Source organism: Cricetulus griseus (genome assembly GCF_003668045.3).
Source record: "Cricetulus griseus strain 17A/GY chromosome 1 unlocalized genomic scaffold, alternate assembly CriGri-PICRH-1.0 chr1_0, whole genome shotgun sequence".
NCBI classification, from domain to species: domain Eukaryota; kingdom Metazoa; phylum Chordata; class Mammalia; order Rodentia; family Cricetidae; genus Cricetulus; species Cricetulus griseus.
The window spans coordinates 271,961,792-272,081,209 of record NW_023276806.1 but is presented as its reverse complement, the minus strand read 5'-3'; the positions used below and the strand labels follow the sequence as shown (position 1 = coordinate 272,081,209).

Here is a 119,418-nt window from a genome sequence, read left to right as displayed (position 1 = left end):
TCAAAATAAACAGCTATAATTAAACAAAACAATAAAATTTTTAACTTGGTGAGTGCCCAGGGAGTACATTTTCTCTAGCAATTAAAGGTGTAATAAAAACCAAAGGGATAAAGCTGAGAAGGACATCTGTCTACCTGAGAAACACCTGCAGTGACAGTATATTAGTTGGATTCAAGCAATGGGTGATGCAAACATCTACAGAAAAAACAGGAAGAGGGGTACTTGCAAATTTTACACTATAGAGTACAATTAGATAAGTCTGGACAATAAATATTCTATATACATATTTATATGGCAACATTTTTTCTGCAGTGGAATGCTGGGAAATTTTAATGGAAGTAATAACTTGATAACGCAGTATACACATTTTCAAATAGCATCACATTTGTTTGATTTTGCTAGTCAATACTCACTTGTCCTTTCTACCAAATTAATTTCAGTTCACTTACTTACTTTTTTAGAAAAATGTACTTGAAAAGAAGTTTTATACTATCCCCAAGGACATCTCCATCTCTTCCTCGCCACCTATATTGCCACCAAGTGTGATGTTAAATTCAAAGTAGTCTAGATTCAGGATAACTCAGAAAATACTCATGATGATATCAAATATAAAAGTTGATAAATATACATTCCATCTTTACTAAATAAAATTGTTAAGTTATAGTTCTTTCTTTTAAAGTTTCTAGAAATTTTTGAGTAAATCAGGAAAATATATTTCAAGCTGATGTCAATCATGCTTTTCTGTTTCTCTTATGATTTGAGTCTGACCTCTGAATATGCTAGAAGATACATTATAGTCTTATATTCTCATGTGCCATCTGAGATTGTGAAGTCTTTTAGCATCAGTATAACACATTTGCTTCTCATGAAGTCTCTTCCTCCCACAGTATAAGGAACCTGCAACTGAACACAGAGGCCTATTCTTGTAACCTTCCACTGCAGACTAATCTCTTTTCAATTCATTATAAGTGAAAAAACTAAAAGTGTGAATATGTAATTAAGTTCCCATTAGGGCATTCATGTCTCTTAACAATAATGCTTCCCAGATTCTATAGCAAGTTGTTGAAAAGACTAAGTTTGACAATGATACTGGGTTCTTCAGTCTTCACTTTGGGGACTGGGGAGATGGTTCAGGCAGTAAGTAAGTACTTGCTATGCCAACATGGTCTCTGGCTTCTGATTACCTACACACACATGAAAAGCCAGGTAATGGGGTACCCTTTTTATTCCAGTGCAAGAGAGGGGGTCCATGGGGCTCTGTGGCCAGCCAGTCCAGCCAAATAAGCAAAATCCAGGTTCAATGGGAGTCTCTGTCTCAAAAAAAGTAAGGTAGAAATTGATTGAAGAAGATAACCAATGCTCACTTCTGGACTCTACATCCATTCACACCTATGAATGTGAGCCAACACACACACACACACACACACACACACACACACACACAGCATCTCATTTTGTAGGTGAGCTCATCTTACATTCAGTATCCTCTTAACTGGCTATGATATTCTACTAGATGTCGAAGGAAAGCTGTCATATCTAAGTAAACTACAGTTAGTGCTGTTTGTCAAATACCACATTCCAGTAATCTTCCTTCCTGGTAGGTTATCTTGTATGTAAATAGACTAACATATTCTTCAGGACTTTAGTTAAAGTTTTATTTAATATCCACCAGAGTCATTTCTTCAGCCTTTCTACTTCCCCAAACAGTCTTATCGTCTTTGGTATCTCATTTTGATGCTAGGGATTGTAGTTCCCATGGATACAGACTTTGGTGGCAATGTGAGAGAAATGAGATCTGAGAATTTTCCTGGTGAAATCGACCATTCTGTTTCAGTATTGTAATAAGCAATTCTCTGGGTGGACAAAATAGGAACCAGAACCTGAATTTGAATGAAATCCACATGTTTTAATCTGCCTGCCCCTTGTTAAGTCAGCCCATCTAATATAGTGTCAGTGATCAAATGGCCATCTTTATTGCAAAATCAGAAGTTGTTCAGTGATTAGGAAATCAAAAGCACCCAGTTAAAAGGAATATAGCCTGCATAGGATTTCAATATTTTTTTGGGAAAATGGCTTCAGCATCGGATGTACTTATCTGTATATCACACATCAGGAGAAATCATTTGTTCAGAGGGTCTACTTCATATTTTGTGGCCCTTTTCACATGGTATTGTTAAGTCTCAAACTCTGGAAACAAATGGCTGAGGTGCCTGTTTAACATAACATAGTAACAGGACTGTCATCCCTCCATTCCCACCTGTTACACGGAATGACTGGCATACCCTGTCCCCTGCCCTCTACCCTGAACTCTCCAGTCCAGAGGCTGAGCTGCCCCACCCCCAGGTGCCCTTCCTTATATAATCCAAGTTTTTGGTTACCCTGTTCTCTTTTGGGCCTCCTGGCTGCTGTACCTGGTTCCCTTCTCTTCCCTTTCCTTTCCCCTCCCCCTCTGGCCTCATGTTGCTCAGGGTCATATCCACTGACCCTGTCAGAGGCTGATACCCATGCCTCTGACTATGCTCTCTTTGTATCTACAATAAACCTTCTCTTCAACCATATTTAGGAGCAGCCATAGCCTTCCTTTTTTTTTATTCCATTTTTTTCCATTCAGTTATAGAAAGTTTAGGATTAGGATTTTCTGTTGCCACACCAAAAAAAAAAAAAAAAAAAAAAAAAAAAAAAAAAAAAAAAAAAAAAAAGGAGTCAGAGTGACTCACAATGTATGTGCAAAGTAGTCTGAGTTTTCATTTTGGCCACTGAGTCAAATAGGAAAGAGAACATGGATGCTATTAAAAGGGGGTGTATGTATCAATATGCGCTAAAGTTAAACTTACAGATATTACCCCAGATAATCAAAAGATAAAGAACTAGAATGAGAGGCCTAAATACTTCTTTTCTTAAGCAGTCCACATAAAAAGAACCTTTTTTTCTTAAAAGAAATATGAAATAGTTTAAAACATGAATCATTTTACAAATGAACACACCCTAATAAAGTACAAATAACAATCCAAAATAAAGAAGATAATACACTAAGAGAAATGCTGCCTCCAAACAGTACCCAGGCCGATGAGATTCTCATCTGCAGGTGGTAGGTCCTCCGTGGGATTAACCAACCCTGGGAAGATGGATTGCTTGTACTGTATTATGGCATCCCCACCCCAGTGGGAAACTGTCTCCACTGGGAACAAAATACCTTGAGGAAAGAAGTGTAGACAGACTGTTTCTAAGGAAACGTGAATAAGGAAAGGCCAAAGAGAGAGGAAGGAATGTGAGTGTTATTTGCAGAAATATATAACTTTTATACACAGTGTATAGATGGAAATAGGGAGAGTTTGGGACTCTGTGGAGATTAAGTGGAGTCATTCTGAGGAAGAAGTAAAGATTTTTAAGGATAGGATTGGACATTTGTCTTGGTGTCTGTTAGTTTGGTAAGGTCATGTCAGAGACAGAAGTACTGCGATCTAGCTGCATCTCAACTATGACTTAGTAACGTTTTGTGCAATGTTTCTTAATGCTCCCAGAAGCATACATTTAACCATTCCCCAGGCTGATACATGAGTCTATTCTCAGTCCAACACCCAACAGCATAACCACCCACTCATCTGACAACTATTCATTAAGTAGCTATGATTCTCCAGGCACTGTTCTAGGTTCTGAGGTCACAGCAGCTGACAGTGGTCTATGTCCTAGTGTTAGCTCTGTTACATGGTAACTATCACGTGTGACATACAGTAATCTTGTAGGAGGTACATCAGTCCCACCTCACAGGTAAGAAGAATGGAGGATCACAAGGACAATCTTGTTCAGAGATTTTGTTTGTCCCATTTCAAGTTCTAAGCTCTTAGCCATCATAGCAGCCACATTGTTTATGAAATTAGTCTACAATTTTCAGTGGCTAACTGAAGTAATGAAATAAGCATTTTAAATCATGGCAGTTTTCTGTGAATAGGAGAGGGAAAAGATTAAGGGTCATATAAATACTAAGCTGCATAGCATTGCCTCTAAGAGCTGGATATAGATCATGATGGTATAAGAACATATATCCATATGTGTGTGTGTATATGTATTGCTTGTTTGAGATCTACACACATCATTTGTATTATTGTAGAAGGGAAGCCTTCTATGGAGGAAATACCCGCATCGGCCCCTGTTTATCATTAGTCAGTGAAAACCCACTTGGGGCAGTATTCCTTTACCCTTTTACTACTGATACAGAAATTTAAACCTGTGGGCTGCAAAAGGGTTAGTCAACTATTGATCAAATAAGGTTGCTTTCCTGAACTTCAGACTTACACTACAGCAAACATGTTCCCTTCTTTGTGGATTTTATATTTGTGTAGTGCTTGTGCCCAATTACAGGTCACCTGAATCCTATGGCTTCTCATAATGCTCTCTGGAGTTCACTAAAGCAACCCCTCCCACCTTTAACATTTTTTTTTATTTTAAAACAATCTTCTTTCATTTTGCATACCAATCCCAGTTTCCACTCCCTCCCCTCCTCCTACTCTGCCCAGCTTCCACCCACCCCACCCACTCCTCATAGAGGGTAAGGTTTCCCATGGAGAGTTGATGAACTCTGGAAGTCTCTTTGAGGCAGGACCAAAGCCCTCCCCACTATATCTACACTGAGCAAGGTATCCCTTCAAAGTGAATGGGCTTCAAAAAGTCAGTTCAAGCACTAGAGATAAATTCTGGTCCCACTTCCAGTGGCCCCATAGAGGCCCCCTTTTGACCTGTATTTCAGGATGGGTTTCCAGATCTTGGGGCGTGCAGAATTAACTGCATTTCTGATCCTTCTCATGATAAACACCACTGGGGCTTCCTTAAACTAGGAATGTGTTTCTTTGGACTCCTCACTCTGATTCCCCTGATCTTCACCATAATCCCTCTTCTCAACTGCAGGTGCAGGGATCTCACAAGGAAGGAATTGTCCTTTAAGTAAGCACACATCTCCAAAGATCACATCTAATTTCCTCCTGGAACAAGCAAACAGCACTTAGAAAACGGTAGCAGAATGGTCCTCATGCTTCCATTTCAATTGGTGTATTTTCTAATCCTGATGGTTTCTCCCCTAGGCATGTTTCAGAGGGATGCTTATGTTTAGTCCTGGGTATTTGTTCATAACGGTCTGTTGCCTCTCTTTAAATACTTTAAAGTCTCATTTTAATAGTTATATCCCTACTTCAGACACTTGAGGAAAAAAAACCTTTTTTTCCTGGAAGAGCCACAGATTTGGTAGCCCTGGACAAACCCTTGGTGTCAGATATCAGCATGTTATTTTTGTACCTGACCTGACTCTGTTTTATTCTCTACGGAATGCAGCTTATCTGAGTGACTTTCTTTGACCTTGGGCTGTCAATATCACATTTGGACCAGAAAGTTTACTCAAAAACAAAGGAGTACCTCGGAGATGCTAGTGCATTCTCTCAGTTAAATGGAATCTTCCTCCTTCCCAAGGCTGTATGTATAAAATTAATTTCAAAATAGACAGCAGAGAAAGTATTCCATTGCCTGCCAAGCCTTCTGTCTTGAGAGTTTTCTATTCTTCCATGTTGGTAAACAGTGTGTCCCTGGGGAATAAATAAGAGTACTTCAGCAACTGGCTGCCGGAAGTGAGATGTGCTGTTGGTGTTGTTGCAGCTTCTTTTTATACAGTGTGCTTCTTCCAGAAAGCATTTTCCAAATGACAGCATCATCTGTCCTCTGTAGCTGCCACTACAAGCCCAGAAGTCAGAACTCGATGGACGCTTTCCCCAAATTTAGTCCTGAAAAGTTGAGGATGAAAAATTTTCCATGGAAAAAAAAATGGGTGGTTAGCCGGGCATTGGTGGCAAACGCCTTTTATCCCAGCACTCGGGAGGCAGAGGCAGGTGGATCTCTGTGAGTTTGAGGCCAGCCTGGTCTCCAGGGCAAGTGCCAGGATAGGCTCCAAAGCTACACAGAGAAACCCTGTCTCAAAAAAATAAAAAATAAAAAATAAATAAATAAAAAAATGGTTGATTAAACATTAATTAAAATTTCTAAAGAAAAATGTTCAGGATTCCTTTAGTTTTCATCTTAATTATGATTACTTGCTTTATGTACTTTTACAATAACGTGATAACTTAAACATCTCTGCCGAAAATATGCACATTGTAATTTACGATAAAGATAGCCTTAAGAGAGTCTAGGTGAAATGAAATTGTCCAACAGAAGTCACGTTCATTGCAGTAATACCTTGAGAACCTCACTGGGTGTCATCTGAAGTGTTTTAAACCATCTTGCTTGTATGTCTTCCCTTGCTGTGTAGAGGCTGAGTGAGGCTGCCTATTACAGTAATGGACAATTCAAAGCAGTTTTGTGTTTTGGAGACAGATAAAGTCTGGCAAAGCACTGTAGACCTTTTTGATCCATCTTTGTCTTTAAAGCCATTCTCACCAATCAATAAATTGCTTCTGTGGAGATAGAAAGTGATCTATAATACCCAGAACATTGACACAGAAGCCCAAATACTCCTTGTTTGAAGTTCTGCATGCATTTTGTGTTTAATTGAAGTAATTGATCTACTGTTCTCCTTGTACTCTGGGTTGTGCTATTAATACATGTAACACTGAGTTGGTTTTGAAGTTACGTAGTATGAGTTATGCATTCACTTGATTTCTGATTTCAGTATCTGTCATTTTGTAGTTCATTACAAAGTTGCTCAACTGATAATTAAGCCATGCACATTAAAGAAATAAATCTGAAAGTATTGGTTATATATTTGGTCTTTGTGTTTGGTGGCAAGTATCTTGGATGGGTCAAACTATGTGCTTTTAATTGGTAGGCTTCTTCTCATTTTTTTTTAAATCTATTCCTGGTTCAATATTTTTAGAAGCTGTTTCATACACTCATGGAGTCTGTCTGTTAGAATCATGTATTTAGTTTCAATAATCACTTGTGGTCTCATTTAGCCATTAGGCTTGGAAATCCAGAATGATGTCAATGTGTGGCTATACAATTCCAAAGTTATTAGTAGCTTATGAATTTATGGAAGTGATCAATAACCTTTCTGAGAAGGCTAAATCCACCGCTCCTGAGAATTTATGGATTGCAATTGGCTGTCCTAAATGGTCTTTGATCTGTCATTAGATGTGCTTGAACCATCAGTCTGGGCACCTTTACTATAGGCTGATGATAACCCTTGGTCAATTTCAGTTACTTTTGCATCGCTTTGGCTAAGAAACCTGGCAGAATCACCCTGAGAGAGAAAAGACTTAATTTGGTTTCGAAGAAAGTGCAATCAAATAAAGCAGTGAATATATATAGGAGTGATTCCCTCCATGGTAACTGGAGGATGTAGTTGTTGGTGTGCATCAGGAAACAGAGTTCAGGCTAGTGGTGGCTATAACTTTCAGAGGCTTGTCCCTTGTAACTACTTCCACTAGGTATGCCCCACTTCCAAAGGTCTCTGCCTCCCAAAATAACACCAGTTACTGGAAGCACACATTCAAAACACCAAAACATTAGCCTAAGAGGGGGGTGCTCCAGATTCAAACCACAACACAACACAGTTTCCCTGGGGACAGCAAATGGATCCACTCCAAGTGTCTCAATCTAAATGGCTTTTGGAGGTTGCCACAGTCTCTCCCTTCAAGGGCCTCACTGCTTCTGAGGGCTTGGTGCTAAGCCTTGATCTGTTCAGGCTCTCTCTCACAATGCATTCTATAAGTATAAAATCTTTATTGCTTGATTCCTATGAAAACAATGTTCCCCTTTGCTCAGTTCTGCCAGATATCACCTGTCTCTTTGTTAATGAAATGTCACAGTGGGGTTGCCTTTGTAGTCCCTCTTTCCTGAGCCCCAGGAGGTCACATTTGCTAAGGCAGCAGCTTTCCCTGGGCGATCAGTTTCCAGTGCTTGCTCTGGGAGTGGAGGTGGAACTAAAAGCTCTTTTGGCAAGAAGAGTCTGTTCCCGCCTGGGGGCTGATCCAATTCCTGACAAGTCCTGGGCAGCACCATTAAGCACGGCATCCAAAAGCAGTATCTCTGAGATGTCGCTTCCAATAACTGCAGGTCCAGGATCCTGTGGCTTGTGCCGGCCAATGCTGTTACCCCGCGTTATCATGTAATCCTGATTTTGCAATCTGCTCGAATTCTCTGTGCTTGAAAGAGTGGGTCTTTTTCTGGGCGTATAATCCCGAAGGAGAGAGGCCTTGGGAGAACAATAGAATTGTCAAACCTCATGGAACAGGCAAGGGGTGGGATTGGAACAGACTAGCCTTTGTCATGGCAATGGAATAATTCCTCTGCAGTCTTTTTTGAAATTAATTTTATACATACAGACTTGGGAAGGAGGGAAATTCCATTTAACTGAGAGAATGCACTAGCATCTCAGAGGTACTCCTTTGATTTTGAGTAAACATTCTGGTCCAAAGGTGATATTGACAAACAGATGATAGAATATTAGCCATAAATTAAAAATAAGGCTCTCTCATTTAAATTAGAATGGATGTCTTTTGAAGGATATCATGTTAAAGGAAAATAAACCAGAAAGAGAACAATTACATGTTCTCCATCTGCTACTGTATTCACTTATATAAATATGAAGACAAGTAATATCAACAGTTCAAGGACATAAAATAGTAATAATTTTGTGTATTCCATTCTCAGTAATTGTTACCTACAACTTGGAAGTTATTTAAGGTATTTTCGTCACATAGTACAGCTGGGCCCCATATCCCACAAGGTATGCAGTATTCTGACTTACCATGTTATAAAACAATAGCAATTCAGCCTAAGTTGTATTTCATATTTTGAGTTTTGATTAGTTCCCAAGAGATTAAACTATATACTATAATATTCTCCTGTGAACCTGGGCAGTGGAAGCTAGCTATGGTTCCCAGTTAGCCTTGATGGCAAGTAAGCAATATTCTTCAGTACATTGCCTTGCATGATCCCCAATGTATTAGACATATGCACTCCAACCTTTGTTATTTTTAATGTATGATGGGTTCACCAGGAGATAACCATTATAAATAGTAGGATAGGTACAAGGAAATGTTGAATACAGTAGTATTGAAAGCCTTGATGAACTCCCCAGAGATGTTGCTCTATTTAAGCATGAAAAGGCCTTTGAAAAGCAGAGAAGAGAGAAATAGAGAGCATGTGATTTTACACAGACACACACACACACACACACACACACACACATATATATGAGATGTGTATGTACAAGTATATTATGTTTCTTAGGTTATATAAAATATATGAATTATACTTGAAAATACTTCATTTTTCTCTGATTTTCGAGTCTTAGATTTTATGTAGACCCATAAAGCCATGTAGCTACAGATGACACAAGAATGGAAGTTAAACTCCGTGAGAGAACATTTGAGTGGGAGGGGACAAAGAAAGAGAGCATAAAATATTACATACTTGCTTTGAAATGGCCCTATGTAACCCTGTTTAATAAAACAAGAAATCAAATTTTAAAAAAGGGAACCAGTTTGATAGCTAAGTGAACAAATGATTATAGAAACTCCCACGAGTTTTCCTCATCAGTGACCTCCATTAATCCTAGCCAGTAATGGCTGTTTTAGAAGACTGACTGGAAAAACAGGAAGTTTTAAAACTATTTCCTGAAACTATTTCTTATCTCTCTGAACTTAGACATTGCCAAAGCTGTCAGGATTTTGGTTTAAGTGGTTCAGAAAGAGTCTGGATCACAGAACAGCCAAGCTCTGTATTCATTCAGACCCATCAAAATGTCTTTCTTACTTCCAAAACTACTAAGTGTAGAATTCGCCTGTCCTGTTCACTATGGTGTCCATTCAGGAAACTATGAGCACATGGAATGGTAACTGCACTGAGGATTTTAGAGTATCCTGTAGTGACACTAAAGAGCTCAAACATTTCTGTGAAACTGTCACCTGGTGTCACATTAAAATCCTTCAGCCATCACCCTCAGAGAACTAGGTTCCAGAGTAGCAGCCACATATTGCCTTAAGCCCAGTGTGTGAGGATGTCATAAGTACAGAAAGGATGGAAAAATTCTGCTACTTAGTTACAGATCTCCAACATTATTCCAGAAGCTTCCTTTGCTGCAATATAGAGGGGAAAAAAAGCAGCCATGAATGTTGTCAGTTCTCTGCCCACATCTGCACTGAATTCCTGTAGAAGATGAGCTACTGAGTGAAAGTCTGTATTAGTTTACTTTTGTGTTCTTGGATCTAGCCAGAATGGTGCTTTAGCCACTGGTAGAATTTTTCTCCCTCATATTAGAAAGGGGTGCAGGCAGATTCTCTCTGAATGACTGGTGCATGATCACCACCTATAACTGTGCTGGATTGGACAGAAGGAGGAAGAAAAGTCACAAGAGAGTGGGCAGTCTGTCTAATGCCTCCTGCATGACTTTCAGACTGTAGTCCAAATAATTCAACAGTGGCTGTCTCTCTATGGAAGCCATGAATATGATAGTTGTTCAGTCTATAAGACTGAATGTCTCAGCTGGACTTCGGTATATGTTGGAACCCCTGAGGGAGCAGTTTCTAACACCACTGAAGAAATGTCTTAGCAGCTTGATATATGAACTTACCAGGGAGAAGGAGGGCAAACATACAACAAACAAAAGCTTTCTTCCATGTTCTTTTTTGTGGGGGGATGGGCAGGGGCGGGAGTGGTTTCGAGAGAGGTTTCTCTGTGGCTTTGGAGGCTGTCCTGGAACTAGCTCTTGTAGACCATGCTGGTCTTGAACTCACAGAGATCTGCCTGCCTCTGCTTCCTAGTGCTGAGTTTAAAGTCATGCGCCACCACTGTGCAGCCTTCCATGTTCTTTTATGTAGTTTTCACCTGAAGATGAGGTCCAGATTTATGTAGTTTTCACCTGAAGATGAGGTCCAGATTTAGGGTATTCAAACCTTAAATGATCCAAACAAGAAAATTCTCTCACAGGTATGCCCAGATACTTGACTTTTATTTTGTTCCAAATATAGTCAAGTTGACAACCAAGACTGTTTATCACACCAGTCTTGAGCATAGACGTGCCTAAAGGTCTCTACATCAAAGTACAGAGATACATTCTCATCCATGTTCATTGCTTTATTCGTAGTAGTCAGTCATTGGAAGCAGCCTAGATATTAATCAATTGAATGGATGTTCAGCTATTGAAAAAATGAAATTATGAAACTTCAGGTAAATGAATGATTAAAAAAAATCATCCTGAATGAGATAATACAGACTCAACATGACAAGTGTCATCTATTTTCCCTTATATGTAAATTTCAACTTTTAAGTTCCAATATCTGTGTTACAATCCAAATAACCACAAAGATTAGGGACATAGTAAGAGACCAGAGAGTAGGAGAGGATCTCCCAGGGAAGAATAAAGGGGAAACTAGAATAAGAGAATTAAATGGAGAAGGGCATGGGAAAGAAGGCCACAGGAGAGAATCTGGGGAGGAACAACTAACATTAACATCCATTTGAAAAACCAAATGCACCCTTACTGCTGTAGAATCTTCCTAAACTATATACCTATATGAAAAGCTTATATCCTTGACTCCAGAAAATAAAATGGCACCTTTTTCAGTAGTGTTTGGAAGGATGTTTGAAGGAAGTTACATTGACGAGCTTTGGACATTGGAAGGTAAATTCTTTCCGAACAACTAATCAGACTCTTCTAAGTCTACATGAACTACATACACCTCCTTTAGGTTATAGAAATGTGTTTTTCGAATAATATCTGATGTCCTTTCAATTCAGGGATAACATGAAAAGTAGAGCTTATTGAGCCTCAGACAAGTGGGGGAAACTATGAATGACACAGTGGATGTGAGCCTGGGGTCTGCAGCCCAAATGCAAACTGTCTTCTTTTCTGTCTCTGTCTTTCAAGCCAACTTAAATTAGCATACAACTAGGAAGGTAGATTGTGAAAAAGAAATAATCCTGTATCACAAATGGTCAACATTGGTCATGTTGCTATCAAACTAGCTGGTCTGAGAAAACAAAGGAGAGGGTAAAATAAGCACAATTTTACACTTTTTGTGAAAGAAAAAAACATTTACTAGCTAAATCCACTGAAAATTGTTTCCCATTGATACCAAAATCACATATTGTTTGTCAAGAAATGACAAAAGTTGGATATAAAAGAGAAATGGAAGTAGGTTTTAGAGAAGAGCTAAAGAGGGAAAATATGCCAACCACAATACTCCTTAGCATGAGAAACAGCTCAGCGGTGACAATTAAATCTAAGCTCTGAAAACCTCAGCTCTGCATTGTTTCATAATGAAAGGTGTGTTGTAAACAAATTTATTTATTTGAAGAGAACATAAAGTAGCTTTCTTTCCTTATGATTGTTCTAGCAAGTTTAATCCTCAAAATTGTTTAGAGTTGAATTATTTTTATAGCACAATTGGGCTATACATTGAGAAATACCAAGGTACAAAAAATACCCACATGTTTTATTTGCTTAGTACTTTTATGTGTGAGAAAGAACTATGGAACTGACTAGGAACACAATAATCATTCCTTTACCAGTAGATTAGGGAGAGAGATGGATAAAGTCTTTGGCTCTCTAGTGTTCAAAGTAGAAGTAGTGAGTGTATTTTAATTTCTGACACCACTGCTAAAGAAACTGCAGAAAAATAAGGTAAGGGAGATACTACCCAATGAATTCTACAGGAGGAAAATTGAACACAAGTGTCTATATCTTGTTTAAGAATAAAGAGCTTTTAAGTAAATATCCCTTTGAACATTGCTTTTAAGAGGAGAGCAGTAGTGTAGACATGAGGGTATAGTTACCTTTCCAGTGTGTAGGTCTTCCAGTTTACATAATTAACAAAAATCTGTTCCAAAGTTTACAGACTTTAGTGGTAAGGAAATTAGAATATGACTCTACTACGCAGACAACTCCTATGACCTGTGTATATCTGTGAAATATATTTTCTACTTCATTCTCATTCCTTCCAGGCCTCAAAGAAAACTCAGCACATATGATGTTTTTCTATTTTAATTTTATTGTTATTTACATGTGTATGTGTATTATTGCATATGTGTGTATAACTGTGGAACTGGTATTTTGAGTGGTTGTGAGTTTCTCAATATGGGTGCTAGGAAATAAACACTGGTCTGCTGGAAGGATTCAGAAAAGGCTTCTTGCCCACTGAGCTGTCTCTCCAGATCCTAACCTTTCACCAGGACTCTGGCTTATTCCTCATTAAGAAAGTAATTTACTTGAAGACTTTGTGCTAAAGATCAATTTAAGTCAGTTTATATTGAAAAGCATCATTCTGATCACTGAATGACTGAAGAGCTGAAGCAGAGAGACAAGGGGAGATTATTCCATATCCCATGTTAGACACACTAGTGTTTTGTTTTAGAATTATTTATTTTTATTTTAGATGTAGGAGTGGTTTGTCTCCATATGTACAAGTTAAGTGTGTACATATTCTTGGTATCCACAGAGACTACAAAAGAATGCTACATTCCCTAGAAATATAGTCATAGATTGTTTTAAGTTGTCATGTGGGGGATAAGAACCAAACCAGACTGGTAACTGACGAGCCATCACTTTAGACCCCAAACATGATGGTATGTGTACCTAATGAGTTGTCATGGTTTGATTTGTTAAATGTGAATTTAGCATAGAAGGATCATCTCTAGATTTCTTGCATGAACCTCTCAAAGGTGGTTCTCCAACTACTGTGCTCAAAAATATGACATAGAATGTCACAAGACAATAAAGAGAGATTAGGAATCACCATAATTTAACAAAGGTCATTAAAACACTGCTCCCAAGCTATGGATGGATACCCTGCCCCACCAAAAAATGTGCTTAAATAAAGCTCAATTTAAATGGAGAGCTAATATATACATACCATGAATGGAACTAGCAAGAATATGAGTTAAGTTTCAGGGACTGGTGTTGGCAAAGCACGTGGCATATTTGCAGAACTGGAATTAAGTAGCTACATAAAGCTTGCATGTAACTGTGTTCTTGTATTACTCTCAACTCATACCTCACTCTTGTCTCAAGCCACCTTACAGTTAATGACAATCAAACAGGCTCTGAACCAAGAACAAATTGATAGAGCCACATTTGCTCTAATAAATTAATACCATTATTATAAGTATACAACATGTACCCAGTGTGAACAGGACAGAACCAGGGGACTGACTCCATCCAACCTATAAAGTTAGGTTTTATGCAACACTGTCTTCTGAATTTACTAGAGTGGGCTTTAACTTTCCCCTGATGTTGTTTTACCTGTGGTGTCAGTTTTCTCACTCCAAAAGTTTAATAATCTAAATAATTTAAGGGGCTGGAGAGATGCCTCAGTGCTTAAGAGTATTTGCTGCTTTTGTAGATAATCCAAGTTCAGGTCCAGCAGCCACCAGGTGACTCATAGTGGTCTGTAACTCTGCTCCAAGGGATCTCATCCCATTATCTGGATTCCATTGATATCCACATACCTGTGGCATTCATTTACACAGACACAAATACATACAGTAAAACTTTAAGGTCCCGTTTACCCAAATATCCACCTAAATGAATACCTCATATGGAAAAATTGATGAAATCATTTCCTGCAAAGACCAGATGTACAAGATAACTAAAAATGATTGCCCTCCCTACGTTTTATTATTCTCCTTCATGTTTTCACCATTCCTGTGTCCATGTAAGAGGTTGTATGTAATGTTCCCACTGAGGAAAAGACTTGGCTCTACCAAGAAGGATAACAAGGGGAAGCCGTACTACTTAGCAGCTAAGCCCTGCAAGTTATTGATTTGACCATTGGATGTCATCCATGCTCTGTGAAGCACCTGGCAAAGAACTTCTGTGGACAGGAATGCTGTTAATTAAAAGCAGCAATTTGTTTATTGCTTAGATGGCACACTGGTGGACTTCACAGTTAAATGGTGTGGAAATGGGAGTAAAACTCAATTTTTTTATTAGGCAGTATTTTAAGAAGTGCCCTAATAATGATTTCAGCAAAAAGGAGGCTGTATTCCATGAGACTGAAAACATGAATTTGACAGATCCAATGTTGAAAGTCAGCCAGTGGCTAATACAAACAGCTAACAGTCACATGGTGTGGCCAGAGATTCTGTTATTTTCTTTCTTCTGATTGAATTCATCTGAAATTTTAGATGGAGGTTTACTTCCTTTGTCTTCTGGGAACTTGAATTGTGTAAACCCATCCTCAAAATGTTTGGTCTTTTGATGTTGTTTATAACTTCCACAACATTATGTGGAATTTAATGGGGGCACTATTACTCAACTCTTTAAAAATTATCTCATTTTTACCTGTTAGGGATCCTAATACTTTTCAAAAGTTACTGCTTTACAGTATGTATTTATATGAGTGGTTGAGATGGCTCAGAGGATAAAAGTGCTTGCTATAAAGATTAACATGAATTTGATCCCTGAAACTCATAAGGCAGAAGGAGAAAACTGACTCTCAGTTCTCTTTTATAATAGGAGGCTATCCTATGATATCCACGTGTAATTTATGGCATATTGAGTACCTGCATGCACACATAAACACACACACACACACACACACACACACACACACACACACACACACGCACGCACGCACGCACGCAACAAATTACAATTATACAAAACCAGGCATTGATGCAGTTTCTCTCTTCAATAATCAGAATAAACTGAAACACATAAACTAAAAACTAACAAACCCATTTTCATCATATGGATCTATCACCCTTCTCCACCTCATAAATTCTATATCTTTCTTCTTTCACAGAAAACTGCTGTGACATTTGTGTATGTGTATTAGGACCTTTACTTAGTGTCTCTGTGTCTATGCCAATATTATCATTTAAGGAAAATGAAGGAAGGTAAACTTTTACCTTGGACATGCCTTGGCACAACAGAAAGACACTCACTGGTCTGGGTTGCTAACGAGAAAGAACAAAAATCATTTTACATCTATCTCCTTACTCCCTCTTGATTTCAAGTAAGATTTAGAGTGTTATTTCCTTCCTTGAAAGCTAGGCTTTCAAGGTCCTCAAAGTCTTTATTGGTAGCAGAAGACTGCATAAATACAGGCAATTCAGGTTAGTATCACCTTGTAGCTATGTAGAGAAGTTTATTTTGTCTTCATTAGGGAATACTCACATGGCAATAGGCTAACACATGATTTCATTTCTTTAATTCCATTATTATTTGATTTTTTTAAGAAAGGGGAATTATACTTTTGTTGAACTAACAGGCTTTAATGAGTACTAACTGCTTGGTCTGTCCTTGCTCAGTAAATAAAACATTAGATTACATACAAAAGGTTATCAGGGACAAAAGTCAAGCAACCTGGCTCTGCCTTGAACAGGATCCATTGCAAGAGGTCAGCAGCATTAATGAGTGTTGCTTTTGGCTAGGAGCAAAATACTGAAGTGCAAGCAGGTGTGGCTTTTTTATTTTAATTTGAATAATTCTCAAAGAAAAGGGCAAACACATTTTTTCTTTTTTTCTTTGAATTAGAAAGAAGATTGTTTTACATGTCAATCCCAGTTCCCTCTCTCCTGCTTCCTCCCCTACCACCCCTCCAACTAAAACCCTACCTATCAGGTACCCTTTCTGCTCCCCAGGGAGGGTGAGGCCTTCCATAGTGGGTCATCAGAGTCTGTTGTATCCTTTGGGATAGGGCCTAGGCCCACCCCCATGTGTGTTGGCTCAGGGAGTATCCCTCTATGTGGAATGGGCTCCCAAAGTCCACACCTATGCTAGGGATAAGTACTGATCTACTACAGGAGGCCCCATAGATTTCCAAGGTCTCCTCACTGACACTTGAGTTCCTGGGGTCTGGATCAGTTCCCTGCTGGTTTCCCAGCTATCAGTCTGGGGAGCAAGAGCTCCCTGGTGTTCAGGTCAGCTGTTTCTGTGGGTTTCACCAGCCTGGTCTGGACCCCTTTGCCCATCACTCGTTCTTCTCTGCAATTGGATTCCAGTTCAGTCCAGTGATTATGAAGGGACCAGCTCCCCCCCCCCCCATTTTGGCAGCCATAACAGCCGAACACATGCTTGTCTGAACTTGTCTTGGTCACTAGGAGGTCTGATGCCTGCCCAGTGGCAAGAAACCAATCAGAAGTTAGCTTGTGGTGCTATGCTTTACGGCTCTGGGTGTGCACAGCAATGACATGCAGAGCATAACAACCACCCTGGGAGGTCCTATGGGCCATAACAACCAGTTGACCAATCAACACAAGGCAAACCCTCCAAACCTGGAGGCACACCAATCCTGAGCCTGTGCATACCCCTAGACACTCCCCTTACACTGCCCTATAAGATCTCTATGCAGATGCTTCGCAGGGTCCTTTCCTAGTCATCCTCCATGGTGGATGGATGGGAGGCCCGAGCTAACATAGGGTTAGCTGATTAAACAACTACAATAAAGCCTCATGCAGTTTGCCTCAAGCTTTCAACTCTGCCTGGTGATTGGGGTGACCACGGTCCTGGACCGAGATCCTGGGGTCTTTCAATTAGTTGTGGGTGTCTGATTCTACTTCTAGCAGTTGCTGGATGAAGGCTATAGTATGGCATATAAGACAGTCATCAATCTCATTATCAGGGGAGGGCATTTAAGGTAGCCTTTCCTCTGTTCCTTAGATTGTTAGTTGGTGTTATCTTTGTAGATCTCCAGCCCTTTCCCTAGTGCCTGATTTCTCTGTAATCCTAAAATGTCTCCCTCTATTAGGGTATCTCCATTCTTGTTTTCTTCTATTCTTCCCCCGACTCAACCTTTCTGCTCCCTCATGTCCTCCTCACCACTCCTCTTCTCCCCTTCACATTCTCCTAGCTCCCTCTCCCCTCCTCCCTTGCTCCCAACTTTCTCAGGAGATCTTGTCCCTTTCCCCTTCTCTAGTGGACCATGTACATCTCTCTTAGAGTCCCCTTGTTTACTAGCCTCTCTGGCAGTGTGGATTGTAGGTTGGTATTCCTTTATTCTATGTCTAAAATCCACATATGAGTGAGGACATACCACGTTTGTGTTTTTCTGATTGGGCTACCTTGCTCAGAATGGTTTCTTCTAGTTCCATCCATTTTCCTGAAAATTTCAAGATTCCATTGTTTTTTCTGCTGAGTAGTACTCCATTGTGTAAATGTACCACATTTTCTTGGGCAAACACATTTTTTTTTATTTGAATTACAAACAAGATTGAATTACATGACAATCTCAGTTCCCTCTCCCTCTCTTCCTCCCCTACCACCCCCCCCCCCATAAAACCCAACCTATCGAATATCCTTTCTTCTATTCTTCCCCTGACTCAACCTTTCGGGCAAACACATTTTTAAGTTAAGTTTTTTCACATTGTATTGAGATTTCCATGGCCTATGTTAATCACAAGCTGATGATGTTTAGGTTTGTTCAGGTTTACAGTGTTACTCTAAAGTTCATATTTCTGAATTTCTCATATAAAGACAAAGTGATAAAAGTGTGAGAAAGAGAACCAGGTGAAGAGATGAAGGTGCTGAGTGCACTGCTTCTACAACAGAGCTCTGGGATTACAGAGAACAGTGGTCTCCCCAACCGGAGAATTCCAGAGAGCCAGCAGAGCTTCTTTGTGGTGTGTCCTCTCATATACCTTCCTTGCTGGGTACCAGGGCAGTTACCGAAAGAATACGCTATTTTATAACTGAGGACAAGGGATCCACTTTGGAGTTACTGTGTAGAAACCTGCAATGAAAATTGAGCTTTGCCGGAGCTAATGAACAAAAGAAAATAAATCATGATCATGCAAATAACTATGGTGCTAAACATGGTATATGATTAAACCATGGAGAGGTCTGGAGAGATGGCTCAGAGCTCAAGAATGCTTCTTTTAATAAAGGACTACAATTAAGTTCCCAGCACCCAAATGGCATCTCACAACTGTCTGGAACCCCAGCTCCAGAGAGTCTGATGACCTCTTTTGGCCTCTGGAGTTACTGCATGCATACACATAAACTCAAGAAAGCTCACATACAGAAAATAAAATAAAACTGAAAACGGTGATTTGCCTAAGAAGGAAAGTTGTAACTCACCAAGTTGCCCCCCAAAATGAAAAGTTGGTACGATTAAAGGAAGCAGTTTTTCTCAAGGTCACTATGCCAGTCACTTTGTACTTTTCCTAAATGACAAAAATTTCAGATTTAATGGTTGATTGTGGGAAGAAATGTGCATAACTGCTTGAGTACAGTGAAGACTTACATCTGTTTAGAGTATTCTTAGCATTTCATTGGAGTTCACTTAAAAAGTTCTACCTCTTCCTAGCTAGATGCCTCAGTGGGTAAAGATGCATCTATACAAAGCTGACAGCCTCAGTTCAATCCCGCTGACTCATAATGAAAGGAGAACAGTGATTCGTATAAGGTGATTTCTCATTTTCAAATGTGTGCTGTGGTATACACACACACACACACACACACACACACACACACACACACCCCACAACCCCCCCCCCCCGGCCCCACACACACCCCATGCTGGTATGGTTTCCCACTGCAACAGCAGTGACTTGATTTGACAAAAGACATCTTCTTTAAAGTCTATTGGAATGATCAGTCAAGTTGATTCACAGGTCTTGTTGCTGTTTCTCCATGACAGAAGACAGCAAATTGCCAGGACAATAAATTACAAAGGTTCTTCCACTTTACCAAAGAGAAAACCTCATGAAGTCATGATGATTATCTATTCAATCTTTTGCCCAGATGGTGCCAACAGCAACATGGATGCTGGAGAGCTGTTCATTGGGCAGTTTCAGAGAGCTAGCTGGTTCTGGTAGTATGGAAGAAGGTAAGCTGGTGGGCTGATCCAGGGCTTTGAGGTGTCCCTTCCCAACATCTAACTGGTTCATAAACTGCTGGAGCAGTGGAAGGAACCAGTCCTGCAGAACCAAAGCTGTAGGATTCCTATGACTAAGAACAATGGCAGAATGTCCTGGTGAGGGTCCAGTATTGATAGTGGAGCAGAACCTAGAGGCCTCGAACAATACCAATGATTCATTGCAATCGAGATTTGCAAAGCAAAGCTGCTTGAACAACAACAACAAAAATACACTGTGTGATACACCATGGCACACTACAAATTTCACAGTGAAATCTTTGTTTGTTTTGCTTTAATTTTTATTTTCTTTTGGGAGGGTAGAGGGCAGATATGGATAGCCTGGGAGATAAGTGGGATTGGAGTGCATGATTCACAAAAAATGATTTAAAAATATGAAAAAAGAAAAATATAAACTTTACACTTTTGTACTGCTTGAACAGATGGCAAGTCAATTTTCAATTGCGCTATTTTAAAGGCACAGAAGAGAAAAGATATTTTCTATAATTGTCTTAATTATATTTCCAAAGTGATTCTTTTAACATTTGACAACAGAGCAGTGTAAGATTACTAGAAGTCAAAATGAGAAACATATATGATTTAATAAAGTTGACTTTGGGCTTGATAACCATTTGAAGCATCTAATTTAATTAATTGGCGATTTTTTGCAGTTATCCTCTTTTATCTTTGCCTACTCAAGGGTTAACTTTAAAAATTAATGTAAGGGAAGAAGACTATAAAAATAGTTCAATTAATAAAATGTTCTCCATCCAAGCATGAGGACCTGAGTTCAGTCCTCATAATCCCCGTTTGTAGGCAGAAGTTTCTGTCCCACAGCCAATCACAAATAACCACTCAGATACTTAATACTAAATGTAAATTCATAGCCAATAGCTCCAGCTTATTACTAACTAGCTCTTATAGCTCAAATTAACCCATTTCTATTAATCTATGTATTGCCACATATTTCGTGGCTTTACCTGTCCTTCAGCATGTCTTGCTCCCTCTGTGTCCCCCGGCAACTCCACTGATTCTGTTCTTCTTCCTCCCAGCATTCTCTGGATATTCTACCTATACTTTCTGTCTGGATACTGGCCAGTCAGTTCTTTATTAACCAACAATAGTAATATATATTCAAAGTACACAGAAGGATTATGCCAGGGCACCCGTTAAAAGAAAAAAAAAAAAGACCTAGTTTACTTATGACTCCAATTCTGTATTGGAGGAGACAGGAGATCCCAGGACACCATTACACTAGCCAACTCAGCATCTTTTGGAGGCAACACAAAAATAAATTAAAATATTAATTACCTTATTTCTATGGTGAATATCTAACTCCCAGCATGTCTTTGTGTTACTGTTAGACTAAGGAGAAGAAATTGACTTAGAGGAGGAAGAGTCAGCTTAAGAAAAGGATGCATCCTGCCTGACATTTCTGTTGGTCTGAATAAATTTAGAATCGCCATTAGCCACCTTAAAATAGGAGCTGACAAATAAAATATGAATAAAATTACTTAACAAAAACAATCATAAGAGGTATGTATACCATTTCTACAACTTACCCAGTGTAGTGATCAGACCCAGATGTGGTTAAGCCAGAGCTTCATTTAGGTGACTGGCTTCAGCAACTGTAACAGATACCAAATAGTCAAGATTTTTTATTCTTTTTGAGACAATATGTCTTGTATACCACCAGGACAGGCTGAAAGTGACTTTGCATTTGAAGATGACTTTGATTTTGATCCTCCTGAGTACCTGTGATGTGTATATGTGTATGCACATGCACATATGTGCAAATGAGTGTTTATTAGTTGCCATAGGTTGACAGTGGGTATCTTCTATAATTGCTCCCCGTTTTACTTTTTGAGAGAACTTGGATGTAATTCAGCAAGAATGTCTGGCCACTAAGCTGTGAGGATCTAGCTATTTCCATTCCTCCCCTCAGTATTCAGGCTACCAAGGTTCCCAGCATTTAGGTGCATAATGGGGCACAAACTCAGTTCCTCATGTTTTTGTGACACTCTCCTTATGAGCTGAGCCATCTCCAGTTCCATAATGGTTTTCTCAAGTTGTGTGAGTTATCCATGACTCTCATACTCTCTGAGAGTAGACGATGATTCTGGTGACTTCTGAAGGACAATGGTAAATGAATGCCACATCTTTATGTGGTGTCATAGGGCATAAGCCCTTCTGACATGAACTCATGACAGGTTATCAGTTTCTAGATGTACACTGAGGTTGGTTTTCATTGAAGGTGAGCTTGTTTCTAGTTTAAGCTATCTCAAAGAATTAAAGCTTATCCAGAATAATGCATGTATAATAGATAAATGGTAAAACAGAACTAACAATGTTGACCATCCACCTGTTACTTATTAGTTACAGTTAAAGCTCTGTGGGGTTATTGCATAATTTCTATATTTGAGGAGTTATTTAGACACAGGCAAGTGAAGTTCGGCTTACAAACGTCTTGGCATCAGGAGAACTTATTATGCACAGTGGATAATCAATCACTTATGACAACCATGAACAGGAAAACAACTCTTGACAGAAATGAGAGTATCAGGAAGTTATCTGTTCACTAGTCAATATGTTTAGGACTCTTAACAATGACAGTATCTCCTTAGATTTCACACATTTTCTTGGTTCAGGACATGGATTCACTCAAATAGAGCTGCTTGTCATTAACATTGTCCTCTTTATGGATTGCCTATTTCATTATGATATTATATTTCTTTTCTTTCACGTTTTTTGCCCCTTGTCCATAGTTATGTATCTAAAAGTATTATTTGTCTCTCTCTATTCATCAAGTGTACTGCCCCTTGCTCACCTATACAAAGTATTTCCACTGATAGTTTGCATTTTCATCTATTAACAATAGTCTGAAGATATAAGGACAATTATAGGAAAGTTCCCTACAGCTATGTACCCCAGGTTTCATAATTAAAAGCACGGCAAGGGACTTTGGAACTTACATTGAAGGTATAATGCTGAACAATCTTTCTTTCCCTACTTTAAAAAGATTATCTTGATGTCACCATGCGCAGAAGGTATGTGATGGGAATAGGTGGCAGATAAATACGTTTAAAATTGGCTTTTCTGTTTAATGTAATAGTTTCAATTCTATTTCTGAACCTCTGGTAAAGTTTACATCATTATCTTCGTTATAAACTTCATCAATCTAAACTTCCTGTTATATGTAGTTATACACTACCATGCCAACTATATCCTCTAAAGCATTTGCATATGTGGCTTGGGGGTTCATTCTTTTCTGTATAGTTTTCTATTCTAAGTTTCATATTCTATATGTAGTATAAGCATATACAAAACTAGGTCCATACCTTGTGTTCACTATTCCATGGAATGAATTATAATAATAGAGCTACAAAACAATTTATCAATTTATTTCTATCATTCAAAGATTTTAGATGTATCCCATCTTCCAAGCAATTAACAAAAATATTAGGTACAAAGTCTGTGCCAGGCGCTAAAGCATTACTGAGATGTAACAGTAACCATTTATGTATCTTATGTCTTTGGTTTTGTACTCTGAAGTATTGCAATGGTGCCAAATAAAAGAGTACCTAATGTTGACATTTACTTCAAAGGATGAAGGGCCTCTTCATAGATTTGGGTAAAGCACCAATCAGCAAAACAAACAAACAAAAAAAATCCTGCTTCTTCACCAAAGCAATGGCTTGATGAATTAGGACCATACATGGGGTTGCTTATTCCCTAATTGCATACAAAGCTCTAACACCCAGAAACTTGGGACCTTGAACTTACTAATGTAATATGGTTTCAATTTTCTCCACAAGCATTGCCAAACTCTGGATTTAAGCCTCAATATTTTATCCAGCAATTTGAAGCTAGACACCAGAGGACAATCCACAGTAATTCAGAATCAAGGAAGACTAAATGGTTTAAATAATGAAGAGATTTCTGCCAGTACAAACTAATGTGATTATCTCCTTTAGCCTCCTGAATACTTAACCTACCCAATTATGTTCACTTGGTGCTTTAACCACAGAATAAACACAAAAACAACAACAACAACAACAGCAAAACAAATTGCTATGTGTGAGATTTAGCAATGAAATAATGGCACATTCTCATTTTTAGATGTGGCAATTCTAGTCTTTGTGTTGCTTCCTTTCAAAAGGAACATTTCAAACATTTAAGAATGGAGTTTTCAAACTGAGCATTCCAGCACTCATGAGGCTGAGGTATGACGATCTCTGTGAGTTCAGGGCCAGCCTAGAGAGAGTCCCAGCACACCCAGAGCTGTGTAATAAGAGAGACCCTATCTCAAAAAGATGGAGATAGATAGATAGATAGATAGATAGATAGATAGATAGATAGATAGATAGATAGATATTTTGAGAAAAAATGTTTGATCTTTGCTATAATGGTTGTTTGACCCCAAATAAGTCCAATGTCATAATTTTTCCATTTAGTTAATAGAATAAAGAAGATATTTTACTTGATGCCTCCTAACTGTCATCAGTGCTGTGATGATTGAATGTTATGTAAGGCTCTACAAACTAAAAATACCATAGAAAATGGTCATATTATATAGAGTGGAATTCTACACTTTGTTGTTTCTCCTTCAATATGAAAATATGTCAAGGTGCAGAATATGCAAAAGATCATAGAATGAGAATGAAGTTTTTGGGTTCAGCTCTGCTCAAACATTCAAGAGCTCTGACATCATCACTGACATCCTTAAAACAAAATAATAAAAATAAGCTGACAACTTTACCAGATACAGTAAAGAAATGGTATCACCCCATCCCAAGTCTGGAGGAAAAAACAGAGAAAAATACAGCTCACAGACGAAGTTTAACTGACAAGTTCTTGAAATCTATAAAGTCATATTCATGTTTGAATGATTACTTCCAGAAAATTGACTATAAGTTATCTTAAAAATGACAAGTTGTTACTGCCTGCTAGAGTTAAAGGAGACCCAAACACACAGACATACACACACACAATGAGGGAAGAGTCTCATTACAGGAATACTGCTTTGTTTTGGTAAGAATCTTACCTGGCCATGGTTCCATCAGGGAAAGAGGCAAAGATTGTGGAAGCAATAGCCATTGAGATCTGTCAAATCAGAACTCTCTTCAGAAAAAACCCTAAACTCCTAAACCCAGAGTTAGAGAGGCTAGGTTCTCTAAAAGTCAAATTTAACTTTTTCTTTTTCTCAATTTGTCTACAGATTCAAAAACCATCTAAATAAAATATTTCTGATTTTTTTTTAGATATTGTTAAAAAGACTCTAGAACTTGTATGGTGAGGCAGAACACTTGAAATAGCCAATGTAATCCTGAAAAAGAAAAGTAAGAAGGTTTATTTTTACCTGATTTGGAAGTTAGTCATAGAGATACTGTAATCAATACAGTATTATACTGTTGCAGTAATAGACACATGGGTCAATGCAACAGAATGGAGAATCCAAACACAGATAAATAAGAATAATCAACTAATTGTTCACACCAACACAAGCACACTGAGAAGGATGCTCTTTCTAACAATGCAAACTGACCTCTGCCTAAAGCAATGAGCTGAAGAAAGAAAATGCTCATCACAAAACTGGACCAAAATGGACCTGCAACCCCCCCAAGGGAAAAACTACAAAACTGGTAGGAGAAAATAGAGATCTCCATAAACTTGGGTTTGGATATTAATTTGTATACATATAGAAAAATCATTTCTGAAACCTAAAAATGGTGAGTTGGATATATATGAGGCTTTACAAAAGACACTGTTGAAGGAACAAAAAAGAGATAAACCACAAACAGGGAGAAAGTATTTGCAAAATACACAGCCAATAAAATACCTGTCAAATTTGCAAATAATTCAATCATTCCACTGTAAGGAAACAAACAACCCTCTCAATATATAGATGAAAGTGATGAAGGCACATCTTGGTGAGATGATACCCAGATAAGGCTCATGTGAAAAGATGGTCAACATCATTTGTAATTAAGATGCTCAAATTAAAGCAGTGAGGATATACAATTACACACCCATTAAAGGGCTAAACTCCAAAACTTTCTCAGCATCTATCACTGGCTAAGAGAACAGCTAGAGCTCTCACTCCTTGCTAATGGGGATCAGCAAGTGGTCCTGAGTCTAAACAAAGCCTCTTGGCAATTTGTTATGAATATAAATATAACTGTCCTGTATGACTATGTGACTAAACATTTTTATCTGTAATTATCCAACTACATAGAAAGTGTACTCACACAAAAACCTGCATACAAATGCTTTCAGCAACATTGTTCATTCCCTAGAACATGAAAACAATAACAATGCCCTTGACAGGATGAATTTATAAACAAACTGTGAAACTTTGGTACAAATAAATACTTTTTACAGTGACGAAAGGACAAGAACTTTCAATCCCCATGATATGCAGATGAATATTAAATGTGTTTTTCAGTGAAAGAATCAAATAGGCTGTAGACTCTGTGCCTTAATTCAAGTAACATGCTCTAAGTAGGAAAAGGATAGAGGTGAGAAATGAGCTGATGGCTACCATAGATTTCCTACTACCTCAACAGTATATGGGTGAGATCAAAGCCCTCAACACATGGGGCTTCGGAAGATATACAAGATCTAAATGTAGAAAGTTATAGGGATATAATTATTAAGTAATCACATATGTAAGTCGTACATCTCTCACACAAAAAAACATTAGCTCATGTAGATGCTTCCTTCTCAAAGTGTATCATTTACAATGTGCTTTTCTTTTGATGAAGAGCACAGGAAAAAAAAAGTAAGTGAGATTTTACCATAATGAAAATTGCTATGCCAGGGTACCATCATCAGTGCATATTCATGTTAATAGAATGTACCTGTAACATGTGATTTAAGTTAAACCATGATCATGTCATGCTGACTTCTTGACTGAAAGATTCACAGGCAGACTATCTATGAATGAACTTTTGTCCTCTTTTTTTCACAATGAGCATTTTCCTACCATCAAAGAATTAATATTAACCTCTATTGGGAATGCTTTACTTAATGGCTGTTCTCAAGGTCATAAGGTTTACCATAAAATCAGCTTTTTACTGCTTCACTTTTTCCTTGCAAGGGAGTGAGGAGGACAGCCAGCTTCATGTCTGGGAGCTTTGGAGGACACTTGAAGTAAGTACTCTGCAGCCCTTAGTGCTCCTCTGTCCACATCAACAAGTTTAAGTACATATGACAATTGACCAATATCAATACTACAGGTATGAGGGTTTGGATATGAAATATCCCTGAAAGGCTTATATGTTAGCTACTCTACTCCAGATAGTGATAGCATTGAGAGATGATTGTGACAACAATGGGTCACTACATTAATGATTCGATAGTGAAATGGCCTATGAGGAGGTGTGCTCTATTCGAAGAAGTAGGTCTAAGAGGTTGTGCCTTTCAAAGTTACATCTTGACCTCTATTCCTTCTCCTCTTCTAGTTCCTGATGCTTAATGAACAGTTTCCCCCTGTTTGCTTATTCACTATGTTCTACCTATCCATAGGCCCATAAAAATGTCCCTAGCTGGCCATCAACTGAAAGCTCTTAAGTAGTGAGGCAAATGTAGCTTTCTTTCTTCACGTTCACTTTCTCTGTCTTTGAATTTTTCTTTTTTTTCAAATAAAACACAAATGACCAACACAAATTATTTGTACCAAGAAATAGACTACTGTTATTCCTATGATTCCCCCTATAAAATTTTGATATTGGCTATCAGGATGCATTTGGACATGCTTGATTTCAAAGGCGTAGGCTGAATCAAATTAAGAGTCTTGAAACAGTAACTGGTAAAATTTTAGAGAACCAGAATGCTGATAGGTATGCAGACAGTTAGGCCTGTGCTCATGAGCTTTCAGATAAAAATGACAACTCTACTGGTAATAAGACTAAAAGGCATCTTTAGGGCATGAAAGCAAAGAATGTGTCTGTCTGTGTTTTGCATATTCCTTGATATGGAGGGTGTCTATGACCACCATGGCCAGCTGAATAGTGAACCATAGGAGAAAAGAAAGCAGTTGAATCCAACAGGACTAAGTAACTAGTGTTGTTTCAAGCTTCAGGAGTCTGACCCTGAGTTGTTCATTTTAGGCCTATTTAAGCATAGCACAATGGGTTGAAAATTTTCCTGATGATGATGAACTCAACCCTGTGTGCACAATAAAAATAATACATAAATTTCATTGTAAGTAAGCTAAATAAAAATTAAACATGGTTACCTTGAAATGTTTTGTAAAGCACATATAACACCTTTCATAAAGATGGCTTCTATAGGTTGATTGAGAAGAACAAGCTTATGATAAAGGAGCTGGAGGAGGATCCAGTGTGGTCTTCAGTCACATAGGTATCTCAAAGTTCAACAGGCTAGAATGCATACACATCTACTCCTAGCCATCTGGGCAGATAACAAGTTATGCCTTCCTTCCCTTGAAGGAACATGCCTGTGTGATAGCATTCTTGGTTCCTCTAGTGCATATCTATGAGCATAGGGACCTCCAGTCTCCGACAGTTTGAGACCCCATGTGAGGCTTTGGTTAAAGATCATGGACTAATCTGGTGGAGGAAGGTATAAGGTAATCACATAATTGAATATCTGGAATGGAGTTTCATGGCTGCTTTTAGCCACATTTACAGTGAGAAGTAGGAAACAAGAACAGGGAGACACCAGTTTTTCCGGAAGAGAAGCATATGAAATATTGGAACCTTGAAATATGTGTCTACCCAAGAGATCAGTGCCATTAAAATGAAGATAATTACTTTAAAGTGTGGTGATGGGAACAGTGTCCCAATGGTCATTCAGGACTCATTCACACTGTAATCACTCATTCACCCATATTCCTTTTTTAAATATTTTTAACTCATTGGAAAGATTTCATTTTGAGAAAGGATCTCCATGCTACACTGATCTCTCAGAACCACCTTTCTATTCAGACTTTCCTTTGGGCCACAAATAGCAGCACAGAGACATTATTAATTATGAAGGCCCCGCCTTCTACCCACTACCTCTTATAACTTTTTTTCTTTTCACTTTTCGAGACAGGGTTTCTCTGTATTGTTTTGGAGGCTGTTCTGGAACTTGCTCTCTAGACCAGGCTGGTCGCAAACTCACAGAGATCCACCTGGCTCTGCCTCCTGAGTGCTGGAATTAAAGGCATGTGTCACCAAAGCCTGGCTGCCTCTTATAACTTAAATTAACCCATATTTTACTAATCTATATTCTACCACATGGTATTATGTCTCTTCCATCTTGCACCTCGTGTTTCATCTCTGTGTTTCCTGGTGTCTTTCTCACACCTTGATTCCTCTTCCTCTTTCTTTCACTCCCCAGAAATTCTGCCTCTACCTCATGCCTAGCTATTGGCCATTTAGCTTTTTGATTGATTACACCAATCACAGCAATACACTTTCCCATTGTGTACAAATACCCCACAACATTTTCCCTTTTTGACTAAATAACAAGGAAAGGTTTGAACTCTAACATAGTAAAACTATATATAGTAAGAACAATTATCAACTCGTGGTTCCCCCTCTGCCCTGACCTCTACTGAAGTGAGTGTCACCTCTGTTCCCACCTGAATCCCTCCATCACCCCTTCCTTAGATCTTTCTGGGCATGCTCCTGGCATAGAGTAGACCTGCCCAGACAGGGAGGACCTCCCTGAGTCCAGAACTCTGCTGTTCCCCCTGTGTCCTGAACTCTGATGAAGAGAGGCCAGACCATCTAGAGCTGTAGACACTGAAGTCTAGGGCCACGTATGCCACTGAGTGACAAAAAATCATAAAGAGACCCCACCTGTACCCACTGGAAGAAGAGATGGGAAGACAACAGAATATAAACACTCAACAACAGAAAGACCAATATGACACCATTAGAATCTAGGGACTCCACACCAACAAGACCTGAAAAGCACAACACAGAAGAAGAAGAAGAAAAAGAAGGAGAAGAAGAAGAAGAAGAAGAAGAAGAAGAAGAAGAAGAAGAAGAAGAAGAAGAAGAAGAAGAAGAAGAAGAAGAAATGGACTTAAAAATCTACTTTATGAAGATATTTGAGACCCTTAAAGAAGTAAAGATAAAATCTCTTAAAGAAATAGAAGAAAAAATGAACAGAAAATTCAAGAAATAAGTAATTATCTTAAAGAATCAAAAGAAAGCTAAGAAAAAATCCCAAACAAGTGAAGGAAGCAATCAAAACAGTTCAAGGCATGAAAGCTGAAATAGAAACAATAAAGAAAACACAGAATGAGGGATGCTGGAAATGGAAAGGCCAGATAAACAATTAGGAACTAAGGATGTGAGTATAACCAATAGAATACAAGAGATGGAAGGGAGAATCTCAGTTGTTGAAGACTCGCTAGAGAATATACAGATATCGACCAAAGAAAATCTCTCAATTCCAACAAAACCTACTACAAAATATCCAGGAAATATGGGACACTGTGAAAAGGCCAAACCTAAGAATAATAGGTATAGAAGAAGGTGAAGAAACACAGCTCAAGGGTACAGAAAACTTATTTAACAAAATTATAGAAGGAAACTTCCCCAACCTACAAAAGGATATGCCTATGAAAGTACAACAAGCTTACAGAACACCAAATAGGCTGGACCACAAAAAGAAGTCCCCTCATCACATAATAATCAAAACACCAAAAGAAAAAATATTAAGAGCAGCAAAGGAACAGGCCAAGTAACATATAAAAGGCAGACCTCTCAGAATTACTCCAGACTTCTCAAAGGAAACTTTGAAAGCCAGAAGATCCTGGATAGATGTCCTACAAATGCTAAGGGAACATGGATGCCAACCCATACTATTGCACCCAGAAAAGTTCTCAATCACTTCAGATGGAGAAAACAAGATATTCCATGACAAAACCAGATTTAAACAAAACATATCCACAAATCTAGCCCTACAGAAAGTACTGGAAGGAAAACTCCAATGAAGAGAACCATGTTCACACAAACATAGGAAATAGATAATCCCACTCTCCCAAACACCAGAAGAAAAAAGAGGGGGAAATCCATACAATAACACCACCAACAATAAATCCAAAACAAACAAGAGCCAACAATCAATGGACATTAATATCCCTCAATGTCAATGGTCTTAACTTGCCCATAAAAAGATACAGACTAACAGACTGGATATGAAGACAGAATTTATCCTTCTGCTGTATACAAGAAGCACATCTCAACTTCAAAGACAGACACTACCTCAAAGTAAAGGTTTGGGAAAAGATTTTCCAATCAAATGGACCCAAGAAACAAGCTGGTGTAGCAATCCTAATATCTAACAAATTGGACTTCAAACTAAAAATCAGTAAAAAGAGATGAAGAAGGGTATTTCATACTCATCACAGGAAAAGTCCATCAAGATGAAGTCTCAATCCTGAACATCTTTGCCCCAAATATGAAGGCACTCACATTTGTAAAGAAAACATTTCTAAAGCTCAAACCACACATAAAACCCCTCACACTTATAGAAGGATACTTCAACACCCAGCTCTCACCACTAGACAGGACCACTAGACAGAAACGTAACAAAGAAACAAAGGATCTAACAGAAGTTATGACACAATTGGGTTTAACAGATATCTATAGAACATTCTATCCAAACACAAAAGATAATACCTTCTTCTCAGTGCCACATGGAACCTTCTCTAAAATTGACCACATACTTGGCAACATAGCAAACCTCCACAGACACAAAAAAATTGAAATAACCCCCTGTATCTTATCAGACCACTATGCTTTAAAGTTAGAATTCAACAACAACACAAAATAGCAGAAAACCTACAAACTCACAGAAATTGAATAATGCCCAATTGCACCATTCCTGGGTCAAGGAAAAAAAAAGAAATTAAAGACTTCCTAGACTTTACTGAAAATGAAGACACAACATACCCAAACACTCTGAAAGCAGTCGTAAGAGGAAAGTTCATAGCACTAAGTGCCCACATGAAGGAACTAGAGAAGAGTCATACTAGAGAATTGACAGAACAACTGAAAGCCCTAGAACAAAAAGAATCCAACTCACCAAGGAGGAGTAGATGCCAGGAAATTATCTAATTGAGGGCTGAAATCAATAAAGTAGAAACTAGGAAAACATTACAAAGAATCAATGAAACAAAGAGCTGGTTCTTCCAGAAAATCAACAAGATACACAAATTTATATACAAACTAACCAAAAGGCAGACAGAGAGCATGCTAATTAACAAAATCATTAACATTATAGGAACATAATAGGAAAAGGGGATATAACAACAGACACTGAAGAAATCCAGAGAATCATCATGTCATACTTTGAAAACCTGTACTCAACAAAATTCAAATATCTAAAGGAAATGGACAATTTTCTGGATAGCTATCACCTACCAAAATTAAACCAAGAACACATAAGCAACTTAAATCAATCTATAACCCCTAATGATATAGAGGCAGTCATCAAAAGTCTACCAACCAAAAAAAGCCCAGGGCCAGATGGCTTCATTGCAGAATTCTACTAGAAATTCAAACAAGAGCTAATACTAGTACTCAAATTGTTCCACACAATAAAAGCAGAATGGACATTGCCAACTCTTTTTATCAGGCTACAATTACCTTGATACCTAAGTCACAAAAAGACACAAGTTAAAAAGAGAATTACAGACCAATATCCCTTATGAACATTGATGCAAAAATACTCAACAAAATACTGTTGTATAGAATCCAAGAACACATCAGAAAAATCATCCACCATGATCAAGTAGGCTTCATCCCAGAGATGCAAGGATGGTTCAACATACCAAAATTCATCAATGTAATCCACCATATAAACAATCTGAAAAAGAAAAACCACATGATCATCTCACTAGAAGCTGAAAAAGCCTTTGACAAACTCCAACATCCCTTCATGATAAAGATAAACATCACTCTATACAATAGCCACAAACAACATAAAATATCTTGGGATCACTCTAACAAAAAATGTGACAGACCTGTACAGTAAGAACTTTGAGTCTTTAAAGAAAAAATTTAAAGAAAATACTAGAAAAAGGAAAGATCTCCCATGCTCTTGGTTAGGTAGGATCAACATAGTAAAAATGACAATCTTGCCAAAAGAAATCTATAAGTTCAATGTGATCCCCATCAAAATCACAACACAGTTTGTCACAGACCTTGAAAGAACTATAATCAACTTTATGTGGAAAAGCAAAAAACCCAGGATAGCCAAAACGACCCTGTATAATAAAGGAAATTCTGGAGGCATCACCACCCCTGACTTCAAGCTCTATTATAGAGCCATACTCCCGAAAACAACTAGGTACTGGCACAAAAGTAGACAGATAGACCAATGGAATCAAATTGAAAACCCTAATATTAACCCACAAACCTACAAACACCTGATTTTTGTCAAAGAAGCTAAATTTATACAATGGAAAAAAGAAAGCATCTTTAACAAATGGTGCTGGCATAACTGGATTCAGAGATGTAGAAAACTGCACATAGATCCTCATGTATCAATATGCACAAAACTTAAGTCCAAATGGATCAAAGACCTTAACATAAATCCAGCCACACTGAACCTCTTAGTAAAGAAAGTGGCAGGTTCCCTTGAACGAATTGGTAAAGAAGACTGCTTCCTGAACATAACTCCAGTAGCACAGATGCTGAGAACAACCAATAAATGGGACCTCCTGAAACTGAGAAGCTTCTGTAAGGCAAAGGACACAGTCAGTAAGACGAAACAACAGCCCATAAGAAAGGGAAAATATCTTTACCAACCCCACATCTGACAGAGGGCTGATAACCTAAATATACAATGAACTCCAGAAGCTAGCCACCAAAACACCAAACAATGAAATTAAAAAGTGGTGTGCAGAACTAAATAAAGAATTCTCAACAGAAGTATCTAAAATGGCTGAAAGACACTTAAGAAATTGCTCAACATGCTTGGCCATCAGAGAAATGCAACTCAAAACAACTCTGAGATACCATCTTACACCTGTCAGAATGGCTAAAATCAAAAACACCAATGACAATCTATGCTAGAGAGAATGTGGGAAAAAAGGAACACTCCTCCATTGCTGGTGTGAGCACAAACTTGTAAAACCACTTTGAAAATCAGCATGGTGGTTTCTTAGGAAAATGGGAATCATTCTACCTCAAGATCCAGCAATTCCTCTCTTAGGCATATACTTAAAGAATGCACATTCATACAACGAGGACGTATGTTGAACTATGTTCATAGCAGCGTTGTTTGTAATAGCCAGAACCTGGAGGCAACCTAGATGCCCCTTAATTGAAGAATGGATAAAGAAAATATGGTTCACAATGGAGTACTACTCAGCAGAAAAAAGTAATGGAATCTTGAAATTTGCAGGCAAATGCATGGAACTAGAAGAAACCATCCTGAGTGACGTAACTCAGTCACAAAAAGACAAACATGGAATGTACTCACTCATCTATGAATTTTAGACATAGAGCAAAGGATTACCAGCCTACAATCCACATTAACAAAGGAACTAGGAACATGGAGGATGCTACAAGAAGAATGCATGTACCCCAGAGAATGGTAAAGGGACAGGATATCCTGAGTTAATTGGGAGCATGAGTGTAGGGGAGAGTGTGATGAGAGAATGAGAGGGGGAGAAAAGTAGGGGAGAGGAGGAAATGAAGGAGCAGGAAGGTTGAGTCAGGGAAGAATAGAGGAGAGCAGGATAGGAGATACCATAACAGAGGGAGTCATTATAAGATCAAGGAGAGATCTGGCACTAGGGAGATGTCCAGAGATCTACAAGGATGACACCAACTGACAATCTAAGCAATAGTGGAGAGGCTACACTAAATGCCCTTCCCCTATAATAAGACTGATGACTACTTTATATGCCATTCTAGAGCCTTCATCTAGTGGCTGATGGAAGCAGAAGCAGACACCCACAGCTGAGCCATGAACTGAACTCTGGAACTCAGTTGCAGAAGAGGAGGAGTGAAGAGCAAAGAGGTCCAGACCTGGCTGGTGAAACCCATAGAATCAGCTGACCTGAACAAGGGGGAGTGCATGGACCCCAGACTAATGTCTGGGAGACCAGCATGGGACTGACCCCTGAATGTGGATGTCTCAGTACTCTATGAGGTCTCTGGTAGTAGATCAGTATTTATCCCTGGTGTAAGAAAGGACTTTTTGAGCCCATTGCACCTGGAGGGATGCTCTTTCAGCCTGGACACATGGCTCCAAAGCTACACAGAGAAACCCTGTCTCAAAAAACCAAACCAAACCAAAACAAAACAAAACAAAAAACTGCAATATGAAGTTGGAAGTTGGCAAAAGGGAATTTGAAGTGCAAGAAATGTAGAATATCTCCTGAGGAAGCTCACATAGAAGGAAACAAACCCTTGTGAAGGAAATATCACATGGGATGTAGCAACAAAACTTCTGGACCAAGGATGCCCTACTCATTCAGAGTCACGTTATGGTGCCATATTCCCCTAATATGAAGTTTATATTAGGGGAATATACCATATTCCCCTAATACAGCAGAATGAACCAGAATGAATGGTTCATTCTGCTGTATTGGGCCAAGTAATAGAATAGGGAGCATTCTTTTGACTTTTGACTATATATGAGAATACATTGAAATGAAAGCTTACTAATGATTTTTAAATGTCAATATGACTCACTACAAATGAAAAAGCTCTTCAGTCATTCCCCTTGTCATTATATTCATGATAACTGTTGACTAGGTGAAGGACATGTTGTTATAAAATATAGATTTTCATCAAAGCCTCTTTGGATGACCTCCAAATACTCCTTCAATGAGATACAATGTTCTGTCCTTGCCCTTCTTGGCCTCAGAAGTTTACAAAATGACTGCAGAGATGTCTGTGGCTATTGCTTATGTTTTCAATAAAGAAGAACAGAAAGACAAAATTTCATAACTATTTTTCTAGTTGCTTGCTGTGCTTTGTTAGGCTTTATGTTTCTCTCTCATCTAGGAGCCGCTCCTAAAATGCCCGGGATTCCCAATTGTGTTTCTCATTGTCTATGCTGAAACCCAAGCCTTCAAAAATCACAAGACAATAAACATAGAAAATCATGAGCATATTTGATCCTTTTCAAAATATTCAATATTCTGTGAATTAAGAAAAGGCTATAAGTATATGGGGAAATGTCAGGCAGATACCATATTTTGTAAATTATAAAGTGTCATTAAATTACACTTATTTCACATATAAAATTGTCATAGTCAAAGAATATGTTCAACTTCACAATTCTAAAGGACTTTGTAAAAAAGTACTTGAAAGGAAACATGTTATCAAATCTTTTTACTTAAGGTCATTTTATTATTTGAGAATTTTGTACAAATATATATAGTATTTCTATCATACTCCACCTAGTCCTGCCTCCAACTCCTCTAGGATCCTCAACTCATATCTCCTTTCTAACTTCATTTCCTCTTTCTCCTCCTCATCAGCTTTCTCCTCCTTCTTGTCTTCTTTATTCTTTCTGATACATAGTCTTACTATGTGGCACTGTTTAGACTGGAAATCATAGGATTCCACTTGTTTCTAGTTCTTGTGTACTGGGTTTAAAAGTGTGTCTTGCCATACCCAGCTTCCCCCTTTAAAAATGTTATATCTATTGAGTCAAGTCATCCATTGAAGCATTGTCAACTTATAGGAGGCCACACCCTAAAAAATTAACTCTCATTACATTAGCCACCAACTGTCAATAGCTCCTTCACTAGAGGTGGGAACTTGTATATTCCTCCCTTATCCATGCTTAAATGCTGACTGTGTTCATCATTATCTTTGGCTGCTGGTGACTTTTTATCCCTGTACTTTCCTACCTCTGAATTTTCACAATATTTCCACCCCTCTTTGGAAATTTTCCTTGATACTTATAGTTAGGGGGGTTGTGATATTGGCATCCCACTTATGGCTGTACACTCTACCGAATTGTGTTCTCCATACCTTGACCAATTGTGAGTCTTTGTATAAAACACCATCCTCTGAACAAAGACCCTTTTCTTATAAGGACTGAGAGTTGCACTAAAACAAGAGTGTAGAGATAGTTGTTTAATAGGTAGTTTGATACTATATTGATTTAGCAAAACAGTAATAATAGGTTTACTCTTAGTATAATCCTAAGAGCCTTTGATAATCCTAGCCAGATGCTGTTGGACAGATTTACACGACCAGGAATGAGTTTCTTTCCATCAAGCAGGCTTTATCAACCATAAAGCATTTGGTTACCCCCATAGCATCTGCACCACTAACATTTTGTGAATTGATATTAACCAACAATGTCAAGGGTGCTCTGAAAAGCTTCAGAATGATTTTTGTGTTGCTCTTCTTGGAATCAAATGAATGTTTTTTTCATGTCTTAACTTTTCTATTGAATTTTTAGAGTTATTCATAGATCAATGCCTTGTTCTCCTTTAGAGGTTCTAAGAATAGCAAATTGAAATGTTCTCCAAGGATGAAAAAAATTGCAAATGCTCTTAAAGTGGTATCGTGATCTTGGCATAGATTCCAAGAGTCTGCTGTTATATGTCATGGTGTTTTTCACAGAAAGAAAAACTTTTTTTTATTATTATTGGGGGGTTCTTGGACACTTGAAAAAGGTACCTTAACAGCTTGATACATCTTTTTTTTTAAGTTTTACATTGAATATGGATTAATGTTTAAACTTCCCAGTGACAAAGATTCATAGCTACTGGTAATATTATAAAGTCACCCACACACTATGTTTAAAATGCCTTGTCCCTGAATAATGCATTAAAGTCTTAATATTATAAACATGAATAACTTGTGTATCACAAAATCATTCTTTGAAGTAATACCCTGTTACTTGTACTTGACAGATGAGTAGAGTGAGGTAAAAGAGGTTGTGTAAGACCCTACTGCAGGGTCTTAGCCCAACCAAGGAAGGTTGGACTGGGTCTGAGGAAGAGTTAGTGCGATGCTCGCCCTATTCCCCAGTCTCCAAGAATCCCAGAGACAATCAGATGCAACGGGGAATCTAGTCAAGCAGGAACTTGTACCACAGTAAGTGTCCTTTAAAGGAAAAACACACACACACACACACACACATACACACAAAACAAATCGCAGAGTGGGAAAACAGCCAGCAAATGTTTTGAAGGTCAGTCTATCAAGCGCCTAGGCACCCTGGGCTTTACCTAGTGAACATGAGCTGTTCATGCAGTGACCTCATCTGGTTCGATCTAGGCAACCAATCATCTTTTTTTAAAACAACTCTGGACTTCCCTTAGCGCCAACTTTGGCTGGCTTCTGTGCCCTATACCCTACTGCTTGGTTCACATTGAAGACAGTTTTGCTTTCATCAGCAGTTCTCAGACTGTGGGTCAATAGACCCTTTCACAGGTGTTACCTAAGACCATTAGAAAATACAGATATTTTCATTATGATTCATGACAATAGAAAAATTACAGTTATGAAGTAGCAACAAAAATAATTTTATGGTTGGGAGTCACCACAACATGAAGAACTGTATTAAAAGGTCACAGCACTGAGAACCACTGACTTAAATTGTATGAGACACATTCATTACTACCTGGAGACTGCAGGGGGATAAAGATTCAAGCCAGAAAGGAACCTTGGAGCAATGGACACTTAGCAGAATACAAACTATCTTAAAGATGAAGAGAATGCACTTTAGTTTCCCCTGAGTCTTTTTTAATGCCAACTCAATTGAGGATGAATATCTGGTATTTGAATAATCAGAAAATTGTATATCTTGTCCCCAAACAAAAACATGAGTGTGTAATTTGAATGTAATTGGCCCCTATAATCTCATAGGAGTAGAACTGTTAGGAGATGTGGTTTGTTGGAGTGGGTATGGCATTGTTGGAGGAAGTGTGTCACTATGGATGTGGGCTTTGAGGTTTCCTATGCCCAGTGTGTCAGTAAACTTCCTGTTGCCTGCAAGATGTATCCTCTCAGCTCCAGCACCACAACTGCCCATAAGCCACAATGCTCCCTGCCATGATGATAATGGACTGAACCTCTGAAATAGTAAGTGAGCCACCCCAATTAAATGTTTACTTTATAAGAGTTGCTGTGGTCATGGTGTCTCTTCACAACAATAATACCCCAAACTAAGACAGTAGTTGGTTCCAGAGGCTGGGGAATTCCTGGGATAGGCCTGACCATATGTTTATTTGAAGGAATTTATGAAAGCAATGGAATGCTCTAAGCAATGGGCCATAATAGTAGGAACATGAATGTCAGAGGTGTTAAGAGTTATTTGAACTGCCGGGGTCTCAATCAAGAGGTTTCAAAGGAAAAGAATTTTACTTTGTTACCTAGAGATAATTCTTGTGATATTTTGGAGGAAAAAAAAAGTAGCTGTCCTTGCCCTTGTCTGAAGAGACTGTCTGAAGCTAAAGTAAAGAATTTCGGATTAATTCCATTGGCAGAAGAAATACCCAAACAGCCTAGTATAGACTGTGTTGTGAGTTTTTAGTGGTAACTCCAATGAAGATTTACAATGAAAAGGGGCAAGCTGAGCAAAGTGGATTACAAAATTAAAATTTTGAGGAGAAAAGAGCACCAGGAAATGGAATAGAGCTAAACTCCATGTTGATTAAGAAATGGAATAAAGGGTGACCTCAGGGCAAGATACTACCCAGCTATGTTTCCAAATCATGGAAAGAAACTAAAGAAAAACTTAGAGCTCGGTGTAGTGGGGCATACCTTTAATCCCAACTGGGAAGGTAGAGGCTGGCAGATCTCTGAGTTTGAGGCCAGCCTGGTCTACAGAGCAAGGTTCAGGACAGCCAAGTTTAACAATGAAGGACAGAAAGCTCATGAAGAGATAATTGAATGAGGGGACTATAGCCAGTGATTTCTCAACCCACACAGTCCCATGGCCATTTTTAAAATAACCACTCAAAGGCTTAATATTTATTACAAACCATTTGACCTATAAGCCCAGGCTTTTATTATTAACTAGTTCTTGCAACCTAAAACTAACCCATTTCTATTATTCTATATTTTACCATGAAGCTTGTGACTTGTTGCCTCTCATCTTGCTTCCCTGGCAACTATATCTCTCTGGCCTTCTTCTCCCTGAATCTCTATTTGGATTCCCCACCTGGCTCTATTCTGCCTGGCTATTGACCCAATCAGCTGCTTTCTTTACCAATGAAAATAAAACATATTCACAGTATACAGAAAGAAATCCCACATCAGGGGGGCCATGTTCCAGAACCAGCAAGAAGCAGAGCTTGACAAATTTGGCCGTGTGGCTCTGGTTTTAGAGTTAAACACAGAAGAAATGGGTTATGAAATTTGCCTTCCAGCATAAAGCAAGCCACTGAGACAAGGCATATGTCAGGGGTGTCTCTTTATGGAGGATTAGAAGAAAGGCCATTGCATGAAGCTGAAGCTTGGATTGTCCTGGAAAGATGTTAGAGATACCAGAATTGTGGGATTCCCTGATGAGGAGAGCTGATAACAGAAAATGGAACCAGCTCAAGAAAAAGAAGCGTGTTACAGTCAACAAAGCTGAATGGAATTGGAGATATAGACAGAATTTTGACATCAGACATGAAGACGCAAAGTTTGGAGTTTTGTCAGTTGTTTTTTGATATTGCTTTTGTCCAGTGTTTCCTTGCTGTGCTCCCTTCCCTGCATTTTGCAATGGTGATGTATATCCTTTAACTTAATATGTTGTAATTATGTGATCTGCTTTTTTATTTTTATTTTTGTAGGTGATTACAGATAAGAGATTGCATGAATGTCCAAAGAGACTTTGAACTTCAGACTTTAAAACACTGTTGAGACTGTGATAGACTACAGGAATTTTTGAAATTCAACTAAATGCATTTTACATTATGATACTATTGCAAGCTTCTGGGGGCCACAGTGTAGATGTGGTAGTTTGAATGTACTTGACCCCCATGATCTCATAAGGAGTGGTACAATCAGAAGGTGCAACTTTGTTGGAGTTGGTGTGGCCTTGTTGGAGGAAGTGTTAGGCCAGGCTCTGAGGTTTCCTATGCTTAGGATGCTACCCAGTGACATAGTTAACTTTCTGTTGCCTGCAAGATATAGGACTCTCAGCTACCACCCCAGCACCATGTCTTCCTACACACCACCATGCTCCCCATCATCATGATAATGGACTGAACCTCAGAAAGTATAAGTGATCTACCCCATTTAAATATTTTCCTTTATAAGAGTTGATGTGATCATGGTGTTTCTTCACAGCCAACAGAAACCTCACAAAAACAGAGTGTTTCTCAAATTATTAGAAACGTCTTTGGCAAAAACTTTAGGAATTCCCATTTACAAATAATTCTGGAACCAATGAACCTTGTACTGTTTAAAGTATCCGTGTATATCTCTGATTTGTAAATTTGCTTAGGGGATTTTGACAACCATAGTCACAGAAAAGGCTTTAATATTTCCTTGGCAAAAGCCTGGAGACTAAATCACAATTGCTAGTTCAATTTTGCTTCAATGTTTTGTTTTTACTATTGAAATGACAAGAAATGGAATCACTGGATTGCTTTCCTGGACCTCAATGCTTGAGCAGGATATAAAGAAAACATAGCATGAAGGCACTGTCAATGATGCTGGGCAAATCTTGTTTCAAATGTTCCTGTGTCATTTCACACTGCATAAAATAAAAGCAGAAGCATCCTGTATCCTTTTACAAATCATTGACTCTGTGTCCTTAAAAATCTTCCAGTGGCCAGAGTTTAAAAACACAGTGTATCATCTTCTTGTTTGTTATATAACACATGAAAAATCAGCACATCTCATCATTTTGTTTTGTTTCCTTTCCATTTGTACAACTGAAATATTCATGTCATAAACTAGAACTCATTTTAATCCTGAAATGTTTTAAGTAAAACTGAAAGTTACGACATTGTTGTGTCTTATTTCAGAAGTGACAAGAAGAAAAAAGCTACTTAGCCTGGATAGGGCACTGACACCACAACAAAACAAAATAATTCCACCCAAGCCTATCTTGGTGAACTAATGGGCTTATTGGGATTACTTACAGGAGCCTGGGAGGCTGGGGCAGCTGAGTGAGGAAGAGCCTACTCCAGCATAAACAATGGCCCAGGAAGGCTGTATCCTCGGCTTTCAGCTAGCAGACAGTTACTCCACAAGGGTGTCCATTCCCCCAGTACTTCTTCACTGTTTCTATAACCCCTTTGAGAAAGGATGTGGCTTTCATCTTTCTTGTGAGGTTCATAATCCTCCCTGTTTCCCCGAAAGGGAAAATATTTCAAATCTTAAGAGTAGTGACACAGATATCCTTAAGGTATGCTTTAATTAATTGTGTGGCATCAGTGATTACACATTTGAAAGCCCACTCTATGTATGAAGATCGTATGTCTCTTACTCTTTTCCATGAAAACATTTAGAAGGTAGTACATTTGGATAATAGATCAGTTTGTTAACTAGACATTTCTCACTGGTATGTTTAAAGTAATTCATAATATTTTTATTAAGATTGCATATTAGGGGTTGGAGAGATGGCTCGGTGTTTAAATTTCTATACTGCTATTGTAGTTTCATTCTCAGCACTCACACCACTGGGTAACTCACAACCACCAGTAACTCCAGCTCTAAGGAATTATATGTCTCTGCCCTCCATGGGCACCACACTCAAAGACCCAAACACACGCACATGATTAAGTTAATGAAATAAATCTTAAAAGAACAATTCCAATTTTAAAGTATAGATTATTGAATTATGCAACACAATTACTATATTACACAGCTCAAGGCTGAATGTCACACCTCAATGTCATAATTTAAGATTCCAAATAGCTTGCTTCTTGTGAGCAAGCATTTGTAACCAATACTGCGCCCAGTCTCCTTTAACTCTTGTACTTGTTTAAGGTATTTTTTTAAAAAGTTCAAAGTTCAAACCTGTGATGTTACTACAACTGAACACTGAATCTCAGACTCATAAAAATGCATGGGTCTGAAAGATGATGCTATGATCATTATCATCTGACTGAGTGACTGAGTAAGTAGTGAACTGAGCTTTGTTGGGTTTTAGGGGAAGAAAAAACACAATCTGTTTTCTCAAACTCCAATCCAGTGGTACCATGAGAATGAGCAGGAGGATTGATGCCTAGATACTCTTCACTTGTTATCCTAGGTACTTGGCTTCAATATCTTTGCTCAGAATAGTTTACTGTGATATTAGACTCTGAAATTTAGAGGTCTAAGTGATATAGATCTATGACTCTGCCAGTGTTCAAATAATAGAAGTAAACCAAATAACTTCTTCCTTCTAAAAGGGAAATTTAGACTAACAATTGAATCCCACACAGCTCTGTTCTTCAGCTGTACTTGTGTATGAAAAAAGGTGAAAGAGATAGATAGCTGTCCTGTCACATAACCAGAGTCTGGAAGTGATGGGTTTAGACACATTGCTCTCTGGGAAAATGTTGGATCAGACATGCTGCCACCATGTAGGATTCTTTCATAATACAATCCCACAGTGAGTGAGGCTAATAGAAAAAGGCTGCATAGCACTCTGCTTTCATCCTGTTTCACTGTCAAATGCCCTATCAGTGGGTTTTCTTTTTATTCAGAAGATATGTCCTGAGAATTTGATGGATGGCCAAAACCATAGGTAATACTGAACCCCATACATTTCACATTTTCTCTGTGTGGACCTACATAAAGCCTAATTTAAGATAATAAATTGGGATAATTATGTCAACATTTTATAATAAAAGTTACATGAATTTGGTCTCTTCCCAACTGTCTTATATCTGCTCCTACCCTGACAGGCAGTTGGGATTCCTAGGTTCCTTATTATTTTTAGGTTCTTTGGGGGACCCCACAGAAGAGGGATATGAAAGATTGTAGGAGTCAGAGGGGGATGGAGGATACCAGAAGAACATGGCTCAGTCACTCAAATAAGCAGGAGTCAAATGGGTTCACAGATTGGAGGGGCAAGCATAGGGCCTGCATGGGTATACACCAGGTCCATATATTATGGCTAATAGCTTGGTGTTTCTGTGTGACTCCTAATAGTGGGAGTGGGTGTATCTCTGTCTCCTTTGCCTTCTCTTGAGACTCTTTTCCTTTTATTGGGTTGCCTTGTCCACTATCAATATGAGGGATTTTGCCTTGTCATATTGTATCTTGTTTTGTTGTGTTTGTTATCTATTGGAAGACTCTTTTCTGAAGGGAAATGGAGGGAGGGGGAGTGAGTGGACCTGGAGGAGAGGGAAGAGAATGGGTACTTGGAGGAGTGGAGGGAGAGGAAACTCTGGTTAGGAGGTATTTTGTGAGAGAAAATCTATTTTAAATCTTAAATGAAGATGTATGATAATGTAGACAGTCTCTCACAGGAAAAAGTGTTAAAGGATTTTGCAAAAATTATGTGTATGTGTTTGTGTGTCAGCCTGTGTATGTGAGTGCAGTTGTCCACAGATGCCAGAGGAGAACATGGAACCCCATGTCCTGGAGAGCTGAAGTTTTAGGTGGTTGTGAGTCACCAAATGCAGGTGATGGGAATCAAATCTTGATCCTCTGAAAGACTATTATGCCCTTTTAACCACTTAGCTGTTGCTCCATCCCCTGGACTCCTGGCTTTCAAAGTGTCTTATATTACACTGTTATTTTAGGTCTACACTTGACCTCTGGTCAATGAAGGAATGACAAATGAGAACACCAAGTCAGAGATTACTATTTTATCTCTTTTGGGGGATACTTTAGTATTAATAATTTCATTCATGCTTACTTAGCATATGTCTTGTATGTCCTATTCCTTTTCTAAAGATTGAGTTCATGTATGATTATCAATGTATAATTTTATTTGTGTTCATCTCATACTTTCCTCATATTTTAGAGTCAATAAACTCTAAAGAAAAATGAAATCAAATTCCAAAGGTATAAGTTTGAGGAAATGCTGGCATTGATGGTGTGGATGGAAGCTTATTTTTTAAATATATTTGAGAATATCATACACAAATATAATATGTCTGGATTCAATATATCCCTTACTTCTTTACATCCAACTTTCTCATAATCTCATTCATCATGTTTCCCTAAAAATAGTACATAGTTCCATGTACTATTTTTAATCTTACTGAATATACTTCATGCTGATAATATACATGGGGTTAGGTTGGTCCATCAGAGTATCACAGCCTTTCAGGAACTAGATATTTAAAAAGTTAATGACTCTGTAATTCTCTCAAAGTCCAGGCTGGGGTTTTGGGTAGCTTTCTCTTCTGCATGCAGTCAAACTAATGTGTTCATTTGTGTAACAGTTGTGATTCTTTTGTGTCCAGAAAACACCTTTTTGGTAGCAGTCCTTTACAACCTCTGACAGTTACAGCCTTTCTTACATGTTGATCCCTGACCTCAGGGAAGAGGATATGAGACAGATATCCTATTCAGGGATAAGTCTTTTTCTCTTTGTACTTTATACAGTTGTAATTATTGATAATATCTATGACATATTGCACAAGGAAGGTTCTCTGATGAGGGTTGAGAGGTATGCTGATCTATGGGTATAAAGATAAGCACCAAGTGGGCATTATTAGCAGAATAATAGTAGTAGGTTCTCTACTGGAGTCTATAACACATCCAACCATGGATTCTTGACTTAGTTCATGATACTAGACATAAATTAATTCTGTTAAGGGACCTAAATCCAATCATAATATGGTTGTTTACTACCAAAGCATCCATGTCACTATTGCCCCAATGAGCATATATTGCCAAATCAGTCATTATTATAGCTAGAAGAGTTTGCAGTTGAGTTAAACTGTTGATTGGTTTCCTCCCTGTATTTTTTTTTTTTGTGTGTGTGTTCTAACTTGGAATTTCTTGAGCTAATTAGTTCACTTCAATTTTTAACCAGAAATAAAATATAGAAGAGAAATTTCCTCCAAATTGTTGTCTTGGCTCATCAGGTCCTATATGTTAGAACTAGTGTTTCATGGATGTTTGAGAGCCATGACCTACACCAGTGCTCTCAAACTTGGTTCTTCCTTTAATAAAGTATTTAGGTATATTTTAATCACTGGCCACTGTTTCTAATAACCACAAATTATGATGACGTGGAGCAGAAATGTGACAGGAGTATCAAAAAAATTTAAATATGTACAAGTAGTTCTCATTAAAACAATAATCAAAACCACAACTCTAATTATACCTTCTTATTCTTATTAATTCTAAAATGGTCTATCTCTTTGCCATGGCACACATGGCAGTGGGGCTCAGGCGTCTTTTGGCAGAAAGATTTATCGTAACAGGATAGATTTACTTCTACTATTGAATGTGTGCTATCTAGGCTAGATATTGGGAGGACACTGATAAGACAGTGCCCATCTCCCCCTCTTCTCCCATCAGCAGTTTTATGTTTAATGACTATTTCTGTCATCAGCATTATGAACTCAACACTTTGCACTAATGGTCATCAAATTCTAAATGTGGAGAAATAGAGGCAATCACTTAGATCTTTTATCCAAGGTTTAGACTCTCACTTAGCTTTATCAGTTAGTTGTCACTGTTCTTTTAAAATAGTGAACTAGAAGGATTGACCTACTAGGTCAACCATATTGGCCATAAGAATCTTCTATTTATAAGGGTTCTTGTGGCAGCTCATTAGGTAAATTCTTCATTTGTTGTGATTTTAATCAAAGGAGGAATATGTATGAGAATTATATACCCTTACATATACCTCTATGAATCCAAAAATATTAACAAATTATAAACAAATCATTTTTAGACTTATTTGTATTTTTAGATTATTTGTGTATGTGGGGAGCTATATGTGAGTCTGTGCTTGTGTAAGTGCAGGTGATCATGGAATCCATTGTATTTCCTGGACATGGAGTTATAGGCAGCACTTAGCTGCCTTGTGTGAGTTCTAGAAATGGAACTCAGGTTCTCTGCAAGAATAAAGCATTCTCTGAACTGCTGAGCCATCTTTCCATGCATATAAATAAGTCTTCATGAAATAGCTGACCCTGCCTTGGGTTTGACAAGAATACTGCCTGGGAAATCAGACTTTAGGCATGTCTGGTGCTGGTAGCATGTTTAGTATCATCTCATAAAGCCACCACGGATGATAGGAGAGGCTCAACTGATAGACATACAACATTTATATGATACTTTGCAGTTGTTAGTTTCTGTGAGTTTGCCTCAGAGCAAACAGAACTTGATCATGGAGTTCTTAAGTTTGCTCAGCTGGAAGCTAGAAAAATCATGTTTGCTTGCATTTACAACACTTTATTATGCCCCCATGAAATGCAGGCAATATCTGCATTCCAACATACACTGTCTAAATTTTACTCTGTACATTTTGCAAGTTCTAATTATAATTATGTAATTCAAGGCCTGAGATGTAGCTTAATTACATAAAAAAGCCCTCATGAAGAAAGGGATAAAGTGAGTGAGTTAATTATTAAATAGGAATATACCATCACCTTAGATTGAGACAGAAGAAAAATTAGTGGAACTGTAATAAAAATATCTAAAGAGGAGATGTAAACATCTTTGTTAGATATATGCATTTAAACTTATTTAGAGAAGTGTGAAAGTCACCAACTACATTTCAAAATTATCATTAGTTTATATCAGAATATGGAGAAGTGAAGGAAAGCAAAGAAGGATGTGTATTAGTTTCGTGGAAGGAAGTGATGTTATTTTGATGTAAATCAGATCTTAAAGCTTAGGCTGTCTGCTTACCTGCCTATCTGTGTATCATCTACTAATCTATTTACACAATGAGAAAAAAAGAGGTGATTTAGGAAGAGATAATAGACATATTATTGGTGAAGGACTTCATTAGAGCAGAAAGCAAGCAACAAATGGCTAGCAAAGTATATAAAAAGAGATCAGATGCTAGGCTAAATAAAGGCTCCTTAGGAGCTAATATCCCAAGGTATATGCACAAAATCCTCTTTAAGCTGTAAATGTGGAATAAATGGCAAAGACTTTGGAAGATATCCTTAACAATTGAATCCACTACAAAGTGGCCTGCATAGTAATTTTGTACTTACAAAAAAAATTAGAATGACTGTGAATGGGGTAGCCTGGGCAATATAAATAAATTATATGTAAAATCCTAAGGAGTTGGATGTAGAAACCTGTGGGCTTCTGCCTAATCCTCCTGACTTGCCAGGTTGGTACCTGAGAGGGGGAGTGTGGATTGAGAATTGTCAGGTAAAGATGCTAAGAAAAAGACAGAGACACAGGATTGAGTCAGGAGGGCAATCCAGTGAATATTGAATGCCCCAAGTTTATTCTTTACCATTCTTATATACCCCAACCAAAAAGGGTAACATGGTATCCTGTACAGAACAAACAGACTTTCTTCCTTAATTCTCCAGGCATTTGGTAACCACACCTTAGACTTAATTTCTGGTTATCTGGCCTTTCGGGTCACAAGTAACCACACCTCAGACCAAGTCTGTTGTTATTTAGATAAGACACCCAAGGCCAAGACCAAACATCCTACTATAGCCACACCTTTGACCTTTAGGTCTTATGACTTACTAAGGACAGTTTTGAACTCTCTGACCTTGAGCCAAGATGAAGCAAAGCCATCTTAATGCGCCCTGACAGTTGGAGAAAGCAAATTAAGTGCCCATGGAAGAGTTGATCAAAATTTTCTTGGCTGGGGAATGCTTTCTGTGGACTAAACAGAGACTTGTGTCAAGACTCAGCAAGAAAGTGTCGGGAGAACAAAGCTAAAAGCAAAAAGGCTTGAAAAGAGCAAGGAGAGAGGGCCATCAGGACCATTTGAAAGTACTACGGCAACAAAAAGGACCACAATAAGTATTTAAAATCATAGGCATGTAGAAAGAGTTAGTTGCAATAATTGAGAGGATGAAAGAAACTATTTGTGTATTATGGTCATGTGCATGGCCTCTTGATCCTTGGGAATTTAGAATGAGCCAAAGATTATAATGTGTTTCCTATGGGAAGCTACATAGCAAGTCTTGGAGCATTGTATACTGTGTCATATAATTTGGACTTCTTGTGTATTTGAGCTACATTAGTGCCTCTTATCCAAACTTAATATGTTTCAGGATTCTCATGGATGCATGAAATCATGTTAAATCCTAAAAATAGTTGTGATACTTTCTGGAAATTTCTGTTTAAATTTCTTCAGACTACCATTGATCATGGCTCCCTGCAACTTTGGAGAGTGACAGCACAGTGAAGGGAAACTGCTTTATTTTAATATATTTTAAATTGCAATCATTTGAGGGGAATGCAAAATAAATTTATCTGTAGGCATGCCAAGTCATTCTTACGTAGTGAGACAATACTTCCCCCACTTGCGAAAAACACTTTTGCTTCCATTTGCAAAGTTATTTTAGTATTCCCAATTTCCAAATTAGTTTGTTCTTCGAATTCTCCTTTGAGCAGGATGTGTTAACTGCCTCGTTTTGCCTTTAATACAAGTGAAATGAAGTCTGCAACATGTGCTTTTCTTAAATCTATATGAAGGTCTTGCACGACTGCAATCTCTTTTCATATTAACCCTTAATAGACCGTGGAAAAGAAGGTCACAATGAAATTAGATTACTTCACATCTGAAGCATTCAGTGAAAGCACATCCATTTCATTATAAAGAAACATCATAGAAACTGAAACAAGGAATGCAGCCTCCATCTGTTAAGATATTTCTGATTGAGAGTAAAGCAATAAACATAAATGAATAGGGAAGATGCTGGGCTGTTAGTGTGTTTGAACTTTAACCTGAAAGAATATTTCTGTGACTTTCACTCTGTGGTAAAGATGAGTAGCACTTGCATTCAACTATTTGTTTTGACTTCATTGTTGGATTCACTGTGTATTCCCCAGTGAGATACACTAAGAAACCTGATTGATAAAACTTGTGATGTACAAGAGTTGGTGCCTTTTAGATCTATGGGTAAAGTGAGGGGCAGATGCCGGCATTCCTTTGAGGAATAGCTAAGTACCTCCCCCATGATTACAGATAAGTAAAGGCATTGGAATATGTCATAAGAATTGCCACCTCTAGACCTTCAGTTTTGACTACTGCCATACTCACAGGGTATGCCTGCTGGTGTTGGAGGCTGTATCCACTTTCAGTCTACTACCAGGAGTGTCCCTTGCATGAGCAGGGGTGCCAGCTGGAGTTAGGGGATGGGACCTAGTTAATCTAATAATTTTTAAATAAGTTTAAGAATATAAACATTGTTATTCTGGGAATCTGACAACCCCACCAAAGCCGACATCACTCAATCCATAGGAAATGAAATATACAGAATTTATAAAATTGTAAACATTTGAGAAACAAAAAATTTCAAATACATTAACCATACAAATTCAACTTAAGTTGAACTTTAACCTGAAAGAATATTTCTATGACTTTCACTCTGTGGAAAAGATGAATAACACCCACATTCAACTATTTGTTTTTACTTTATTGTTGGATTCACTGTATATTCTCTAGTGAGTTACACTAAGAAAATTGTAGTAACTTGATTAAAAGTTTCTCAAGTGACTTACAATAAAAAATACATATATGATAGGAAATCTAAGGCTTCACCATGACTTTCTGGCTCATTAAGTAATACATTTATGGTGCAATGATAGAGTAAAGGTATTTGCTTTGTTGGTCAGCTTGAGAAATTTATGAAGCAATTTTCTATTTTGAATTTGAAGTTAATAAGTGATACTACTTCAGCTTTACACGCTATTTGAGATGCGTTTCCTCATAGGCTAGATGATAATTTTGACTTGGACAAATGTGACAGCATGTATTGAAGAAGAAAGAAAAGAAGTGGTCCTCTGGTTTATGCCATCTGAATTGAGTTTGAATCTCACCTGTTCACTCTGAGCTTCACTATTTTGTTGAGTTTGTCCTTTACGTGTGAGAATAAAAGCCTTTAAATGCAAGAATGAGATCATGGCCATCTCTAACAACTCAACTATAAGTGATAATGAGCTAATTTTTATGGGTGGACTTGAACTTGTGCAGAGAGAAAAAAATTCCTCTTGCTGATAATCATGTATCTTTCTTGCTTTATTTTTAATAGACTGAATGCTACTGACTTCATCTGAAGCTGTGCTTTTACTTTTCTGTGTGTTTCAAGAAGTATGTTTTCTCCTTTCCCTGGGGATATCTTTCACAACAGATGCTAGAGAGACCACACTTCAGTGTTTGAATCCTTTGTAAATCCATCATGTACTTGAGAGCACATACCTAGGATTCAGTGAAATAAAATGTTAGGTCCATGCCTATTTTAAATATGCAGATAAAACTAAAAACAACAACAACAACAACTGAGAAACCACTTAACACCATTTATAGTTAATAGGATTTCTGCAAGAGAAACAGGGTTTTCATAAAAATTAAATTATTTATGTGTGCTTATTTGTAAGAATAATAGAAGTTTAAAGTCTGTGGATATGAATAACATTTGTGTATACACTGGTATATTACTAAAATTATTTCATCCAGCAAAAACCACATTGAGATTCTCGTTCATAAATAATGTATTTAAGCAGGCAGAAACAACTAGCTGCAGTTTGATGACTCAAATTCTCACTAACCACCAAAGGAATTGAAGGAAATAAGTCATTAATCTATCAAGTCCAGATTCAATGTATCAGTGTGTACAAAGATAAGAGTCTATCTCTTTCAAGACAGGAAATAGTTCATGCAGAGGCTTTGGGGGGGAGGCTTCAGGGGGTATAAATTAGTCTTTAAAGGAAAGAGACTAGTTAAAATAGGAGAGCATTTAAAATGTAGTACCAGTGTAGGTGGATTAAGCAGAATGAGTATATGAGAGCCAAAGTTATATTTTAAGTTTTAATTACTGTGCCTTAGAGATCCATGATAAAAATGCCTCTAACCTGTAAGCCCCTTGACCAAGGAAATGTACTTCCTGGGATGCCAGAGGCTATGGTTTATGGGAGACAACAAGTCACAGGTTTTCAGGCCCCTAAACCAGTTTGTTTGACCTGGCTATACTGGATGGGCTTGATCACATGTGGGCTGGGGGTTCACAGGAAATACATCAGGATACATCATTGGCCCTGACTGAACCTCATGGGAAATGTGGTAAATTTTGGGTGTTGCCTTTTTTAAGCTCCTGCAAAACATAAGGCTGGGCCATGGCTGAGAAACCTTGGAATGGACCTAGCCAGAGAGTCCATCAGCCTGGTCTGTATTTAATTAAATCTTGCTTCAAATTTGGCTTCAAATTGTGGTAGTGGTCTTATTCTCAACTGGCAGGATTAATAAATGTAAGAGTAAAATCCATGGACTTACAGTCATCTGTAAAAAAGTAAATTCTTTGCCCAAGATGATAAAAATGGAGGGGGAGGGGGAAAAGGAGGAGGTAGGAGATAGGAGAAAGAGGAGGGGAGAGGAGACCATGAGGGATCAGGAAGATTGAGTCAGGGGATGAATAGGGGAGAGCAAGAAAAGAGATACCTTAATAGAGGGAGCCATTATAGGTTTAAAGAGAAATCTGGCACTAGGGAAATGTCCAGAGATCTACAAGGATGACCCCAACTAAGAATCTAAGCAATAGTGTATGGGCTACCCTAAATGTCCTTCCCTGATAATGAGATTGATGACTACCTTAAATGCCATCCTAGAGAGCCTTCATATAGTAGCTGATGGAAGCAGAAGCAGAGATCCACAGCTAAACACTGAGCTGAATTCTGGAATCCAGTTGCAGAGAGGGAGGAGTGATGAGCAAAGGGGTCAAGACAAGGCTGGGGAAACCCACAGAAACAGCTGACCTGAGTAGTGGGAACTCATAAACCCCAGCCAGACAGCTGGGGAACCAGCATAGGACTAAACCAGGCCTCCTGAACTTGGGTGACAGTTAGAAGTCCTGGGCAATCAATCTACAGGGACTCATGCAATGGAACCAGTGTTTTTATTCCTAGTGCATGAATGGACTTTGGGAGCCCATTCCTCCAGGGAGGGATACTCTCTCAGCCTAAATACACGGGGGAGGGCATAGGCCCTGCCCCTAAAGATGTGGCAGACTTAGATGATTCCCCCATGGAAGGCCTCACTCTCCATGGGGAAGGTGACTGGGACAGGGACAGGGGTGGAGGGGATGTTGGAGGGGAGGATGGGAGGGAGAGGGAACTAGGGTTGATATGTAAAATAAAATTGTTTATAATATAAATAAAAATATCAAATGGAAAAATCAAAATGTACAGATAAACTGTTTGCAGTCAAAGTTTTTGTTGATTTAGAGTAATTCTTTTGGTTTGAATATGAAATCTCTCTATGTGTCTCTGTCTCAGGCTCATGTATTACACATGGGTTTCTAGTTGGTGGTGCTATTTGGGAAGTTCTGGGGAACTGAAAGTTAGCATGTTGCTGGCGGTCATAAGACCCTGGGTGTGAATCCTGGATGCTATTTCTCCCCGCCCCTTTTCTGTTTTTCTCTCTGCTTCCTCTCTGCTGATGACATGAAGAGCCGTCGATGGCCCCGCTGTTCTGCTTTACCTTAGGACTAGAATTGATAGACAGCCAGATGGACTGAGTCTTCTGTAAGAATGTGCCAAAACAAGTTACTATTTGTTGTTTTCTCAAGTATTTTAGTCAATGCTATGCAAAATGTCACAAACACAGCTAATGCTCAAGGGAAATCTGTGAGCTAGCTTATACTGGGCTTTATCAGCTTTTGAGAAAGTGCAGTTCATTTTAAAGTTCCGACTATGCTCCAGCCCTGTCCATTCCTATGTAAACAAGCCAGTGCTCAATTTACATGGAATAGTGTCAAGCTTGCTTCTCACCCTGAGTATCTTCTTCCCTTGTGATTTGACCTTATTCTAGACAATGTCCTACTACAGAAAAGTGCCCAGCATCTTCATATTCATTGCAATGTGAAGATAAATTGTCACATAAAAACTGTTATATTTACAACATACATTGCACAACAAAGAAATAAATAGCCCATTTATGAAATGCTTTTAATCTGTATCCTCGATGATTATTTTTTGTCATTCTTCCTCATCTTTTAATCGTTCTTTCTTAGATTCCCTCCTATGCTTCTTTTTCTAGCATTCTCTTTAACACATTTCTCTATCGTGATAAAACGTAAACAAACCCGAAAACCAAAGTGTGTCTCATTTTCTTACCAACCATTTTCCCTCTTGTGTTGCTGGCAGGCATCCAAGGCATTCAGCTTCTCATTTCCTATGTTAATCTTGAATCAAAGAACATCTGTAAACAAAGAGAGTACCTGCTATGCAAGGACTTCTGGAAGCTAGCCACTAATATTGTTTACAGAGGAGGGCTCAAAGCAGATGCTAATGGGAAAAGGTGGGTTGCCCAATCACTGGACCAGTATCAGGAGAGTCTTAACCTGCCCTGGCTGGAAAGTTTAGATGCAAATTAGATTGTAGAATAAAAGGTCAACTTACTTTCTCTAACAGAACAGACCTTGTCCCAAGAGCCTCACTAGCTACAGAACTATGCCATTAGCTGTAACTAGTGTGTAGAGTTGGCCTTTGTTCCACAAGGCTTTGAACTGTGCAGGTCCATTTACACTAGGAGTTTTTCTCTTGTGGGTGTGTGTAGTGGGGTTGTTTGCTTATCTGGCTTTGATTTTTGTTGTTGTTGGGTTTGTTGTTTTGTTTGTTTAATCTTGCCAAAATTCCAGGAGGTAGCCTAGAAATATTTCCTAAAAATTAAGTGTTTGGTATTTCATAGATACAAAAAGATATACATAGCCTACAGTAGTCTTTCTTTAGTTCCACAAAATGCACAAAAATGAGTTATGAAAAGGTTATCAAAACTTGTACACAAAAGCACTTATAGATCAATTTGATGCTATTCCTTCTGGAAAGAAAAATAAAGAAGCATAAAGACACATAGAGCATAATTGCATAAAATTAGCTGCAATGAACCACTATTATTATAAATTTAAAATCAGCTTTTATTGATATTACATTAAGCTCAAATGTTGGGACTGTCCACTGAAATCACCATGTAGCATTAATTGTCTCTTCTTGGAGAGTTCTCCCTGGTAAGTTGCCTATCTTGAAAAAAAAAAAAAGTGTGGCACAGATACTTGTAGATTTTTTGATTGTATATATAAAACATACAAAAATGTTTATGTTTGAAGCAAAGCTTCTAGTTTAAAAAATTGATATTTAACTTTTGGAAAGTCAGAATTTGCATAAGGGATTTATTCTTATGAATAAAGAGTAAATCTCAGAAAGTACTTGTCAGCCCCACTGCAACCACAATCCCAGTCATCATGGTCCCCCAGGCTCTTTCACAGGTGTGAGACATTCCCCAGTCACCTCCAATGGGGCCACAGGCATAAAGGCTAAGACCCAGCTGCCATCATGGCTTCTGCCAATAAGCCTCAGTCCAAAGCCAACATGAAAGTGAAAGGGGAGGAGGATCACAAAAAGATTATCACCAGGAATGTTTGCAGAATGCTAACCATGACTCAGTGTAAGAAACAAGTAACATTTATTCTGCAGGAATCATAGCAAAAAGGATGTGTTGTCAGTGCAAACAATAAACTAAATGTACCTGTTAGTAGATCTCCCGATAATAAACAATTTATGCACAGATATCAACTGTCAAGGATCAGCTACAGTTCTCTTTTTAATTATACTTTTAAAAACTCAGATTGTAGCTCAAATACAGCCACTAAACTAAACTAAAACCAATTAGTGGTGTGCATTTGAATCCAGCAATTTCTCCAGTCAAATGCTCACTACCAATTTGCCATGTCACTTTTATTGAAAAACCCAGTTCTTCACGTAATCGTAGCTTGGTCTCCAGTTTTAAGTTTTAAATTCCAGAGAGGAATTGAATATCTTATTGCTTTTGATAAGCAACTCAGTTGGTGTCTGGACTGGCATTTTCGTGAACCTCCATGTCTCATCACAGTGGATAAATATCTGAGGGAACAGCTTGAGAGAGAAAGCATTGATGTTGGCTCCATAATTACTGAAGCTTTATTTCATGATCATTTGGAGGTAGAGTTCTGGGATCATTGTGAGGCAAAAAAAAAAAAAAAATCATGGAGTAGAAGTATATGATGAAGAAATTTCTTCATGACTGACAAGAAAATGGAGAACACAGACAAACAGCAAAGCAAGATAAAGGGCACACACTAGGGGCCTCCTTTCTCCAAAGGCACCACTTTTTGCCAACACTCAATAATGTCATTATAGTATGGCATATCACTTAATTTTTCTAAATTGATGGTGAAATTTTTGGCTAATACAGAAGAGTTTGATTAATAGTATTCTTTATGTCTGATTCTTCGGCTCCGCATTGCATACTTTCAGATAAGGGGCTACAAGCATTTCTTCTCCTTTTCTAGTCTCTCCTCTGTTCACCAACATTTGCTTTGTTTTTCTATAAATATTCACTGTGCAATTCCAGGTACTTTATGTTTGGGGCCTGATTATATACTACTAATTCATGCATCTAATTCCTCATCCCTTTCATCCTGGGACTATATACCTAATTACTGTTTGCAATTATTCTCCTATATTGTTATACACATCTACTTCTCATCAAGATTCATGGGTATCTAATCTTAGAAGCAATACTTGTTCATCTCAGAAGCTGTGTTGACTGTCATTCCATCTACTCTGTGTTCTGGGAAACTTCTATTAAGTATTTTCTCCATGAAACCATGACAATCTCTTTTTACCTATTAGTCTATTACCAAACTGCAGTTTCTCTGGAAACAGAAATTGGCCCAAGTCAACAATGTGTTTCTAATATCAACATGAGATCTAAATATCAGATTTTCTTTCATTATTTATCTGTTTTGTTTTATTTTGTTAAAAAATGTTGGCCTTCAATATAGAGCAAATACTTGGAACATATGTAAGTTACACTAGGTTTGGGCAACTATTTTTCAGTGTGGGCATGACTTATGCATCAGTTTGGCAATTGGACTATATAATCTCCCAAACCCAATACATTCCTCAAGCACTGTAGACCTAAGATTTTATACTTTAAAATTGCATGAGAAGGAAAAGTTAACTTCTTTGGCATATTGGCCAATATTTCTAATTAATCATTTTGCCAGCACTAAATGTACTGCTTAATTGCTCAGAAGTCAAATTACATTAACACTATGAAAAGCTATGGAAAATTGGCACAAATACCATTAACAGATGAAGTATCATTTAAATTAAATGCTTCATTTATTTCATTATTTTAGAGTTATCAGACAAATTTAGAGTAAATGAACACACAACTTATATCAATTTTATTTTGGCAAGCATTGGAATCTTTAAGGGACAGGATCTGCATGTACTTAAACAATGAAATTCGATCTCCATCTCATCTTGATTATGTCTTTTGTGATGAAGTACAATATTTGAATTCAGTGTAGAGTGATAGATGTAAGAAAAGTGAGATGGATGGACAAACTTCAAGAGTGAGAAAAAAACATAAAAACTCAAAATCAATGACTGGAATTCAAAAGTTGTGCTTAGATTTCTTCCGAAGTCTACAAATCAGTTATCTACAGGCGGAAAAAATACCAAAACATATTATATGGGAAAAATGTTATGCAAAAATCTGTATGGATTCAATTTGTGCAGACTTAGAGTTTTTGTGTGTCCTATAGTGGAACAAAAGCTTATAAATTATGTGAGTTTCCCGAAGTCATCACAGCACACATCACAAGCTCTTCTTCTCTATTGTGATTGTATTTTAGGATAGTATATAATTTTAAGACTATGTCTTTTATTCTCACTGATTTATTTCTGAAAACGTACAGTTAAGTAAACACACAAACAGAGCAGGCCCTGTGGGCTGTGTCCGTGTATGTTTTGTGTCTGTCAGTGTGCATGTATGTACAGGGAAGGTGACCCTGAATGAAGCAGCTATTCCATGCAGCATCTCCCAAGTGGAGGTAGACACTCATAATAAACTAGGATATTCCATGATGAGAGTACCCTCTTTTTAAATAAGAGTGGTCCTTCATGTGACCTGGCTTCTCAATTACTTCTCTCTCAGCATCATGCCCTGATGACTACTAATGAAACACTGGAGGTCAAACAGAAAGAAGATATCCATGCTAAGAATGGGCAGGAGAGGAATGGATTCCCAGAGACAGAACTATATTGTGAAATTATCTCTAATGACAGACACCTTTTAAACTACAGGGACACTTTTTAAATCTCTTTTAAGAGCAATGGGGGTAACTGTGGGTTAAAATAGAATCTTATGAAATTTGAGAAGTTTGATCTTTGTATGATGACGGTTTATGAACGAACATTCAGGGCTGAGACCTAAAAAATTCCACACAAAAAGGGTAGATGCATCCAGACTACACAATAAAGAAATCGTATGCTATCCACATTTAATTTGCTTTGAATTTCATCTTTTTCTCGGGCAGAGGAAGAGGCAATATCAAGCCAGAAACATCAAAGTCATAGGAAAAATTCATGTGACTGGTCACAAGCACTGTGATTTATGCAAGAAGTGCTACTCAAAGTCTGCGGTGGTCTGAATGAGAATGGCTCCCATAGGCTCATATATTTTAATGCTAGGTTTGTGGAACTCTTTGGGAAAGATTACAAGGTGAGCCCTTTTGGAAGAGGTGTGTCACTGGGGCAGGCTTTGAGGTTTCAAAAGCCAATGCACTTCCCAATTAACTCTCATTCTGCCTTGTGCTGTGGATCAGGTATAAGCTCTAAGCTACTGCCTCAGAGCTATGCCAACCTGCCTGCTACCATACTCCCTGTCACGATGCTCAGGTGCTCTAATACTCTGGAACTGTGAGCCCCAATCATCTTTATCTTCTCTACGCTGCCTTGGTCTTGGTGGTTTATTTTCTCAGCAATAAGAAAATAACTAAGATGAAGTCCCACGTCTTTCCACAAGTGCATACTATGTATTTAGATGTTTTTCAAATAAAATTTTATCCATGTACAGTTAAATATGTATAATAACCCTGGATAAATTAATTTCTCTAGAATTTAACAGTTGATCATCTTCATCTACAAACATATATTCAATCAATTTTCATACTATAAAGGCGGTGTTTTCTCTTTTCTACTTCAAGAAAGATGTATTTTCTCCTGTTTCATTAATAAAATTGAGTTCTAGTTCAAGGAACCAAACTGTAACATGAGGATTTAATAAATTATAAACCTTTCAGTCTTTAAAAGATGGTACTTTTAGGCATGACATAATGGAATTAGACTAATTGGCATTGAGCTTCTCTCCATGGAAATCAGATAAACTTCCTTTCAGGCAAGTGGCATAAAGTACTCAATGTTTCTAACTTAGAAACATGTTATAAAACTAAAAGCCCTTTCTAAGGACTTATACAATGTTTTTGATAACTATAGGTCATACAGGGCTCAGAAGAACTAATCATATAGTTCATGCAAATTGACTTGTAACCTAATAGGTTACATATACTTGAACAGTTTCTTATTTTTTTTCCCGTTTCTTTTCTCCTTTTCTTTTTCTTATGGTGCCAGGTCTTGACAAGTAGTCCAGCCAAGATGGCATTTAAATCCTCCTGTCTCAACCTTCACAGTCCTCATATTACACACAGCATGCCTCACTGTACCTAGTTATACCTCATTAGATATTACAAATACAGTCAATGTTGCTGGTGAAGTATATTCTTCAGATTTATTCAAAATTGTAAATAATAGTGTGATAAAGAAGTAACAGAAAAGAAATAATAATTACCTTTACTACAGATAGGTTCAGACAACAGGACAATGGTAGTGGTTTTCAGCCATGCTGACTTTCAAATAGTTCAATATATGAATTTACATCTCCTCCCAAGCCTTGAGCTAAACTTTAGTAACCATTGAAAATATCAACACTACAACAGTATTCTGACATTTTGCTTGCCTATTTTCTGTATGTTATCTTGTGCCTCTGAATTTAACCTTGAGGCTTCAGGGGCCTCTTCCTCACGTTCAATGGGAAAGATGCCTATGAGTGACATGGCCCTGAGAAGACTCATCCACAAAGAGAAAAACACCTACAGGAAGTCAACGTGCAGGGTGAATAAAGACCTTAGCAGGCAGTAGTTAGCCAAATCTCTCCATAGGTGCTACAGTCTGAGTGACCTCCATTGCACTCCTTCCAGCTTCCTGAGTTTTTCTTCCATGTAAAACTGGGGTCTAGGGCTGTTTGTTAGATCTCCATTCATTCTGATTTCCAGCCACAGACTGGAAGATGAGTGAGACGATCCTAAGATCACACTTCTGTGTGGTGAAATAGATTATAATGAGGGAAATGTTGATCTTGCAGAGCCGGTGGGTTTGTCAGTTGTGATTTTTGAGACTTCAAACCCAAAATTTCAAAAGAAACTATTTGACAAGTTATCTTGGGACAAAAATCTGATTGTCAGATACTTGTTCCATTCAATAAAAAAAAAAAAAAAATGCCTGAGTTTCTCTGATGGGGAATAAACAAACATTCTGCTGGGGTGTAGTGTGGCCTCTTGTGCAAAGAGAATTCACAGGGGTCAGACAGAAGGGTTTTCCTTCACAAGCAAGCAAACAGGATGGCTCATGGTTACACAGAGAAATCTAGCAATATTGCTTAAAAATAGCAAATCTAGATCATAAACACAAATTGAATACTACGAGTTATTTTTTGGAAAGGTAGATTCATAGAAGTGAATGATATAATATAGGACTTTGATGAATTTTAACAGTGCATTTATTCCATATATACTTACTACCATGCACATGGAAGTCAGAGTAAAACACTGGATGTCATTCCTTTAGAGTTCTCTGCTTGATTTTCTGATACAGTGTCTCTCATTTGGCCTGGAGCTTGGAGATTAGGCAAAACTGGCTGGACAGCAAACAGAGTAATCCTTTTGCCTCCACCCATCTCAAGGTAATAGGATTGCAGACATCCATCACTATGCCTAACCCTTTTACATGAATTCTGAAGATTTAACTCAGGTCCTTATATTGCACAACAAATACATTACCTATTGAGCCATCATTCTGACCCACTACACATTTCACTTTTTAAATACCAAGATTCAAACACCAAATCTAAACAGTATTATGTACATTTTAAAGCACTATAATAGGAATGAGATTAGAATTTCAGTATCAGTTTTCAACTCTTTTTCATTAGTGCGATGTAGATAGACGTCAATGTACCAATACATATTTTAAATATATAATGTTGTATACCAAAAACTATACAATTTTAAATGACTATATACAATTTAAAAGAAAACACATTCCTTCTTCTGAAATTTATGTATAAAAATAGAAATCTCTCTCTTTTTCATAGCCCAATGATTCTAATTAGTGTTTCCCTTATGCAATCCTTGTGGAGCCATCTTCAATCTATCAATGAGGGGAGAAATGTGTTGGGGAGGCCTAGAGGAGAGGTGGGGACTGGAACATGGAGGTAGATATGATCAAGATTCAGAGCATACATGTATGACATTTCAAAAGAAAAAAATATATTATTAAACAATTTTAAACTATTTTTTAAAATGTGCCATTCTAAAATGATGAATAAGAAGTATAAAAATATGACATTTAGCTTATAATTGTTTGAGTAAAAATACTATGACTAAGATCGAAGAAAATCTTTAGATGAGTAGTAGACATTATTTTTGGATAGCGGATCATGAGTGATTGGTTGTCAATATCTTTATCTGCTCGCTCTGCCTCTGAAAAAAAAAAAAAACAGGTACAATTTTGAGAAAACAAAAATGAAATAGAAAATCCTAAAGTTTGTATCTGACTTAATTATTGTTTCATTTCAAATATCATCAGGATCAGCTTTTATCTGAGTGTCTGACAACAGGTCTGTTTCAAAAGTTATGTGTTGAGAGGCTGGAGTGATGGCTTTGTTGGTTAACTGCAAATTATGTGAGCATGAAGACCCAACTTGAATCTCCAGAACTCTTGTAAGGTAGCCAGGTATAGTGATGTACACTTGCATTCCAGGCATCACTGGGGAGATGAAGGCAGGTGACTTCCTGGACATTTCAACCTACTCATCAAGTTCCAGGCCAAATGGGAGTCACTGTCTCAGAAAATGAAACAGGTTGCTCTCAAGGACTGACATTAGAAGTTATTCTTCTGGCCTCAATATGTACAAGTACCCACATACCCACATGCATCCATACCAACACACAACACCCACTTAAACCCCCCATCCAAAGTGATATCTCCTAAGGAACAAATGCTTGTATATGAGCTCATTGACTTGCCACAGATGAGGGCTTCTGGGAGGCAAAGGCAAGGAGTCCTGCTGAGGAATTAAATGAATAATATATACATGCTTTTAACATCTAAGTTTGAAGCTAGTTAAGAAGGAGGGGATTCACATCTGCTTTGGATTCCCTGAAAAATCATAGAAATTAAAGCATAACCAATATCTAATCCAATAAGAATTTCTTGAGCTTAATCCAGTAATCAAATGCATTAAGGATTGAATTATGGGTTAACATCTTAGACTTCTCATGAGTTAAACCAAAGGAACACAGTTATTTGAAGAGATACAAACATTGTAATGGAAACTCTGTTAACCACAAATCTGTATTCTCTGTAGGTTCGAGTCCTACCCTAACACAACTCATGCTTCATATATGTTTCCTGTTCCATAAATAACATAAGTTAAATAATCATCTTCAGCAATATTACTGTACATGTGTATTATTTGAATATTTAAAGATAATTACACTACAAAGTAGCCTACATTTAAGACCCGTCAATCTTTCAGTAATTGTTTTTTTATTTAGATACAATCTTATTTTACATATCAATCCCCACCTTTCCCTCTCCCTTCCATCCTCCCATCTCCCCATGCCCTCCAACTTCCCCAACCCACCCCTACGTACTCCCCAAGGATAGTGAGGCCTTCCGTGGGGATCATCAAAGTCTGTCACATTATTTGGGGGAGGGCCTAGTCCCTCCTCCGAGCATATGGGCTGAAATAGTATCTCTCAATAGGGAATGGGATTCCAAAGTTCATTTGTGCACTAGGGATAAATACTGGTTCCGCTGTGAGAGGTCCCATAGACTGCCCAGGCCTCCTAACTGGCATCCACATTCAGAGGGCTTTGTTCAGTCCAATACTGGGTCCCCAGCTTTATAACTGGGGTCCCTGTGCTCTCACTAGGTCAGGTCAACAGTTTCTTTAGGTTTCTCCAGCACTGTCTTGACTCATTTGTTCATCCCTCCTCCCTCTCTACAACTGGATTCCAGGAGTATGGCTCAGTACTTAGTTGTGGATGCTTGCTTCTGCTTCAGTCAGTTCCTGGATGAAAGCTATAGGATGGTAATTAAGGTAGTCCTCAATCTCATTATAGGAGAAGGGCATCAAAGGCGGTCTCTCCACTACTGCCTAGATTCTTAGTTGGGGTCATCCCTGTGGATTTCTGGACATTTCTCTAGTGCCAGATTTCTCTTTAAACTTATAATGGCTCCCTCTATTAAGGTATCTCTTTTCTTGCTCTCCTCTATTCCTCCCCTGACTCAGTCTTCCTGATCCCTCTTGTTCTCCCCCCTCCTCTTCTCCCTTTCTCTTTTTCCTTCCTTGCCTCTCCCCCATGCTCCCAACTTCCTCAGGAGTTCTTGTTCCTTTTCCCTTCTTCCAGTAACCATGTATTTCACACCTAGGGTCCTCCTGTTTCCTAGTTTCTCTGGATTGTAGGCTGGTAGTTATTTGCTCTATGTCTAATATCCACTGAAGATCCACATATTAACTCACACAACTATGAACACCTGATTTTTGACAAAGAATCTAAAATTATACAATGGGAAAAAGAAAGCATCTTCAACAAATGGTGCTGGTATAACTGGATGCTGACATGTAGAAGACTGCAGCTAGATCCTTATCTGTCACCATGCACAAAACTTAAGTCCAAAAGGATCAAAGACATCAACATAAATCCAGCCACACTGAAAACTCTTAGTAGAGAAAGTGGAAGGTACCCTTGAATGAATTGGTACAGGAGATTATTTCATGAACATAACACCAGTAGCACAGACACTGAGATTGACAATAAATAAATGAGACCTCCTGAAACTTCCAAAGGCAAAGGACACAGTCAACAAGACAAAACAGCAGCCCACAGAATAGGAAAAGATATTCACCAACCCCACATCTGACAGAGGGCTGATTTCCAAAATATACAAAGAACTCAAGAAGCTAGTCACCAAAACACCATACAATCCAATTAAAAAGTCGGGTACAGAACTAAATAGACAATTCTCAAAGAGGAATCTAAAATGGCTGAAAGACACTTAAGAAAATGCTCAACATCCTTAGCCATCAGGGAAATGCAAATCAAAACAACTCTGAGATACCATCTTACACCAGCCAGAATCGCTAAAATCAAACACACCAATGATAGTCTATGCTGGGGAGAATGTGGAAAAAGGGAACATTCCTCTATTGCTGGTGGGAATGCAAGCTTGTGTGGCTACTTTGGAAGTTAGTATGCCAGTTTCTCAGGAAAATGGGAACCAGTCTACCTCAAGATCCAGCATTTCCACTCTTTTGCATATACACAAATGATGCACATTCATACAACAAGGACGTATGTTCAACAATGTTCATAGCAGTACTGTTTGTAATAGCCAGAACCTGGAAGGGCAACCTAGATGCCCTTCAAATGAAGAATGAGTGGAGAAGATGTGGTCCATTTACACATTGGAGTATTACTCAGCAGAAAATAACAAAACAAAACAAGGAAATCTTGAAATTTGAAGGCAAATGGGTGGAATTGGAAGAAACCATCCTGTGTGAGGTAACCCAGTCACAGAAAGACAAGCATGGTATGTACTCACTCATATATGGATATTACACATAGAGCAAAGGACTATCAGTAATTGTTCTTAAATCAGATTGTTAAATAATAGTGTGTTAAATGTGCTTGATGTCAACTTGAGTTACATTTTGTCTGATTTTGCAGATAAGAATATGCATACTTGTACACATGTTTAATGGAAGCAAAGGAGAAAACAAAACTGGGATATGCAATTAGAACATAATTTATTTCCATTGGAGTCTATAAATGCAGCAACAACACAGAAATATTATGATGCATTACTAAGGCTAATGTGAATGCTAAAGAGTAGGAAATTTACATGTTAGGTAGTAGGCTCAACTACATTATGAAGTGGTACACTTTAATGCACTATTCGAATGGGTTAAAAATGTGTATTCTAAGGTGTTCATAAATGTGTATTTATGTTACTGAAGCCATTATGGCTTCTCATGTCAACTACTTGTGAACTAAAGAAAATAGAAACATATGAAAACGCCTTTACTAAAGGATCCAGAAGTTACATGTGTGTAATCAATCATACATTCAAGGAGGTTAAATCTGACAATTTAGTCCTCCTAAATACAATTTTAATTTAATAATACTCATACAGTATATTCTTTCAAATAAGAAATATAGGATTTTCAGAGCAAGAAGTCTTATTCCTGCATCAAGTTAGTATGGGAGAAAAAGAAATAAAAATGGGAGGGTGAAGAGATTTTGAGTTTGGATGGTGGGGTTATCAATTGTTATAGTCTTATCATTTATTTTTGTTGTATGTGTATTTGTTTTATGTGCATATATGTGCATGTGTGCATGGGTGAATGAGCGAATGCTTATGGAGTACACAGGAAGACATCACATTGTGTATTCTTTATTGTCACTCTCCATCTTTTCCCCAGAAACAGAGTCTCTCACTGAACTTGGAGCTTAATATTTTAAATAGATGGCTGGTAAGGAAGCTTCCAGGATGTAACTGTCTCCACCCCACAATTCTGAGATGACGACATATGAATTCATGATACACTTTTATCTGGGTTCTGGGAATAAGATCACCAAGGTCTATGCAAGTGCAGCAAGCTTTCTTACTCCCTGATGCATAAATGCAGCCCACAAAATCATTTTAATTTATTGTAGATTAAGGGAAGAGATGAATCTCATGGAAGAAACTGTATCATGGAACAAAACTGCAAGGAATGTAACTAACTTCATTTTTAAATGAGCAGAAATCCCTGAACACTACCACTGTAGACACTGGTAAGTAAACCTCATAAAGAGTGACTTTAGCATCTTCAGTCAATATCTGTTTGGTATAAAGTGGTTAATTCATTGAGAGGATATGAAAATGATGTTACAAGTTGTAAATTGAGCATTAACAGGGTTAATTATTTAATGACTCCAACATGGCTAAAGTCAATAATCATTTGTTAAATACTGTCTCTTCCTTTCCCCTCTTTCATCAACAGAACCTCTCATAAACAATTAAGGCTTTCAACAAGCACATTGGAAAGGATTATCTCCCTTCCAGTCAGTGATGGCTCATATGCACAAGAGTATTTTAATAATGTCTATAACTTTGCAGGCATCGGAACAACTAACATGATAATTTAGACAATTTGAATCATTCCAAGAGAATTTGATAGTCATATTCATCCCTTAATATTCATCTACTATAATTCTGCTTACTACAGTAAAATACTACGATGACTAGTTTTCAGAAAATAATTTAGTTTTGAAATGTTCTATATCAGTTGTGCTGGTTAGTTTGTTGTTTTCTTTTTTGTCAATCTTACATAAGCTTGAATTATGTGGGAAGAGGAAACTCATTTGAGAAAATGTCTTTATCAGATTGGCCTACAGGCAAATCAGTATGGCAAGTTCTTGATTAATGATTGGTGTAGGAGGGCCCTTGCTCCCTGTAGGTAATACCAAACCTGGGCAGATGTTCTGGTGTTGTACATGATAGCAGGCTGAGCAAGCTATGGGGAGCAAGCCAGTAAGCACTGTTCCTCTACCTCAATGGTTCTCAACATTCTTAATGCTGCAATCCTTTAATACATTTGGCCATATTGTGGTGACTCCAAATCATAAAGCTGTTTTCATTGCTAGTTCATATTGTAATTTTGCTAGTGTTATGAGTTGTAACATAAATATCTGATTGCAGGATGCTCCCAGGCAAACCTTTGAAAGGGTTCTTCAAGCCCCGGTAAGGGTCATGACCCACATGTTGAGAACCATTGCTCTAAGGCCTCTGCTTCCGTTCTTGCCTCTAGGTTACTGCTACAGTTATTGCCTTAACTTCTCATCATGATGGGCAATAAGCTATAGCTAAAATAAAGCCTCTCCACCTAAGATGCTTTTGGTCATGGTGTTTATCACAGCAGTAAGAAAAGAAGTAAGACACCAATAATAATGTCTCTATTTTTCAGATAGAATGTAATTGACTATTATTAATTTTCTCATCTAGATTACTCATTATTGGACTAGACATGTATCATCATTAAGTTAGCATGAAACTGAAACGTTTTAGAGATATTGGCATTTTTTAATCTTGAGGAAGCAACGATTCAATGGGGGAACTTGTTACTGACCACTGTTTAAGTCACAGAGAAAATTAAGAAAAAGGAACATAATCTTCATAAAGTAGGAGATTAGCAGATGTTGACTCTGATAGTTATTGAAATCCATGGGTCTCTAAAAGACAGCTTTCCTCATGTAAGTAGAGCCTATGTTTATCCAAAATCAGAATTTTCATTGGAATTAGCAGATCTCCCTCAGAACTGTGTCTTAAGTCATTTGGTTTCCGAGAGCGAATGGGTGCCATTTCTTTGTTTATTTAATCCCAGCACTTGGGAGGAGGAGGCAGGAAGATCAATTTAAGGTCATCCTTGACTAATTTGAGGACAGGTTGCAATACATGAGACTTTGTCTCTAAAAACTAAAATATAAATAAATAAAATGTTGGGAATATGATTGCATACATATTCCTACCTAATGAGTGACAAATATTATATACAAAATAAACACTAGATAAATGTTAATTCCATATGAGGAATTATTTTACAGCATATTTTATAAGCACTGTATTTCCTTTTTTTTATAAAGAATATTTATTTTTACTGACAATTTCATGATAATATGAAAGACTGGCCATATGCTCAAAGATATAGTTCATGTTTTATGATCTGGTAAAATATTTATGCTCATATTTTTTTCCTTAGTTTTTAAAACCAGAGTGTCAAACAACTCAGAGTTTCAAAGTAAATTTAATGACCTTTTAATTCAACTTTCTGGCATATTAAAAGAAAGCACGGATGAAGGGTGATTCAGTGACTCACAGGAGTGAGGCTGCAATGACAACCCCATGATCCTCTTTGTGGTCGTGAATATCTCAATTTCAATAATGATCTGTACATAAGTTAGTTTCTCAGTCAGTGCTTTTGACATTTAAAATTTTTGTTTCTGTTCCCAGTATCTTCAGAAAGCCAAGTATAGATTGTTGGGTAGACTCACAGTCAACTTTATATTGTAAATGTGAACAAAAATTATAGGAGAATGCTTCACATGAATGATTGTGTATGACCCAAATATCAGCATATGGTCAGTCACTTGTCATCTGCAGAACTAGCCACATCATGATCAGGGATGACATGGGATGTTCTTTCTCCTGCCTCTGGTTTTGTGCCCTCAATGTATGTCTTTTGTTTTGTATATTGTTAGGGCCCATTGCTATTGACTCCATTCCATCTTGACTTCATGTCAGAGAGTTCAAGCCTATTCTTGCTCCTCAAGGTTAAACTATAAGATGTTTAACCAATGGTGAGGTTACTGGATGTCTTTGACCCTTAAGACTAAATTACAGGATGTTTGACTTAGGGAATGGTTACCAGATGTTTCAGGTATTGGGGAGGTAATTGCATTTGTTTGTTACCTGTGTCTTGGAAAGGAAGTCTTTTGCTCTCCCCTTTTGATCTCGGTACATAAGTACTGCGAGTAATAAACTTGGGGTGTCTCCAGTAGTCACCGAGTACCCTCCCAACTCCTTCTTCTGTCTCTTGTCTCTTTCTTTTCTAAATCCTCACTCTCCCTTTGGCATATTCGAACTCATCAGCTGAACCTGACAGTAGGACCTTGTGAAAAGAAGCCACAAAGAAACACCACATATGGATGTTCCTTTTTTAAAAAATTTGACAGATAGTAGTGGGAAGTTCTCCAGTGTAAAAATTTTGTTTCCCAAAGTGTAAGTATTTTAACAAAAACAACTTGTGAACAGCAAGATTGCTACAAATGTCAGATACTATTTCACAAGTAACAAACAAATACATGTGGCTCTTCAGAGAGCAGGTGGCATGTAGGTATTTGAGGACATTTCTATTATTTCTGATCTCTTCCTGATGCTTATTAGAAATAAAGTAGAATCGACTAAATCTCTCTTCAAATGCAGTTGATATCTAAAGACAGACATAGAAGTATAAATTTATAGTCAATTTTTTTCTGAAATTTCAGTTCCTTATACTCACAAAGACCTTTTACCACACATAAATGTTATGACATCATTTGGAAATGAGTTGTTTATAATCTGGATATATGCCATCTCTCCAACCAATGGTTATTCTCTGCTCTCTGAATAACTTATTATTATATTAAAAGAACATTTTTTTTGTGCTGGGGATTAAACCTGAAACATTTTAATGACAGACATTAGTGCTTTCACTCAGCTGAATCCTAGTTATAAAGAATTTTTTTCTTAATGAAATACACACACACACACACACACACACACACACACACACACACTATTTCAAATGATAAAACAAAAGGTTGTTTACAGTCTGTATCTGACATGCTGTACAAACAATATTTCTCTACTGTTGAAATTGCCAATGTATTTTTTTTAATTTTAAGAATCTGTTTTGTACTTCTGTAGTACATAATTGATATTAAGTTCATCATGTAATCTAATATTATAATTCTACTTCACTATTTCATTAGAGAGTGGTGTATATTATTTTAGTAAGTGCATAGATTTAATTAGTTGGTGGTATCTTGGAATTGCCACTTGCATTTTATTTAGCTCTAAACTAAACTAAGTATTTCATGTTTGTGGAGGAAAGAATGCCATACCCATTTGGCAAATGCTCACTTTAATGGGATCTGTGCAAGACACTAAGAAAACTAGATTGTAATTTCTGACATCTCAGAATTCATAGTATATTTACAAACATTTTTCATACATAATTTGACAATACAATAAGTTTTCAATAAATGTGTACATTTGAACTATCATATTGTGAATGGCATTCTTATAAAGAAACTGCCTGTGGCCAAGAAAAGAATTCACAAGGAATGGAAAGGAGAGGCATGCCTGTTGTTATCAGCCATCCTTGAAGTCTCATGAGATGTGGCACTAGGCAGAGCTTGGAGTGTCTACCTACAGGAGTAGGTAGGTGAAGTCTTGTCATCAGTCTTAAAAATCAAACCTGAAAGGATGAAAGTGATAATAACAAAACTCAGACCTAAACCCAAGAATACACATATACATATAAAATTATCAAAGGAACTAACATTCAATCAAAAATTACTAAACTTGCAAATGCAATCAATAGAATCTAAACTGGAGTTGAAACAGGTATTGAAAAGAACAGATAAACCATGAAAACTGTCAAGGATGGAGAAGAGTAGAATTTTGCACAACCTGAAATCTCCTACCACATTATATAAATTTCTTCAAAAAACTTGAGACTTCTGGGTTAAAGGGCTTTATTACTCCTGGTCAATCAAGAAGTATGATTTCATTTTCTCAATACTTTTTCTTGCCTCAACATTTAAGGGTGGCACAGTGGGGCATGGGTGAAAGTTATACCATCATAATTTTTTATCTTAATTAAGAATCTTTTCTTAGAGAATTAAGAGCTTTTTAATAGTTTACAAATAAACTTTTGACCCAACTTAAAACATTATATTTACAAGATTGAAAATAAACAATGTGCTGGTCACAGCAAAGGACATTTTTGTGACTTTGGAAAGCTCTTTATAGTACAGCAATCTCTAGAATATTAGTTCCTAATATCACCTTAAACTCAATTTACATTCAAATTCCCTCAATCTTCCTGGAATATTTTTCCTGCAATATTTTGAAGATAACCAGATTTTTGCTTAAGAATACTCTCTCTCTCTCTCTCTCTCTCTCTCTCTCTCTCTCTCTCTCTCTCTCTCTGTGTGTGTGTGTGTGTGTGTGTGTGTGTGTGTGTGTGTCCTCATGCTTGAACATGTACGAAAGCACCTGTGTAGAGGTTAGAAGAAAACTTACAGAAATCTGTTTTCTCTTCCTACCATGTGGGTCTGGGAATCAAATACAGGTCATTAGGCATGGCAACCTACCATCTCAGCCTTTTAAATCCCTCTTGTTCTAGAAGAGATTTGATTTTAAGAAATGAAGAAAAATAATCAATTTGCTTTTAAGTTTTGCTGAAGTACCCTATTAGATTCTTTTACATTTTTAGCACATAAATTTCTTATATACAGCAAGTTAAGTCTGTGGCCTTGACTAACTTTAGATTAAAATATCAGTCAAGGAAAATTTAAAGATGAGTATTTTCAATTGTGAGTACTTTCAATTGTAGTCTATCAGTCTGTACACTGTCATTTATAAGAATTAATTTTGAAGTACAGTATCTAACTAAATACAAACATTACAAAATTTTTATTCATTGTATTATAATTTACCACAGTGGATATTTTCATTTCCAAATTTGTTCTTCAGGGCATGTGTTAGCTTGAGTACATTATTTAGTTCATTTGGTAATAAATTGCAAAAGCTGATGATTCTTAAACTGATTTCATTGTAGATTTATTTGATGAAGTTCTTCTGTAGAAAGTGGTTTTCCTTATGAATTAGAGTTCTTTGATTTCTCTGAAACCCAAGTCCTAGGAGAAGGGCTAAGTAAACACTACCATCATTCAACCCAGAGACTTCAGTGAAATAATTCTGCTCAGAAAGAGTGTTGGATGTTTGAGTCTCCTGGTTGACATGTTTTAAATAATCTAAAAAATTATAATGAAGCACAACCATTTAATTTCTCAAACATCAGAGCATGAAACTTTCATGACTCCTATCAATTCCTTGATTTAAAATTTCCATGGAGACAGGAAGAACCTTTTCCATTTCTCAGGAATGTAGAGGGTTTATTTTTTTTTTCTGATGGACAATTATGGATTCATGTAGAAAAGGAGATAATTGAGCCAGATAATGGCAATACAGGGTCTCCCTCCTGATAAGGAAGGAGGTGTACCTTGGAGAAACTAGAGTGATGATGTTTGAAGAAACCAGAATCAGAGTAAGAGACAACAACTACACTGTACTCAAATACAGAATGGTGGAATGGGACTATAAGCACAGAACTTTGGTGATAGAGACAAATTGAAGGCCATCTTCAATTCAGTAGGTTGTGGGCCAGCCTGGGCCATATGAAACACTGTCTCAAAAAAATCAAACCAAGTGTTGTACCCAATGATAATTATATTGCAGTAATGATGATAATTCAGGTGGTATTTATTTGAATAAGTCCACAACAGGAATTCTTTGATTCATTAAAATATATATGTCTAAAACAACATGATGCTTGGGAAATTTCTTTAATATAACTCAATGATGGCAAAATATGAATAATTGGGTTGAAACAAGAGTGTATTGATACTGGTGAGGTGAAGTGAGCAGCCCATGAAGATTTCTTTCTCATACTTCAGTGTTTACCTTTATGCATTTAAATTATTCATTAACAAATTTATAATTCATAATGTTTTTAATGATGGAAAACTATACAAAACATGTCATTTCTAGAGGGGACTATTTATCATCTCTCTGTCTTTTGACAGACTCCATTAGTTAAATATACAACATGCATTTTGGACTCCAAAGCATTGTGGTTGGGTTTCAGGGTTTTGCTCCTAGAAGATATAAAAAGTTTCTTTCGAGGTGTTGGATTTTCTATTGCTCTCTTTTAGATATAATTGACATAATATATATTTAAGTAATTTGATGGTAGACACAGAAGCAGTAATTCTATGTAACTAATCAGCAACACAAGAAAATATGAATTCATTGCCCCCTTCGGGAGTTATTGACCAGACACATCACAAATAACTAATATTCAAAAGCTGTGCTTGCATGGAGTAAAGAACCAATTTTATCAGTCTGCATTACTAGGAAGATAGTTATGAAATGGTGAATAAGTATATATCAAGGTCAACACTCAATGAGTTTAGACACAGATCCCAGGCCAAGCTCAAGTATAAGCTAGGAAGATTTAAAGAAAGGGTCCCAGCTCTCGGGAGGTAGAGGCAGACAGATCTCCATGAGTTAGAGACCATCCTGGTCTACAAGTTCTAGGACAGCCACAGAGAAAAAAAAAAGAATGATACACACACACAGCAACACCCAGCGCCTAAATCTGAAGAGTTAGGAAAAGGTTTTATGAAGCTTCATTTCACCTGGCATTCCTTGTTGTAAAACAAGGCTTTTAATGTGATATGTAATTCTTATTATTTGTCTTTCCTTTAAACAGCTCAATTTTATTATGTAAATATTATATGACATGCACTCTCCTAGGATTAGGAATTAAAAACAACTCCTTCCCCCAAAACCCCACAGAAAAACAAGAGCAAGAAACCACAAAAAATCCACTAGAGCTGTTCTTAGCCTCTACCATACATGAGCCTTCTATCCCTTCACTTTGAGATCTTACCATCTCCATTTTACTATTTCTTCAGTTTGGGGGAGAAAATGAAAATATGTCTATACCATCTGGGGTTTATTTGTCCAAATATGGGGGCCTACTCACCCCACCTCCCCTGTTCTTCCCAATATCCAAAAGTATTTTAAGGGAGGAAGCTAAGGATAAAATAAAAAAGCCTGTGGTGATTATCTCATTGTGTGCCCACTGCTTTCTTGCTGGAAGCCCATCCACACATTTATAATGACCACATGCTGCATGCTAACAGGGTGTCCAACATCTTTTCCTTCTGCTTGTCTTTCTTTCCTCAGCATCAGCACCAATGTCCCTTGGTTTTGGTTCCTGTTTGATAGAAATGATTGGCAGTTATGAGAAAAATAAATAAATAAATATATCCTCCCAAGAGTTAGATATTAAATCTCCTTGTATCTTAATGCATTCTGCTAGAATCATGGATGTGTGCATTCCATACAATGTACAAATGCTCAAGTCAGGACATCAACATGAAAAAGACTGGAGAGCTGTGTGTGTGAACAACTACATAATAGAGAAGGTACTGAACACTTCACATCTATAGTGTCCGTTATCTGGAAGCCTCTGTGTGGCTGAGCAGAAGGATCCTGGAGGCCAACTGTGTGAGACATACAAGAGCACAATGATTAGAGTCTCATAGACGCTCATACCCTCTTTCTTTCTTCCCCTTCTCTTTCTCACCCCTCTCTCTCCTTCCTTCTGTCCCCTACATGCACACACAAAGTCACAGATGAATACATGCTCATGTAGTCATTAAAGTCTGAATGTACTCTAATAATGTATGATCACCAGAAGAGATTTTTTTTCTTTCTGCCCTTTCTTCAGGACAATAATGAGAAACTTTTTTTTTTTTTTTTTTTTTTTTTGCAGTAAAAAGGGCCTACAGAGTAAGACTATAAAATAGTGGCACAGAAAATTGAAAGTCAATACATATTTATCATATTGTTATGCTTATGAGAAATTGAGTGTATCAACTTTTTTGGCAAACAGCAATGTAGAAGAAGGGGTCAGCAGTGTCAAAGTCATGCCAAAGTTAAGGCAGAAAGGCCTGAGTATTCCTCTTTTGCTCCTTTCAATATTATGATTTATCTTACATATGTATCTAGCTATATCTATACCTATATCTATTTCTATATCTATATAATAAAATGAGAAAGCAAAGATCTTATGAAGCCCAAACACCCTGTGAAAGCCACTTTATACTTTGAGGCATAACTTGAAAGTCAAATATATCATAATACGGTTACAAGAAACCTTCTGCACTCTTGGAGTAACTATGTATTTGCTAAATGTATCTGCTTTAGACATTTCTTTTTGTAATTATGACCAGAAACACTTGAGAGCTGTCAGCTCTGTATGAGTGACTTGGCAGGAGCGAGCTGATGTCCCAGGTTGTTACCTTCTCATGGATTTTTGACAAGCATTTGCAGACAGCATTCCTTCAAGGCAGTTTTCTACTATTGTTAGGAAACCCTCCAGTTCACTTCCTAAACACAAAGTCAACAGCACCATTTGGAAGACATTTGCATATGACTTAGTTGATGGTTTTGACAGGTACCAGAGCATGACCCAAGCAGGCTGTGAGGGCTTTACATGAGATTTCTTTTTATCCTTAAATGCATGGCTTCTGAAAAGGTTCAGAGCCAAGGAAACCTGGGAGCATCTGCTTTGCACCTGTCTTGAGACTGGGGAAGTACATATGACAAGATTGTCAACTTGTCACTTTTACAAGTACAAAAGAAATTTCAATTAGAATCAAGCTGAAAAATGTCACAATCCACACACAAACACACACAAAAATCAAACCTCCAAACCATATTTTCTAAAGGAAACACTTTTGTATTCTTGTCAAAATGTAATTATATCCACAGTCGCAGAGGCAAATCGATGGGGATATTTTCATAAGAGTAATTTACAGTAAACAAGTGCAATTAGAAACAGGAAGGACTTGGATTCTTTTGGGTATGTGGCCAATAGAACTTTAAGTGACATTGTGGGAGATTTCGACAAGAAAAGAGTTGATTGGCTCACTCACCATCACTAGTCAGTATCATGGTGACACAAAACAAATTAAGTCTCAGTTCCAGGCACCCAAGCAAGCAAACAAATATGGAAAGTAAATGAGTAATGCTTACTGTCTCTTATGTTGTCTTTGTTCTATTATTACCATCACCCACGACAGTCGTAAACTATGTCATGAAGAACATAGATTTATTATACATGCACTAGAACCATCTGCTACACTTTTAAAGTCCCAGGTTATTGAGACTTGCCCCACAATTCCTCATTTCCGAGGCATATACCATGGTGGAAAAAAAATACTTTTGAACCAGTCAGTCAGGCATGGTGGTACACACTTGCAATCTCAGTATTTAGGAGGCTGACAAAAAATAAAGAGGAGTTCAAGGCTAGCCTGGGCTATGTGAGACCTTGTTTCAGGGGAAAAAAAACAAACAAATAACAAAACTCATGTTCCCAGATATTGCTGAGAGTAATGTGTATTTTAACCAGATTTTAAGAGTTGGGACACCTATTAACAACAAACGAAAGTTTTTATTATGATATGATTATAAATGATGGGCTAAAAAACAAACAGACTTATCCTATGAAGCATTAGAAAAACTTTTATTACAACATACACTTTGTGAAAACTCCAAATTTTGTGCCAGATGGAGTTACACACACAGGAAATGAGGGCATTTGTCAGGAGTACTGAAATAGGAAAGAAAGTGAGTTCCGCTCCTTTGGAAGAAAAGATGGTGCATGCAATAATCACAACAAAAAAAGTAGCCAGGAACTGGAAAGACAGCAAAGGAAGGTAAATGGGAGAGTCTGGAAAGGGGAAAGAGAAAGGCTAAATGATGTGATTATATTATAGAATCAAAAATAAAAGAAATAGTAAAAGACTATCATTTGGAACACTGGAGGGCGCTAGTGAGAAAGTACTGGATGATTGAGTCACCTGTGTTTGCTAATGGATTGAAGTTAGACTCTTTACCCTACCATAAAGAATAGGAGGTTCAGGCTGTGTTTAGCTCAGCCTTTTTATTTCATGTCCTATCCTAGGTTCCTAGGTTCTTGGAGAAGACATGCTTGGGCTGTGAAATTATAATGAGGGATAAGGGAGGTTTAAATATAAAAGGATAAAGAACCACAATGGTTATCTAAAGTAGGTGCTGAGTGACTGGAGGGCCATTCCTTAAGTCTCCTAGAAGAATAAAACCTCTAATGTTTACTCATACTGCAGAGAACATTTAGACCATCTTGATGACTATTCAAAATAAAAATGTAATGTTTACTGTGTCTAAAAATTATACATACACACACATTGTCTGTATTGAGTGTGGTATTTTTTGTCGACTTGTAAAAGAGGTGTTATTGTTCAGAACTAATGGTAGCAGTAGTATTTCTTTTCTGGATAGCAAATTCTAAAGAGAATTATCCTTTATGATAAGGCTTGTGTATAAGGCTGAAAAGATCTGAGTAAATGCAACTTAACGCAATTGCCAAATCAAACTGTATATTGCTCTGAGTAGGAATTGCTTAAAGGGATAAATGGCACGGTACATTCTTAAAGCTTAGCAGTGGGAAATCCATAAGGTAGACACGTTTATAAAATCTGGTCCTTATTTTTGGAGTGCTAACACATCAATTAACTTTGATGTGAGTATGTTGCATATGCATATGGCGGCAGATATGCTTAGCATCTTTAGATGTGTGCATGTATTTTTAGCTACGTATGTGCTGTCAAAGTAGCTAGAGGTACCACATTTATATGCACAAATGCAACCTGCTTCTCACTCTCCCGCATTTTGTCTCTCTTCCTACCATCTCATCTAAGAAACAGACAAGCTGGTTGGATTCCCATCATTGATAGGATGTGTTCTTAAAATCAGTTGTACACTGTGTAAATGGTCTTCAATGTTGTTGATAAAAGTACTTTTAATTTTGTATTTTTTCCCTCCTGATTTAAAATCATTGTAAATACTTTATTCTCTAAGAGTTACAATAAAACCCCATTGTTACCACACTCCAATGTCCCCCACTTAGAGAAACGTGTGTCTAATAAATTTAGGAACTGTTTATCATTATAATTTATATTTTAACATTATATAATATATGAATATTTATTTGCACATGTTAGCTATTGATTTCCTAACTTCTAAGTAAAATGAGGAATTATTACCTTTTTTCAACTCCCCCCAAAGAGAAGTCAGCATTAGGTATTTTCACAGGCAACATATTGCAATATGGGATAAATTTCCAGTATATATTTTCACAGCTAAAATGTCTGTCATACTGTCACTTTCATCCCTATATTTCTTCCCACCCTCCAACCCAGTTCAATCATCTCCTGCTTAGAGATGGACCTATTTATCCTTCCCCTAATAAAAGACCAAAAAGAATTGTAAAAGTTCTTGTCAGGTAGTGCAACAACTCATGAGCTTTGTCAAGTTAGGTTTTCTTGTGAACAACAGTTTCTCCACCTTCCTTCCTCTTGTTTTAGTCTAAGGTGCTAACTCCCTAAGGTGGTCCACAGAGTTATCATGAAGCCTCCCATGGTATGATCCTTAGGGCCAGGATGCTCCTCAAACTAAATTGGATGTCTCCCTGCCTAGATGGGAAATTAAATTTTTAGAATTATACACACAAGAAAACACTAGGTATATTTCCTCAGGCATGAACAGTGGCTTAGGGCTTTTTATTACTTGGGTGTTTAGCTTTGGGGTTCTGTCAACCTGTGGACCTCAGCACCACTTTATACCTCAAACTCTGCCCTATAATAAGGTCCTAGAAATACATTTCTTGAATTCACCCTGTCTAGGGACCTGAGCCAGATTCCATTAATGATACATCCATGCATGGGAAAAGGAGGAAGAAACTTCACTTACCTGTCTCTCTGGTAGATAAAGCTAGTGGGCTTCAGCAAATGGGAGACTCTTAGTGAGTCACTCCTGTTTCCCTACTAGCAGCCTCCTTCTTTGATGGGGATGGCAATGATTATAGAAGAGTTGTTTTGTTTATGAAGATACTAACTTTGGAAGAAATAAATGTTAAGAACCAAACTTTGTGGTGGACTTTCCTTTGGTTTTACAAATTCTTATTTCTCTATCACTGCATAAGCAGGTGGCTGATCACACAGTGCATACACAGCAAAGACAAAACTCTTTGTGCAATTTCTTAGGGAGCTTTCTTCCTATCTGAAAGAGTGCTTCCTGTTGTGCGACGATATTATACAAACTTATACAGAAAGAAAGCAATTTTTAAAGTTTCTGAACCCCATTTAGTTATGCTGCCCCAGATAGAAAAGTTTTATCTGTGCTTTTATTTATTGTGGAAAAGAATTTTTAAGGAGATAAGAGTAGAGGGACTTTTCATGCAAGATAAAAAAAAAGTTCTGATATTTGAAAAAACATAGTTAATATCACAACAGAAGCCTGATAACTGAGTGTGTTAAAGAGCTTATAGAAACCAAAGAGGAGAGACTGTATGGCGGGGGTTTGGGGGGGAGGGGAAGCAAGAGGAAAAGCTGACGATATTAAGTGATAAGAAGGGAGATGGCAGGATTGGTAGGGTGCCTTGGTATAAGAGTGCAACTTCAGGCTAAAGAAACAAAGAGTTTTAAAGATGTATGAGTGAATGGGCTTGGTAATCTCAGCTGTGTGATGCAGGCTGCCCAGATGTTAGGGTACCCTGGACTTTACAATTCAGGCCATTGGTGTGAATGCACCTTGCTCACCTGTGCCTTCTGTTGTCATACAAGCTTCACCCCCTGTCAGCTTTATCTGCTATCTTCTTCTGTTCTTCTTTTCTTAAAACCCAGTATGAGGAAAAACTCACAAAAATATTTACTTCAAAATATCTGTAATGAACACATATCTATGAGGTAACACTAGCTTTGAAGCAACAAACGAAAAATGTTCTATTCAGTAACATTTTCACTCCTCATTCTACCTCCCAGGGCCACTGACCAAGAGGAGCTTTCCTGGGAGCAAACCACTGTACCATTCTGCTTCTCCTATAACATTATTTCATAGGTTGTGTTGGTCCTGTTTTATGAATATACAAAAGAGTCACAGTGGAAAGCCATTCATACTGATGGGAGCCAGATAAGAGAAATTATCATCTCCTACTACTAAGCAATTGCATTTCTATCTCTTTTGGTACAAGTTTTCACATATCCTTTTAACCACTCAGCAACTACCAAATATATAATCAGAATCAAACTTGACAAAATATTTGCAGTGCAGGCAATCACTGATGCCCATATACAATATCCATCTGAGGCATTATATGACTTTATTGAATTAATTCTCATATTGTGTTCTTATCAACTAAGTCTTCAATTCCAGAAACCCTGACTTCATAATTTTTTCAGCTGTCACCTGTAGCTGAAGGATGCTAGACATGGATGTCAACTTCAAATAGGATCTCAAGGGATGCTGCTTCTATTAATATTTTTCAGTGTGTATTTTAAACACAACTGTCCCAAATTCCTGGCCTAAATTTGAGTGTGTCAGTTTGTCCTGGGTTATTTCTTTGTTGGGCTATTTTTCTAATTCATTATTATATTAATTGTGTGTGGGGTTCCATAATTGGATATGTAAATTTTTATGTAATCATGGGGTATATTTCCTGATTACCATTTACTCCTTCCTTGCATGGAGAGACCATAGGAATGATCACTTCAGAGAAATTCGACTTTAGATTATGTTTCAGTTGTTGTGTCTCTTAACAGTTATTTCCACCTGGGGTGCTTCTTTAGAAGTTTTTTCTTTTTTAAATTTTTGCAATAGTTTTATTAGTGTAGGTATTTTGCCTGGATGTATGTATTTGCATCATTCTCATGCCTGGAGCAAGTGGACGCCAGATGAAGGCATCAGATTCCCTGGGATTGGATTTATACACTCTCCCAAGCTGGGAATTGGATCTGTGTCTTCTAGAAGAACAGCTACTGCGCTTAACCTCTGAACTATCTCTCCAGTCTCAAGAAGCATATTTAGCCTTAAGGCTTAGATTAAATGGCACTCAATACCATCAATATTCTTTTAACTCTTAGAGACACAACAGGAAATTTTCTATTGGATGTCTGTGTTTACAAAACCCTTATTACTTCTCTGTATAAGATATAAGAATGATTTACAGAGAGGGTCAATTATCTTTTTGTAGAAAGAATAAGTCAGAGGGTTCCACCTAGACCTGTGAGCTCTCTTCCTTTGTTCCCTGACTTGTTGCTAAGTGGCAGGCTCTTGATATAACATACAAACACAAAAAGGCCTGCTGTGCTCTTGGCCTCCTCAAAGCTATACTTTTTTTTCTTTTAGAAGAATTAATGGAAGAAATGGAGAAGAAGAGAATGGAAACAAATTTCTCCCTATGTTATATATTCAGTGTTTGGCATAATTTTTCTCAGAGAAAGGGATAAAGGTTCTAAGTGTGCTTCTATCAAAACAAATAACTCGTCTTCAGATTTACTTCTCCATCCCTCTGCTCCTAAACTCAGAGATCACCTCTTGTGTTCATTCATGGGTTCCAATGACTTTTTATTTCCTTATAACTTCTTGTCAATGTTATTGTCAAATATATTCCTCTCAAGAGCAGATGCAGTGAATTTAATCAATACCTTTGTGATGCTATTACAAGAAGCAATTGTTGTTGTCTATTGTCTGTTTCTGGAACTGGTGTGGGATGCCTGGCTGTCAGGTATGGGATGTCTGGTGCTTGATGCCTGGTATGATATATTGGTGTGGGATGCCTGGTGTAGGTTGCTTATCTCATCTCTTTTCAGTATGTCAGACTGAGATAGAAGCAGTAAGCATCACATGTTGAACTCAGTTGAGGGTTATATAAAATTAATGTGAAAATTTTATTCAGTAAACATTGTAATAGATTAAATTATGTCCTCTCCATATTTTTATATGGACAATGACTTGTCCACAATTATATCAGGTGGGAGCGTATTTAGAAATAGTGTCATCAAAGACAATTAGGATGAATCATGCTGTAGTAGGGTAGCATTCTAATACAGTACCACAGTAAGACTTCTGACAGGAAGAGACAAAGAGACAGAAACAGAGAGACAAAGACAGAAACACACACACACACACACAGAGAGAGAGAGAGAGAGAGAGAGAGAGAGAGAGAGAGAGAGATAAAAACACACTGAAAGAATGATATATGAGGATGATGCTTCACAAGACAAGTCAATGACTACAAGAAGCCACAGAGAGGATCAATGGACAGATTCTTCCCCATAATCCGCAGGGAACTCCAACTCTTAGACACTAACCTGGCTGTCAGTCTCCAAAACTTCAGGACAGAGTAACACTAAGTCTACTGTTTGTGTCATCCAAATTGTGACACTGTGTTATAATAGCCATAGCAAGCTGAAGCAATGATCTGTTGTGGTATGCGGATAAGACTTCCCATTTGTGGACTCTCAGTCCTAAACAGTGGATTACACTCTTCCAATCCTAATTTCAGAAGATTCCCATGACTTCTAAGGTTGAAACATTTTATACAAGGCTCTCCATCTTTCTTTAAACTGTTTCTCTCCCAACACTTTTTTAGGTGGTTAAATAAACGATAATCTGACCACTGCCTTCCTTCATGGCTTCTTTGAGTCTGCCAAGTTGATACCCTAGACCAGTAGTTCTCAACCTTCCTAATGCTGAAACCCTTTAAGACAGTTCTTCATATTGTGGTGACCCCCAATCATGAAACTATTTCGTTACTACTGTATAACTCATTTTGCTGCTGTTATGAACCATAATGTAAATATCTGAGATGCAAGTTATCTCATAAGCCATCCCTGAAGGAGCCACAGGTTAAGAACTGCTGCCCTAGAGCTTTCATGAATATTGATGCTCTACATGAGAAATACTTTTCTATCCCCTCTTCACCTGCTAGATACCTACACAGTCTTCAGTCTTCACCTTGACTTTGACTATTGAGTAGAATCTCACTTTTTCTCCCAAACACTTGCTGAACACTGAAACAGACATCTGAATCATCATCCATAGATCAGCTATTGGTATAGTCAACAGAACTACTGACATAGTAATGTCTATCATTCTTTGAAGCTTTAGGCACCAGTGTCAGAGACCCAAGATAGCAGGGATTCCATATCAAATGCTGTCATCAAACTCATGGTGAAAATTCCGATTTCTCCCTGAGAAGCACTGAGAAGCTGGGAAAATTACCAACCTCAAATATCTCAAGTTTATTCACTTGAAATAAATTGTGTCTCACAGTATTGTTAAGAGATTGAGGAGAGATAATTCACATGCATCACTGATTCTAGAGCGCTGGGCCATGTTTGTTCTTGTTGCTGTTTTAATATACTCACTGACAGAGCCAGGGTAAGGATTTGAATAAAACAATTTTGAATAAGGTTTGTAAGGATCATTAACATGCTTTAGTGGGAATAATTATACAATTGTTGACACCACAATTAGTTGAGGGTAATAGGCACATGACTTGTTTCTCAAGAATAGAATTCTGAGGACTGTGTTTAGCACTACATAACAGTGGCCTTATATAAAAAGTCTGTGCTGATTTGTAGAGAAGAAGGTCAATCCAGAAATAAGTTTGCCATCACACTATGCTATCCTGATGGGTGTGCAAATGTGTCCACGTGTATGTTTGTGTGAGGGTGTGCCAATCTGACTCTAAGTGGAGACAGATGGTGTATTGAAATTGGGAAGTTCAGAGTAAATTTAATAAAGGATAATTTACAATGGTGTGAACAAGATCTGGGACAACTAATGTGGCATCATACAGAATTAGAAGCTGCTGTGACTTTATTTGAAGGGGAAAGGAAAGGAAATGGGATAAGCATCTGTTGTCTGGAGCTACACAGAAAAGACATTCTGACAAGAGCTGTGGCTTGGCTAGAGGGATCAAGAATAATTACTCTGAATTGAATCTCTCCCATCTTGGGATCTCAGTTCCCTCTTCCTTTCCAAACCTGGGAAGATGCTGAAGGAGAAGGGGGTCTACGCAGCCTGAACTTGACTGTGGTTTGGCCTTGTCTAGGGAAAATTTATTCATGTGTTTTCTGGATCTCTTCACATCTATTCCTGTCTCATCCCCCTTCACCTAGTTCTGGAAAGTGAGAGCTGGTACCTATCTGCCTTCTGTCCATCTGACCTTTCCTGAAGACATCCCTTGGGGACAGTGCAACACTGCTAAACCATTGCTCATCTTACTGCTATCACTAAATAAGGACTGAGCTAGCATCTAAAGTTTATTTCATTGTCTTTTAATACCTGGGTACTGTTGTGTTTGACAATTATTGATTAAATTTATGCATTAAAAGCACCTAAAAATTCAACAGCCATTGATATAATCCTTCTTAGCAAAAATGGAATAAGTATGAGTTAGTAAAATTTTCTGCCTTGAAATACACTGTTGAAAATTTCAAAATTTGCCAAACATTGCAAAGAAATAATTATTAATTATAAGATAATATTTGTCTTTAAATACAATTATGCAAAAGATTTACTATATAAAATAATAAATATATTGTATTGATCATTGTGTAAAATATATTTACTTAAAATACATTATATATTTTGTGTATGAAATAATATAATATACTATTATAGATCTATGGTGATATATTTTAAATAAGAACTTACATAGAGTATCTGAAGATACAACTCAACAAAACTAAAATCCCAGTAAAACATGGAACAATTTTTTTTTATTTAGAGAATACTTTATTAGTTTTTGTAATCAAACCCACATAGATAAGACCTTACATATTTAATACAGTGTGTTACCCCTGTACAAATGGAAAAAAATTAAGTTCAACATTTCTAGACCAATATGGCTGTTAATTTCGGTAGAATGCCAACTCAACACAGTAAACTGGGATACTTTTTTCCAAAGTTGACAGCACAGCTAAAGTTATGGAACAAATTTTTAAAAGCTGGTATTTCTTTAAAGATAAATAGATAAACACAGGAAATGATATTTAAGTTTGTTATTGAGCATGGAAATTCTAACTGAATTATGATGAGACAATCTGCATATCCACTAGCCTGGAAAAACTTGCAGTGGTTAAGTATTGATAAGGACATAGGACAACTGGAATTCTTACCCACTCCAGGAGCAAAAGCCAAATGTCATAACAACTTTGGGAAAGCACTTTGGTATTTACTATTATTTCAATGTACATTTGCCATGTGACCCAGTAACTTCAGTCTCAGATATGATGTCATACAGCAGCAAAAGGCATGTAACACACTTTTAAGTAGCAGTCTGTTTCTTATAAATATTTACTATTTATTTATGTTAGTCCTCAAACATACCCAATTCATGACCAACTGCAGTTAAATGAATAATAAGCAGATACTGAAAAGTAGGTGATGTTTTATCCAAATTAGAGAACAATTCTCAAAATAATACAGAATGTACTACTGAATCCCACAAGTGGCATAAATAAACAAATTTTTAGAAAAAGAAAAAAGACATACTCTAAAGGCACCTGCTGTATAAGTACATCCACACAAAACTCTAAAATATACAGATTGAAGTTATACGGACACAAAGATAGATCATGGCTGTCCAGGTGTATTGTTAGGAAGAAAATTCCTAGGAAGGGGCAGAGAGAAACTGTTTGGAGTTATGGGAATATCTTTTCTGGATAATTGAATATTTGCATATTTGAATTAATTTCATTTTACTCTTTAGGGATCATGCATCAATAAAACTGATTTTAAACATACACTAACCTCATTAATGAGGTAAGAAAGTTTCCCATAGTTTCAGGAACTTCCAAAAGTTCCTTACGTGAAACTCCTACAATACAGTTAGGGCTCTAAGAATGGCAGCACTACACAGGATTATAGAGTCCATAAGGCATTTAAGATGCTCCAATTATTTTATATAATTTTAGATACAAAACACACACACACACACAATATATATATATATATATATATATATATATATTAATATTTACTTCCAGACTGGGATTTTTTAAATATGCATCATCACAATTTTAAGAAGAAAGCAATTGAATAGGCTACATCATTAAACATTTAGCTATCAATGTGAATTTATGAAATTTCAAGCCAAAAAGTCAACCATAAAAGAAATTAAGAGAAGACATAAGGAAAGATGTATAAATAACAAGTGAGAAATAATGAATAATGGAATGGATAAAAGACTTTTGGGGCCAAGGTCAAGTTGAGTACCCAGGACACATCTCCAAGATCAAGCTCATTGGAAACCCTATGTTTGCCCTAACATCATAAGCCACACAGCTGGCCCAGAGCCTCATGGAACACTTGTGGGTTTTTTTTTGTTTTTTTGTTTTCTACCCTGGAAAAGTTCTCTGACAGTTTCCATTCTTCACCTTCCAATAATGAACTATGCTTAGCATTTAAATTTCTTTTCAATGCTTTTTCCACATTAGACTTCTCCCTTCTTTTTAACGTCAATGAATACAATATACAACATAACATATATTTGATGGGGGAAATACTTCTGTGTATGTTTATCTTATCGATTGTTAAATAAAGTACTTGCTTGGCCAATGAGACAGCATGTTAGGCTGGACTAGGAGTCAAAGAGGATTCTGGGAAATGTAGTAGAGAAGTGCTGATCCAGGCAGGAAGTGACATAGCAAGGAGACTCATATTTAAGCGAAAGAGAAACAGAAAAGGCCTCTTTTTTCCCGTCCGCTCCTCCTCCAGCAGCACAATGTGATCCACCAGCAAGGAGAGATGCCAATAGGGCGTCCAATAAGTCTTATAAAATATATAGATTTATGATAATTAAGACTGAGCTAACAGATGAGGAATCCTAGTCATTGACCAAGCAGCTTTGAACCTAATACAAGTTTCTGTGTATTCATTTGGGCCTAACTCAGGGGGGGGGGGGCGGCTGGTGTAAAGTGCACATGTGGCAGTGGGGCTCCGCGGCTTTTGGCAGAAAGATTTATCGTAACATATATTAATAACAAAATTCATGATTTTCTCTCTCCCCTTCTCCTTCTGTCTCTCTCAGTGTCTCTGTCTCTGCCTCTCTGTCTTTCTCTATGTGTGTGTTTGTGTGCATGCTCACCCTAGGATACTCAACAGGTCACAGTACAACTAGTATGAGGTTGATTTCTCCTTGTTTCTTGTGGATTCTGGGAATCAAACTCAGTTGCCATGGTTAGTCTGAAGTTTCCTACTTGCTGAGCCATCGCAATACTCCTATTCTCCCATCTTTGAGACAATATTGACTATGTACCTAGGCCAACTTAAAATTGTACTGACTCAGTCAGTCTTGTGATTAGAGGCATACAATACCACATTCATTCTTCATTTTGAACATCGTGTGTGTGTGTGTGTGTGTGTGTGTGTGTGTGTGTGTGTGTGTGTGTGTGTGTTTAGGTCAAAAGCCATTCATCTTGTTTAACCATGCTCTCTATCACTAGGACATAGGACTCACATATTTCACATATTCTTTTCTTTTTTTAATTTGAAGAAATATTTATTTAAGATCTGCCAGGAATAACTAGCGGTACACACATTTACATTCAACAGAAATCATAGATGCCCACTTCAAAGGCTTTAAAAACCTAAGAAGTTTTTTCAAGCCTCTTTTGGGAAGGTAACAATGTTTATGAAGAGTGTGAAGAATATTTCTCCAGGCTTAAAGTGTCCACAACACCGATCATTTTGTTGTTGTTGTTATTATTTTTTTAATTTTTTTATTAGTTTAAGTTAAGGAACAAGCTTGTTTCACATGTAAGTTCCTTCTCCCTCTCCCTCCTCTCACCCCCATCCCTCCTCCCCCATCCCCAATCTACCCCCCACCCCATCCACTCTCCCAGGCAGGGCCCAACCGGGGCTCTGCAAAGTCCACCAAATCTTCCTGTGCTGGCCTGGGCCCTTCCCCATGTGTCCAGGGCCAGAGTGTAACCCTTCACGTGGGATGGGGGTCTCAAAGTCCCTTCTTACATCAGGGAAAAATACTAATCCACTACCAGAGGCTCCCCGGAGTGCAGAGGCCTCCTTATTGACATCCATGTTCAGGGATTGTACTGGCTTCCGAGACAGCATCTGGGGTTTATATGCTCTCCTTTGTTCAAGCCAACTGTTTTTGTGGGTTTCTCCAACCTGGTACAGACCCCTTCGATCTTCATGGTTAGGAGACGCAGGCATGCTGCGTTCTAAGGCTTTGAGCAGGTGCTAAGCCAAGCCAACACTGGGGGAGTCCAAAGCACCCTGCTGCTGAATAATGAGGGATCCTTGCTGGCCTACTCCGGTTATGGGGACACAGATGCCCTGGTCACTGCGGCCATCGCCAGTAACATCTGGGCCGCCTACGACCAGAACGGGAACCAAGCGTTTAATGAAGACATCTCAAATTTATCCTCATGGACTGAATGGAGGGCCATGTAGCCATTACTCGGGTGGCCAGCCTTCTGCTATGTATGTATGACAAGGAGACTGTAGACTTCGGAATGCTGAAAGCCAAATCCCTAGGCCTTGGTACAGTACCTGGAGGAGCCCCTCACCCAAGTAGCAGCATCATAATAGAGTGATGGAAGCTGGAGTCAGAAGATGGTTGGTGGATGGGAGACACCTAGAGACACCTTACTAGACTGGTTACAGGAAGGTGGGACTCTGGTTTTGGCTTTTTTCCAAATAAATTACAACTCTTGCAAAAAAAAAAAGAATGCTATTTCACATATTCTTATACACTGTCTGGCCCAAAAATCGCAGGAATGCCCCTGACTTTCTGCTGCTTCTCCAATACTGGGATTACAAACATACCACCACTGTCAGCATTTTTTTTAAATGTGGGTCTGGAGGGTTGAACATGGGTTTTCATTCTTTTGCAACAACAATCTGAGAGATAGAGCCATATGTCCCTCCTCCCCCATTTCATACATTATTTGCTATTACTTCTTTGCATTGTCTTATTCATCTGACTCACAGGCAGTGAAGACATAACTGAAAATCAGCTTTGTGCCACAGAATCAATATCATATGTTGATTAAAGAGATTTGCATCAACATATAAACCAATGGCAGCTCTCACTGGCTCCTGATCATGGAACACAGAATTCACTCTTCCCATACTCAAAGTTTATTGAAAGCTATTTAAATACCTAAATATCCAAACCAAGTTAGCTTAATACTTTTCCAAGCATAACGTCATAGTTGGCAGCAAAAAATGCATAATGGTCAATGCTACCTGCCAAAGCAAAATAGAAAGTTTGAATAATTCAACCAAGTAAGTCTTTTCTTTATAATGACCAGAAAACAAAGCCTACTTTCAAATTTTATATTGCTGTAGTCACATTAGATATTCTGATACAGATATTGCACCTTGATATAATTTCTGTATGATTCTGACTGTATGGTCCTTCAAAAGTCAGAGATGGTTGAATGAGAAATTATCTCCTTCTTTAGAAAAAAATTGTTGAAAACATTCATAGTTTAAGCTAGAAAGAGGCACACACCACACTCTACTTATTTCAATACTATAGACACTTTAAGCCTATTGTATAACTCCACTTTATTCCATATAGTACAAAATCTGAGTAATGTATAAGGAATAAAAATAATATTTCTCACAAGAGAAAGTATTTAATTACTAACCTTTCATAGGAGTACAGGAAACGTACTCAGCTATATTAAGTCTGGAACTTTAAAATTTTTTTTTCAGTTCTCAGGAGGATGCTCCTAAGGTAACACTTGGCATGGCTGACTCAAGTTTCTTCACTCTGTATTGATGCCTTTATATAACTCGGGGGTCAAATAGAGGAGTCACAGGTGCTGTGATTTCAGTCACCATTACAGAAGTCTCAACCTTAAGTATGGGTTTCAGCCTTGTACATTTTCTAATTATTCTTTGGAAAAGTAGAAAGTATGGGAAAAGTGGAAATAGATAGTGAACCACACCTATCTCACAAAGCCAGCAACATAACAAAGCAGCACCCCAAGACTGTCACAGAATTGTTTCCATTTCTTTTGCCTGTGCAGTGACTAACCCAATAAGGATTTACAACATAATAAATTTATGTTTTTTTAAAAACTTTATCCTTTAATATTCATGGTACACCACAGTTGCCACTAGCATCTACTTCTCTTTAAATGTTTTTGAATAACTGTAATTCTTGGGGCAGAATATACAGCATAGGTTGGCTGAGAACATCAGCAATCCACCTGTCTCAGCCTTCCAAATGCTAAGATTACAAGCATGTGTTAGAAACCCTTAGCTAGTAATCTGAAACATTCCTCCCAGCTGACTTTTCAACAGAATTAAAGCATCAGGTTTGCTATGGTGTGGAAGCTGTCGTATTTATTTATTTATTGTTCTACATGGATCCTCCATGCTCCTTGTGAGCTGAACTATATCTCACACTAGCAAATTTTCTACCAGTCCTGAAAGATTATTAAAAAAAAATAAAGTCAAACCTCTCCCTTGTTCTAGGGATGTGTAAGAGTCCTCAGACTTCCTACTTTTTAATTTGTATCCCCCTAATCTCCTTTAGTTGTCTTACTTTGCTAGCTAAAACTTAGAGTAGCATATTGAATAGATGTGGAGAGACTGTGCAACCTTATCTTGTCCTTGATTTTAGTGGACTTGTTTCTCTCCATTTAATTTGGTGCTGGCTATTGGTTTGCTGTATATCTTCTTTATTATGTTTAGTTATGTCCCTTGTATCCTTGATCTCTGCAAGACCTTTATCATGAAGGAGTATTGGATTTTGTTAAAGGCTTTTTCAGCATCAAATAAGATGATAATGTGTTTGTTTTTCTTTGAGTTTGCTTATGTGTTGGATTACATTGACATATTTTCATATGCTGAATTATCCTACACTTGATCGTGTTGGATGATCTTTTTTATGTGGTTCTTGGATTTGGTTTGTGATTATTTTGTTAAGTATTTTTACATTAATGTTCATGAGGAAAACTGGTCTGTAATTCTCTTTCTTCGTTGAATCTTTGTGTGGTTTGGTTATCCAGGTTACCATGGCCTCTTAAAATGAATTTGGCAATGTTCCTCCTGTTTCTACTTGGTGGAGTAATTTGAGGAATATTGGTATTAGCTCTTCTTTGAAAGTCTGGTAGAATTCTTCATTAAAACAATCTGGTCCTGGATTTTGTTGTTGTTGTTTGGGAGACTTTTAATGACTGCTACTATTTCTTTTTAGAGGGGGATATAGGTCTATTTAAATGGTTTATCTAATGCTGATTTAACTTTTTAAAGTGGTATCTATCATCTAGAATTAACTAAAATCCAAAAATGGAGGGCACACCAGTGAGGGATTTTTGCTTAATTGAAGGAGGATTTAGTAAATTCCAGATGTACTCTAGTTGACAGCCAAGATGGACATGAGTGATCAGATAGCTCTATGGTAAGATAGAGGTACCGTTGTATATATGTCTAAGAGTGGTGTATATGGACTATATGGTAAATTTATTTCTAGTATATTGAGCAACCTCCATTGATTCCATATAGATTTGCATAATGGCTACACCAGTTTGTACTCCCACCAAAAGTGAAAGAATGTCCATATTTCTTCACATCTACTCCAGCATTTATCATCATTTATTTTAAACATTCTGATTGGGTAAAATAAAATCTCAAGGAAGATTTAATTCTTATTTTTCTGATCATTGGGGATATTGAACATTTTTTAAAAAAACCTGCTTCTCAGATATTTGTACTTTTTTCTTTTGAGAAATGCTTAGTTCCTTGCCCCATTTTCTAATTGGGCAGTTTGATTCCTTGGTGTTAGTTACTAAACCTCTGTCAAATGTTAGCTCGATGGGGGAATATCCTTCTGCATGCTGTGAATATATGCTTCTCTTATTGGTTGATGAATAAATGCTGATTGGCCACTAGCCAGGCAGGATGTATAGGCAGAACCACCAGATGAGAAGAATTCTGGGAAGAGAAAAGGCAGGGAAGCAGTCACCAGGGCAGATTCCATGTAGCCACTGGAATCTGGGAAGGAAGGATGCCTGGACATTTTCCAGTAAGCCAAGACCACATGGAGATAGATAAATTAATAGAAATGGGCTAGTAATTAAGACAGAGCTACACAATAAGAAGCCTGAGCCATCTACCAAACAGTTGATAATTAATATAAGCCACTGTGTGTTTATTTGGGACTAAACAGCTGCAGCACCAGGTGGGACAGAAACTCCCTCTTCATAAGCTGAAAGTGAATTTTCCTATTCTGCTGTCTCTTCGTTTTAATGGTGGTGTCCTTTGTAGTACAGAAGGATGTTTTTAGGTTCATGAGGTCCCATTTGTAATTGTTGATCTTAATGCCAATGCATCAGGGCTCAGCAGAAAATCCTTTTCTGTGCACTTGAGTTTACATCCACCACTTCCTTCTCCATTAGATTAAGGGTATCAGATTTTATGTTGAGGACCTTAATATGTAGTTGGAGTTTTGTATCAGATTTTATGTTGAGGACCTTAATAAGTGATTGGAGTTTTGTTCAGGCTGAGAGATAACACTCTAGTTTTATTCATCTACATGTAGCTATCTAGTTTGAGGAGCACTATTTTTGTAGATGGTGTATTTTCTCTGATGTGCATTGTTGGACTGTTTGTCAAAAATCAGGTGACTTTAGGAGTGTGGGCTTAAATATGAGAACTCAAGCCATTCCACTGAATAATGTGTCTGCTCCTAGACCAGAACCATTACTCTAGGTTCCATTAAGAATTTATAAAAAATTCCTTCTACCTAACAAAACATTTAACAATGAATATTATTTATGTAGTACTAACTTCAGGTCCTTTTCTGTGTTTACCAGAACAATTGTAGTGTGTCATCCTCTCTGTCTCTGTACCTCTTTCTCTGTTTCTCTCTGTGTGTGTCTCTGTTTGTCTCTCTCTGTATCTCTCTTTCTGTCTTGTTATTTTGTTTTGTTTTATCTTCTGAGAAAGGTTCTTGCTATATAACTCGGTTTGGCCTTGAACTTGAAATCTTTTGACTCCTCCTGAGTGGTGAGATTTCAATTATGTACCACAGCACCTTCACTGACATGTTTCCAATTGCATTTATTTGACTTCAAAACTTAAATAACACATATATGTTATTTGTATTATTTTACATCTCTGAAAGCCATCTATTTACTATTTTCTACATATTAAGAATAACAATCTTTGAATATTGAAAATGAACTACATGACATAGTTTCATTTTCATAAGATACATGGAAATATGAAATTTTGGAGTATTTTGTATTAAAATATTACAATGGCATTTTCTTGACATTTATTTTTTCTTTATTTCTCTTTCTTTCTCTTCTTTCTCTCTTGCTCTCTCTTTCTGTCTGTCTTTTTTTCTTTAAGACAGTATATCATACTGTAGCCAGGGCTTCCCTGAAACTAGTTTTGCAGCTCAGGATGCCTTCACATTCAAGATAGTATATGCACCTTAGCCTTTTCAGTGCTAGATCCTAGACATCCCCCTGCAAGCCTGACTATTGCCTGTAAGTTTTTAGTTAGTTTTAGGGCAATAATGATTTCCAACATAGATGGCTGCCTATTTAAAAGAAGCTGTGATATGTAAACTGTAACATATATGATGTGTAGACCTTTTCAAGCATATTCATGCCTCTGGAACGCCAATGGGCTCCCTTGCTTGTTAACAAAAGCTTTCATGCTTGTTAGCAGCTCCCAGTCTCCTGCATCCTAATATTATGCACTGTTGTTGATCTGAATTGCTTCAAAAGTTTGATGAGAAATGTTTTTATATTCTAAATGGTAGCATGCATATTAAAAAAGAAAAGTCAACACAAATGATGAGTATCTGAAGGAGTCTAGGTTTTTTTTTTCCTTTAAAAACAGATGGCACACTCTTCTCTTGAGTTTCTGCTTCATCTGCTATTGCCTCAGAGGCCACTAAAACAAAATATACTGTTAGCTATCCTTTGTCATGCCAACCCCATAATTGTTGAATCTTCTGTTATAAAAACAATTTGAATGGTATAAATCAACACTGCCTACACAGCACCAACATATTACTTTATTTATTATACCATAATGGTTTGGTATAAACTGCTCACATACAATGCAGATAAATGAATATGTCTTCTAATATTCCATCACTCTTTATATCATATAACTTAGAGTGCCAAAAACTCAGAATTGAAATAAGCTCATGTGTCCATTGTGTTCTGCGTTCCAATATCTTAAAAATATGTATTAATCTTGAAGTCTGCCCATTTCTTACTATTCCAGGTATTAGGAAATATTTGTTATCTAGGGCTCACAAATGTTTTATAACCCAATTAAAAATATTAAAGAGTTCTACCTTCCTGTCCTTGATGATATTGGATGGAGACTTAAGATATTCAGAATTGAGTCAGCTGCATAGAAGAGTTAGAAATTATTCACAAATTTACATTTTGTCAGTGACAATAACATAGAGGCATCATCTATTAATGTCTTAAATCTAACTATCTTACCTTACCTTTGATTTTGCAGGACACAATATTCTTTTCAATGTCTCTTGCACTTTAAGCTAGTTACAAATTATTTCATGTGCTTGCAAAAAACTAATTGATTGTATACTGACCAACATTTAAATCTACTTGATTGTGGTATCAAAGACATCACTACATGGGACAAAAGTAAATATCATGTCATTTTTCTTGTTTTTAAACAGGGAAATTAATTGATTATATTATGAACATTAAAAATGATTTCTAAGGGTACACATTGAGAAGAAAACACATTGCCATGCATATATCCTTTCAGCTAGTAGTATATGCTTCTCCTATCATGGGTGTCATGTCATATATCAGGTTAATTTTCATTCAAATTATTATTTTTAGTTTACAAAAGAAAATGTCATAGCTATCTTTTCAAAAAGACGTTTTGACCAATTTACTTAATCATGTATATCTTTTCCAAATGAAGAGTGGTCTAAATGACACCTCAAGCCAAAGCAATTTTATAGCATATTTGATGCAATTTCTTTCATATGAGAAAAATACATTTCATGAAAAATGATTATTAGTTTTACCCTGCATATTTATTCATTTATTCCAAGGCCTGTGTGATGTGAGGCTTCTCCTTGGAATTCAGTCTGCATATGCATTGCAGGAAGACCATATGGAGATTAATTTGTGATTTTTTGCCAAGTTCCTTCAAAATCTAAATTTCACAGTAGTCAGAGCCAGAAAGGAGTTCTGCATCTAAAATCTAAATGTGAAATAATATCATTCCTTTAATCATTTAAAAAATATTTACTGCTGGTTTTTTCCCCTAGAGATGAATACAAGACACAATCTATCCTATCAAATAGCTCATGGCCAGATGGTGGAGTCGTGAGGTTCACAGGCTGGCTGGTAAGAAACTATCCACTGAAGGAGGAGCATTGAGAGTGTAGGATTTCTGTGGGAATAAGGAAAAGGTGATAGAATACCGGATCACATAAAGACAATGAGAAATACATGGAAATACAAAAGAATGGAATGTTTTCAGAAAGCTGTAAAATATGAGACTGAAGGTAACTCACGATGAGGATAACAGTAAGAAATGAAGCTAGCAAACAATGATTTTCAACTTCTGTCAAACATTAGAGTCAGAAAAAAATCTGGAAGAAGCTCTCATATCCAGAGAAGATACATACTGTGATTTGTTAAGAATGTGTAAGTGTATGTCTACACACGGACTCAAAAATCCTACCCAGCCACTCACAGTAAGTTAGTGCTTACATATTTGCATTATACTCACTGCAAAACAAGGATGACTTCAGTAGGCTCTGATAATGGACAGAGGTTTATATAATTTCAATGTGCATATGTATTACAGAGTCATAAACATCTACAGAACTTTACCAAGATCACTGCATCTTTTGAGATTAGCTATCATTTTCATGTTACCTTGTTACAGTCTCTAATGCAGATAACTTTTGACTTATTGTATTTCTTGGATGATCTATCTCTCTTCGGATTAACCACCCCTTAGTGACAGAACCACTTTCTTCTTTCTTCTGCAGAAAGTCCAAGAGCAGGGTATAATTTTAATGAGCATGATGAAAGTGTAGAACAATGAATAAGAATTACAGAGAAGATACAGTCAATGAGACTGAGCATGGGGCTTTTGAACTACTCTAGTCTGTGTTTTTCTCTGAGTGTTTCAGTCCTCATTGGGACTTCATTTTTGACAATATTTATTCCATCATTCAAAAAGAGAAGCCTCTTGACTTCATAAATATCTATCTATGAAACTTATTCTTCATTCTTCTATTAGTTTTCCTTAGTTTGATTGGCATTGGGAAGAGAGATTTTTGTCAGGGTCTGAGACCTCTAAAAGGAGAGATGTTATGTTCTATTGGTAGATGCTTCTGCTCATATACAGAGTTCAAGAAGTTTATTTCTTTTCATCTCAGTCTAAATGTGGGCCTGCCTTTGACTAGCTTGATAGATAACATGAAGCAGAAGAAACACTTGTCAGCTACTATGCTAGTCTTCAAGACCATAACCTTCTAATCCCTTCAAATGATAAGTCTGATTACCTTAAGGCTGCTCTAATGGAGGGATTCCAAAAACCAGGCACAGTGAAAAATGCATGAGTCAGTTTTCAGCTGTGTAAGTAGGAATCCCAAAGTAGCTACAAGGCAGAAAAGTAGTTGAGCACTGCTATATACTGAAGTGTGTTTCTCCCAAATTCTGTTATAGAAACCCATGTGACTACAGACAAGGTACCATCTAAAGGCCATGAAGGGAGGATATGCCTAAAAAGCCAAAAGCACTATCAACTTGATCAGAACTTCTATCCTATAGAACAAAATTTAAAAATATATGCCATAGATCAAAAAATAGCACCCAGTGTTAAATACCAGAGCTTATTGCAACTTCATTATCCTCCTTGGCCTACGGTGCAAATTCTTCTTCATGAAATAAGCTTGTTATAGAATGTAAAATGTCTTGTGACCTTCTAAGAATATGTCCAAAAATTTCCTTTATGATCAAAGCTCTGGATTTTATGGTCTACCAAAGGAAGGGAATTATGTGCAACCAATATTGGGTAGAAATCAGTGTGTGTGTGTGTGTGTGTGTGTGTGTGTGTGTGTGTGTGTGTGTGTGGTGTGTGAGTGTGTGTGTGTGTGTGTGTGTGTGTGTGGTGTCAGGGATGAAATGGACGAGTGAATAATAAGCTGGATGGAACTCATGAATGGAATTCTCCTTTAGATAATGTATTTTTCATTCATTGACTTAAGATTTACTCTTATTATGGAATCAAGTGTACTTCAACTTCTCAAATACATATTAACTCCCAATGTGAATGTACATGGAGTAAGGTCTTTTAAGTCTAAAGTAGAGAGCCTTTATAGACAGGATAGTGTCCTTATAATAGAAAGGGACACATAGGATCTTTCTTTGTTTGGACACAGAATAGCCATGGGAAAACACAGAAAATAGAGAAAAGAAAAACCTCATAAGCTAATGGCTGTTACCACTTACTTTGTTATGCAATTGTCAAAACTAGAAGATCTGTGGCATATACTACTACAGGCCTAGTTTTTAGTTGTTACATTACTGCCTTGGCTAATTCCATTCTTAGGAAGTATAGATTCAGTTAAAAGAGTTCTGAAGTCCATACAATGAAAGGATTCTATCCTTCTTTCATTACTCTGCGAATTAGTGACATCTGTAAAATAATTGTTTACCCAAAGGCCCAAATAACTATGTTTTTTATTGAATGGAGTAGAAAAATGGTATTGTAATAGCTGAATTTCAAGATCTTGGTCATCTGTTATTTCCTATCCTCTCAGTATAATGGCTATTACTTTATAAAGAAAGAAACTTGAGACAAATATTTACTGTTCATAATAAAAAACACACACTGAGATTTGGACTTTTCTCTTGCTCAAAAACTTCTGGTTTTTCTGAGAAGACCAAGACCAAGATCCACACCAGAAAGAAGTACATTTGTCTACACTGGGAAGTTACTCAATCCTCATCTTTGGAAGACTTTCATTTAGAGGAGATGTTTGCAAGTATTTCACTATTTATGTCTTTAAAAGTACCAAATGTTCATATCAGCAAATCTTACATTCTACAAGCGAGGCTGTGAACTTAGTTTTCAGGGATTTGTGTTTTTTCATTAAGGAGGCTAAGACCAATCTGCAAGCAAAATGCTGTAGACAATCATTAGATTCAGTCCTGAGCAGTTGTCTCCCAATGAAAGTGCTACAAACTGCCTGGACCTCATGGCTACTTACTGTGTCAATCTCTTAAATCTTATCAAAAATGTTTTTTGACATTCCTGTATCTGGTATATTTACAATCCAGCCCTCTTAGCAAAATGGATATATTTATAGCAAAATTCAGAATATAAAAGCCTATATATTTCTCAGAGAAAAAGAATCAAGTTAAGACATTATTCACTTTCATAAATAAGATGAAGTGTGATAGTCAGGAAGATAAAGTCAGGAATAATTTAGTTTAACAATTCAGATCTTAAGGTCCTGCTCATCAAGAGAAAAGATGTGGATTTTCAAAATTGAAACAGAATGCTTCAATTTGTTGCTAATGTTTTCTATGTTTGCAGAATTCAGATAAGAGCATCTAATCTAATATCAAGAATTATCGACAGGAGTTGGTGGCGCATGCCTTTAGTCCCAGAACTTGGGAGACAGAGGTAGGCAGATCTCTTTGAGTTCGAGGCCAGCCTGGTCTCCAGAGCGAGTGCCAGGATAGGCTCCAAAGCTACACAGACAAACCCTGTCTTGAAAAACAACAACAACAACAACAGAAAAAACAGAAAAAAAAACAATTATCAGGAGCTTTATATAAGATCACATGTGTGTATACATTCTCTTCTACCTGTGCAAGAAACAGAAGGTGATTCAAAGATGAGAGCAAGGGAATTTGAACTGATTACACATAGGAAACACAGCAGGAATGAAAAAGAACTTTACTGCCCAGAAAGGAATGGGAACCAGTGAAAAGTTAGCCAAATATTTCAAGCTAAAGGGCTTAGGACACCTGAAAAATAATAATAAGAAGAAACCCCTACTGTGGAGTTAAGAAAATTTTGAGGCATGCAATTGAGGATAATGTAGTCGAATGAAATATTGAGTATGTAGGTAGACGAGGATAAGATGAGAAGACAGAATGGAAGCAAGGAGGAAGGAAATGAGTGGAGTACTGAGCATCTCCATCATACACAGAACAGACATTTAATTGAGTTTGTGTGAAACACGCCCACAGGCAGATCAAGCAAATGCAGTTGATGTAATAAATTAAGAGGTTGACTAAGGTTCCTCATTGTCACATATTTTACAATTCTGAAACTAGGTGGCACAAGGAACTTCCCTAAGAAATATCTAAAAAAAAAAAAAAACAATAATAGCTACTATTATCTCTCTTACTTTGTTGCCATTTGTTGGAGATATTGATGTTTCCATATAATATCGATTTGGCAGACTTAAAACTTTTTTTAAATTTTGACTTTTTTTTTCATCTTTACTTTTTTATACCACAACTGCAGTTTCTCCTCCCTTCTGACCTCTCAGTCCCTCTCCCCACCTTCCTCTGCCCCTCCTCCATCCACTTCTCCTCTGTTTCTCTCCAGAAGAGCGCTGGCCTCACATGGATATCAACCAGACATGGCATATCAAGTTGCAGTAAGACCTCCTCCTCTTAAGGCTCTCAAGGCAACCCGGTATGAGGGAAAGGCTCCTAAAAGAAGGTCAATGTGTCAAAGACAGCTCCTGCTCCCACTGTTAGGAGTCCCACAAGATGACCAAGCTACACAAGTACAACAGATATGCAGAGGGCCTAGGTCAGTCCTAAGCTGCTATGAGCCCAGGTTAGTTGGTTCTGTGAATTTTCTTTTGAATTCCTTGACGCCTATGGCTCCTCCCGTCCTTTCTCCCCTTCTTCTGCAGGATTCTTCAAACTCAGCCTAATGTTTGGCTGTCAGTCTCTGTATCTGTTTCCTCCAGTTGCTAGATGAAGCCACTCTGATGACTAGTATCTGGGTCCCAGCCCTCCAGGCAGTGTCAGGGGAGTGTGCCCTCTTGTGGCATGGGTCTCAAGTAGGACTGGTCATTGGTTGGTCACTCCCAAAACTTCTGCACCACCTTTACATCAGCACTTCTTGTAGGTAGGACAAATTACAGCTCTAGGCTTTTGTGGCAGGGTTAGTGTTCCAATACCTCTACTGGAAGTCTTGCCTGGTGTTATTGGCTATGACTAAAGTTGCTTACAAGTATCAAAATAATGTTTTGATATATATATGTATTAAAAACTACTGATGACCTAAATTCTTCAGCTTCACAAGTTGATATGATACAAATATTTAATACTAATATTTATCTAAGAAACTTCATTTAAGAATTTGGTCATATCCAGGCTGTGGTGGCACATGACTTTAATCCCAGCACTTAAGAGACAAAGGCAGGTGGATCTTTGAGTTCGAGGCTACCCTGGTCTGGAAAGTGAGTTCCAGGATGGCTAGGAATACACAGAGAAGCCCTGGCTCAAAAAAGCAAAAAATAAAAAATTTGACCATATAACTTAAAGGTACATCAAGTTAAAATAACTGAAATATTAATAACTGAGTTGTTAATACTCAATATGAGTTAATCTATCTAGTTGGTCTAATATTATTTATGTTAATCAGGGTAATAGAAGTAGGATATTGCTTAGGAGTGGAGAATTGTCTAGCTATAGGGTTTTGGACCCGATAACAGTGCCAGATAAGGATTCAAGTTTTTGGAGTGAGCCCTAAATCATATGAGAAAGTGATTGAATACTTTCATGACATTCATACCACTATTTCATCAATGGACAGGTCTTGCCTGGATGGTTATTTGTTTAGTTCACAGGGTTCAAAGTAGGGTTAAATTGATGGATTTATCCTTTTCAGCACTGTGAAAGCTAGCCATAGGGATGAATCTTCAAAGCACTGGAAGACAGACAGACAGACAGACAGAGAGACAGATGGACACACACACACACACACACACACACACACACACACACACACACAGAGAGAGAGAAGAGAGAGAGAGAGAGAGAGAGAGAGAGAGAGAGAGAGAGAGAGAGAATGTCTATAACCCCAGTTCCAGGGTATCTGATGCTCTCTTGCAGCCTCTGAAAGCAGCGGCAGGCATGCATGTGGTATACAGACATACAATCACACAAAATACACATAAAATCAAATATAGACAAGTTAAGGAATTAGCGTTAGGCAAAGCATGTGTGGAGGGGAATGTGCAGCATTACAATGAACTTGTTCGTGTATGTGAACATCGAAATTGTGATTAATAGAACTCCACTTATAAAGGAAGTGGCTTGTGGTAACGGTGGATGATGTGGAAAAAGCATGCTCCTGTTTGGAATCAAATACACAGATTGAAGAAAAGTAAAAGACTTTTTTTTTTTTTTTTGGCTTTGTCACACTAATTGGGCCACTCTCAGCAGTCCCTAAATTTCAAATTAAACAAATACTTTCTGCATGCTTGCTGTAGCAGCAAATTACATAATGCATTATAAATTATAGTTAAAAAGACAGTTTTCTTTTGAGTGTGGGATGTAAGGCTGAGAGGCAATCAGCCTCCCACTGTCTTTTCTTTACAGAAGGTCTTGGTTCTGCAAAGCATGTGGGTCTCAGTGCCATCCAAGGCCCCAGCCACATGCTATTCATCACCTCTACATGTTGGTGATTTGATGGACTTTTTAACATTTTCAAATGGTCATCTTCACATAAATACACCATCTTCACATAAATACATCACCAATATGTAATCTTTCTGATGTTTGCCTTTAGAGAATAAGTCTGTACATCACTTACTCTAGCTAGTTTGGGAGATGGAGTTGCATTCACAGAAATGATAGGAGAATTACAGTGAGAGATCATAGCTCTAATATCTAACCCAATTATAAGTTTGCAGAGGAAATTTGATCTTCTCATCAAGGTTTTATCCATCGCAGAACATATTTCAAAGTCCACATAATGAATTTCTTCAGATAAATTATTGAACAGCAAAATGAATTCATTTTGATCAAATATGAATTGTCTATGATCACAGGGCAAATCAATCAGCTTTAAAATGTATATTGTGCTCACAGTCATATATTTTCATTAACATTTTTATTTATGAGGAGCAGAAGATACTGTGGTACAGGTTGCTATTTTAACAAGAGAACAAATCTTGACAGTGGGGAAGCTGTTTCACTCATTCATCTTCAACAGCTAGGTCTCTAAACCAGAGATCAGATTTCAGACATGATCTTCCAGAAGAGCTGTAGTTCAAAGCTGAAAATAAGCTAACAATTAGAGGGAAGAGTCAGATGCTAAACTGTACAGGGACATAGTAGTGATTGAGGAGGTTAGACCACATGAGGGGAAGAGAAGCTAGATTGAACTTTTTACCTTCCTAGATCTTGTCAAATCTTAAAAGACATATTTTGCAATAAGATATAATTGGCCATTGGTTTCTCCAACTCTAAGCTCCTAGAGGTCATTGGGAACTTAAAGGAACTAGACAGCGGAGGTACCAAAGTGCAAGGATGAGATCTGAAATAATAAGACTCATGATCATGGCCTGATTATTTTGTCTTAACGTTGAAAGTAAATACCATCACTTGGGTGATTCTTGTTACACAGATTGCCATTCCAGGTAAGGTCCTGTTGCTATGTTAACAGTTAAAATAATCAGTATATTTGTGAGTTTCTCTCTGGAACATTTAATAATTATTGCTTGATAGGATTTAGTTACTGACTCCTTCACATGTGAGAGATCAAAGATTTTTGCAACACAGTGCACACAATTATTATTGAATCTCCTCATTTCAAGCCAAAAGAGAGGCTGGTATATTTTCAAAAATGAATATATTAAAATTTCAAGTATTTATCATGATTTGTTACTGGTATGAAATTCTTGGAGTCAGGTTTTTGATTACACATAGATTTAGTCAAACTTTTGATTATGCATAGATTTGGAGACATGATAAAGATATTATTGTGTCTTCCCTTAAGAATTAAGACAACCTGGACTGTGAATCACTTAGCCAGGAGATCACCTTTCAGGAAAGGCTATTCACCTGAATAAATATTAAGGAGGTGGGATGAATAATTATCTCCTTAATGAAATAATGCAATATCTCATTAAGAGGATATTATCTCTTTCCTCCCTCCAGGCAAGTGTTTACAGGTTCTTACAGCTAAACTTGCCTGTTTATTTTTTTTATTATTGTAACTCAAAAACCTGAACATTTTCTTTTTTCCTTTTTCTATCTTTTCTTTAGATAAAGGCTACAAGCCACTAATTTAGACACTCTGTATTTATCTCACTAGTTTGGGAAAGGACTCTGGTTTCCCAAGCAAGGGTGGTCAACTTTTGTTCATTGTTGTCAAGATGCACCTTAAAAACTCAAAGGACATAATTAAACCCAGGGTATCTAAGACACTGGGTCCCTAAGGTATTCCACTACAGACTGCCATGGGGCAGTAGTAAGAGAGTATCTTCTATCTTAGTGACCTGCAGTCATAAAATGGAATAATCTTCATTCATATTTGTTTAATGCTTATAAGTAGACATTACCATCATTCCTTTATTATTGATAGAGACTAGCTTCTAACTGACAGTTCCCTGGATCCAGATATGTACATCTTCCTTTTCCTTTATGATGGCAATGAGCATTGGGCCTGAAACATGATCATAATATACTATGATTAGTAATATTATTCTGATATGCTCCAGGAAAGTCTTCACCCAGTTGGAAATGCCTAGTGTGGAATTGTTGTACTGGGCCCTATCAGGAGCTTTGGAAATCCTGTTACCAATGAAGAAACCAATTATTTCTCAATGAAGCAGAAAAAAAGAAAGAAAAATTTAATTTGTCATTAAATCATAAACACAGGAAAACAGATTTTGCATAAAGCAATAATAATTGAAGTTTATTTGAAGTATAAATATATTAAAGATGAATATGTATCTCAAGTCAATAACCTGATTTTCTGCATGAACACCCAGAAAAAGAAGGGCAGTTATCTATCAAGTAAGCAGAGGGAAGATATGAATAAGCTTTGGAATATGAATTAATTGAAGTGTAAACATGCTGGGAAAAATAAAAAGTTCTCAAAATTCTACTCCAAAAATTCTACTTCTAAAATTGAAAATTCAGGAAAAGACATCAACCACCAACCTCACAGAAATAGACCATGATGCAGTATTATGAAAAGCTGTATTAAAAAAGAATTACATAATTCAGATTTTTGGAAAATCCTACAAAGATGAGAATTACTAAAGCTTACTCAAAAAAGTAGCAAATATTGGGAAGATTTTTAAAAACTGAAGACATTTACTAGTAAGAAACATATCTTCTACAAAGAAAAATCCAGGACCAGATGGTGTCTTGGTATACTCTACTAAATATTGAAAAATAATTTAGAGCACTTTTTTATTTCCAAAAATTAGAAAGGATGAACCTCTTTGAATTAATTCTCTGAAGCCAGAATTACCCTTAAATGAAAACCAAATGTATAGCAAGAAAAAGTTCAACCAACCTAATGCAATGTACTTCATGATAAAGATTTGAAATCACAATTCTGTGTCAAAAATGTAACTCAGTGATTGTCCTAGTTGGGTCTCTATTCTTGTGGAGAGATACCATGACCACAGCAACTCTTATAAAGAAAACATTTAATTGGGTGGCTTACACTTCAGGTTCAGTCCATTATCATTATGGTGGGACATGGCAGCATGGTGCTGGAGAGGTAGCTGAGAGTCCTACTTCTTGTGCAGGCAGCAGGAAGTAGTTTGAGAGACTGAGCATGGCTTGAGTATATATGAGGCCTCAAAGCCTGCCTCCACAGTGACACACTTCTTCAAACAAGGCCACATCTACTCCAAGGACTACAGGTGTGTCCCTACATGTGGGTTTAATCCATCGCTGTGAACAAAAGTGTGTTCATAACATCAAAAGTATTACAAATATAAGCAAGTAGGATTTAGCTCAGGAATAAAGGTTATTCTGATATCTGAAGCTCAATTAATACATTGTAATAAATGCATCAACCAAGAACAAAAATTAATGTCATGTCATTAACCACAGGAAAATACCTGGGAAATTTTTTTGTCTCACTTATATAGGAATTGCACAAACTAAAAGTAGAAGGCGTACTTCCATTTCTGATAGGTCAGGTCAGTATGAGAAGAAGAGGTGGTGGTGAGATGATGATGAGAACTGTAATCAGCAGCAAGAGACCACACATCTCAGCCTCCAATCATAAACAAAACAAGGATATCTATTGGTACCACTACTTCCAGTTCTACATAGATCAATTACTCCAGAAAAAAATATAACTGATACAGATTGGATCAGAAGAAGTAACATGAAATTAATGTGCGTGTAGAAGAAAAGAAATTCACTATAGAAAAAAAAGAAGACTTCAGCAAAGCAAGGTTCAGATCAATATTGAAAACTGGAGGTTCAGGTGTGATCTTTATCCTGGTGTTGTTCAGTGCCTTTGAGTCAGGTTGCATCTGTCAAGTGGGAAATACACACATTGGCCCTGAGATTTTCTTCCAGCTATGTACAACAATGTTTCCAAGGATTTGCCTAGCCCCATTGCACTTAATCCACTCAGAATTATAGGGACACTCAAATATCCTCTTCATCTCATACCAAGAGTCATAATTTCTTCATAGAAAACTCTTTAATATTTTAAATTATATATAATATGTGTGCATATATATGAACATATTCTTAATCCCAGCATCCATCCCCCCTCTCAAGTCCTCAGCATGATGATATTTGGTATAGAGTAAAAGCTGTCATTTAGTTTCTTTTAAGAACCCATTTGTAACTAAAGGCCTAGTTTTCACACAGTGGTTTTGAAAAACCAGCTTATGAAACAACTTTTAATGACAGTTCTTACATTGTGCTCTAGAAATTGATCACTTGTACCTGCATATTTTATCTTATTAGATATGTTTCTCCATGAGCTGCAACAAAATTCAGAATTCCTGCAAAAGCAAATATTTTTATGAGCTGCTGATGTTTCCTTTATGACATTCGTTTTTATTTAAAAAGTAACCTAAGGAAACAATGCAAATAAATATGGGAATCTTTAAGAAATAGTAATATAGCCTGGGCATGTATCTCCATTTCAAGATTATTGCCTAGTATGTGCAATGTCCTCTTGTTATTTTCCCAGTACAGAGGAGAGAGGCAGAGGGAAGAGAAAGGGGAAAGGGGGAAGAGACTGGACAGAGGAGAGAAAGGGAGAGGGGAGAGATGGGAGGAATAGGGGAGAGGAAAGAAAGAGACAGATGGAGGAGGGGGAGAGGAATGGTCAGAGGCAGGGGGCTCTTGCAGGATGCCATGGCTTATACTTTCAGAGTACCACAAAGGTCCTTGTACTAAAAGTTTGGTCATCAACCTCATTTGGGTGGTAATACAGGCATGAACGAGGAAGGCCTAGTGGAAGGTAGTTACATCACTTGGGATACACCCACAAATAAGAAAATATGGCTCTGACTCTTTCTTCTTTTGACTTCCAGACTCAGTGAGATGAGAAGGTTTTGTTTTGTTTTGCTTTGTTTTGTTTTCCTCTGGCATACTCTTCCATCATTAAGTCTATCCAGCCAGAAGAATCAAACAGCCAGAACCTGAAACCTATTCAGCTGAATTCCTGAGGAGAGTAAATCAGTTCTCCTTTAACTTGATTATTGCAGTAATTAATATTGTGTCACAATGATGGAAAGCTGACAGTCACAACAGCAGTATCAGGAGGGAAATGCAAATGAGAACTACAGTGAAATGTCACTTTGTCCCTGGGAGCTAGGCAAGTATCAAAGAGGTGAGATACAGCCTAACAATAATGTAGAAAACTGCTGATGGGAATGCATACAGGCAGAGTCATTAGACATTCTACCTGAAGGCTACTTGAAACTTAAAAATAGAATCCTCACATGCCCCAGAAATTACCTTTCTGGGTGCAGATAAAAAGAAAGTGAAATCAATAGCTTACAGAAAATTCTATGCTTCTATCCTCACTGCAGAATTATTCATGATGAGTAAGACATGAAAACAGGAAGAGTCCTTGGTGGTGATGGGTGAGGAGACATTATCAATCATTCTGTACATCTTAAAAATACAGCCATTCACAATGGTGTCTGCACCTGGGAGGGCATTAAGCTAAATCAGACAAGACAATTCTGTAAAGAAAAATAGTATGTGATGTCATTTACATATAGAATCTTAAAATGAAGTGAAATACTAAGTAGAGTATGGAGTACTTGTTATCAGGCTGGAATGGGAAGACATATGTCAGCAGATAGAAATTAAGTGAAATTATGAAGGAGTAGAGAGATGTCATATCTAACACAAGTGATATAGTTATATTTTGTAATGCAAATGGTATTAAATATACTTTTAGGGGTCTGTACCACAGATGAAGTATGGGAGATGATGGAAATGTTAATTTGTTTGATTGCCATCATCATTTTACCATCCATATGCATTAAAATGTCGTGCTGTGCACCTGAAATACACACGGTACAGATTTTCAGTGTGTCATTTTTCTTCCCCCTCTTGAAACACAAGGGCACACAAACATGTGTGCATATCTTTCTAAGCCTTTTGAAGGAACTGATTGACAATAGTTTGAAATCATACCATGCTTTTAAAGCACCCCTTAAAATTTATTGTACATGCACTATTCATGAAGCTGTGTAAAGAACTTTCTAGATGTGATCAGAGTGTTATGTCTCCTAACTAAATATGAATGTGTTATCTATCTCGTAGTTGAAGACAGCAAAAATAGATATAGCTCAGTGCTTCAAAAAGAAAACAGTAGTAGAAAGTACATGGTTGAAAATAAGTTATGAAGGTTTATACTCTTGAACTCTTCACAGATTTCTATAAGGTGTGAATGATGCAATTTTCAATTATAATTTCAATATTTTAAACAGCACTTGACACAGAAAACTTAAATGTGTTATAAAATGTTAGCTACAGACAACTAAATAATCTGGGCAATGGGAAAATTTAACCACATTTTGTACCTATTTTATTGTATTTAATTTTAATATATTTTTATTCTTTGGACATCTCATATACTTGTACAATACTTATTGATCACATCCATAGATTAAACCCACCTCCCCTTAGTTCTCTGCTCTCTTTCTCACTCCCAGCCTCATGTGCTTTCTTTTTTTTTTTTTTCTGCATGCTTTGACTGCTTTTTCAGGACCAGAAAGCAAGTACACAAAATGAAAGGGTGAGATGTTTTCCTTAATGGAATGACTGTCCTTGACATCAATCATATTGGAAAAAATATGAGGGAGAGAAAATAAGAGCCTTTGAAAGCATTCTTATAAGTGTTCTTAAACTCCAAACCTCTCCTCTGTCAGAGGGAATTTATTTAGGGTTCCAAGCCATTTGATAGCTTTACTGGTCAAGAAGGTAAGGAAGAAAGTCGGGGAAATAAAATTGCCTCTCTGAGGCAGTGTGGGCACATGTAGTGTCATTCAGTTCTTTCATATGTGTGGATTTGTGCATGTGTGTATGTGTGCTCACTTGTTTCACACTCTGATTTCCGTGGGACAGAGTCAACGTAACTACCCAGGTGATTGGGATTGAAGTTCACCTGCATCACAAACCCACATTTGTGTGTCTTCACCTATAGAGTCACAGACAGTGTGACCATATACATGATGGGGAATGTACTGTGTATGTTTATCTTATTGATTGTTGAAAAAAATACTGTTTGGCCAATGAGACAGGAAGTTATACAGGACTAGGAGTCAAAGAGGATTCTGGGAAATGTAGTAAAGAAGTGCTGATCCAGGCAGGAAGTGACATAGCAAGGAGACTCATAGTTAAGCGAAGGAGAAACAGGAAGGGCCCCTTTTTTTCCCCTTCCTCCTCCAGTGGCAGGATATGATCCACCGGCAAGGAGGGATGCCAATAAGGCGTCCGATAAGATAAGTCTTATAAAATATATAGATTTATGATAATTAAGACTGAGCTAACAGATGAGGAATCCTAGTCATTGGCCAAACTACTTTGAACCTAATAACAAGTTTTTGTGTATTCATTTGGGCCTAACTCTGGCGGGCAGCTGGCGTTAAGCTCATACGCGGTGGTGGTGGGGCTCAGGCGGCTTTTGGCAGAAAGATTTATCGCAACATATACATTAGCTACCAATGAAGAGTGCTTCTTACCATTAAGGTGGCCATTGAAGAAGTCAAGAGTCATATGTCTTCCTATTGAAAATTTGGTTACAGATGGCGAAACCAAGAATGGAGGCTAAATCACAAAAATGCTGGTATATTTTTGACATGATGGTCATGGCTCCTATTGCCAAGGAGGGCTGTGTAGATGCTCAGGGTCTGGACAGCCACCTGAGATTATGTTGGTTTTCAAGGGCCTTCTTCCACCAGTGCTATGGTGACATCTGCTCCTAAGCTGCTGCTTAGAGCCATTTCTGGGACCTGCAAAGATGTTCATGGCCAGTTTTGCCACAGGGGGTCATAGGAACCATGCATATTGAAATCATAGGGCCATGCTTAGCCAGCCCCACCCCTCTCTGTTCCTAGGATGGCTCTCCCTGCCCCTCAGTTCACATTGAATCAGGAAAGCTGGCCTGGCCCCCCATGAGAGGGCAGACCCCCATATTCAGGAGAATTAGCCCCACTCTACATCACTGGTGTGGGAGAACTGGTCCCTGTAGCATGAGCCTAACAGAGTTGGCTCCACACCTCACCAAATGGGGCAGTCCTGGTTGCCCAGACCAACCAGCTCAACTACCACCCAGACCCACAATCTTGACTTTGAATTGGCCCATCCTAATAGCTACCACAACTGTGACCTGCTGGAGAGCTTGAGGGACTGTTCCTGTGAAACAATAACCACATGATGTCTGGGACTTGGGGCAGCAGCAGGATTTTCAAGAGGAGTTTCAGTGAGGGTCCAGTGATGATGGTATGGCAAAGGACTTGAACCAGACCAATGGCTCATTGCAATAAACATCTTGTAGGTGGGGCTTATTGGACAAATGGATATACTTCCATGTCATACTGCAACACACAACACCACTAGAATGAATGAAGAGGTGTTGGAAAGACTGATGAGAAAGGTAGGGTTTTTTGTATGTGTTTTGTTTTGTTTTTGCAGAGGTGAGGGAAAATGGAGGGGCGTGAGGATTATTGGGGTGCATGATGCGAAATTCTCTAACAATAAAGAATTATGTTTCAAAGAATTTAAAAGAATTATGTTTAAAACATATTGAAAACAATTATGTTTTCAATGAATATTAAGAAATGTGCCATATCTAATTTAATCGGTGTAGATTTAAGCATTTTAGGAAATATAAACTAAACTGTGTACATCAAAATTATGATGCTATAGATTGAATACATAATAGTAGTGTATTTATTTTAAATATGCAAGGGAAACCTTTTCCCTTCTCTTCCCAATTCTCATACCAAGCAAGATGAAATACCTTTAGAATATGACAGACACCCTCACAGACTTGGATTTTCTATTAACATTGTAAACCTGGAACCCACAGAATGCTAGTGTATTTAATACACAATAAAGGAAACAACGATGTTACAGGTACTCGGTCTTTAAATCATTACCAGGCATTTTTCTGTTCACATTCAGTGAGCCATTTCATAGCTCAAAGATTTTCCTATTGAAGATATTTTTAGTTGTTAAATGTCCTTAAATTTCCAAAGCAACTTAGTTAAGACTAACCACAGCATGCACTGTAATTGCTTGGCTCTTTCTTAGCTTCTGTATTCTATGCATTTATTCACTTATTTATTTTTTTCAGTGAAGGAACAAATTAGGAAAATCCTATCAATTCAAAGTGTAGTTGTAAAAGCTTGCATGGACATCATACTATAACAACGCCCAAAATATGTTGATAAAGAATGTATTTTACAAAAGCATAATTGAAATAAACTCATGGCTTGTAAAGGAAAAAAATGTCTATTTGAAGATAGAAAAAGTGTTTGGGGAAGTGGAATGAGGTTCCATTCTGGCCTGTGTTTGAACCATTTGAAATCTGACTGAAGCCTGTTCTCAGATGATACACTAGTTCAGCTTCAAAGCTCTTCACGGCTGTGGCCAAATCCATTGCCTTGAGTAGTTGGAATAAGAAAGAGAAGGAAAAGAGGCTCACTTTCCTAATGCTACAATGAGAAGTAGAAGAGGGCAGGTGAGCCTCCAATATTTGATGTAGCCTGTTAATTCCCTTCATGTTCTGTGAATTTTAAATTTCATTAGATAGTCCTGGAATTGCTGTATGTAGAACTTTCTTCAGTTATAATTTACCTAATAAGTCAGTGTGTGGATCACAATATACATCATATATATATATATATATATATATATATATAGAGAGAGAGAGAGAGAGAGAGAGAAGAGAGAGTCAGGAGACAGCTTATAGGAGACACTATTATATATATACATATATATATATATATTCATGTAAATGATTTATCATGGTTGTAGATGGAAAATTTTGGCAATGAACTTTATTTTGGGCTGGATAAAGCAAGCTTTTTCTAATCCTGTTGAGTGGAGTAGACATTTTTGTTATAATACCTGGTAGAGTCCTCTTACTTTAACACACTGAAAAATTGTACAAGTTAATGAACTAGACCTCATAGAAAATTTCAAGGTCTCAAAAGAAAACAAAACAAACTTAAACAAACAAATAACAAAACAAAGCAACCATGAACTTATGAATTCACCAACAGGTAGAGGCGCTTATTGGCAAACATTAGGAGATTCCTGGAACCCAGATTATGGAAACAGAAAAACTAACTCCTACAAGCTGTCTCCTGACCTCTCTCCTGACCTTTGCATGTACCCTGTGCACACATGTATTCTACCCCCACATATAGGATATAAATTAAAAACTCACTTAATATTACTATAATGTCAATAAGATATGATTGTGTTATTTTCACTATTTTTAATGAATTCACACAGAATAAGAGGTAGAGATTTAAGGGAAAGACCATTATCTCTGGTGACTGCAGATAGCAGTTGCCTTGCTAATAAGATTAGAATAAAAGATGGGACAGCTCTCAGATCTCAGAGGCTGCACAGTGGAGATTCCCTTCTTGCTCACACACAAGTAAGGAGAGGGCTGTTACCCATTGTTGCCTTAGATATTGGAATTCCTTCTGCCTATAACAGTTGTCCTCAACCTGTGGGTTGCCTAAGAAAGCGATTCATATCAGGAACAAAATTCCAGTTGTGAAGTAGCAACAAAGTAATTTTAAGTTTGGAGTCACCACAACATGAGGAACAGCATTAGGATGGTTGAGAACCACTAGAAGCTGGTCTCCTCAGGAGTGTAGTGACAGGAGGACTGGAGTATTATATGTTGGTGTTTTATTACATCACCCGGAAAATCAGAAAAATTGTGAACAAAGAACAACTCTAATATCTTTTAAGGCACATGACTAGAGAGATGTCTGGTTAATATGAACTTAAGGATAAATCCTAAAGGGAGAATTTAAATCCCCGATGGATTATTTATCTATAGATATGAAGAGTGTATATGAATTCTTATATAGGAATTATTTTAATTGAGTAAGCATTGTGCACAAATACACAAACAATATTGGGGCTCATACTGATAAAATAAAAGACTTTTAAAAGTCAGATAAAATACTTATCTGTTTTGAAAACTTTTATAAAAATCCAATGTTCATATCTCACAATTACTAGACAATAAATAAATGAAGGCAAAGTACATTCTTTTTTATTTTTTATATTTTTTTATTTTTTAAGTTTCATTTTACATTTCAACTCCAGTTTTCTGTCCCACTCCTCCTCCCAATACCCTCACCTCCCACTTAGCCCTCCCCCACTCCACTCCTCCTCACAGGTAAGGGTTCCCATGAGGAGTCAACATAGTCTGGCACATTAAGTTGGGGCAGGACCAGGCCCCTCTCCCATGCATTAAGCACAGCATCCAACCATAGGGAATGGACTCCAACAAGCTAGCTTATGTACCAGAGTTATATCCTACTGCCAAGGGCCCCTAAGATAGTGCAAGCTTCATAACTGTCTGCCACATATTGAGGGTCTGGTTTGGTCTCATGGAGTCTCCATAGCTGTTGGTACAGAGTTCATGAGTTTCCACAAGCTTGGTTCAGCTGTCTCTATAGATTTCTCCATCATGATCTTGATCTCTCTTGCTCATATATTCCTCAAAATGCATTCTTAACATTTCATTATTGAATCAGGAATTGGAGTCAGCAACTAGCTTACTAGAATTAGCCACACAGAAGCCAGGAATACAGAGAGATGTACAGGAAAGAAAAGGAAGGAACTTGGGTTTTTGGTGGCCCTTTTTATCTGGGAAGTGTGGATAGAGGGTCAGTTGGTCATTCCTCTGCCACGTTCTTGATTTATCTGGTTTTTACTCCAATATCCGACAGCTGAGTTTTTATTGGCAATAGGGCAACTTAGATAAACACATCATTATAGAGATTAAAAATACCCATTTAAAACAGAACCTTTTAAATACTAGAAGCAAAATACGTAGTCAGTACCTTAGGAAAGCAGAAACCCAACACACAAGATCAATATAGATGTCATAAGTGGATCAACACATTCACTTGAAAAAAACTTAAGTCCCTGGCTCATTGTCATTTTGAAAAACTACATTCAAACTGTAACTAGAATCAACACATAACACATGTACTTTCATAAGTACACACTAGCCACATAGATTGTGAAATATGTAGATTCCATCTAATTAGTAGCATAGATCAATGATCACGGTATTAAAATGTCCAATGGTCAAGTTTGTTAGAGGTCAATTGGAAGGAGTTCAATATATTTATTGGGCTACTAAACGATTATATTTATAACTACACAATAATTATAGCCACATTATAACTATTAATACTGTTATCTATTTACCTTGACATAAGGCCTTGATGAGTAGGCCAGCCTGATTTCCAATTATCTGTTTCCCTGCTTCTGCCTGCCTCCCAAGTACCAGGGTAAGAGGCCCACAGTCCTTAAATGAAAGAGTCTGTATTTCCTTACTTTTTCATTTAATCAGACCAAATAATCAGGAGGCTGTCTTTATTAGTTGTTCTTCTACCCCAAAGTGTAGCAATAAACCTGCTCTTGAATCTTATCATATTGGTCAATATTGAAGAAACTCATAAAAATCAATTACAACAATCAAACATTTATACCCTTTATTCCAATAATTAAATGATGAAGCTATCTTTCTTCACTACATCAATTTTGCCTCTGTGATCAGATTCTTCTCTAAAACTCTTTTTTTTAAGCAAAGACTTAAGAGATTTATCTTTTGTTTTTGAAGCCCCTCTGAGAATTTAGTGCATAAAGAAGTAACTGACAGAGTCAAATAGCTGAATTTGTATTTATTTTGTTTAAATGAGTAGAGTTTATAGCTTAGATTGATTTTGAATGATTTTTGACTAATATATTTAAATTTTAAATCATTCCCTACTTTTTCCACATCCTCTTCTGTGATGTTCCATGACCTCTGGGGGTGGGAATTTGATGGTATCCTTCTATTTAGAGTTGTGTGTTCCTAGGTCTTGTTCTCTGCATAATGTCTGTCTGTGGGTCTCTATATTTGTTCCCATCTGTTGCAGGAGGAAGATTGTCTGATGATGGCAGAATAAGGCATTGATCTTTGACTATAGTAGAATGTCATTAGGAGTCATTTTGATACTTTTTCTTTTTGTAAATCATTAGCATTTTGTTTTACCCTAGGGTTTCAGGCTATCTGGTTTCTAGTTTTTGGTTACCCAAGCTAGGTCAGGTATGGGTTCCATCTCATGGGACGGATCCTAAAGCAAATGAGACATTGGTTTCTCTCTACCTGAAGTTTAGAGCCACCATTGCACTAGCATATTTTGCAGGTAGGACAGCATTATACATCAAAGGGTTTGTGGCTGTGTTGGTGCTTATATTTCTCCTTTGGTAGCCTGCAGATACCTTTTAATACCAAAGACAACTACAAGATGGGATTGAAGGTTCTATGTAGGCATGGTTCAATGAGTTGTGTGGGTGCTATCTTCAGCAATAGTACCTTACTATCCTTTTTCAGAGAGAAACCAATTATCTTGACAACTGACTAGGTTCTTTTAGAATTTCCTTTTCACCCCTTTTAACAATAACTCAATTGGATTTAACCCAGACATACTAGAAGCTTCTTTTGGTAATGAGAGATGACCAGTTGATATGCCATCTCTCTCATTGTATGGAGATGTCTTTAGGATTGCTTTCATATGTTTTAGGAAGTTTTTACTAGGTTTCAATACCATGACTCAAGTGCCCCTCAGTTCTAACTGTCTCTTACCATATTCCCTGTCTTAACCCTATCTTGGCTGTCTCTTCTCACTTAATCTTACCTTTACCATCCCCAGCCTTCTAGTCCCCAGTCTACTCACAAAATCTAATCTATTTCCCCATATCCCAGGTAGATATCTGACCTCCCTGCTACTGTGGATTGGTTATTATTTATTTAATTGCAGATAATGCACCATAGTTATCTTTCTCAGTCTGGGTTTCCTCACTCAGGATATATCTTTTTCTAGTTCCATCCATTTGCCTACAATGTCATTTTTCATAATGTCATTTTGTTATCAGCTGAGTAATACTCCATTGTGTGAATGCAACCTATCTTCTTTATCCATTTGTCTGTTGAGGAATATGTAGGATGGAGAAAACCAGGAGAACACGGTCCTCTAAATAAACTGAGCAAAACTCAAACAAATTCAGAGAGGATGAAACAGCAAGAACAGGACCAACATTGGTCTGCTTTAAGTCCTTAGGTATATGCTATAGCTTTCAAATTAGTTTCTGTTTATGGGACTTCTGAGTGTGTGAATGAGTTGGTCTCTGATTCTTGTGCCTTCTCTTGGAACATTTTTTTCCTTCTGTTTTTAGCTTTGTCCAACTGTGATTTTTGTTTTATTTTATATTTTATTTTGTTATGATTATTTTGTTATCTCTTAGAAGCCTTTTTGTTCGATTGAGAGACAAAAATGGAGTAGATCCAGAAGGAAAGGGAGATGGGAAGAAGTGGGAGGGGAAACTGTATCAAGGTAGTGTCTTATTTTTGACTGAGCATTCCAACTTAGGCCCCATTCATTAGTGAACCAATTCAATTCTCCTGGGAAGGCCAAAAGAATCTATTTTGAAACTTCCACCAAATGATTCTGAATCTTACCAGGAAAAGTGAACAAGACAGACTACAAAAATAGTTATAATGTAGAAGGAAGAGCATTGAGAGACCTAACTTAAATAGTGTGAAACTAATGTCAAATTAGAGGACCAGAGTGATTAAAAAAGAACTGGCTGCCAAGAAATCAAACTTATTAAACATCATCTTATTATGTGATAAAAGAGAAAGTATATTATCAAAAAAGATGGGAATTCATCTTATGTAATTTTGAGACAGTGTATTAACCACTCTGGGCACTGATACGCTTAGCATTATTTTAAAAAGTAACCAAAATGTCCTAAATAAATAATGAAGAATTATTTTGGTTAGGATTTTCTCCTATAATATTTAAATTTGTAAATGAAAATCCAAATGCACACATTTAAAAAGTGGAGAATAGACATAGATTTTGGAGATGGAGTAAGGTGCTTGTCCCTCAAGCGTGAGAACCTTAATCCAGGCCTGCAGACTCCATGTGAATAAGCTGCCTCATGTTTTTTTTAATGATAGAGTTTAGGGAACTAAAGACATTTATTTATAAATAACTAAGTATTCAAAAATATAAATGTAATTTTAAAGTGGTTATAAAAAATGTTCCTGGAAAAGTACTGAATTGAACATATAGAAAAGATTCCAGAATGATGATTAAAAGACTATTGCTTACTACATATTATAAACAAATGCTATGACTAAAAATATACTTATTGATTTTCTTTAAGAGTTGCTATGGTTGCACAAAGATGTAGAAAAAAAGCCATGACCATTTCCTGAGGGTGAATTTGAGCATATATACTTATAGTATTCTGGGTTGTGGTGACACTGGGATGTCAAGGTAATGGAATCCTTTATGTGTGTATCCTCTTAGTGTAAGTGAACTCAAATACACTTCCAGTGATTGAGGACACATGTAAAAGCTTGAATTGATTAAATTAATTCTTGGCTTTCTCTTATTTATTTAAAAATGTTAACAAAAAAGATGGAGAAGTCAGAATAATTGTGAACATTCTTTGTGCTGGTAATTCTAACTTGAGAGCAGAGAGGAGAGAGAAGAGGCAGAGACAGAGGAAGGGGAAGATACTGGGAGAGCCAGGCTACAGATGCCTCATGGTATTCTTGGGATCATGCTTCTAACCAAGTGAATTGCCTTGGTGATGGCATTTAATTGGTGAATCTATTTAGAATTAATGTTCTCTGGGGTACTCTGAGCAATTTAGGTACTCTGAGCATAATACCCCTGGGGGATTCTGGGCTGTGGCTCTGTGTTACCTGAGGTGATGTTAAACAACTTGCCAATGATCTCAATCAAAACATTATGCACCTTACATCTTTATGTAATACGAAAAAATAAATATTTCTCCAGACCCCAGGTCTATAGGTATGAAAATACTGTAAGTAAGATGGGCTATGGATGATAATTGTAACTGTTGTGTTTTATTTTAGTAAATTTTAGAGGCCACTCAAATCTAGCTTTAATAGCTTAAACATCTTAAGTACTATAAGTGATCTACAGTTTTCTCATGATTATAGAAATACCTTTTCTTTTTTCAGTAAAAGAATGGTGAACTTGATAAAAAAAATACATGGTTGTAACAAATATTTACTCCAAATTTCAAAATTCTTAAACAAATTCATAAGTTTTTAAAATAGATAATTTAACCTAGAGGAATTATTTCAGACAGGAATTGCTGATCTATGTTTGTAATCCCAGCTCTAGAGAGTCAGAGAAAGATTGATTTCCAATCTCACTGGCCAGTCAGCCTGGCTGACTCAGTCGGGCTCTAGGTCAATAAAACACCCAGTCTCAGGAAACAAGGGAGACCATACTTGAAGAATGAGTCAATGTGATTCTCTGGCCGCCATGAAAATCCCTATACATGTGCACCTGGACTTACATAGACATGCATACACAACAACACACATGCACATGAAAGATTTGTTGTTTCTTTGATATACATTTGATTCATATGAAGTTGAAATTTCAGTCTTAAAAACAGTAAGTGTAAACACAGTGTCACTCAATTTTGAAGTTGCAAAAGCTTCTAATATTCCTTTACTCACAGAACCATCAAGTGAACGTATTAGCAAGGCATCTTCTCCCTCGCCATCAGTGAAATATAGTTAGAGGAAATGAAAGAGTTATGGCCTAGACTGGAATGTCTCCATAGTACTTAATTTTAAGGCAAGCAAGAGGAATGTGGATTGATGCTACAGTTTGGTAACATACCTCCAATGGTAAGAATTTCTGATAACATTCTGGAAATTTACAACTGTTTATAGTAAAATGGATTAAAAATTGAGAAGATCAGAATATATAGAGATATTAAACATAGTTGGCTTTATAATTACAAAATTGGAATAACCTACATTTTCAAGCAGGGGGGAGGCCAAATACATGGTGAGGAACCCATTCAATATAATTATACGTAACTGTTAAAAATGTTTATTGCGACTAGGCAATGTTGTGGGAGTACACTGGGGAAAGGCTTATTATTTGAAGATAGTAAGAAGAAATCATATCTAATAAGATTTCAATTATTTAAATATCACTTTAAAGGGGAGAAACTTGCAGTCTTCATACATCATTGACATCATTTGTCACTATATTTCAGACAGAGTAATTTTTTACAATCATGCTTGCCTGTTAATGAATACAAGAAAAACTTTAAAAGGAACACATTATTTGTAGTCCACAGCTTTTCTACATTACTTCTGAATACATCTCTAAAGTTAAAGCTGTAACATCATTTTCAGGATATCACAACAAGTTGATAAAAACATGTTTATTATTCAGTTGTAGATACCAGAGGGCTGATTTCACAGAGACATGCATTTAATAGGGGAGAGTATCAAAATACTCAACACACATAGATATCATGAAGAAGATCGGCCGCTGCAATCAGGAGTACCAATTAGTGTCAATTATCCACCAGCTTAGATGTCACTGAGCATCCCTTATGAGAATGGAAGCAGAATGTCATTGCTTTGTACATCTTGACATCAAGAGATTTCATTATTACATGAGTCTGAATCCACTCATCCCTTGAACATGAAAAGGTTAAATGAGGGCTGTACAAATCAAGACGTATGATAAATCATGATGTCTGAAATTATGTTTGCTGCTAACTTTTCAGTGTGTGACATTGAAAAGTGTACATGAAATCATATTCTCAGGCACCTGTCAAGGTTTAGAAATGATCCCAAACTATTGGAAGCTGTAACTTATTATTTTTAGATTTTAACCTTTGAAGAAAATTAATGTAAAATGCACCCCAACTCTTCTGTGCTTTTCCATTTGTCGGGAGCCAGGAAAATTCCATTAAAGGATTTCTGGTGGTCCAAAGCTCTGGTTACAGTAAACAGGAGGCCCAGCCTACAATTACATTGCGGATGCCAGCTGATTTGCTATTGAATAGCATGGCCTCAGTGGAGAATATTTCCTAGTCTGCATCTCTACAGAACTAAGCATTTGAATAAGCCTGCACCAGGGAGGAGGGCTAGGGATATGGGACAAATGAGGACAGAGAGAGTTAGGAGATACCAGGAAGAGGGGTCTACTGGAGGAGAGAGAAACGGCTTCCTGGGCAGGGAAGCATGGTTAGGAAACAGCCAGGAAGATGCTGAATAAAGACTCCAGTTTTACCGCATGGAACTGAGAGCTCTCTCTAAAGATGACAAGATTCCTGTGTCTGGTCTTTATCGCCATTGGGATGCTAGAAATTCCCAAGTCCACGGTCTCCCACTCAGGCTGAACCTCATGGCTACCATGGCTTGGGGCTGACACATACCGGGCCACAACAGCCATTGCATGTGCTCTGTTGAACTTCTGCTTCTGCTGAAGAAGAGGGAGACAGGATCATTTTAGATGTGAAGATAATATCCTTCACAACAAGCCTTTTGAAGCATTTCATGAAAATGGAAGCAAT

General features: G+C 37.3%; 1 pseudogene; it reads left to right on the top strand.

The window, feature by feature from the left end:
* The first annotated feature begins 19,669 nt into the window (after nt 1–19,669).
* LOC100774177 lies at nt 19,670–87,853 on the top strand (annotated as a pseudogene).
* The last annotated feature ends 31,565 nt before the right edge of the window (nt 87,854–119,418 follow it).